The sequence below is a fragment of the Esox lucius genome, chromosome 23 (genome assembly GCF_011004845.1).
Source record: "Esox lucius isolate fEsoLuc1 chromosome 23, fEsoLuc1.pri, whole genome shotgun sequence".
Classification (NCBI taxonomy): domain Eukaryota; kingdom Metazoa; phylum Chordata; class Actinopteri; order Esociformes; family Esocidae; genus Esox; species Esox lucius.
The window spans coordinates 15,227,650-15,354,506 of NC_047591.1; the positions used below are offsets into that span (position 1 = coordinate 15,227,650).

General features: G+C 42.8%; 10 protein-coding genes across 21 annotated transcripts; 3 read left to right on the plus strand and 7 right to left on the minus strand.

Moving 5' to 3' along the window:
- Window positions 1-1,072: 1,072 nt before the first annotated feature.
- Window positions 1,073-37,112, minus strand: apaf1 (apoptotic peptidase activating factor 1). 2 transcript variants are annotated; one of them, XM_020042983.3, is made up of 28 exons: window positions 36,957-37,112; window positions 35,912-36,156; window positions 35,618-35,807; window positions 35,223-35,420; window positions 34,657-34,858; window positions 34,324-34,436; window positions 34,069-34,203; window positions 33,423-33,661; window positions 32,503-32,670; window positions 31,677-31,808; window positions 31,465-31,578; window positions 31,009-31,193; window positions 30,649-30,775; window positions 30,441-30,566; window positions 30,135-30,275; window positions 29,763-29,888; window positions 29,439-29,591; window positions 27,552-27,680; window positions 27,161-27,286; window positions 26,934-27,053; window positions 25,865-25,984; window positions 23,632-23,748; window positions 21,848-21,973; window positions 20,758-20,889; window positions 20,549-20,674; window positions 18,893-19,018; window positions 14,665-14,811; window positions 1,073-2,316 (listed from the first exon to the last, which is right to left on the minus strand). In XM_020042983.3, exons 2-28 carry the CDS (start codon window positions 36,086-36,088, stop codon window positions 2,170-2,172), a joined length of 3,942 nt encoding a protein of 1,313 aa, XP_019898542.2. In that variant the 5' UTR covers window positions 36,089-36,156; window positions 36,957-37,112; the 3' UTR covers window positions 1,073-2,169. The 2 variants fall into 2 exon arrangements, with proteins under 2 accessions (XP_019898542.2, XP_012995660.2); XM_013140206.4 differs by lacking the exon at window positions 23,632-23,748.
- Window positions 37,113-37,423: 311 nt separating this feature from the next.
- ccdc87 (coiled-coil domain containing 87) lies at window positions 37,424-46,703 on the minus strand. Of its 4 annotated transcripts, XM_034290115.1 has the most exons (20): window positions 45,686-46,703; window positions 44,802-45,004; window positions 44,193-44,347; window positions 43,832-44,082; window positions 43,414-43,642; window positions 43,218-43,302; window positions 42,801-42,883; window positions 42,479-42,636; window positions 42,278-42,404; window positions 41,946-42,152; window positions 41,473-41,589; window positions 41,188-41,303; window positions 40,926-41,055; window positions 40,185-40,291; window positions 39,921-40,036; window positions 39,565-39,608; window positions 38,722-38,904; window positions 38,525-38,639; window positions 38,102-38,244; window positions 37,424-37,755 (listed from the first exon to the last, which is right to left on the minus strand). In XM_034290115.1, the coding sequence occupies exons 2-20, from the start codon at window positions 44,995-44,997 to the stop codon at window positions 37,480-37,482; spliced, it is 2,838 nt and encodes a 945-aa protein (XP_034146006.1). In that variant the 5' UTR covers window positions 44,998-45,004; window positions 45,686-46,703; the 3' UTR covers window positions 37,424-37,479. The 4 variants fall into 4 exon arrangements, with proteins under 4 accessions (XP_034146006.1, XP_034146005.1, XP_010885745.2 ...); XM_034290114.1 differs by lacking the exon at window positions 45,686-46,703 and having other exon boundaries at window positions 38,722-38,901; window positions 44,802-45,244; XM_010887443.3 differs by lacking the exon at window positions 45,686-46,703 and having other exon boundaries at window positions 44,802-45,244.
- A 1,512-nt stretch (window positions 46,704-48,215) lies between these two features.
- Window positions 48,216-58,454, minus strand: tcp11l2 (t-complex 11, testis-specific-like 2). Of its 3 annotated transcripts, none has more exons than XM_029117014.2 (10): window positions 58,430-58,454; window positions 54,015-54,204; window positions 53,692-53,824; window positions 53,454-53,574; window positions 52,934-53,157; window positions 52,586-52,722; window positions 51,101-51,288; window positions 50,626-50,807; window positions 50,370-50,542; window positions 48,216-49,460 (listed from the first exon to the last, which is right to left on the minus strand). In XM_029117014.2, the coding sequence occupies exons 2-10, from the start codon at window positions 54,190-54,192 to the stop codon at window positions 49,177-49,179; spliced, it is 1,620 nt and encodes a 539-aa protein (XP_028972847.1). In that variant the 5' UTR covers window positions 54,193-54,204; window positions 58,430-58,454; the 3' UTR covers window positions 48,216-49,176. The 3 variants fall into 3 exon arrangements, with proteins under 3 accessions (XP_028972847.1, XP_010885697.1, XP_034146012.1); XM_010887395.5 differs by lacking the exon at window positions 58,430-58,454 and adding an exon at window positions 56,683-56,814; XM_034290121.1 differs by lacking the exon at window positions 58,430-58,454 and adding an exon at window positions 54,722-56,207.
- On the plus strand, window positions 56,399-62,145 carry depdc4 (DEP domain containing 4). Of its 3 annotated transcripts, none has more exons than XM_010887398.5 (9): window positions 56,399-56,464; window positions 58,514-58,943; window positions 59,069-59,214; window positions 59,419-59,632; window positions 59,973-60,220; window positions 60,480-60,622; window positions 60,833-60,958; window positions 61,368-61,446; window positions 61,932-62,145. In XM_010887398.5, exons 1-9 carry the CDS (start codon window positions 56,413-56,415, stop codon window positions 62,129-62,131), a joined length of 1,638 nt encoding a protein of 545 aa, XP_010885700.3. In that variant the 5' UTR covers window positions 56,399-56,412; the 3' UTR covers window positions 62,132-62,145. The 3 variants fall into 3 exon arrangements, with proteins under 3 accessions (XP_010885700.3, XP_012995636.2, XP_012995637.2); XM_013140182.4 differs by lacking the exon at window positions 56,399-56,464 and adding an exon at window positions 57,683-57,802; XM_013140183.4 differs by lacking the exon at window positions 56,399-56,464 and adding an exon at window positions 57,889-58,345.
- A 2,144-nt stretch (window positions 62,146-64,289) lies between these two features.
- On the plus strand, window positions 64,290-77,373 carry scyl2 (SCY1 like pseudokinase 2). The gene is given in 20 exon segments (XM_010887393.3): window positions 64,290-64,434; window positions 66,864-67,055; window positions 67,276-67,433; window positions 68,256-68,400; window positions 68,538-68,687; window positions 68,878-69,099; window positions 69,654-69,770; window positions 70,002-70,127; window positions 70,285-70,461; window positions 70,672-70,683; window positions 70,905-71,027; window positions 71,926-72,039; window positions 72,181-72,313; window positions 72,527-72,645; window positions 72,886-72,986; window positions 73,191-73,263; window positions 73,772-73,861; window positions 74,084-74,203; window positions 74,389-74,571; window positions 74,573-77,373. Coding segments are annotated over 19 exon segments (2,790 nt in total). The 5' UTR covers window positions 64,290-64,434; window positions 66,864-66,878; the 3' UTR covers window positions 75,023-77,373.
- Window positions 77,374-77,383: 10 nt separating this feature from the next.
- On the minus strand, window positions 77,384-82,870 carry si:ch211-244b2.3 (uncharacterized protein LOC557230 homolog). The gene is made up of 14 exons (XM_010887392.4): window positions 82,775-82,870; window positions 82,616-82,674; window positions 82,477-82,511; window positions 82,257-82,329; window positions 82,007-82,139; window positions 81,672-81,816; window positions 81,442-81,562; window positions 81,143-81,230; window positions 79,893-79,998; window positions 79,351-79,456; window positions 79,175-79,256; window positions 78,922-78,985; window positions 78,637-78,751; window positions 77,384-78,478 (listed from the first exon to the last, which is right to left on the minus strand). Coding segments are annotated over exons 2-14 (1,131 nt in total). The 5' UTR covers window positions 82,617-82,674; window positions 82,775-82,870; the 3' UTR covers window positions 77,384-78,416.
- A 1,126-nt stretch (window positions 82,871-83,996) lies between these two features.
- si:ch211-244b2.4 (uncharacterized protein LOC541512 homolog) lies at window positions 83,997-90,699 on the minus strand. 2 transcript variants are annotated; one of them, XM_010887390.5, is made up of 9 exons: window positions 90,579-90,699; window positions 89,496-89,614; window positions 88,345-88,582; window positions 86,586-86,730; window positions 86,346-86,481; window positions 85,458-85,578; window positions 85,281-85,359; window positions 84,924-85,147; window positions 83,997-84,838 (listed from the first exon to the last, which is right to left on the minus strand). In XM_010887390.5, the coding sequence occupies exons 1-9, from the start codon at window positions 90,652-90,654 to the stop codon at window positions 84,783-84,785; spliced, it is 1,194 nt and encodes a 397-aa protein (XP_010885692.2). In that variant the 5' UTR covers window positions 90,655-90,699; the 3' UTR covers window positions 83,997-84,782. The 2 variants fall into 2 exon arrangements, with proteins under 2 accessions (XP_010885692.2, XP_010885693.1); XM_010887391.5 differs by having other exon boundaries at window positions 88,378-88,582; window positions 90,579-90,698.
- Window positions 90,700-91,083: 384 nt separating this feature from the next.
- On the plus strand, window positions 91,084-93,209 carry si:dkeyp-38g8.5 (uncharacterized protein LOC568385 homolog). Its single transcript, XM_010887386.5, has 4 exons — window positions 91,084-91,272; window positions 91,560-91,653; window positions 91,798-91,885; window positions 92,083-93,209. Exons 1-4 carry the CDS (start codon window positions 91,170-91,172, stop codon window positions 92,695-92,697), a joined length of 900 nt encoding a protein of 299 aa, XP_010885688.1. The 5' UTR covers window positions 91,084-91,169; the 3' UTR covers window positions 92,698-93,209.
- Window positions 93,210-93,678: 469 nt separating this feature from the next.
- On the minus strand, window positions 93,679-112,657 carry epyc (epiphycan). Of its 3 annotated transcripts, XM_010887387.4 has the most exons (10): window positions 112,478-112,657; window positions 108,037-108,229; window positions 98,411-98,552; window positions 97,180-97,944; window positions 96,604-96,756; window positions 96,114-96,215; window positions 95,215-95,373; window positions 94,901-95,103; window positions 94,465-94,560; window positions 93,679-93,898 (listed from the first exon to the last, which is right to left on the minus strand). In XM_010887387.4, the coding sequence occupies exons 2-10, from the start codon at window positions 108,223-108,225 to the stop codon at window positions 93,728-93,730; spliced, it is 1,980 nt and encodes a 659-aa protein (XP_010885689.1). In that variant the 5' UTR covers window positions 108,226-108,229; window positions 112,478-112,657; the 3' UTR covers window positions 93,679-93,727. The 3 variants fall into 3 exon arrangements, with proteins under 3 accessions (XP_010885689.1, XP_028972926.1, XP_028972927.1); XM_029117093.2 differs by lacking the exon at window positions 97,180-97,944; XM_029117094.2 differs by lacking the exons at window positions 96,114-96,215; window positions 96,604-96,756; window positions 97,180-97,944.
- Window positions 112,658-117,088: 4,431 nt separating this feature from the next.
- kera (keratocan) lies at window positions 117,089-121,138 on the minus strand. The gene is made up of 3 exons (XM_010887385.4): window positions 121,020-121,138; window positions 118,389-119,256; window positions 117,089-118,275 (listed from the first exon to the last, which is right to left on the minus strand). Exons 2-3 carry the CDS (start codon window positions 119,254-119,256, stop codon window positions 118,106-118,108), a joined length of 1,038 nt encoding a protein of 345 aa, XP_010885687.1. The 5' UTR covers window positions 121,020-121,138; the 3' UTR covers window positions 117,089-118,105.
- Window positions 121,139-126,857: the final 5,719 nt, after the last annotated feature.

A 126,857-nucleotide genomic window follows, 5' to 3' on the forward strand; every position in this document is an offset into this window, starting at 1 on the left:
AAGGACTAGCAGTCGTACAATAAATATATATTTCTTGAAAGAACTACATTTTTAAAAGGTAGGACATGGGAGTGTTAAGGTCAGGTATTACCATGAGGTTTTGGGCCTATTTATTATGATTAAGGTTTGGGAAAAGCTTAAAACACAGGTGTCAAACCAATTCCATGGAGGATCTAGTGTATGCTGGTTTTTGGTTTTTCCTTTAAATTCGTTCCCTGTTCAGACCTAAACAGCCAGGGTAGAACCCAACCTTAAAAAATTAGCAACCTAATTAATCAATCATGTATAAGAGGAGAGTGAAAACCTGCAGACACTCAGCCCTCCATGGAAACACCTGTGGCGTAAACCAAAAAATATTTAGGGCCGGTTTCACAGACACGGATTAAGCCTCGTCTATGACTAAACAATCAAGTTCAATAGAAAACTCCATTCAGCTTTTTTTTGGTCCTAAACTAGGCATAATGTGTCTGTGAAACCATCCCTTAGTCATTCTGTGAATTCAAATTCACAACAATTAGTGTAAGAGTCTGACTTAACAGCCCATCCACCAACTCTGTCCCAAATGCCCAAACCCACCCCACCCCAAAAAAAACAGGTACATTTAAGCAATCCCCAGTGCCCGTACCAATCATAACATCACACTAATTTGAATGTCCCAGACTTACATGTACTATACTACTTGTGGTCCATGAGATGGGGTTGACGGGCAGTATGGCACAGTGGGTGTGTCAGCTCCCATCAGCGCCGTGGCAGAAGGACGCCGGGAGCAGACGGAGCGTGACCAAGGCAGTGTCAGCAGATAGCTAGCCCAGCCCTGCTCCCTGGAGGAACTGACAGGCATGCAGCCTCTGCAGTCAGCAACATTTCCTCTCCAACACACGCGCAAACAACTCCAACAAACACACGGACTGACGCTGTGCAAGCATGCGCGCACACAATCACTTGGCTTTCATCATTGTAGTAGAACATCATTGCATTGTTCATGAAAGCAGCTACTCAAATCGATCAAGCATCATCTTATTGTCTGGGTCGTTCACATCAAATGGTTGAATTGTGAATTAAGAGTAAGTAAGCAACTCATTGACATTTTATTCTCTAAATTATCAATAACACTCATCAACTAACAAGGCAATTTACCAAAACAGCATTCATGTCCTGAGTACAGTGGTCTTCAGAGATTTGATTGACACAAAGAAAGGCCTCCTGCAGATTGATTGAGTTTAAAGCACCAAGGAAGGGCACATTCTGACATCACCAAGGCCCAGTTTCAAAACTTCTAAAACACATCCTTCTATTCATAATCATATATTCACCATGGATTGTAAGCCATGATGGGATAGAAAACTGTCAGCTACAGATGTGTCTGAAAGTGTCTGATCAGTGACAACATCAAGTAAGGCTGCATGGAAGGAAAGATGAATCCTGAAAGAATTGCAACAAGGATCAAGTTACAAATTGCACATGACATTGGGAGGCTCAGTAGCAATAATAAAACATATAAAAATGGATAAGCATTAATGCAGAACGTGTGTGGACAGTAAACATAGTTAACAGCTTGTATACTAACATTGGCTCTAAATATAGTAGGGCAAACCAAAGTTTATGTTTCGTAGAGTTTATGGGGGTGGCCCGTTTTTTTACAGACAATATAAACATCACTATCATTTCAAACCTTTGCTTTCCCATACAACCATTAGTATATGTTGGCTTAATACCCTATATTGAGAATGTAGTTTGTCCCAATAAGCAGGTTTAGACATCACTATAGGATCACAACTGATGCATTTCATTTTAACATGTGCCTCGTTAAAAAGAGCATAGAAAATCTCCCTACATTGTATGAAATATCATTAAACGCAGCAAAGTAAGAATCATTTTTTATGACAAATCAAGAACAGCTTTGTTCCTAATTTAGGATTAGTATTTTGTCATTTGGTTGATTTCACAGGAGACAGAGCAGTAGGAATTAGGGCTTGTTTTACAGCTGTCCTGTTCTTCGCCCAGTCTGATCTGAAGTCAAGGCAAGATAGTTGCGACCAGATATTCGCTCTCACCTGTCTGGCTCTTTCAGATCAACAATGGACAGAAAAGCATTCAACACCATTCAGCCAGACCTCTATTCTAGAGAAATGTAACTGAGCCAGTAGACTGTTGAGCTACACTTCCCTCTCATTCCACCTTCTTCAATATGTAGAGGATTCCGATGTTGTCAATGGTGACGAAGGTGGAGAAGTCAGGTGACACATGGATCCTCTTGAGATTGGCTCCAGTTGGGTAGAAAGTCTGGAGGGCCTCCCCTTTCTCCACATTCCACCACTATGAGAGAGAAGGAGAGATTGTAAGAGAGAAAGAAAGAGACTTACATGTTTTAGGGTTCTAATGCCTTAACACAGTGGTTCCCAACCAGGGGTACTAGGACCCCTGGGGGTACTTGGCCTCTCCACAGGGGTACTTGAAAACACTCATGACACCATAGACTTTTCTAGTGAAATTAACATGAGGGGGTACTTCAGGGGTACTGAAAGCAGTGCAAAAACATTTCGGGGGTACAGTAACTGAAAAAGGTTGGGAGACACTGCCTTAACACTCAACCTTGTTCCACACTGCCTGGCCTAGTAACAACACAGGTCTTCTCCCAGTATGCATCTGCAATCTACATAATCTACAGGTCAACACCAAGATGGAGGACAACGCCCGAAACTCAGCCCTACCCTGTTCATCCTCAAGTAGGTATGATTCAACTGAAGCTTGACCAATCTGAGGCTGAGTAGACTGACAGCCAAACACTTCCCTGGAAGTCTATAAAAGTCCCTAACTGACGTTAGAGGTTTCGTCTACCACATCAATCACATTCCTTGGTGTTCTGGAGCTGTCCAGGTCCACTCCCCTGAAGCAGGTCATATGATGGAATGATCGATCTCTTGTTACCGAGCAAGAGTGGGCTCTGGTGGGCTCTGAAAATCGTGGAGCGCTGCCCCTTAACAATAAATGTAAAACATTAGCGGCCAGTACCACTACCGTTCTGCTTTGTAAGATCGATTCTGAGAACCATGAATGCTGTCTATCCGGCTAAAATGTCATTCTGTGTAATGGGACTGGGTTGAGGTTAAAGGTGCAATAAGCAAGATGTTCACTTTACTACTAGCATAAACAGAAGCAAAAAATACCAGAAGAGATTTGTAGTTCTTTTAAGGTAAAGCTTTCAAATCTTTTCCTACAAAATGTATCAGAGTACCTGATATATTCTCCATTTAAACGTTGTTGCCAGTCCGTCTATCTTTTTGGATTGATTTGTAATCTCCTTATATTGGCTTTTGACATCTGCCGTACCATTCACCCCACCCTAAAGCACCACGGCCAGGCTAAAACTGTCCCAGCTTTGATCATTAACAAAACACAAGGAGGAGACAAGTTGTGTTATTGTTTAGAGGCATGATTCTACACAGTGCCCCTTTAAGGTGTTTTCTACTTTTTTGTTGTAATGTTATTTTTAGTGTAATGAAAATATCTCATTTAAGAAACACAAAAAGTCAGTCTCTCACTCTCTTTCTCTCTCCATGCGGCTTTGCTATTCAATTCTTTTTAATCTTCTCTGTTAAGCTGACATTTTCCTTTGCAGGAATAAACCATCAAAGACACTTTAACTCAATCAATTAATGTGTGTGTGTGTGAGATAAAGATATAAATATATATATGTGTGTGTGTGTGTGTTAGGTATGAACTGAAACATGCCAATAATCAAAATTTCCCTGAATAATATTCCCTTTAATGTCTTTAACCCAATGAAAACACATCCCCATTCCATGTTCATGTGAACCTCCTCAAAACCAGTCTTTAGTGAAACAGAGACATCTAGAAGTGTAGGGAGACAAATGTTGTGGGTCTGGTGAAAAACCAAGTGTTCTGTCTCAGTAGGAACGAGCAGCTTCCGTTGGTTCAAATCCCAGGCAGGGCTATACAGCTACGGACTGATGGATACGAATGGTCCTATGTCCAATTCTGCTGTTGTCCTTGAGCAAGGCCCTTAACCCTAGACACCTCTAGGTAGTGCTGCCCTCAGAGGGGTGTGTGTGTTTGTGTGTATGTGTGTGGTCTGCCGATTGAGAACAGAGAGGGAATTCTGTAATTATGGACGGATAAATAAAGCTCTATTCTTCCCATCTTACAGCTGGAGGTGGAACACCCCTACTAAGACGAGAGAGGGATGGAGGGAAGAAATAGTGAGGGAGCACAGCGGGGGAGATGGAGGGGAGTGGGAAGAAGATGGGGGGATAGCGGTAGGGAAGAGAAAGGTAGGGAAGGCACTCATTGAAATGTGATTACTGCCTGAGGAAAGAAAAACAGCTGCAGGGTGAAAAGCCCCACTTCATACAACCACCGAGAACTTTCAATCAAGTTTATTAAAGCCCTTTTTGCATAATGAGATGTTGTGGCAAAGAAAATTTAAAAAAAGAAACTCCCTAGAAAGACAGAAACCTGGAAATAAACCTAGATGAGCCCTAAAGGGTGGCAGGTGTTCTATGGGATAGAAAACGCAGGCACACACAGACACACATGCATGCGCACACGCACACTAGAACACTGCTTAGAGTATAAACACACACACACACACACACACACACACACACTGCTTAGAGTATATACACACACACACACACACTGCTTAGAGTATATACACACACACACACACACACACACGAACACTGCTTAGAGTATACACACACACACACGAACACTGCTTAGAGTATACACACACACACACACACACACACACACACACACACACACACACACACACACACACACACACACACACACACACACACACACACACACACACACACACACACACACACACACACACACACACACACGAACACTGCTTAGAGTACATGCAAACACAGACACACACTGCATAGAGCATGCACAAATGCAGGAGTACAGACACACACACACACACACACACATAAAAGATCCATGTCTTTCCAACAATCAACAAAAAGATACTGCAGAGAGATGTAAAGAGATTGAAATAAGATTAGATAGATATTGTAGATGTACACAGTAGATCGACACTGCCAACAAGGAAACAGGAAAGAAGAAACAGAAAAGAAGAAACAGAATTAGAGAATAAAAGGGAGAATAGGAGAGAATAGGAAAAAGAATAAGACAGAGTGAAGGATTGAGACAGAAAAAAACGACTACAATCCACATCCTCCACACTCCAACCACCCAAAAAGAAGATTAATAGTGGGTCGTGAGGAGGAACAAGGAAACGACAATGAAAAGAAAAATCAATGTGGAGGATTAAATGGACCAATCGGCCTAGGCTCTGATGAATGCTAATTTGCTCTGAGTGTTGTGCGCTTAGGACTCAGAGACACATAACTGGCCCCATAAAAACCCTGGCCTGGCTCCTCAAACCACTGGCTCGGGCCTGACTATAAGCCACGCTGATGTATGGTGGCGCCTTCTTCACATAAGAACTGCACCACGCCAGAGGGCTGTTCAGGACCATGCCGACAGCCTAAGGCAGGACGGCAGTGATTACAGGGAGCAGGAGCACGGAGAACACGGGAGAACGGGGCAACTCCTCCAGCAAAACAGGGGCAGACTGCAGAGACGCCAGCGAGGTAGGCTACTGCTGTTTCATTTGACACGCTGGAGATTTTAATCCCAGTGCTGAGCCAGGGTGTGACGGATACATTCGTGAATGTGTGGCGCTACATCAGCTAATTCACAGGTTACAAAACACATATCCACCCAAGTCTCCCCCAAGACTTTTTTGTGTGTGTGAGGGATACGGTTTCATTGTAGATGTGTGCTAGTGGATGCCTGTATTAAAACAAATAAATGCATTTCAAGGGGCTAAAAAGAATAGTTATGAAAACAAGCCTCTACGGCAATAGGACTCATTCGCTTATGTTATAGCGGAAGCATCATGCTATGGGTACGTTGTCACCGGGAGGAACTGACAAGCTTTTCAAGACCAAAATGAAAATGAAAGATCCGAAGGCTAGGTAAAAATCTTAGAAGAAAACCTGATCTAGTCCTCAGATTACCTAACACTCAGAGTTCTCGGTGGGGCAATTTCACATACAGTGGGGAGAACAAGTATTTGATACACTGCTGATTTTGCAGGTTTTCCTACTTACAAAGCATGTAGAGGTCTGTAATTATCATCATAGGTACACTTCAACTGTGAGAGGCAGAATCTAAAAATCCAGAAAATCACATTGTATGATTTTTAAATAATTAATTTTCATTTTATTGCATGACATAACTATTTGATCACCTACCAACCAGTAAAAATTCCAGCTCTCACACACCTGTTAGTTTTTCTTTAAGAAGCGGTCCTGTTCTCCACTCATTACCTGTATTAACTGCACCTGTTTGAACTCGTTCAACACCTGTCCACACACTCAATCAAACAGACTCCAACCTCTCCACAATGGCCAAGACCAGAGAGCTGTGTAAGACATCAGGGATAAAATTGTAGACCTGCACAAGGCTGGGATGGGCTACAGGACAATAGGCAAGCAGCTTGGTGAGAAGGCAACCACTGTTGGCGCAATTATTAGAAAATGGAAGAAGTTCAAGATGACGGTCAATCTCCCTCAGCCTGTGACTCCATGCAAGATCTCACCCCGTGGGGCATCAATGATCATGAGGAAGGTGAGGGATCAGCCCAGAACTACACAGCAGGACCTGGTCAATGACCTGAAGAGAGCTGGGACCACAGTCTCAAAGAAAACCATTAGTAACACACTACGCCTTCATGGAATCCTGCAGCGCACCCAAAGTCCCCTTGCTCAAGCCAGCGCATGTCCAGGCCCGTGTGAAGTTTGCCAATGACCATCTGGATGATCCAGAGGAGGAATGGGAGAAGGTCATGTGGTCTGGTGAGACAAAAATAGAGCTTTTTGGTCTAAACTCCACTCGCCGTGTTTGGAGAAAGAGGAAGGATGATAAACATTACAGACTCCCACTTACAAATTACATGCTTTGTAAGTGGGAAAACCTGCAAAATCGGCAGTGTATCAAATACTTGTTCTCCCCACTGTATGTTTACATTAAAGACATAACAAAATGACTTTCCAAGTGGTTAAAAATGTAACTCAACTCAGATATAAAGACTTCCGTGCTTCAGTGACTCCCAATCAAATGTACTAAGCTTGAGGAATATGGATTAATAGTCTCCAAAGGGTAGAGCAAAGTCAATATACCTTCCATCAGAATGATTCACAGCAGTAAGGCAATACGCTACTTCCCTGTGCCAGGGATGTCTAGATTTTCACCACTGACTGTACGTTACTGTGTGTGTGTGTGTCAAGACCCAGGCCCGAGCAGAGAGAGAGAGAGAGACTGACATGACAGCTTCATTATTCATCCAAGTCCCTGCCCAGCGGAACATTAACGCAGTTATCCTTGGCTTACACTTCTTTAAAATACAGTTCGTATTTGTACATTGGTTGTCTTGGCAAGACCACGTATGTTAGTGGCTGTACGTGAATTGGTATTCATGGCCATCACCTGGCACTGCTGTGTGTTTCTGCCTCTAATACGACACCATCCCTCCATCTTCTCTCATCCTGTCCTCCCAGGGTGGAAAGAAGTCATGCCCCCTCGGCCTACCTCGGTCTACCTCGGTCTACACTTAGCCCTGGTTTAATGAGGGGAACATTGGGACCACCGGCTTTAAGAGGATCAATGACACTACGTACAGTGTTTACACCATGAGAACCTGAGCTCTTCTGGAGCACTGGATCCTGGAATGAGAAAGGAACTCACTGCAACAGCAATAATCTGAGAACAATTCAAATCTGCCTGTAATATACATTGACTTCAGAAGCACAACCCACACATATGCCACAAAATAAAACAGTGTGAGGTGTGACTTGGCCCCACTACTGCCTCTCTATGAGGGGCTGATGGTCTCTCTAAGAGATCCACCCGAACATGGTTCTCTTATCTCATGAATGGATCTAATCGGGTCCCTGACAGGTTGTGGGGTAATAAAGAGGCTTAGTGAATTAGGTGGTGCTGACATTCTCAAGCAGCTTGGACAGAGCAGTCTTCGCACAATCTGGGTAATATTATACATCCGTCATCTAGAAGTGGTAGCGTGAAAAGCGAATGCAGACTTCTTAATAACAGTATGTTCTGAGGGCAATAACACTAAGGCAGCAGTAGAGAGACGGGCATGCAGCTTTATGGTGGATATCCACATGAGGCACATCCATCTAGAACTGGGTTGGATCACCCTCTGTCTCCAGAACAGCCTGAATTCTCCAGTGACCCTGCAAGATGTAGGGATTAAAGGTGCCACGAGAATCAATACTTTGCGAGGACAAAATAAAGTTACCATCGTCATGGTGACTGATGCAACATCTCAGCTAGTGCATTTTAATAACCCGCGCTGGTCGACAAATTACAGCAGGTGTCGAGTTCTGGGCACTCAAGTAAACTGAATCAGACCTGTTGGACCAGTCATGTTTTTCCACTCCTCGATGACCCAGCGTTGGTGACTGCAAGATCCCTGGAGCTGCATTTTCTTGTTTTTAGCTGATAGGAGTGGAACCTGGTCTGGCTATCATTTGCAGTAGCCACACTTTCTTTTCTTCCATTCTGTCCCTCACCTACATGTAAATGTACGCTTTCATAATCTGGCTCATCTTTCCCACCACTCTAAGGGAAGGTCATAGTTACCTTGACTCTCTTGGTCGTGATAAAAAAATACTGTGCCATCATCCTTCACTGGCCACACAGGACTCGTTAAAAAACACTTAACAAACCAAATGCAGAGATCGAGAAGAAGGAAAGACAGAGGACGAGCGATAACCAGAACTACAATTACTGAAAGTACACTCACATTTGACATATTTTCTGCCCTTGTATTACAGTTTACAATGGAAGGGGACATCGATTGAGATGGAGAGTGGGGTTCTAAGAGGAGATATGAAAAGCAATGGAAACGGAGATAAGCCAAAATGAACGCCTAAGAGAAAAAGGGTGAGAGAAGGAAAGAAAGAGAAACAGGATTAGAAGGGAGCAGTGTGAGATACAGCCTCTGGGGACCAGTGACACAGAATGCAATAACACAGCGAGCGTGAAAAGGTGAGATAAGGCTGGATGTCTTCTGTTGGTCTTCAATCAGCCACAGATGGACAGAAACACTGAGAGGGTGAGAACTGACCTCTGACAACACCACTTACAGAACAACGCCATCATCCCAAGCCCCCTCACCCATCTACTGTGTGCAGCTGTGTGTCTGCAAGCATGCATGTCTTATTTCACCCAGCGGTGCCGTCTCTGGGATTCATACAACACCACTTCCATGGTCCCAGAAGATACAGTGTGACATCACAACTGTGTGATTGGGAAGGTGGATTAATGCAAAAAAATGTAAGATAAAAAGAGGGTAAATACCAAGGGAAATTGATGATGGTTCAAAGGATTTAATACATGTGGGTATAGTATTACTTATGAATGAATACAACAGCCCAGTGGAGGTATATTATTATTACTCAATGAGTACAGCAGCTCAGTGAAGGTATATTATTATTACTCAATGAGTACAGCTGCCCAGTGGAGGTATATTATTATTACTCAATGAGTACAGCAGCTCAGTGAAGGTATATTATTATTACTCAATGAGTACAGCTGCCCAGTGGAGGTATATTATTATTACTCAATGAGTACAGCTGCCCAGTGAAGGTATATTATTATTACTCAATGAGTACAGCCGCCCAGTGGAGGTATATTATTATTACTCAATGAGTACAGCAGCTCAGTGAAGGTTTATTATTATTACTCAATGAGTACAGCCGCTCAGTGGAGGTATATTATTATTACTCAATGAGTACAGCCGCTCAGTGAAGGGATATTATTATTACTCAATGAGTACAGCAGCTCAGTGAAGATATATTATTATTACTCAATGAGTACAGCCGCTCAGTGGAGGTATATTATTATTACTCAATGAGTACAGCCACTCAGTGATGGTATATTATTATTACTCAATGAGTACAGCCGCTCAGTAAAGGTATATTATTATTACTCAATGAGTACAGCCGCTCAGTGATGGTATATTATTATTACTCAATGAGTACAGCCGCTCATTGAAGGTATATTATTATTACTCAATGAGTACAGCCGCTCAGTGAAGGTATATTATTATTACTCAATGAGTACAGCCGCTCAGTGAAGGTATAGAGAGTCCCTTGCATTTGTTGTTTTTCTTGGACTAATATAGGGCATCATGTGTACCCAGGCACCACATTGCCTAAGGCCTAACAACAGTGCTTAGCCATGGTATACTGGCCATACACCACAAATCCTCAAGTGCCTTAAAAAAGGAACATTGGCTTGACAGAGCTTGCATAGCATCGTTTAACGGGTGACAGTAATAAACCAGTGTTATGATTACAATAATAACCCTTTATGTGAAGCGGTACGACAGGTAAGCTACACGTGTAGCCCGTTGTGTGAATCTGCCTGCTTGATGAGCCGGATGATGTGCTACATTCAGGACCATGGACAGAGCCACGCTGTCAACAGTGCCTGGCTGACCGCCCAAAGCCCAGAGCAACTCAAATGAATCCAACGAACAGCCAGTTGGACTGAACAATAACACCGCAACGGAACACGACCAGCTGGCTTACGTAGCGGGCGCTAGATTTGTGTGGGGACTATTTCCTGCTGCATGGATTAAATGGTATGAACACATTTATCACACTATAAGGTGATGCGTTCCTGGTCCAGAGTCCAGCATTCAGTGAGATGCCTCACGGATCTCTCACAAGGCTCCATCCTAAGGACGCTTAGTAGTAGTGCCAGTAGATCTGATTTAAGCCACAGTGTGGGTGGATGGGAATAAGGAGGGAAGGAAGTGATGCAGGTATGACTGTTGGGTGTGAATTACTCAGGGCCACCTGGTGTGTGTGTGTGTGTGTTTGTGTGCGTGTGTTTGTGTGCGCGCGGATGTGTGTGTCAGAATGAGCCCTTTCACACGTCCCACCTCGACTGAATCATTACACCGAGACAGATTGTCTCACCAGCACCTCACAGAGAATCTGTAAGATCCTGCTGATTCTGTGTGTCTGTGCATGTGTGTGTGTGTGTGTGTGTGTGTGTGTGTGTGTGTGTGTGTGACTGTGCGTGTGTGTGTTTGTGAGTGTGTGTTCGGGAGAGTTGAGGTGTTTTGGGGCAGCTGTCTGAGTGAGGGCGTAATCTCCAGACTGACACCCATCCCTCCTCTGTTCTCTGCATCGAACCACTCACACAGGCTGTCTCACACCTGGCCCGGAGAGAACCCGGACACACACAGACACACACACACACACACACACACAGACACACAGACACACGCACACACACACAGAATCAGCAGGACCTTACAGATTCTATATGTACGGTGTGTGTAACTACAACCATGAATGCACACAAACAGACGGAGACACGTCAAACTACCCAGGACTTCCTACAGTACTCCAATGATGATCTGAATCATTCACACATACCCAGAGTTGTACTGGGTCTAATGGCACTGCTGTTGGTGGACGGGACACAGAAGAATACTGATAACAAGAACATACACTTCTACATTGGCTCTCTGGACATACCATATACATGGAATCACAGTAGGTGTACACATTACAGATATGCAGGTCCAGTATATGCGGATGAAGATGTATTCAAAACACCCTACTACACCCTGTACAGCACTACATAACAACACAGACAGAGAAAGTCAAAGAGAGAGAGACACGGAAAGGGCCAGTTCAAGGGACAATAGCATAAGCGAGGAACAATCTACTTTAAATCGAGCCAGAGAGTGAGTGGCGAGAGTGTTTTGGGGTGGGAAAGGTAGCCACTTTAGAAACACAGGAAACAGATGAGGAGTGACAGACATCAGAGAGACTAGCTCTAGTAAATCAACATCTCAGTCCCACTCACTCTGTCAGCACCACTTCTACTGACAACTCTCTCACACACACACACACACACACACACACACACACACACACACACACACACACACACACACACACACACACACACACACACACACACACACACACACACACACACACACACACACACACACACACACACACACACACACACACACACACACACACACACACACACACACACACACACACACACACACACGAGTCAGTAAGGATAAGCCGAGCCTTTTCATACAGCCTGATACACACAACATTTTGAAAGACATGGTCTTCTTGAGGCAGACACGGAGCCCAGTGTGTGACATAATGTGATAAAACATTTGCAATGGGATAATGTAGCTAAAAGAAAGTTTGATGGGTCCACACTCCAAATTATGTTGCATTCTATCTATTTTCTGTCCACGCCTCTGGATAGCGGGCTTTCCAGCCTTATTCAATGTGTAGGAATGAAACAGTTCATTCAAACAGCATTCAAAGAGAGCACAGGTGAGAAACAGCTGCTTCCAATCAGAAGTGTCCTTCCAGCTGCTCTGGTATACTATTTCTAAACGGAGCCTTAATGATGAGGGGCCACTGGGGTTGTCAGGCGAGGGCCATTCATAATACAGTGGCCCTTAGCCTCCACTCACCTATATACATAATTATATACATTAGTTATTGTGTTTACCACAAAGGATATCAGCCGGTAGTAAATATGTGAAACTGCCATATAAGTGTGAAGCAAAATATGATCAACCCTTTTTTGTATGAGTATACGTTTGTCATAGAAGAAGGTAAGATTTCCGTGTTTTGTTTTCATCGTGTCGCGATAGAGGGTTTTTAATAGTAAATCAACACAATAACCACCCGTGGTGGATTCACTTATTCAGTAATTCCTCAGTAGAAGATTTTGTGTTCAGTGATGCAGGATACAAGTGACTTCATGTCACACATCCTGGAAGGTTGACAGAGAACAAAGCTGGTGCATTCTGAATGGTGTCTCTGTCTCACCACATTTGATTTAAGTAGCGTGTTTGAGAAATGTACAGATCTTTTAGAAGTAAATAATGGAGGAGAGCTATGACAGGTTAAATCTAAATAGGTATCGAATGATAGTAAATATCAGTAAATATATATACCGTCTTCATCTTATTGACAACAAAGGTTATGCTTTACAGCGATCTTTTTCATTCTTCTTAAGCTACTGTATTATATTTAGATCTGTTAAGTAACTGGCATCTGATTGTTTTTAACATCATCAAGCCAGGTATTAGGGAATCCTTCTTGAAGAGCGAATTATATTGTCTATCACATAAATTCTCTATGTCAGAAGCAGCATAAGCTATGAAGTTGGTTAACAGCTGACTGTTGAGCCTCTTTTGAGAGGGACTTAAAAGGCTTTTGAATGAAAGGTTTTAATACCTACACACTAAAGACGACTGCAAAGCCCAAACATCTGAGTACGCTTTAAGAAAATTACCACTTTTACTCATCTAATATGTCCATGTTTAGGATAGACCCATTTTGATTATTTATGTGAATTTAGTTTCATGTTAAAAATGAAGGAAAACAATCAAGTATCAATTCTAATGTTTTGTCATACGATATGCTGATGTGTTCTTTGCGGGTCACTGCCAGCTAGCATTTGGACACACGTTTTGACAGAATGTGGCCTATTTTTAATACAGTCAGCGCCTCTTAGTTCTTCCTTGGGCTTCCATGGCAAAATTAGCCACCATTTAAACATAAATGCTCAGCTGTCACTGAATATTTCTGACTGACAGCTCATCTGTCATCCTGTCAACAGGGTGATTAATCAATCACCGCTCATTACAAGGGCCTCAACCCTTGCAGCGCAGAAAGGCCAAATAATCAATCACCGCTCATAACATACAGAACTGCTCAGATGGATCCAGTCCTCAGATATGTCATGCATTGTGTTGTTCTACCACTCTGGATAAGAGCTCATTAAGAGGTCTTCAAAGAAGGTGTACTGCTTAGGTTTTTCATCCGTACCAATGGAGATAAGTCATTAAAACTACGGACTAAATGCCTCTCATCCATAGGTATTAATTAGTCCATTACCCAGGGAAGGCAGAAATTAGCTAGCGCGAAGGATGCTTGAATTAACAGGAAACAGGAAAATATTTTCATCACAACATATATTTAAATGGTCGTTTTAAGTGTGACCACTAAAATAATGAATCAGCTGGACATGTAGGAACCAATCTGACATAACTCTGAATAGATTAATTAATATCACAATAAAAAAAACACAAAGCAGGAGAGTTGAGGTGTGGGGCAGCATTCAACCCCCACCCCCAGAAAAAAACACACAGGCATATATGCTACATTTAAACGCCCTCAAACTTTTCTACACCATCGTAGGTTAATAGCACTCCCAAAGCAGAAGTCAGTGTGTGCGTAACATGTAACAACACATCCTGCCTCCAACGTGTCTGGACTGCAAAGTGCATGTGTTCGTGTATATATATATATATATATATATATATATATATATATATATATATATATATATGTTTGTGCCTCTCTTCGCTGATTACCTCCAGTTTTACAAAAGGCAGGTTCAGCAGGGGGTCAGCCTCAGCTGGGCTCTGATTGGCTGAACAGGAGGTAATGATGAAATCCCCCAGGGGACTGAGGCTCACATCAATAGTGCTTTATACCTAGGTTTGTTAGTGTGTCCTACCTTAATGTATCCTCCAGTAGACAGCAGCACAGTGTTGTCTGGGGAGAAGTGCAGGTCGGTCACCCAGCCTCCATGGAGGGAGTCCATGGCGTCCTTGTTGTCACGGGAGCAGATCTTTAGCAGAGTACCATCCATGATGTTCCACAGCTGAGACAGGAGACAAACCAGACATGAAACACACTAGTTAGGACTGCAAGGCAACTTAGAACTAGCGGTCAAACAACAGACATTATGTAATAAACCATAATATCATTAACCATTTTATTGTCTACCTTTTTGACCAAAACAGAAATATCTTAGGTGATCAACACTATCCGGCCATGACTGCTAACAAATGCAAATGCATTGTACTTTATTTTGCTTAATTCATGCATTTTTATTCCTGTAATTTTTTATTCAACTTTTGAGAATAATTTTTGGCAGCTAACCCCTAATTCATAGCTTAAGGACAGTCCCAATAGCTCAAGTACTGATGGGGCCATTTTAGTTCTTCTTAACACGACAATCTGGTGACTAGCAACCTTATAGACATAGCAGTGACATAGCGGCGACACAGCTCCAGCATAGCGGAGACATAGCGGCGACACAGCACCAGCTTAGCGGCGACACAGCACCAGCTTAGCGGCGACACAGCACCAGCTTAGCGGCGACACAGCACCAGCTTAGCGGCGACACAGCACCAGCTTAGCGGCGACACAGCACCAGCTTAGCGGTGACACAGCACCAGCTTAGCGGCGACACAGCACCAGCTTAGCGGCGACACAGCACCAGCTTAGCGGCGACACAGCACAAGCTTAGCGACGTCACAGCACAAGCTTAGCGACGTCACAGCACAAGCTTAGCGGTGCAAGAAATAGGTCATTTAATGCAACATTATGTTCCGCTTTTCAACTTTTAATTTCCAAATGAATCAATGATGACTTTCACAGATCAATACATTACCAGAGAGAAAGACATTTTAAGAATGGACTTATGCAACTAACCATAGGCTATACTGTACCTTACATCTATATAACAGAACATGCTATATTTAATACATTGCATGATTCAGAATGACTCATGTGTTTCCATGGAAACAACAGGGGGATAATGTACGGCCCGACGGTATACAGAAAGAAAATATATACCGTCCTTCATTTTTGTCCCGGTTTCTGTATCGGAATGATAATGTTCCATGTTAAATATAAATATTTAAAATTACAGTTTCATTCCGTCATCATCTACAATGAATGAGAATAACTTCATTTTGGAATGAAAGGTGCCTCGACCAACCATTCAGCCACTTGGATGTTGAAGCAAAGAAACAAACGTGGGAAACAGACACATAAAAGTCAGTCAGTGGTGTAAAAAAAGAGGGTGCGAGTAAAAGTGCTACTGAAGAGACTCGATTTAAAAAGGTGTAACGTTAAGTGTTGAAATGGTGTGGTTAAGACAACAGACACAGAACAAAACAAGAAACCAGGCAAGCCTAGTTCAGTTAAACCGACTAACATTTCTTACTAAGTTTACCGCCACCACAAATAGCGGCTATGTATGCCGTTTGCTACTGGCCGTTTTAACAACATGTTAGCCAGTAATAGGCATTACCGGTATCTATTAACTTACTGGAATAGTCATAACAATTGAGCAATTGCTAGCAAGTCTGCAAAAGCTATTTCCTTTCATGGCATAAGAACATATTTTTTTCTTTCATGGCAAAACAACACACTTTTTTCTTTCATTCATGAATGACATTTATACAGTAACTATCAATAAAGTCAGGGGGGTTGCGGTTGGTGGGTGTTCCTTTGGTTGATGCCTGGCAATGTGGGTGGATTGATTTCCTGCCTGTTGGGCCCTGTCCGGGGCCTCCCCCGGGTAGGGCCACAGTGTCGCCGGACCCCCCCGTCTCAGTTCCAAGATGTTACGCTGCTATATTATTGTGCTGGGGGATATGAGGAATGCACTTCTAACTTTTCTCAGTCTCCACCAGTTTTAAATTTTAGGAGGAGATGAGGTACTGGTCCACACCTGTGGAGTACCTGGTTTGGGGGGCCCGTTGCGGTCCCTGTCCTTGTCCACCTGGTCATACTTTTGACCTAGTCTAAAATCAAATAGACTCTGGATTTAGCCCAGAGAAATGTATTAATTATTCCAATTGGACTCTTAATATCTCACCCGGCACAGCCAGAAGAGGACCGGTCACCCCTCTGAACCTGGGTCCTCTCTAGGTTTCTTCCTAAAATTCGGCCTTCTTAGGGAGTTTTTCCTAGCCACTGAAATTCAACACTACTGTTGTCATCAAGTGAAAAGATGAGAGAATCGTGGAATATACCAGAAATAATTAATAAATGTCGTTGCTCTCAATAGATTAGAACTTGTCTTCCACATGAGAGGCACTGTCTTTAACCACTAAGACACGGCATTACACATTGAGTCGGGCTAACGTTTCTTATTAAGTTTACTTCCACCATAGCATCTATGAACTGTATTGGTTTTGCCACTGGCTGTTTTAACAGCTTATTATCCAGTAATAGGCTTACTAGTATCTACTAACTTCCTAGGAATAATCATAAGAATTAAGCAATTGCTAGCGAGACTGAAGATGAACTTTTCCATGTCAGAAACAGTCGCTGTATACATTTTCAGTTAAGGCTTACTATAATGTAGATACTAACGGTTTTAGCCAACAACGTTTTCATCTAAACAGAATAATTCATCATGCGTACATCGCTTCGTCTGCGTTCTGTACCAGGACTTATTGCTGAAAAGAAAGTGGGCAATATTTGATATTCGTAAACCTAAGCTCCTAGTTGAAACTGTGATCTTGCCCTGGTTGACTTGAATATTTTAAATATTTTGTTGGAATACTTGAAAGTTATTCTGTTTGATACCATAAACCATCCTTTGCAGTTTTCACATTATGTGAATACTTGAAGTTGATATTATTTTTCAGTGTGGAGCCATAATATGCCACAGAGCAGCACTGAAACCATAAACTGTGGATAGGCTTTTCCTTGACCATAAATGTCACACTGTAAATACTGTTTGATTTGGTACCAAATAAAAAAAAACCCGGACGCTTGACATGAGATGCTTAATGTTTTTCAAACATCCAAATTGGCATGAGATGTGCATTCATGTCAACATTGGAGCCCATTTAATTATTAGATTTTGTGTTTCAGTGATTAATAAATTAATATTTGAAACTAGGGCTGCAACAACTAATAGATACAAATTGATGCAGCAGCTCTCAAAAGTATTCACCCCCTTGGACTTCTCTGCATTTTATTGTGTTACAACATGTAATCCAAATGGATTAAATCAGGAGGTTTTGCCAGTGATCAAGACATAAAAGTCAAGACATAAAAGTGACAAAGTGAAAAATTAACTCTGCAGTGTTCTAAATGAATTCCAAATCTCAAAACAGAACAAAACATTATTACAGAAGTATTTATCACCTTTGCTATAACACCTGAATGAGCTATGGTGCATCCAAATGTCTTTAGAGGTCATGTAATTAGTTGATTGGTGTCCACCTGTGTGCACTTAAGTTGTTCCACATGACTTGAATTCCAACATGTAAAAGCAGACTAGTTGTATTTTACCGTACCATCATTATTGCTATATGGACTTCATAAACACCTTTGTTTTTTTTGCATATGCTCATGCTTTCTTTTTGTTTCATTAGAACTATCAAGTTGTTTAAAGAGAACATTGTGCAAGAAGAGGAACCCCCACCCCCATTTAATATATATATATATATATATATATATATATATATATATATATATATATAATTAATAAAATATATATAATTAATAAAACACTAAGAATATCTTCCAAATGTTAGCCAGACAGTAAGCCAGACAGTAAGCAGAGAACAGATGGAAGAGGCACATGGAAAAGTCCCTTCTCTGCACTCTCCTCTTAATGCCTTCTCTCCTTAGTCTGCTCCCCTTTCCCTCACTCTCCCTGTTCCTCACGATAATTGTTCCATCTTTCCGGCTCGCTCATTTATTCTCCTGCCCCACTTTCTGATCTCTCTCCCCCTTCATTTCCGTTCTCCCTCTCTCTTAAATTCCCCCACTCCAGACACTCGGCAGATACCAGAGCCTGAGGGACCCAATCTGGCTGACTGTGTTTTACTTTCTCTCCCCCGTCTCTCCTGCTGTCATACTGCTCTATTTCCCTTGTCTTCATCCCGCTGCACACACCTGTACACCTGTTACACTCTTTTCCCACTCACCCGTATCTCTCCGTTGTCGTCGCCGGTCGCTAGACACCGACCATCCCAGGAGAATCGGCAGCTCCGGACACAGTCCTGGTGGCCATTCAACAGGCGCACCACCTCCCATGATGCACTGCTCCACACCTGAGGGCCAATGAGAATTTACAAAGATTTAATTTACTGATGGATGTGAGGGTCAAATTATTATACATTTTCAGTATTTTCTTTTGAACATACATTGCAATTCTGGTTACGCCCCTTCTATGAATTGTTCATCGGTCAATTCAATAAACCATGTTCAATTCCAGGGGGCCTAGTTGCCTATTACTTTTAATATTAGGCATTACCCATTGAGGACTTTACTATACATGTTATACCCATTTTAAAACAATGAAGTCAGACATCAATTGAACCGATCCAGATGTTTCTTTAATAGATAATAATGGCCATACTTTGATTCTATTTGAATGTAATCAGTATATAAATAGCAATTTAATAAAAGAGTCTCCTCACTTGATTATTTTATTTATCTTTCAGTATATGTTCAATCTCCATTGGTCTCTGACTCTATTCCTAATGGTGAGAACATGACATGGCATAAAATAAAGAGTCTGCCTGGACACCGCGTCTTGTATTCATGGGAAGGTCAGGAGAGGGAGGGATAGAAAGAGAAACACAAAACCTTTCTGTTACACAAAGACGATCAGACTCAGGGTTCAGTGTTTGACATTGGTTATGACAGAGGACAGGAACATACTGTGTCTGTGTCAGGCTGTAACTGACAAAAATTAAGACAAAGACAAGTAGGAAAGAATGACAGACAGTAAAAAGAACTGTTATAGAGCAATTAGAGGAAGTAGATAGTAAAGAATGAGAGCAAGAAAGCAGGAAGGGCAAAAGTGAAAACCTAGTCATAGCACAGATCAGTTCCCAACTTGATTAGTCAAAGTCAGTCTTACAGCAGAACAAGTAGATTACTGGGTCCTTCACTCTCCATTTTTCACACACACACAGCAGCTCACACTGTGGAAAAGCGAGTGGTAAGTATTAGGAGAGGACACAATATGGTCCGTGGGTTGCAGTCAGACTTAATGACCGCTGGTAGGATGTGGAACCGAGTGGGCGGTTCGACCGCTGGCTACATTAATGACCGCAGTAGCCATCTGCTTTAGGCCCACCTCAAATCTCCCAATGAACTTTAGTCAGAAATGTGCGGTCGATAGCAATGACGCTGCAGACTGAGTTTAACTTACAGCCGGAGTCATCGAGGCAAGGCATTTTGGTCCTGGTTGAGGCATGCAAAAAAAATGCAGCCGGACCCTGTAGAGGGCGGGTCAAATTGGCTCAGAACCGGACGGGGTATACAGTTTGCATGTATCATCAAGCTCTGACTCCTTGTGTTATGGTGGGTGATTGTGAGCTTAATCACGGTTGTTGTCATTGGAACGCGTTAACTTCCAGCATGTTAGGGTGCTGGGTCAGGAGGTCATTGTTGCATAGGTCAGGAGGTCATTGTTATATGGGTCAGGAGGTCATTGTTGTATGGGTCAGGAGGTCATTGTTGTATGGGTCAGGAGGTTCATGAGTTAGTCCAGACTGCTGGACCACCCCAGGCCACATATGGCACTTCCCTCTCAAACTTCTGAAAAGCATGTACATGTGCCAGTGTGTTACCTTGGCAGTCTTGTCAGCAGAGGTGGTGGCAAAGAGCTGTCCGTCAGGCGAAATGTCACAGGCTAGGACCGCCCCCTGGTGACACACTATGCTCTGCAGCAGTTCTCCACTAGACATGACCCACACCTTGGGGAAAGAGGGCACTTTGTCAAAGGTTTGTGCTTGTAACAAGTTCACTGTGTCGGTGTCTATCTGCCTGTGTACATTACCTTGACAGTGCCATCAAAGGACCAGCTGAGGAGATGTGTGTCAGATGGGGAAGTGGTGAGCAGAGAGAAGCGTCTGACCTGCTCCTTGTGGCCCTGCAGCACTACACACTCACCTGTCCTCCACCTCCACACCTGCAGGGGGAGACAGAGACATATTAGAGTCAGATACTAAAAGTTACCCCTTGACAAGAGGTTTAGGTAAGTAGATCATGGATCTGTGCCCAGAGAATGAGTGTTCAGCTGCCAGGAGTTGTGAGAATTAGGTAGATATTGCAGAGATCTCATGATTCAAACCTCACACTCTCACCAGTGGTGGATTTGTCAATATACCAGACATTATTCAGGACAGGTTAGCAATAGCTAGTTAAGTTTGGCAAAACAAGCTAGCAATGTAAACATTAGCTATCTAAATTTAAGTGGTATCCCCAAAATCCTGGCTATATTGCTAATATTAGACTGAAAGCAAAGCTAATATGCTGGTATCAAACTGGTGATGAAAAGTTTTCCTACTGATAATTTTGATAATCTTCATCAGCCCCTATCGAGGATGTGTCAAGTACAACGCTAAGTTATGGCTTAATCCTAAAAGTCCTAAAACAAAGTGTGAGGAAATGTGCAACCCATGAATAGGTCCGGATTTCCATAAACCAAATCTCCCAAATATTTTTCTTTTCAGACAAGCAACTCAAACAGTATTAATATTAATATCTTATGAATAAAAAGGAGATGAATAGAAAGAGAATACACAGGCGTAAGAATAATACAGAGTGAGTCTGTGTGGCTCTGACTGACAGCAAGGTGAGGCACTGAACAGAGTGTATATTGGGCTATTCTCATAGGCAAAAAGGTGTATCATTGGACAGGCTGTCCTAAAAACAGAGGAGAGAAGAGGACAGGAGAGGAAAAGAGTGGAGGAGCGATAAAGACAGAGAGAGAGACGGGATGAGAGATGCTCAGCGAGGCAGAACGGCACAGGACAGCTGCGAGAAGTGACAGAGCGGAACGATCTGAAAACAGCACCCGCACGCGTACCTGCACACAGCGAGGGAGAGAACAAACAGCAGCATAGTGGATAGAGAGGAGGACCCACCCGTATGGTGCCGTCCTCGGAGGACGAGATGAGGGTTTGACCGTCTGGGGTGAACTGGCAGTGAAGCACTGTCCTGGTGTGACCTTGTAAAGTAGCTAGGCAGGTCCCTGAAGGTACCTCCAACACCTGGACAGAGGGAGGCAGGGAAGGGGGGGAGGGAGAGAGGGAGGGAGGGGGGGAGGGAGAGAGGGAGGGAGGGGGGGAGGGAGAGAGGGAGGGAGGGGGGGAGGGAGAGAGGGAGGGAGGGGGGGGAGGGAGAGAGGGAGGGAGGGGGGGGAGGGAGAGAGGGAGGGAGGGGGGGGAGGGAGGGAGGGAGGGAGGGAGGGAGGGAGGGAGGGAGGGAGGGAGGGAGGGAGGGAGGGAGGAGAAGGGAGGTGGAGGGAGGTGGAGGGATCAGACAGAAAGCGAGATGGTTACATTTAAATCCCTTATTGTTGTGTTCAAAACAACAAAATGCTCAAGGTAGAGGAAAAAACTAGAGACAGAAAGAGGAAGAGAGTTGTACTGAGAAGAGAAATCGAGCAGGAGCAATGGAGAACTGTGACACAGTCCTCTTTGGGGAAAATTAAGACAGAAATGAAAGAAGAGATAAAGAGATGTGGAGCTAAACAAAAAAATACATAGATAAAACGGTATAATAAGAGAAATGCAAAGGGAGCATAACAAAGCATTGTGATAAGGCAGACAATGACTTCAGCATCAAAGTTTGCTGTGCGATTGATCAACCCTGTTGGACAGCTGATCTGCCCTGACATCTTTGTGTGAGGATGTGCCAGATATTGTCAAAGCAGCTCAATTGCACAAAGAACTGGCTTTAAGTGACAAAACGACTTTATTCACAAGGAAATTCGTTGCAATTTAGAGAAAGTTATTAAAAACCTAAACATTTACTGAGAAGTTTGACAAGATTTTCAAAGCCAGAAGTCCAGTGAGACAAACTACCAGGCATTATTGCAAAGTTAATGAACTTTATAAGCTGAAGTTCTTCATTAAAGCTGCACGATTTAGAAAGTATAATGAATCCATTAATATAGATGTTTTATCACAAAATATTTAAACTCAATTAACCCACCTGATATGAAAACTGCCGTGCAAAACAAGCCAGGAGACAAAGAATCACACAGGCTCATAACTTAATGAGATACATGCACGCACAAGCAAACACATGCCTGGTGTACACACACACACACACACACACACACACACGCACGCAGAGCACAAGGTGAAAGCCCAATCTAGGATCAGCCTTGTGCTGAAATATTTAAACCTCAAATAAAAGGCCATTTTGAAGCAACGAGTGACAAGGCCAGCCTCAGGGCATGGCAACAAGGCGACAATCTGCCATACAACCGGGACACGGCTTTCAAGGTTGGAATAACGATGAGACAAATCAAGGTTTCAGAATGACACAGCATGAGGGGTTCTCGGACACTGACGTTTGTTAGGAACAGTAGCTCGGTTTATGGTGCTTAAGAGTAAACCCCAACAGAGCAACAAAGTGGTTTAATCTGACAGACACTCTGGGTTGAGTGTAATGGACACTGGGAAGTGCACTTCGATCTCATTTGAATAAAACATAACTGGACTTCCCAAGTAACTGAAGTATCCATTGCCCAGACATTGATTGCAATCCTGATTAGCAAGAGCACAAACGTGTACACACAAACAAAGGCCTACGTGTTTACAACAGGCAATCTGGTTTTTCATTCAGGAAACCCAGAGCAGACACTAGCAACATTTCAGGCCAGGTCTTAAGCACAAACCCTCCTACCTGCCTACCATACCTGTATGCTGCCGGTCTCTAGCGCTACTGCCAGAACCAGACACCTGTGTGGGTTCAGCAGCTTTACAGTTCTCCATCTGATGGTCCTCAGAACCTGTCTAGCTGTCAGCCCTCCTGCCTGTGTTATAACACACACACACACACACACACACAACACACACACACGTCTTTCTCTGCACTCCACAAACATTTCTTCACTGCTGCTCTTGTTCTCTTTCTCCTTCTCTAAAGAAAACAAGTCATTTGAGGTGTGACTAAACCCAAATGAAAGTGTCAATTACAGCCTCGAACCAGACTAGAATACAAGTCAATGACAATGAGGACACAGCTGTGTGACTTTGTAGGAGTCCTCAGTTCTCCCTCAGCTGGAACAGCAGTGTCTCAGACCACTGAAGCAGTGGACCTAGAATGACAACAAATCAGTGGCTCCCCCTGGTGTTGGATAGGGGAATTAAATGGAACAGAAAAGGGGTTGACAGTACACCCCATGAAAACAAACATTGTGACAGCATGAATCAAGTTTAAATACTTAAAGTCAGCTGAAACTGCTGTGTCTTTAAGTTGCACTCATCATCACTATTTTCTCAGTTTTCATCAATGTTTTCATCCCCCTGTCCTCTCTCTTCATCCCCGTCTTCATCTTCTCTCTTCATCCCCCTGTCCTCTCTCTTCATCCCCCTGTCCTCTCTCTTCATCCCCCTGTCCTCTCTCTTCATCCCCCTGTCCTCTCTCTTCATCCCCCTGTCCTCTCTCTTCATCCCCGTCTTCATCTTCTCTCTTCATCCCCATCTTCATCTTCTCTCTTCATCCCCCTGTCCTCTCTCTTCATCCCCCTGTCCTCTCTCTTCATCCCCCTGTCCTCTCTCTTCATCCCCCTGTCCTCTCTCTTCATCCCCATCTTCATCTTCTCTCTTCATCCCCCTGTCCTCTCTTTTCATCCCTGTCCACTCTCTTCATTCCCCTGTCCTCTCTCTTCATCCTCCTGTCCTCTCTCTTCATCCTCCTGTCCTCTCTCTTCATCCCCGTCTTCATCTTCTCTCTTCATCCCCCTGTCCTCGCTCTTCATCCCCCTGTCCTCTGTCTTCACCCCCCTGTCCTCTGTCTTCATCCCCGTCTTCATCTTCTCTCTTCATCCCCGTCTTCATCTTCTCTCTTCATCCTCCTGTCCTCTCTCTTCATCCCCGTCTTCATCTTCTCTCTTCATCCCCCTGTCCTCGCTCTTCATCCCCCTGTCCTCTGTCTTCACCCCCCTGTCCTCTGTCTTCATCCCCGTCTTCATCTTCTCTCTTCATCCCCGTCTTCATCTTCTCTCTTCATCCTCCTGTCCTCTCTCTTCATCCCCGTCTTCATCTTCTCTCTTCATCCCCCTGTCCTCGCTCTTCATCCCCCTGTCCTCTGTCTTCACCCCCCTGTCCTCTGTCTTCATCCCCGTCTTCATCTTCTCTCTTCATCCCGTCTTCATCTTCTCTCTTCATCCCGTCTTCATCTTCTCTCTTCATCCTCCTGTCCTCTCTCTTCATCCTCCTGTCCTCTCTCTTCATTGGTAGGTATGTGTGTTACAGAGACTGCGGAGGCCTAGGTAATGATACTGTGTTGGTTTGAGCCCAGGGCCTTTTCATTAATTAAACAGGTTCATGAGGAGCTGCTCTAGTCGCAGTACAAAGTACTAGAGGAGGTACAGAGGAGGTGTGTCACTATGGCTTTCAGGGACATCCCTGATTCTCCACACACACATGCAGGCACAGGGGACCAGGGCTTCTTCCACACACGGTAAACAGCAATTTATCACAGAGACAGGAAGCGATGGAGCAAAGAGAGCAGAGGGAGGGAGGGAGGGAGGGAGGAGGGGAGAAAAAGAAGAGATAAAAAGAGGAAGAAAGTGGGAATGAAAGCGGAGAGAAATAGATGAAGGGAGGCAGAGAGAGAGCTGGGTACAGCACAGTGGACAGAGTTGACTGGCCAGACAAAGAGGCTGTCAGTTTGACAATGTCACCAGACATTACTGGACAAACACCTCCCACAGCAAGGTGAACATTATTCACACACGCACGCACCACATTGAGGAATCCATTGTGCAAAGCCAGTCTACAGTAGTCACAAGACAACTAGCAGTGATAATATGGTAAAACTCAGAGCAACCAGACTTTTGACAAGGTAAGCAGAAATGAATAGATTTTCCTTTGTCTGCCTGGAGCAAAGACTTTGTGTGTGTGTGTGTGTGTGTGTGCGCGCACCTGTACAGTCCCATCCTCTTGTCCTGTGGCTACGGTCTGTGAGCAGATAGCTGTGCAGCGGATCCGAGACTCCTGCTCCTCTGACTGGAACATCACTGCTCCTGTCCTCCCATTCCTCACCTGACACACACACACACACTTCAGTCTGTTAGGTTCACACTGGTCACATCTGTAAGACCTTTGTGTGTTTGTGTGTTTGTGTGTCCTGGCCAACCTCACCTGACACACACACACACACACTTCAGTCTGTTAGGTTCACATCTGTAAGACCTTTGTGTGTTTGTGTGTCCTGGCCAACCTCACCTGACACACACACACACACACACACACACTTCAGTCTGTTAGGTTCACACTGGTCACATCTGTAAGACCTTTGTGTGTTTGTGTGTCCTGGCCAACCTCACCTGACACACACACACACACACTTCAGTCTGTTGGGTTCACACTGGTCACATCTGTAAGACCTTTGTGTGTTTGTGTGTCCTGGCCAACCTCACCTGACACACACACACACACACACACTTCAGTCTGTTGGGTTCACACTGGTCACATCTGTAAGACCTTTGTGTGTTTGTGTGTCCTGGCCAACCTCACCTGACACACACACACACACACACACACTTCAGTCTGTTGGGTTCACAGTAGTCACATCTGTAAGACCTTTGTGTGTTTGTGTGTCCTGGCCAACCTCACCTGACACACACACACACACTTCAGTCTGTTGGGTTCACACTGGTCACATCTGTAAGACCTTTGTGTGTTTGTGTGTCCTGGCCAACCTCACCTGACACACACACTTCAGTCTGTTGGGTTCACACTGGTCACATCTGTAAGACCTTTGTGTGTTTGTGTGTCCTGGCCAACCTCACCTGACACACACACACACACACACACACACACACACACTTCAGTCTGTTGGGTTCACACTGGTCACATCTATAAGACCTTTGTGTGTTTGTGTGTCCTGGCCAACCTCACCTGACACACACACACACACTTCAGTCTGTTGGGTTCACACTGGTCACATCTGTAAGACCTTTGTGTGTTTGTGTGTCCTGGCCAACCTCACCTGCAGTCTGTTGCGGTTGTCGGCGGCGACCACAGTGATGTCGCCGTTGTTGAAAAGCGCAGCTGAGTCTCTCTTCATTGAGACGGCCGAGGTGGTGTGGACTTTCTTGGTTTCCCACACCTGTAATACACAGACCGCAGCATTACAGTGACTGTGGCATTAAACCGCTTTAACTCCAAAGTACATAACGGCCCAGAAAACAACTGGCTGTATACAGACAGAGTTACCCTGATAGTCTGGTCGTCAGAACAGGAGAGCAGTAGAGATCCATCAGGAGAGAACTGGACTCCGTGGACCCAGCTCAGGTGACCACTGCAGTCAGCCATCTTCTTATTGCTCACTATGTCCCACAGCTGGAAGGAAGACATATTAAAGAACAAAAGCCCTCCCAAGGAAGGTCCAACTAGCAAAATGGGACCTTATTAGGCCCTGTTTGAAAGTGCCAATATTCGGCGTAGGGGTTAGATTTAGGGGAAAGAGTACAACTGCTAACGGTTAGAACTGGGTCAAAGTTCAGGCACCACAGGTTAGTCCTTAGGGCTAGGTTAACAGTGTGTGTGTGTGTGTGTGTGTGTGTGTGTGTGTGTGAGAGTGTGTAGAGCGCGTGTGTTCAGATACCTCCACAGCGTAGTGGGACAGAGCTAAAGCCACCAGGTTGCTGTTGGGACAGGCATGACAGAACTGGACCGAACTCAGCCGACTGGTCCGGATCTCGTGCAGCAGCTCGGTCGTCTTAACGTCAAACACCTGGGAACAGCAGGACACATCTGTCACTACACCACAGTAATTGACAGTAATAAGTAGCTCACTGGTGTGTGTGTGTGTGTGTGTGTGTGTGTGTGGGTGTGTGTGTGTTTCTCTCACTACTGTAGGCTAACTGCCAATATGCAGTGTACAAAATGGTTTGCATGCATAATCTAGTAATAGCTCTCTAGACACTTTGATTGCCCCAGAGCTCAGATGTGGTTAAAAATCGGCCCTTGTAGAGCTCTAATTGTGAGTTGGTCGGGATAAGACGGGCCGGCTAAATTACTAAAATGTAATGGGATTAGGTCGCCATGTAAGAAATATGGTAATAGCCCACTGAGCTGCTAAGTGATGAGAGAGCCAGCAATGCATTTCAGTATGTTCCAACTGGACAAAGTGTGGGATTGTGAGAAGTACCATGGCATAAAAAGGAAAGAGAGAAAGAGAAAGAGAGAGAGAGATGGAGAGAAAGAGAGAGACAGAGAAAATGGAGAAAGTTGAAAAACAAAAAGTCGTAAATGCTGTTTCTTCTAAAACTAACCAAAGCACATCCATCCAAGGAACTACAGACTGACATAAGTCTCACACTAGACACCACTCTGGTTTCTGCTATGGAAGAAACAGACACTGACACGGAGACCTTTCCATTTCCCTTCATTCTCATTCAGAACACACGCCAAAGCCTCCCATGGACAGACGGGTCCAAATGCCAAACATGAACAACAAGTTGTCCAGAGGATACTCATATCTTGACAGCCAGACTGCACTAGTAGTTGTAAAGTGGCAGGTTTGAACGGAATGCTGATTGGCTGAAATCCATGGCACACAAGACCTGATAGCATGCGTATAACAAAACAGCATTTTTTTTTATAGTTCTAATTGTGTAGATGAAAGGTTTGTAATGACAACATGCATCATTGGGCTTTGTGTCATAGCTAAAGGCTGCTGTGCTTTGCGCCATGCCCAGGGACCATGTACCACACGTCCCATGCCACATCAGTTAAGTGCCTGTTACCGCAGGGCACCACCACTGACAACAACTCTGACAATAAATGCCAAAGAATCTTTTGTGACCCCCAGACCGTAAGGACTCCTGTTTAATCTAAAAATGGAAGGGCAATGTCCCCTTCACTGCCTTGGGGCGTTGGGATTTGGAGAGGAAACAGCCCACTACTGGCTTCCCTTTGTCCAGCAGCATTCAGTCTCACATCCAGGGACCAACCAGAACCAAACCTGCTAAGCTTCATAGGCAAGCCAGAAGTGGGAATTGGGTTGGAAGTCTCAATCAGTTGAATTCATAATGCGGCCAATGTCTGAAATTGCAATGCAACGCTAGCATGCTAGAACTAATTTACAAACACTTAAGTCCTCTAACAATCTCCATGCGCTAAACACAATTATTACTCCATGTGAGAAAGACAGACTCTGACACCAAAGCTATGAAGTGCATAAAATTAAGTTACTACATATTATGCAGTGTTAATATGCACACTGATGCAAGTAAATATTTAACCGGCTGGAGTCCAGGAGATCGCATGCACCCGAGGCACTGCATCACACTGCAACATACACCTGGCTCATTAAAAAAACACAATATCATCAGCATTCAACCAGCCTCCTGAGACGGAAGACTACGCCTGTGACCTTGTTGTGTCGGGGTAACCACCGTTCTCGCATAACAACCAGGTCAACAAGGCAGTCGGGTCTTACAAAGCCCAGGTCTGCCTTGGTGTTTTGACCCCGTTACATCCCACTCACAAAGACGGCGTTCCTGGAGGCGCAGATGACTCTCCTGCCGTCTGATGACCAGGTGCTGCACTTCACCACGACCCCGCCCTGCTCGCTGTCCTCTGGGAACTGACTGGCCACGTCAATGGACATCCACAGGTTGGTTGAGGACACCTCCCACAGCTGAAACACACACATTATGCCGAGACACTGTAAAAAAAAAAAACTGGCATGCACATAGATGCGCGCACACACACACACACACACGCACACACACAGACACACACAGACACAGATGTGGACAGACTTGCTATTAGGGTATTCATTTGTTGGTCACAACAGTGCTCCACCCACCTTCATGGTTCCATCGCAGGAGGAGGTGGAGAGATAGGTGTCATCAGGGGAGAAACAGCAATGATTGACAGGCTCCATGTGGCCAAACATAGTGTTCTGGGAGGAGGGCTTGTTGAGGTTCCACAGCTGTAGAGAGAAACACAGACACATGAAAAATAAATAGACACTTGGAAAAACCCACAGACACTTGGAGAAACCCACAGACACTTGGAGAAACCCACAGACACTTGGAGAAACCCACAGACACTTGGAGAAACCCACAGACACTTGGAGAAACCCACAGACACTTGGAGAAACCCACAGACACTTGGAGAGGGCGAGGTGCAGTGCAACACCTACTTTATGGTTCATAGAAGACAGACAAAGGCACACCTTGGTGTTCATTAAGTTGTCATTTGAGCAGGTGGCCAGTAGGAGGCGCCGCTGTGTATTAGTGAACTGGCAGTGATTGATCTGCTCCTCGTGTTCCACCTGAAACACCCTGGTCGCAGCACCGGTAATCGAGTTCCACACCTAAAAAACACACCGAACACAGATACACTAGTCACACAACTCTTTCCACTCCCAGATCCACACCTAAAAATGAGAGAAACACTCTAGCAACACAGACACACAAGTCTCCCTTATCTGCACTCCATTCCTGGGAAACAACTCAACCACACAGACTCCACACCCTACCTTGACCTTCCTATCGCTGGAGCAGGTTGCTATGAGACGGTCGTCAGGGGAAAAAGCACAGCAGAGTACCTCATCTTCATGGGCCTCGATCTCCCGCAGCTTTTCACCAGAGATACTGTTAAACACCTGGGAGACAGGACATAGTCTTACAGGAGATGGATGGACATGCGCGGACACACGCGGACACGCACCGACACCCAGGTCTTACCCGCAGTGTCTTGCTGGAGCCACCGGAGGCGATCTTGGAGCCATCATGGGAGAAGCAGGCAGAGTAAACAGACCCGAGGTGGGGTTGGACCACCAGACGAGACAGGCTCTCCAGACTACTCTTATTCCTGGAACAAACCAACCCACGACAGACTTAAATCATAAGGACTGACACCAAAACCGAAAGCCACGACATCTCCCTTCTATAAAGGGGAACAGCTAAAAAAAAAGTTTGCAAGGCGGGGTGGAAGAAATAAATGTCACCAGCTTTGAAGGTGTGGGGTACACAGACCCCAGGATTGATAAGTTCCATGATGATTAATACAGATATTCGGGGGGCCCACTCCCTCATGATACGTACACCCAGTCCAGGTACAGTCCCCCCATGGCGGCCCTCTTCTGCGCCTGCTGCAGCGCCTGGCGGTACACCTCGGAGGAGTCTGGCTGGGACAGGGCCAGCTGCACCACATCGGGGAACGGACGCTGTTCCAACTGATGGCCGTTCTGGGACAGGAACTCCTGAAAGTGGGCCCGCACCTCGCTGTTCTGGGGGGGACCATAAAGACAGACGCACGGTGACGATAGAACTGATAAATGCAACCATTTTTACTGGGACGCCTGGCCGAGCTTGTTTTCAGAGGCATTACGACTTCATTGGACTACAGCGTTATGGTGCGGACAATTAATTTATCTGAACAATGCTAATAGAACCTTAAAACTGTGGGGAGGTTTTTCAGAGGCTGATTCATTTTGATTCAACCCTGGTGCTTTACTGGAGAGAACAGCTGGTTGTCAGTAAAGTCGATCACATCCTGACCTCTTTGTCCAGTACAGCTCCGTACGCCACGTAGTCATTGATAAGATGAGCAGGTCCCATAATCTTGGCCTTAGTTACGACCCAGTCCAGAGAAAACATCAGAGAGTACAACTCCTACAGGAGGGGGGGGGGGGTACAATTTAAATAATAAGAAGGAAATAGACAGGTGAAGATGTGGTGATGGACTCCGTCATACTAATGTGTGCGTGTACCTGTGTGAGGTTGGCCTTGACCATGTGGTAGGGGAGAAATCTAAACCAGTAAAGACACTCTTGATCTCCTGAGGTGGGGGGACCCTGGCTGTAGTGTTTCTGGTACTGACACACCACTTTAGTGTGAAGATCCTGGAAGACACACAACACATTCAGCATTAAAGGACGACTGAGCACAGAGATTTCACAAAACGTTTTGCACAATGTCTCGGTGGCGCGGTTTGAAATGGCAGTTACTGACGTTTCCTGAGAGATACCATACGCAGGAAGTGACACTTTCTAATAAATGAAGAACTGATCTAAGATACGTCCAGTTTGTATGTCAAGTCAGTCACTGGGTAGGTGATAGAAACATACAAACTGTCAAAAGTCAGTCACTGTTTCCACTTTTGGACAGAGGAATCACTACAGCTGTACATCCAGAATTAGTACACAAATGGATATTAACAACCAGCCCTGTGATGTGAATTACCACAAAATTTTGTACTCAATGCTGACAGTGGAATACATGCCATTAACTTAAGCTGCTTACAATAGGAGACGTTAGGGATTTCAATTCATTTCTTAGTGACAAACAATATACATAAACATATAAAAAAAAGATTTGTTTCTGAATATATATGAACTATTAAATAACACGGCAAAAAAAAGGTAAGTATGATGAAAAACAGGAACGACCTGGGACTACTTTTGGGTTGCACTGGGACAAATAAACAGGTTCAAACACCTCGCTGGCACAGGAATGAGAACCAGCCCTAACGTAGTTTGTACAGAAACAAAGAGGTCACATGCATTAAGAATGGCCAATGGTAAGAGTGAGATCCACCTCTAGACAAGAGCGGTTCATCTCAGCCAGGAAGTCTAGCTGGAGGTCGTGGAGGTAGTACAGATAGGGCCGCTGGTGACAGTCCCGGTACATCAAGGACTTATTCACAAAGTCCTGGAGAACGTCCTCTACCTCCTCTGGTTCTAGATCCCACAGAACAGCTAGAACCTGCCGGAAAAGGATCATGTTGAAACAGGCTCAGAAGCATAGAAGATATTCACATCTATTCAAAACAAGCACCTCTTTCATTGTTTCGAGCTATTCCACTAAGGTTAGCCCTGCCATACCCAAGCCTGCCCCTGCCCATCTTCAGCCTCAACAGTCCCTAACCATAGCACGCTTAGCTTCACACTACTCTGACACAGCCATGCTACGTGTCTACATCAGGAACCTCACTGTTGCCATCCCTGCATTTCAGTTGCACATAAACCTTGTACATTCAATTTGCCTCTTTGCACATTTAGAATTGCCGTTGTGCCTGCATTTTTACAGTTGTTACACACACACACGTCTACCTCAGGACCTCATTGCTGCCATCTCTGCATCTCAGGTGCACATGCTACCTCAATACATCACTCCTTCATTTGCCTCGTTTGCACATCTTGAATGCCATTTAGAAATTGCCATCCGTACCCAAACCACTTCTATCCCACTTGTAACATACACTATACCTAACACTGTAAAATGTGCTTTATTGCACATTTAGTATTGCCATTTGTACTGCATTTGCCTTCATTGCACATCTACACATTCCAAGGGTAATATACACATACTTAATATTTGTAAAAACTAAATGTTCTGCCCTCCTCTATTTGCACTTCTGGTCGGATGCTAACGGCATTTCGTCGTACTGCACTAGCACTGTTCAATGACAATAAAGTTGAATCTAATCTAAGCCCAACCCGTCCGGCCCGTCTGACCTTGGCAGGGACTTTGACATCCTTCTCCAGCACGGTGAGGTCTTTGTACAGCTCCCGGTGCTCCTCCGGCAGGACCTGGATGCTGGCGGACATGGCCTGATCCAGGGCGTCGTAGTCATACGAGGACGACTTGCGTATGCGCTTAAATTGCTTCTGCTTGAGTTTCTGCAGGTAGTATGACCAACGGTCTGGGAAATCCCGCAGCAGGGCTCCGATCAGAGACACCACCAAGGGGGAGCCTGGGGGGGGGGGTCAGTGAGGAGCTGGTTAGGGAGGCTATGTGTTTTCCTTAACAACATGAAGGAAGATGTTGAAAGTCAGGCACTAAGTAACAACAGACTAACACTAATAGGGAACGGAGGACGTTTATGTGGTGTGTCAACCTGGGCATTGGGAAAACAAATAAAGTGCACTGCCCTACTCAGAACCCAGATGGACAAAATCCTCTGTCCCGATGATTACTCGTTGAAAATATTGGTTTGTATTGTCGTGGAGAAGAACGTGCTGATTGTTTTTTACCTCAATGCATTTAGGACCGCATGTCCATTTAGTCCATTTAGTCACCGCATGCAATATTTATAAAAATGTAGCTAAAGGGTGTGCAAATACTTCTCCTTTAAGGAAGAATGCACGTGTCTCTATGTACCTTTGCACTCCCTGACAATGCTGCGGGCCTGTTCTGGAAGTTTCTCTGGCTTTCTCCCATTCACATACAGACCCAGGATCTCCAAGGCCTGGTTCTCCTCCAGGCCACTATCCACTGCCACCTCATACTTCGAACCTGGGGGGAGACACGCACGGTTGGACCTCCGCATGGGGCACCCCACTTGGGCGTAGCGTTTGAGAACTGCTCCACAAAGGAGGTCCTCATACTGGCATCAGTGCTGTCATTCATACACACCAGTCACACTGTCAGCCAGGCTTCTGTCCCGGGTGGTGAGAAGTACCCGACACTGGATGTCAAAGGCCTTGAGCACAGAGCAGTCCCAGATGTCGTCCAGTATCAGCAGAGACCTGAACACACACAAACACACACTTGAGCTGAATGGGAATGGAACAAACAGAACCTAATCATCTGACCACGCATGCCGTGTTACGTGTCTCCAGTGCTGAAACGTCTATGTCCAATTAAGAGCCTTGTCATCATTAACAGCCTCCACTGGAAATGTTATGCACCAGTCCATAAGGTAAAACGCTAAACGCCTGGTGTGAACTTTAACCCCGGGGCACTGGCCTGGGGTAGCGGTGGTGTACGAGGAAGCGCAGGCGCTCCTTGGCCTCGTCCAGGGAGGTGGGAAGCCGGTGGAGGGATAGGGACGGGTCTTGCTCCTGGCTCTGCTGCTCCAGGCGGAAACACAGTGTCTGAATCCTGGCCAACAGGTCAGAACGGTCCAACTGCCCGATTGACATCCAGTGGACCCCTCCAGGAAAACACTCTGGAAGGGGGGGGGGGGGGGGTGAGACAGTGAGGAACAGAAAGCAAGATTTGTGACCGGTTGCTATGGCAAAAGGGATACCCGTGGAAAACCAAAATGTTCTCCCTTAATTTATTTCCCCTTCTCATTCATACTTTATTTCTCAAGACTACTGTATCTAAAAAGTACAACATCTGATGTGCCTTTATCCTTTTAAAACATTTGTGGGGAATGTTTTCTCAGAATTTCTGAATTAGATTTCCAACTATTATTTATTATCCTTTTATAATTTCCATTTCCTTTTGCAGACATGCATTTTTATTGCTAACAAAGCCCTTCAAATTGCAATTGGCAGAAATGTGACCATCAGTGTATTTGCTCCTACCCGTGATGAGGGTGTGATCTCGGACTGCCTCGGCAGCCAGTATTGACTTGCCGGATCCAGCCATGCCAAACACAGTGACCCACCCGGGCTCCTTCTGCAGGCGGTACAGCTTCTCCCTGAGCCGGTTTAATAGGGCTGTTCTGCTCACAAACACCACAGGCCTCTGGGGAACACCACCCTGACTCAGCACAGTCTGGACTGGGACCAGGTATAGAGAAAGACATCATCATACATAGGCAGTATGTGGTGGGTTGAATGGGCTCTCGCACAGAGGCAGACGCACACAAACACACAAACACTTCCCCGGCACATCTCCCGATGTCAGAAAACATGGGGCTCATCTTCAAGACTCTCCTAGTCTCCGCTTCTCAGACTTCCACCACGGAGAAGCTTACCGTAGGGGGTACCCCCGTCGGAGAAGCTCTTCTCGGCCTCGGGAGAGACCAGGGGCAGGCTCTTGTGTAGCAGGTTTGCCAGATCTCCGTAGCTCTCGCAAACCAGGGCATTGTAGAAGGAGATGTAGGCCTGGTTGTCCTTCCTCAGAAGCACCTCCAACAGGGCCACTGCCTGGTCTTTCCTGGTGAGCTGAAAAATATTTTATTAACACTGAACATCTGTTACTCAGTGGACATATATAAAAGAGTATGAAATGGGTGCTACTGTAGTCCTCAAACCGCCAAGCAACACACCTTACTCCTGATCCTCGCCTCTTCATCCCTAGTCAGCACGCCATCAGCGATCATGTGATCCATCAGGTAGGAAGCCTTGATGTCCTGCTCCAGGATGGAGCGCGACTGAAGAAGGCAGCTCCGTGCCCCTTCCTCCATCATTGCCGCGTCAACAGACCTGACCTGGCTCGACCGCATATGCGGCCTTTCCCACACAGGCCTAACGGCTCCGATTAAGTTGTGGTTGACTGACAAATTGATGGTAACTGTGGGGAATGGTTGATGTCAATGTAAGTCTGCAAACTCGATCTGGTTGTGCCGGACTGACAATCAGACGGCATCTATCCACACAAGACCTTTGTTGGTAGACTATAAATGTTAGGGCAGAAGATGTGAAATACTGCCCTCTACCGCTCAGGTACTGTAATGTAGCAAGGCAAACCCTGACCTGCCTTTTTTGCCTAATAATGCTTAGGTAAGTCAAATTCTTTGTGAAGAAACCTGACTCGCAGTGATTACTACTGCATTCTACCTTGAGTTCAGACTATCATCACATAATAGGTTTTACGGTACTATTATATTTTTTCCAAGAATCGTATCTACTTTTGTTATCCGCCCCTATAGTCCATTCATTTTAACACCGTACCTCGAGCAATGCAATAAGGAATTTAGCTAGCAAATGTCTAACCTTTGCCAGTTAATTCGGTACAAGAAGTTAAAAGTTCTCTATTTTCTTATACAGCTATTTCAACTACAGTACATGTAGCTAAGTAACTGTGTACAGTTAAATTACCTTATACAAGTTAGCTGTGTACTGTACTTCAGTTTACCTAAGTCTCATTTGACAGCTGTTTGGACAAGGTGGCCAGCTAGCTACTATGATATTCCAAAAACTACAGAATACAGTAGCACGTTTTATAATTGATTTGAATAACAAAAGGTATTTTTAAGATTGCCAAGCTAATTTACGCAAACATGCATATTGGTTAAGCTTAATGTGGGAAACACTTCACCTGACTCGCCCAGACTTGCCCAAGTTATATGGAAATGAAAGGGAAATACTCACGTATGTTTATCGGTTGGCTCGATACCGGAACTAGCTATCAAGAGTCGATATTACTCAGGACTAAACGAATTGGCTTAACAATGTAACTGTGCCTGTCATAACACTAAGATTCACCAATTCTTTAAAACCGTAAGGGCTGAATTACAACAAAAACAACTTCCCGGTCCGAAATGGACCAATACGGTGTCGTTTCACGTCCACGTGACAGTGTGAGCTAATGCATGTTTGACTGTAACTGGGTAGAGGGATATGCTGCCCGATGCTGCCTAGTGATAAAGGACGGCGTGGTGATGTTTACTGTACAGAGCGCCCTCATCTTCCAGTATCGTTGGTAGTAATCATACTGATAAGGTACGTTAAAGTGGTCCTGAACAGACTAAAGTATAAACAACATGCCTTGTGTCATGTCACTATATGATGCAGCCACTGTCAGCGAAAATTAATGCTAATAACGAATGACCAAATAGTGTATGAATTGTGTTTTTATAGTAACAGTAATACAACATTATTGGTATACTTTAATTCATTTGCTCAGGCTGTTCACACATATACTGGATACATTGAAATCAGATGGTTTGTGTTGGAGAGGCTGGGATATCTGACTGAGGGTGGGGGCGTTTGCTTGTGTGGTGGAGTGAGTGCTGTGGTATAGCTGGACGTTAGAGTTGAGGGAGGGCAGTCTGGCTGGAAGGCCCTTCCCCTCAACCACACGCTCCAGAGCCTGGACCCGGCGCTCCTGTTGCAGCCAGTAGAGCAACTCAATACGGTCCCAGCGCATCTTCTCCCCATATGGCCTCCCCTAGAGAAGGCGACCATGCTACTCAATTACTACACCACTGTTTTGGCTTGCAGGCTTATGTTCTTTCTCTATACTAACACACCTTTACTAATATAATATATGATTATTATACACATTATGTTGTTTAGTGGTAGGGAGCAAAACATTTAGGGTTAACCATGCACAATACCCTTTTAAATCTTGGTCTATCCCCCCGTACTATTTGATCTGGATGTCAGAGAGCACATTTAATAGTCAACAGAATCAAAACAGGCCAAAAATGAAAAGGGATCTAACTCAATTTGTCCAATATTTTTTTACTGTGTGCACTAATAGACACAATGTATGGCTCATTGGGCTGACTCACCTTGTATGTGACAGTGTCATGGAAGGTGTCTGTAATGTGCTGGAGGATCTTTGACAACACTTTATCCAGAGAGGAAATCTGGGAGTTAAGTTTCTTCCGGTGTTTTGACTCTTCCATCCTTGCTGTAGATGTGCCCTGGTATCCTGAGAGAAAGTGTGTGTGAGAGAGAGTGAGAGAGAGAGAAGAGCAAACAAGAAAGTAAGAGGAAAATAGAAGAAAAGAGACAGAGAAATCCACTTCATACTGTTCCAAGAATCCCTAGTCAGTACTTGGATGGGAGACAGACTTGGAAAATCAGGTGCAGTAAGCTTTTTGGTCATGGTGTCCTCTTACATTAGCTGCTTTATCAACAGCCTTTAATTTCTAGCAGTAATATTATGCTAATATTATATAATATATATATATATACACATAATGTAGTACCTCGCTGGAAGAAGCGGTTGGGGTCAGAAGCCTCCCTCTCAAACAGCTCCAAACGAGCCAGAACTGTCTCCCTCTGCTGGATGAGACGGGCAGCCCGCTCCCATGCTGCTGTAGCCTGGGGAGATGGCATCATGACACTCATACAGCGATTTGTGTTTGTTCTGGTATCTGTGTGTGTGTGTGTGTTCTGTGCACACCTCTTCCAGCTGGTGTCTATATGCATCGGAACTGTACTTGATGGCCATGTCCAGTCTGTGGGTGTCAGGCAGACTGAGGACAGTCCAGATCCTCTCCAGCCTGCTCTGGACCTGCTCCCCCTCTACCGACACCCATCCCTCACAAGTCTGCTTGGCCCCCACACCCGTTCTCCTATGTGTCTTCTGACAGAGAGAGAGGACGGTTAGCAGATAACACACCTTAGGGAGAAACACATAACAAATATTGCTTATCCTATTAATATTATTAATATTAACACTATTTTATATATATATATATATATGACCACCATGTACACATCCTCTGATGGCTACTTCCAGCAGGATAATGCACCATGTCACAAAGCTCGATTCATTTCAAATTGGTTTCTTGAACATGACAATGAGTTCACTGTACTGAAATGGCCCCCACAGTCACCAGATCTCAACCCAATAGAGCATCTTTGGGATGTGGTGGAACGGGAGCTTCGTGCATCCCACAAATCTCCATCAACTGCAAGATGCTATCCTATCAATATGGGCCAACATTTCTAAAGAATGCTTTCAGCACCTTGTTGAATCAATGCCACGTAGAATTAAGGCAGTTCTGAGGGCAAAAGGGGGTCAAACACAGTATTAGTATGGTGTTCCTAATAATCCTTTAGGTGAGTGTATATATATATATATATATATATATATATATATATATTTGATGAGTTCTTGACATCAGATTTCCTGTATTGGAGACTGGCTAAGAGGGCAGGTCAGTAAAGTTATTGCATTAACTCTTAATTCACAAATGACAAGTAATCCTTTGGAAAATGTTTTGTACTAACACAAACATACTTGTTTAGGGCTTGTGATTTCTTCATCAGGGCTTTCTTCCTCTTCTGTAAAAAAGGTGAATAGGTTACATAAACATACATATCAACAAATGATTCCTCAAAGCAAGTTAATTGCCAATAGCTTCAAATGTATTATTGGTTGGCATGTTAGCCTAAATGTTACCTACAAAAACTATTTATTTCCTTCTATTTCACAAACCTTGACAAAAGTGTGTGTTGCTGTGTGTCTGTGCGTGTTGTTGTATGTCTGTTTGTGTTGTTGTATGTCTGTGTGTGTTGTGTGTCTGTGCGTGTTGTTGTGTGTCTGTGTGTGTTGTTGTGTGTCTGTGTGTGTTGTTGTGTGTCTGTGTGTGTTACCCTCCAGTTCAGGTTCCTTCCACAGCCCCCCCAGTAGCACCGTATTGACATTCCACACCCCTGTCACATACTCCTGCTTCTGACACTTCAAAGCCTCAATCTTCTGCCTGCGTCTCCTGTCCACACACACAAACACACACACACGCCATGGTTTGTAAGCCTCTCACGGTAGGCATTATGTCAACAATAGGATGACATAAAAACATTATCATGAAATGAATATGATGAAAACAGCGAGACAGAAAGACAATCAAGCAGACAAACTTCTTCCTCTCGTCTCGTTGTAGCTGGAGTTGCCCCCTCTCGTCCTCCTCATCATCACTTTTCTCACTGTCGTACAGGTGGAACACTGCCCATAGGTAGTCAGAGTCCTACACAGACAGAGACCCAGGGGGTAATCCTAGTTATTTACTAGTACCACTAAAATATAAGGATGAGTACATATCTTGTATGTCCATATCCATTACTTGAATTGAGCCGAGTACAGACATTAAAATGTCAATGCTTCTAGACCAGCACCACCACAACTAAATAATGACACCTGAATATAAACAGTACTCACACAGAAAATGACAACCGGCACCTACTGCATGTCTGTCCCCCTCCAGAAAGGGCTATAACATGCATGCAGGGCGGACTCTAGCCAGACTGTAGCCGGACTCTAGGGTGCCTCAAACAAGACTTTGGTGGGCCTACTTTTTTAACCCATTTCCTGCTATTCTAATCATTTTGTCGTAGGGGACAGATAATATATATTGTTTCTTTTCTAAGCTTATTCCTTAATCCTTTCCACCCATTTTGGAAAATGTGTTGTTTTAAAGCTAATTTCAAAAAATGTCAACGCCTATTCAGTCTGGCCATCTCTACGTACATGTATAACCTTCTTTCAGCTGAAAAGATTTTACACAAAACCAGTTGATTTTCTTCTAAATGTTCAATCAAATGTATGCTATTTAACTATTACGTTGAATGCTTCCTTTAAACACCGCGACTCTGACCTCTGACCTGATTGGATATGTATTGGAGGTAATCCTCCAGTGAGAGGGTGGTCTTCCACCACTGTAGCCAGGCAGCGTATGCCCGGGAATACTGGTCCAATGGCTTGTTATGGTCCTCTGGGATCTTGGCCTTCTTCCTGAACACACACGTGCATACACAACCACTTTGAAGGCCCTTGGGAACGCTGCTGCTCCCGGTGAGAAAGTTATTTATATCTTTAAAGTGAAAGTGCTCTCGTGTGAGTGAAGTGGGAGACAGGACAAAATACCTCTTGGACTTGGTGTTGGTGTTCTGTCTTTTTAGCTGTGGGTTGATGAACCTCTCATGGTTCTTCTTTTTCAGACTCCATTTGGGGTGTGTCAGGGCTGGTTCTATCATGGGATCCTACATGGGGAAGGAACAAATCCTTTTTGGTCAATTATATAGAAATCTGAAGTTTATTATTAATAATAAACTGTAGGAGACCCAAATGTGCCAATTATTTGGAATGATTTGGAATTTTATACTCCCTGAATTTAATTAATACAATAGGCAATGTAATATTGTATCTTACCTCATTAAAGTTGAGAAACTGTTTTGATATACTTTTGGTTAACTCCTTATACACTTCCTTTATTTCTTGCCCAGAAAAGAGATTCCGATCCAGCCATCGCACTGAGGATAGTTCAAGCTGTTTCGAGAAAAAAGAGGGAAGGAGAGCGAGAGAAAGACTGCTGTCATACACAAGCGCATGCCTTCGACATACATATTCTTTACTATGACTCCTCGTCATCATCACCATCATCATCATATCATTGTCATCATCAATTTCTCCATAACACACCACCAGGATGACGTCATAACGGTAAATAAACAAACGTGTAACTTCAATATCATCCCAGAGTGACTGACAGCCCACTGGATGTTAGAAATCAAGCATCAGATCATCACTTTTGCTCCCCATGGCAGCTTGTGGGCCTGTTTTAGATAACTCCATGGTGCTACCATCACTAACACTGAGTAGAGGTAGTAACATGTCTCTCTCACCTCTTTGGTGAGGTCGTTGTAGACGGGGGGGTGTGTGTGGATTGAGATTGTATCGGCGAGCACCCTGTCTGAGATACGTGCGGCCGCCGTGCGGGCTAGAGAACCATGGGACAGAGTCACATTCACCACGTCTCCTTGGGGGTGCTCTAGCTCCTTCTTAGCCACACGGCGTCTCCTCTTCTTCTCCTCCTCTTCCTCTTCCAGCCTCTGGGGTGCAGAGGGGTTGGGGGGGGAAGGTCAGGGGATGTGGTAAGCAGAAAGCGTACTAGGCTGAGAGAATGTGCGTGGGTTTGTGTGGGTGTTAGTCGTGGAGCGTGGAACGTGTTCCCTACCCGTAGAGTGCGTGTGAGCAGTTGTAGTTTGGTGGAGCTTCTCCACGTCAAGGCTTTGATCAGAGGAGGGAGGTCTGACTCGATGTCTGTCACGGCCTGATCCACACTCACGCTGTCCTGTAGCAACCTGGTTACATACACATTAAACACGCAATAAGCACAAAAACATACAAACGCACACACACTCTCTCTCACACGCACCTCCTCAGGTCGTCGGCAGGGTGGATGGGCTTCTCGAGGCTGGAGCCTTGACCAGTGGTCAGCAGCACCAGGGGGGACTGCGGTCTGGCCGGCGGACACTCCATCTCCAGCTCCCCCAGGAGGGACTCCCTCTGCAGGTCTGGCATGGAACTACATCCCTGAATGTCCACAAAAACCATTACAACCGCTTAATACATCTAATAAATATTAAATAAGTTATAACTCATAAGATATACTTGTATGTTAACTGTATGTACAGCGTATGTTCACAGACCAGGGGTCTGTACACTGCTCTCTGCTCAGTATTGAAGTCTACCAATACCTTCAGTCTGGTGTAGCTATGGTAATACATTCTGGGCTCCACGTCTGCTTGTGAAACACTGGCCAAACCGGCATGCTTTCCACCTGAACACACACACAAACAAATATACACACACTTCGCTACTATATTTGTGAGGATGTGTACTCTCATTCAAAATCCTATTTCCCTAAAGTTAACACCAGCCTTAGGCCTAAATGTAACCCAAAACCCTAATTCTAACCCTGTCTAAACCAAACCTGTAACCAAAGCCTAAAATAGCCTTTTCTAAAACAGAGGACGAGAATATCCTCACTTCACCCGATGTTCCATGGGTTATTATTACAGATGCAGTTTGTAAGTGTGAAAATTATGTACGTTTGAAGAGGATTGAGGGAGAATGAAAGACAGACAGAGACTGTTAACAGTGTGTATTCCTGCCTTCTTTACTGGTGATCTGCTCCAGGTGACAGGGCACCAAGTCATAGGCCAGCTCCAGGTCTATGTATCCCATCATCTCTGTCATCTGTCACAAACAAAGAGAGCATCTCAGCTTGCTTCACCTTCACCGCACTCATCTGAACAGTCATCTAACAGATATCTGTCACTTTCCTGTCTATCTCTCTTTCCTTCTCACCTCTTTGATGTCTCTCTCTATAAGGTTTTTGCTGTGTTTGGTGACACCGCTCTTCTTGCTCGGTGTCAGAGTCTGACTAAAGTCCAGTTTGAGATGCATTTCTGTGCGTGCCTCCATCGCCCCATTCAGATCAGGCCCAGAGGCTCTGCCTCTCTCAGTATTCATCAGCGCTCTCCGCGAGGCCTTGATGCCTGTCGCTATGTTGCGTCTGATCAAATGGACGTTTAGACTGCAGAGCGAGAACAATCCATTTGTATTCACGGAAGAAAACTGTCTTGGTGAGCTTTCACTCATCAACGAAAGTCATAAAATTCAAGTAACGAGTCTAAATGGCTGGTATGACTATAAATACGTATCTACAATTGATTTGAGGGCCTTTGTGGTCCGCTGGGCGAGACCCATCTCTCCACTTACTCACAGGCTGGCACAGTCTATGGCCATCTGGGCTTCCAGGCGGCTGCGGTTGGCCTGGTCACTGAAGACGGCGCGGCGCCTCAGTGTGTCCATCAGATGGAGATAGTTGAGGTAGAGCTCCTGGCCAACACGGAGGACCTCCTGGCACGTCTGCGAGTGCAGCTGCCTGTTCTCCACCCGAGTCAGCGTGGGCTCATCCATCAGCCCCTCCAGATCCTGCCAGATCAGGCCCAGCTCAGACGTCATTACCGCCGCCTTGGGGGGGAGAGCACCGGGTTCACACGAAGGGTGTGGTGTGGCTGTGTCTGGGCATTTATTTAGTGGGAAACGGTGAGTGTGGGCTGGAACTACATGGAGTGGCTCACAAAAGCTTGCTGGTCCTCCACGGGGGTGGAATGAGGCATGGGCATCTCCTGAATCCTGTGCTGCAGCTGCTGAAGCATCGCGGCCAGGGAGGTGGGGGTGGTTTCCACCCACTCAGCCACCGACGTGGACCGCAGCCTTTCTTCCTGGAACCTATCTGGGAGGAACAACACCTGTGAAGTGTCATGCCCTTCATTTTCCTGTATCACCTACATCCGGAAAAATTCTGTGGATCGTGGTATTAGACTGTATAGGTCAAGAGGTCAGGTCTGCCTTTAAAATGTATATCTAATCATGTTGTTGGTTCAAATAACTCAAAGGTGTCATGCATCTGAAGACCTATCATTCTTCTTCCCACAAGGAACAGGACTGTTTCATCCTATCCTGCTTAAATCCCAATTGTAGATGAGAATTGCCTCCATATTGAGACTCAGATTTTACTATTTAGTTAAACAAACCATAGAACTGTATACAGGACTCATTTACCAAAACATGTGTATAGAGTTGAATGTTTTTTTAACGAGTTTCAGTTTTTTACATACATTTAATTTGAAGAATCTGAGTTGTAAAATGTAACTCTGTTATTATCATGGAATTGCCCTTCAACAGACCTGCCTTCTCTCCCTCAGGGCTGTACTGGCAGAAGAGTGTCAGTGGACCCAGGATGCTACGGTATGTTTGCTGGATGTCCTGGGTGCAAGCCACCACCTGGTTCATGGAGTACAGCATGTCCTGGCCTTCTGCCACCTGCCGACTGGCCTCGGCTCGGGAAAGATGACCCACCACTTTTATTTTGCGGCTTGTCATCCCTTCACTGGTGACAGAAAGCAAGAATAATTGGTATACATTTGGCCTTATAGCAACTAAGTGAGCAAAGCTGGGTAAAGGACGTGCCATTTAGCTACCTTTAGGTAATTGCGGAATGCACATACAATAGCAGACATGTCTTTGAGCTGCCTATTATGATTGATGGGATTGATTTTCGATCTGCTCATTACAAAATGTGCATTTTCTTAGAGAAAGACAGTAGACCTCGCAGCTGAATATGTCCTGACCTGTCTTTACAGAAGAGAGGCAATAGCTCTCACAAAATGCATTCATGATATGCTGACTATTTGTTTACTTTTACTGTGAACATTTTTCCACGTTAATTGTTTGACTTTTATTTATATATGTATCACTATTGCTGCCTAAACACTTTTGCTTTGATAATACCATTCCTGTGAATAAAGCACCTGAATTTATACCCATATACTGTTAATAACCAAATGCAAGCACACGCTAAAAATTTACAAAATAAGCTAACGTAACCATATTGATATTTTTACAGCCCACTTGTGTCAAATGTTTCAACTGCGTTGTGCTAACCTTAGAAAGCTACAGTAATATAGCACAAAATAAATGAAAGTTGGAACTTTGTGTTCTCTCAATATAAACGCAAATACAAGTACACTTTGCTTAGGACAAAAAAGCACAGTAAATGTAAAAATACAACCTTATTTAGCAGCATTTCGTAACCGCAACTTTGGGGAGAGACGCGTTGCTTGGAAACGCAGATATACTCAAACATCCGCTGCCACGAAAAATGAATAGGCCTACTAATTATATCTATGACACTTGTAATTATCCTGCTTTTCACTTGCCACAAAATGTAAAATAACATTTTAAAACAATTTCCTAATTAATCGCGTTTTTACATTTTAACCAGTTTGGGGACGTTTTTGTTTTTAGCCTGGGGGATAAACACAAGATTACTTACAAATATACAGTACAGTACAAATGCGTTTGTGGATAAGTAGTTGCATTATAAAATACACTAGTGTTTTAATATGGACTTATTTATTAAAGTAAACTTTAAAAGCTAATCTCATACGTTTATTTAGCAAAACGGTAATTATGTAGGATGTTTGCAACACTTAAAATAATTAGAATCGTCTATATGTGGTTGGATAGATTTAAGGCAGCCATACTGCTATGGAAGATAATCAAGCGATTTTATAAATCCACCGCAATAACATTGTTCAACAAAAAACATGTTCGACAGTGTCCACCAAACCAAGTACAGATAAGCTCATTTGTTGCCGTGAGAACACTGCTTTTTGAAAACGCTAGGAGGAGGGTTTATACCATATGTTTAGTACCTGAACATTTATTTCATTATCACAACGTTGTCAGCTTTTAATCACTAATCCTCCGGCTTAGAAGTTGGGTCTGTGATGATCATGTCTATAAATCTTTCTGTTAATTTGTTTACTGAGGTTGCAACCGAAGCCCATGTTATGATGACAAAGGCTGTGAAAGTGTATCGGTTACGATGACAAAGGCTGTGAAAGTGTATCAGATACTTCTGATTTCCTGTTTGGTTCCTTATGTCATCCAAAATTAACAATCAAATCGTTTATCGGTTATGGTCCAAACATAACACGGACAGCCAGACTTGTGCACCTCAACATGTAATAAACAGTTATAGATCAATTTTATCTATGAAAACTTTTCTCGTCTATTTTATCTTTTTTTGATTCATAACGGGAAATCTAATGTCACTACCTATTTATCAGAATGAATTGAAATAGTCAATCTGTTTAGAAAAGTATTGGTGAGCCAGGTAAAGGAATCTGTGGTTTCTGATGCCCAAAGCAGGATCAGAAACCACAGATCTGACCTACCAGAGACCACTAGCACAAGGCTTTGGGGACAACATAGATGGAGAGCATGTAGCTCAGAACATGGTCTGTGATCAGATGTCAACCAACCCAGATGCTTTGCCTCTAACCCCATCTTCTGATCACTTAGAACACAGGTGTCAAACCGGTTCCACGGAGGGCCGAGTGTCTGCAGGTTTTCGCTCTCACCTTGTACTTGATTGATTAATTAGTTCACTAATTGGTTAATTTCTATCCCCACCTGGTTGTTCAGGTCTGACCTGGGAACCAATTTAAAGGAAAACCCAAAGACCTGCAGACACTCGGCCCTCCGTGGAACCGGTTTGACACCCCTGACTTAGAAAGTGATGATGAATTTACCAGCCTCATCAGCATACCAGTGGTCAGGCTACTGTCTAAGATTCAGTCCAAAACAGATCTGGATACTGTTGACATTACAGGTAAATCACAGGGGCTGATCCCAATGGTCAAGGCTGCCTTCTTTGTAATGCAGGCTACTCTGAGACCCAAGCTTATCCAGAAAAGCTAAATATTTATAGTGTACAGGGCAGTGTGCAAACGTATTTTGGAAGAGTTTGGGTCAGAGAAAACCCTGCAAATGGCGGTGAAATAAGGATTCAAAATTTGATAGGATTCTGGTGAAATCCTTGAGTTAAAGAGCCATTCAACAGACGTAAGGACACATCAAGGGCCTCCTCAAGAACATCGTTCAAAGCCACAGGACCCGAGGCTCTTCCTCTGGCTGAAGATTTGGAGGCTTACAAAGTGAAGTTCTCCTTCCTACAAAGGCTTTTCAGAGTGGTCAGTGTGAGTAAATAACTTTATTGTGAGTGTGTAATTTATAAAACCATCCATAGAAATCTTGGGGCGTTAAGATTGTGTTCTCATTATCATGCTGTTTAGATTTTTTAAAGAAAGATTGTCACTTTCTTTATATACTTAGCCCACAAAAATAATTGCAGGGAGGGTTCTGATGTCTCAGAATCTGAAGAGCTGACTGCTGGTGTGGACATCTTGGGTAAGAGAGCATTACATTTTCCATTAGAGTTATTGGTGTACAAAGAGAAGCTGTAGCAAAGTAACTTCACAATGGCTAGTCAAGCAGTGCCGGCTGTAGCCTTTTTCGGGCAAAATCTGATTTGGGGCCATCTCTCCCCTAGAGGTCTGGGGCCCTAGTAGTTGGTGGCCCTAAGCGCAGTTTGCTGCAGTTTCATGATAAGCTAGCTGTCTCAGTCACCAGATCACAATCCAATTGAACACTTGTGTACACCACCATCAACAAGCACTGGATTATGGAATTTCCTGTGGAAGAATCGTGTCCAGTTGTTCCAGACACTTGGAGAACAAGCCAAAGCACAGTGATGCGGTTCTGGTGTCTTGCCTTGTGGTGGCCTAAACCCCTATTTCTTTTATTTTGGCATTGACCTGTATTTAACAACTTAATTTAAACATAAATTCAAAACGTAACAGGTAAGAATCCATCAGATTTAAAAAAATAAAAATGCTATAACCATAGCAATCAACTATTAACTTCTCAAATTATTTTTAAAAGTGTGTTGGAAAGCAAAAAAAAAAGAAAAAAAAAAGGACATTTGCCAAGCTGTAACCTGTGTGAGTCAGCAGCGACATGGGTTAAAAATAGATTTTCTATTTAAATGGTTTATAACTTCCATGAATATGCCATATACTATATATAAATATAATATTGTGCTCTGGACTTGTGCACCTCATCATGTAATAAAGTTATAGATCAATTTTATCTATGAAACTACAGTATGCACAACATAAGTAATATGAAAAGTAATCAAAATTAGTGACATGCTTATAAATATACTTGTTTCCCTTACGTCATAAAGGTCTATGAAATATATCAATGTCCCTTGGAACAGTACAATTTTATGAATCCTCTACCAAAATAACAAGAGTAGACATGGGCCACTTACATCCATGCGAATGTACCCACGCAATTAGTAGGGACAGTGGGAAAGATTCCACACACAAAACACTAGGGTCCGTTGTTTGGTATGAATGGACACCAAGATTCACTTAAAGGTCAAGTCTAACAGAGAAGATATCGCAATGCAGGACAGCGGGACGCTGATACATCGAGCTGTCATCTGATGCCTGTACTCCGATGCTCTAGAGACAAACGTAGTGGTTATACTACATCTAAAGCCTTAGTGGAGAAGAGTTAGGGACAGGGGACAGTTGCAGTCTCAAGGAATCACAACAACCACATCATCGGATTTTAAAAGTGACAATGTTTTCCTTTCTTCGCCCCCTCTCAGTATGACATCCGCTCCAGTGTTCCGTTGCTCCCGGCTCAGTAGGTGGGTTTGTCATTGTAGCTGACGGGGTTCTGTGTGCTGGGCTCTTGGGGTGTGGTGGTTGCTGGTGGAGGGCCAGTGTTACTGAACAGTAGGTTCTTGAGGATCGTCATGTAGAAGGGACCGTAGACCTGCTTGTTGTATTTGACCAGGTTGACGAAGGTGACCGCAAGTGAGGTGAGCTCCGGCTGGATCAGGGCCAGGCCCCCTGGCATCGGGGTCAGGTTCACTGGAGACTTGGCGGCTAAAAGTGCCCGGATGTATTGCAGGACCCTCCCCTCTGTAGAAGAACAGAAACGAGACAAAAAGAATGGTTAGATGAAGAGCGAGAAATATCAATTAAATAAAAAGAAAACATTTAATTAAATTAACTATAGGTATTGTACATTTCAATTGAGAATTACAGATGGGCATTAAATGGATTGTTTGGGATTTTTACTGCCGGGCCCTTTGTTACAATTCTATTAGAAAGGGACAGAACTATAGATCTGGTTTCCTTGTCAGCTCAGAGATTCGATCTCACAGACATTTGGTTACGGTTCAGATACTCTAACCACCAGGCCACAAGCCCACTCCACTACTTCCCCAGGGTCATAGAAACTTGTGAAAACCATTTGTGTGTCTGCATGCAGTTTGCCGAAATCTAATTATAGCGCGATAACTGGATTAGCACAAAAGACTGGAAGAATATACCAACTGTGCCGGTAGACATCCAGTCTGTATGCTAGGCTAGTTAGCATTACATTTTGGGAAATTAGTTGTAACTTCTTTTTAAAATAGACACAGATACAGATATGTTTTATACAAAAGTTAATTTGAGAAATGGATAAGATTTAGTTGCCAAAACCTGAAAATATAACTAAATATATTTGCTCAGTGTAATTACTGGGACAGAGAAGTGTTTGTCTTGTTTTGGCTTTTATTTTAATCCAGAAGTGTGGATTCTAAACCATATAAGTCCTATTATGTTCAAGTATAGATTCACTGCTTTAATTTGAAGGTATTTCAGGGCAACAATTATATGAGGACAGGTTATAGCATCTTTAGTATTTGGTTGCACGTCCTTTGTATACACTGCCTCAAACCTGGGGTCCATTAACTCTAGACACTGGTGGATCTTCTCCAGGTACAACTCTGCCAAGTAGATATTGTGATGGTGGTGTCAGGCCTCTGGTTTGTTGTTGCTTACCTACAAGACTGCGAATAGGGTTGTTTTCTTGGGTGATGCTGGTGATCTGGCCCTTCAGGGTGGCCTGGAGTTCTGGGGGCAGGGCAGGGTAGTTCCTTTCGGCCAGAGACTTGTTAAGCTCACAGCAGATCTGAGCACTAACATTCTCCAGGGCCTCCAACAGGTTAAAGTCCCTGCAGAGTCAAGTAAGAAAGGATGGTAAGTCGTCATTGTGTTTTACACGGGTTGTGTGTAACGTCTGAAACGAAGAACCTACGGGCTGTGCATGCCCTCCAGCAGCACACTGGTCATCCTCTTAAGGCGCTCGGCGAGCGCGGGCAAGCCTGAGATTGGACCTCCGATGGCATTGTAGACGATGAGCAGCACCGAGGCTACAGACTGAAGCAGCTGAAGATTTCGCTGGAGCTCCCGCAGACGCACCTCGTCCGTCAGCAGGGTCTGTTACGACACAGGACTTGCGCGTTAAGAGCTTTTCATAAGCCGTTCTTGCCCTTAGCTGTGGCATATTGGCCGTCAACTCAGTAACTGCAGCTGTACGCATTTCCATTCTGGTGCCTTGCCTGCAGTTGTGTGTGCTAATTATAGATTCATGACAAATATTATACATTAACTGACATTTTGCCTTTTTATTTACAGAGTAAATCATCTTATGGAAATAAAAGATACAGAGTGTTTAAAATAAGCAAATATCCTTTTGAACATATCTGTGTGACAAACACAGTCCAAATCACCTCAGGCAGTGGGCGTTTCTGATAGTCCCAGGTGAGGATTTGGATGAATCCATTGTTAAAGACCAGTAGGGGGCTGGGCAAGGCTTTCCCTCCCTTATCCTGGTCGTTGGTCTGCTTTACAGTTGGCATTGAGAAAAGCACCTCCTCCAGAGAGGACTTGATCCACTCAGTGGTATGGTCCAATGCACCTGAGAAAGTAGGGACATCAGACATTTTGTGGCATTAAGAGAGACTTATGGGACAAGACAAACAGTAATTCAACATTCAGTAACATTCAGCTAAATGTAAGCCATCTAAAAATATATATTTTAAATAAAACAAAAACACACTCACATGCCTAAATTACTTTTATTGAAATTTAGCAAGGCATAACAAAGTTAGAGTTTTTAAATGGTTGATTAAGGGTGCCACCTGTAAAATACTAACATTCAGAAAATGGTTTCTGAAAATATAACAAGGTAATAATAGCTGAATGATACAATATTACTTTGTTCCGTTTAAAAGGGCATTTGAAAATGCAGAATTTCTGTTGGACCTCAGAAGCTGATCGACATAGCTGCTGGTGATTGACAGGACTGCCTGGAGGTGTGTTTGTATGAATTTGATCAAGCTAGCCACGTAGAAGAACCCTATTGATTCCTTAAATCCTTTTTTATAATACAAACCACATTTCAATTTAAAGAAGTTGGCTTAAGCTACCCCAGAAAGATTCTCAATTTCCCAACATCAACCAACTGAGAATTCATTTCAGACCATCAATAAAGTCAGAGTAGCCCATTTAACCAACTTTCTTCGACATGCTTATTGGAAAGGTTTGTCAACCTTAGAAAAGCAAGCAGTTAATAAATAAAACTTAGCAGAGGTAGAAAATCATTTTTCTTTAAGAACATCTAGTATGTACCACGAAGACGATGCACATAGCTCAAGATGTACAGTGAAAAGGTATTTGTCCTGTTTCAGATTTTCTAAATGTTTTCTTCTATTTGTTTCACTGTAATATTGACAATGAAAATTAAATATTAAAAAAGGGAACCTTGTTGTTTAAACACCAAAAATATTTTGCAGTTAGAACAAACAACCAGTTACTAAGTTAATGGATGTTGCATAATTTAGTTCATTAAATGAACAAATTAACCCAAGATTCGGATACGTATTTGTTCACTCAGGATCACCATTTAACAGTAGGTTCTAGAGTCAATAACCAAGAATATCAAAGGTGTGTTCTGTCACATCAATATCCAGCCTTTATTCTAACTAGAAACATGGCCATAACATTCTTACCAAAAACAAGTTTGGAATATCATTAAAAATAAGGAGTGCACTGGTGCACTGAGCCACCTGGGATTGTTGTGCCACAGAGATCTTTTAGCATACAAGAGCATGCAGTGTTTTTGTTTTCTACTGTTGACTACAAGATTTGAACCCCTGTTATACCTGAAATGTCAACATTCTAGCAGTAGGTTAATAATGAGGACTCTGACTCACTGGGCATCTTCTCCACAATGCTCTGGAACTTCTCCCTCTCGTACTCCACAGACTGCCTCTGCAGTTCGGGCCGCAGGCTTTGAATGGTGAAATTCACCATGTCCATCATCATCAGGTCCAGCACTCGGAAAATCTCTCTGTCCAAAGAAATAACACACTGTCGAAACTGAGGACTTGGCTTTGGCAGAAGTCCAGAAGGATTATCTAGTGCTAGTGTTCAACTCATGCCTCAACCTCAGTACTCAATCAGTTGGCTTTTCAGATGCAAAAAGATCAATGAGTTCACAGCAACATATGGGGTCAGGTCTCCTATCCACAAACATATTTAGGAGAGTTGGGAAGACCTACTTGAACAATGACACAACACTGTCAGTGCTCTCGCTGAGCTTCTTGACCTCTTCGTCACGGACGGGGGCACACATCTTGCCCATTATGGTGATGACGTATGAGGCAAGGCCCTGGATATCCACCACCTCCTTGTCAGCCTGCTGGCGAATCAGATCCATGTCCAGCACCTCCAGGATTTGAGTTCGCAGCCGATTGGCTCCCGGGTTCAGGAAAGATAGCAGTATCTGTTCACAGTAAAGAATTAAAAACATTCTTAAAGACTACTAATAGCCTTTTTAAATTATGAAAACAGATACTTTTCTAAGACATCCTTTCAAAGTCACTTTTACTCGCCTAACAATTTGGTAATTGAAGGAATGGATCCGACTAGCTAAGTGTTGCTGAGCCACTTGCTGATTATCAGGTCAGCAATTAAGGGAGTTAAAATTCATCATCTTTCAACAAGGTTACCGGACTACAAATACCTCCCTTTAAACCACGGATTCATAAAATGTAAGAGGGAAAAAGGACAAAAGTTCACCTCTCTGATCTCCTCCAGCAGTTTAATGGCATGCTCGTACTCTGGTGGGTTGTCATTCAGTTCAGACTCCAGGCTATCCCAGAATGCCTTGTGAACTATATCTTTGACCTGCTTTACCAAACTGAAAGTAATTTATTAACCACATTAGTTAGAAATTGGTTTCGATAACATTCAGTGGCATTTGAACAGCATTATGTTCACAGGCATCCATTCTGAAGCAGTAGTTCCCTATAGCTACCTGTTCTGAGGTAGGTGGGGCTGCTCCACATGGAATTCACGGTCGACAATGATGTTGTGTGCTAGGGTCAGGTTGGATAGGTCCCGAGCAGAAGACATGACCTCATCCAGTGTTATGGTTTTGGGCGGGCTGGCTGTATGGAGGCATTTCAGATACATTTAGAGTGGCCATTTTGGCTTTTGAAAGCTCAGCGGCACACAGTTTCTGTGACAAAAAGCTAATCTTCAAAGTGTCTCAAATCCCCCGTCACCCAAGAGTGGCCCAAAGCATGAGGACAAAATGAAGGATGTGTGGTCACTGTATTCAGACTGGTATATACTCACAGGATGGGGAGCTGTGCTTGCTGCTGGAGCAGTCACTGGTAAAGCTCTGGCGGGAGCAGTCAGAGTCACTGGCACACGTGAGGCTGTCACAGGGGTCTGACGACGACTCAGCGTCACTACTGACGTCCTCCCTACCCCTGGTGGTCATGGAGGTGGGCAGCTCATTGTTCCCAGGCATGGTGGGCTAATGCTGCAGGCGGGCAGAGCGGTCATATGTTTTCAGTTATTTCTGCGAGTACTTTAATGTGTGGTTTGATGCACTCACACTTTACTGGATGTGGATTCCAAGTGAATTAGGTCTTTCTGAAGTATATGCAATCGGGTCAGGTCAGCGGTAGCCAGGTCCAATGAAAATTTCACATTTGGGAAAAAAGGTAATCTGTTACACTCATGCCCAAGTAATGTTGTTGATTTATATATTTGGATCTGTTGTTAAATATCCTCCTGAATAATATTATTCTGAGAATATCACTGACTCACACCATTGGGGTAAAACTCCTTTTGACATGTTTAAAAAATGTAGAAAGAATAAGTTCAGGCTACTCATTGAAGAAAAAAAAGTAAACCTCTGCAGTTAATTTAGCCTTAGCCAAATTATCATCTTGCTAGGTAACCTTACAAAACACTGACGTTTTAGAAGCTAATTTTTCCTAATTTATCCTCTCTTTCCCACATCGGAGGTCCATCAAGCAAAACATGTATCCTACCTTACTGAAGACCAGTCCATCAACTGTCTCTTTGGTATGGTGTTACCATTAGGACAAAATGTGTGTTGTTTCTGTGTGTTTGTGTTCCCGTTGCTAGGTGACACACGACGTAAAACGCCACAGGACAGTTAAACAGCTGTTAGGTTAGGATGGCCAGGGTAACAGTAAGACCGTTCCTTAGCCAAGAGAGCTTGTGCATGCACGCACACACGCACGTTTGGCATTATTTAGTCAGTACAACCTACTTCTCCAATAACAAAAAAAAAATTTAACTGTTGAATTTTACAGAAGAGACAATGGTCCACTGTGTCCTGAATTGGAGTGCCAGCATCTCCAGGGTCATATGATAACAGTGGGCTTTTCAACAGCCAACTGTCCACTGCAGATCCAATTCCCTGCTCAGGTGAACTGGGTAATCACTCTCATAATGGTCCAAGCAACACAAGCAGCATTACTAGTGAATGTCAACATTATTAAGATTCCAAGTAGACAACTAGGCCAGCCTTTAGTTGGCTAAGTAAATGTAGTTGATCCAAAACCATTGGAATTTGAGACACAGGCCTAGGCCAACTAATTATTAAAGTATTTCACTACAGTATGTTCAACGAATAGGCCATACACAGAAGACAATTGGATCTTGTCTAAAAAAGTGACTTCACCTTGTCTCAGAAATATCACATTGGTTAGACTTTATGTAAAAGGTAAACTGAGACAACATATACAGGGACAGGCAAACCAACCGCAGAGATGTCCAGCTGACTGGGAGGGAACTTACAATGGGGTTTAGTTATGTTTACACATTGAGCATCATGGTCAAGATGTCAGGACAAACACAAAATAAAAGCAGAAAATGCATAAACAGACCAGATCCTAAAAAAAGTTGGTTTGCTACTACTTTGCTGCAGACATTTAATCAAATTTAAACATTTGTGCTTAAGGAGACAAGTACTTATTTTCTGAGACAGGGAACCATGGCAACAATGGCAACACTGATTCTCAGGCGAACTTGTCAAGTGACACCAGAACTTGAGATTGCACAATGCTTTTACTGTAAATAGCCTAGGACATGTATAGTACTATAATTGTGCGATTATAGGCAAACATTCCATATCCAAATCAAGAGAAAAATACAGCCCTTGCGCCGGCAGTGTAATGACTGATTAATAGTGGGTAAAATAGCTTTGCCTATGCATGGCAACTCTCATTTCATTCGTTCAGCCCTATAAGGCTGATTACACCAAAGGCTGTCTTAAGTTACAGTCAGTGCACTATGCGAGCTACACAGACAGCACAGGCATAAATATCCACCAACGCGTCACTGTTAAGTACACGTGATCATTCTGCAGCACCAAAACAAGAGATCCAGCGATCTGCTTTTCACTACCAAAACATCTGAAATGTCGCAGAAAGCATATTGATCGTCGTGGCATCGACACAGTTAGGTTACTACAGTCACCCCAATAAACGTACTATATTTAAAAAAAATAATACAAGCAATAGCTAATTGTTATTACTCAATATACAGTAATGTAATGTCACAGGCACAAACGTGCAAGCTTCACTTCACTGTGCATACATTACTAGCTAGCTAGTCACCACTATTGACTAAAAGTTAGCTAAAGATAATCTCTCAGAGATTCTGGTTTTTAAAAACTCAAGATAAATTGGCATTAAGATTACGTAAACAAAGAATGATAAAAAATAACTCCGCCATTTCTAGTGGGTTCAAGTTCGTAATGTACGGTAAGCTATTTACGATCAGTTCAATCACACAGTGGATAAACATGACCCCAACCACAACTAATCTAGCAAGCGAGCAAGGTTAGAAGACCCACTTAGTAGGTTTATAGTTAAACTAAAGTTACCAACTAGCATGTGGGTTTATAGTTAAACTAAAGTTACCAACTAGCATGTACTACTGATATCAAATATAGCTATGTCGAAATACAGCCATGTTTTACCTTTTCATACACCAAAAATGTTTCTTTTGTAGTTTGTAAGAGAAGTCGAGTGAGCGTAGTAAGATAGCTGACTGACTGCTTTTCTTGTGTATTTTTAAAGGTCCTAGTCTTCAGCTGGCTTGCCATCCGATTGAGGCAAACCATTCAGTAGTAGGGGAGTACATTGTTGGACCGTATTTACAAATAGGAATGTATTTGTAAATATCATGATATAATAGATTAATGTTTTATGAATGTCATTATATTGTAGTATCCACGACAGCAGCTCAGAAAATAGCAATTTCGTCACATGTAACATCAATCGTTTACAGTAGGCTCTTCTTTCTTTTCCTTAACAAATGGTAGTGCCTGCTGTTGGGTACTATTGGTTTGCGGATGTAACATTTGTGAAATATTATCATACAGTTATAAAACATTTTACAATACAAAAGGGTACCCTTTAGTTTAGTTAATTAGTATTCATATAGTATTCATATATATATTCATATATTCATATAACTCTAACATTTTTAAATTCATGTTTTTTCGACTCAGTCAGTAAGTGGAAAATTCCTGTCACAACTGTTTTTCTCCCCTCCCCCAACTGATCGCTCTATTTCACCAACATTGTTTACCTATTAACATCCACAAAACAAAGGAAACCATGCAACCTTATTGCAAAGAATTGAAATAAATGTATTATTTAAGGATCCACATATGTTGTTCAATATTCCTGGTTAGATTGCTGTGGTTATACAATACAATTACATGCAATAGGACTGCTCCTTATGACCAGAAGCACAACTGCAAGGACACAATATAAGATCTGTGCAGAGCGGCGTAAAAGTGGAGCCAGACGCACAGACCTGACCATATAGCCTCCAAAGGGCAATTTTTGTAAAACGTATCCTCAGCCAGCAACAGCCTTTAAAGCAGGACCCAGGAAAGTGGTGGGAGGCGTCGATTATTACAACTATGTATGTACACCAGAAATCGGTCTGTAGAGGGCGCTACACACTCGTCGTCAGCCCTACCAAAGAACAGTATGTCACATCCTATTTCATGATGGCGGTTGATTTGACTCCTAGGTTTAGAAGATTGAACAGTCAAACACGGAGTCTTCGTGAAAATGTTCAAACAGGTGAGAAATTCACAGAGAAACATAAGGCTCTTCATCAACCTGTAATATTATATAAACGTTTCGTTTCATACCCAGAAGTCCCGCCCACAGTCAAGAGCTGTGTTACCTCAGTTGGCTAGGCTAACGTGGTGATCTAATGACAGTACTCTAGGCTACTGACCTTACACCACTAGTACTGTAGTACTAACCAGACAGTAGTAATGTCAGAAAAGGCACATCTTATCTACTGTGACGCCTATTAACGTAATGTAGTGGCTAACTTGAGTTAAAGGAAACGCTAGGCTGGTTTAGCAACGGTTAACACCACAAATGTCATGTTATTTATTGGTTTAATACAAGAACCAATAAATACTTGCTCGAGGACAGATTTTTTTTTTTAAATCATTTATTTTTACCTTGTCGGCTCGGTGATTACAACCAGCAACCTTGACTCTTGGCTACACGTCTACCCTGCCACTCAGGCCCGTTTCCTCACAAGAAACCCATTATGACCTTGCAAAGTTATAATTCTTATGTCGTAGCTCAACACCAGGCCAAACCAATGTAATTTTCCAAATGCTAGAGTTTTAGAGACTCGTAATTTCATAAAAATCTGTCTATCGGTGTCAGCGTTCACTTTTGTCTTACCGTCTTTTTGCCCTGTCGTGGAGTTGCATTGGCCATATTGTTTGTGGTTCTTTATATGAAAATGCTGTACCCATTTTGTCATAGGATTCTCAGGGCCATTCCGTGCCACACAGCTGTGGCGTAACATCATCCAGGCGCTGCAGACACAGGTGGAAGTGCGACGTCGGCGGCGCCACCTACGCGTCTACGCAGACTGCTTCACAGGCTCAGACGCTGTGGACGTCGTGCTTAGCCACCTGATGCAGAACGTCTTCTTCTGCGCCAGCGAGGTGTCCCGCCTCAAGGCCGCCAGGCTCTGCCAAGCGCTCATGGAAGCCAAGGTGTTCGAGACGGTGGGGACCAAGCTGTTCAGACGAGACAAGGAGGCCATGTTTGAGGACACAGGCTGCAGTCTTTACCGGTTCCTGGACTGCAACGCACTGCCTGGTTCTGCCAGGAAGGCTGGGGACATGGCCGGGGACACAGAGAACATGACCCCAGAGGAACTAGCGGGGAAGACTAAGAAAGGCTCCAGGTTTATAAACAACACACACATTCTGTCTTAACATGATTTTTCTCCTACACACACTTGCTTTTACAATACCTCACTACATCTTCACTGCCCATTATATTGATAATGATCACTTCCTCTTTCTACAGACTGAATGAGCTGAGGACCATTTCCAACCCCCTGGCTCTCGGGCCGTCTGACCGGAGGGTGGAGAGGCTCCTGCAGACCATCAACTTGCAGCCCTCCCTTCCCAAGGTCATGAACAAAGCACCGTCTACCTTTCTCTCAAAGACTGGTGAGAATGAAGAAGCCTGGCTGTCAGCACTCGATCATGTTGAAATGTCTGATCGCAGTATTATGGAACAGTTCACATTTTTCTCACTAGGGGTCTACTTTACTCTCATACTTTCAATCCGTCCCGCTTTCTCCTTTCCTCTCTATCCATGTTTGTTGGTCCTTGTATCACCTCTCTCTCCCGACTCCTCGCCTCCTTCCTTAGTGGTGGAGGAGGTGTGGAAGCAGCAGACGCTGCTTCAGCTGTTGCAGACGGTGGAGCTGCCCGTGCTAGACTGCATCCTGGCGTCCCCGAACCGCGGGGGTCAGTCACACAACCAGGCTACAGCCCTGCCGCCGTGGCAGAACCACCACCAAGACCTGGTCATCTCCAACACCTGCCTGGAACGCGAGTTGCCCCAGAGCCTCAGCTTCCCGGAGTCAGTACCGCCTGCTATACAAATAGAATGACTGCCAGATATTACGTGTTTCAGCTCCCGTAAATCAATTTGGATGAAGTGTCTGGGAACTATATGAATCATTTAGCTGTACCCAGAGTAGCACTTAAGTACCTTTATTTTACCTATGGACCTGTGGTATGTCATTGTGGTTCTCTGAACCTGTTTCTTTATTTTCTATATTCATAATTCATTCAATTACGAATCTGACCCTCATCATAATTTTCCACTGAATAGTATTGTAGCTCTTCGATTACTCAAGTTCTTCTGGCATTAATTCAAGGCTTGTGCTTTCCTCTTTTCCCTCCCTGTCTTCTGGCAGGCTGGACGTGTGGCTGGCCGCGGCTGCAGACTGCCTGGAGCTCTTCCCTGACCAGCTGATTGTTGTGGCGGGGGAGCACCTCCTCCAGCAGGGAGGGACCACCGAGGAGACCACAGGGGTTGACAGACTGGCCGGCCAGAAGAGGCTGCTGTTTGACACCATGGCCAAGTACTATGGCAGCCAGGAGAGGGCCCCGCTGCTCACTGGACGCTACCTGGACATCCACACAGCCATACTGGACTTGCTTGGTGAGACTGGACCACTTGGCTGGGGGGCTGCTTGAGGCTGGGGGGCTGCTTGAGGCTGGGTGGCAGGTTGGGACTGGTTGGGCTGGTTGGGCCTGGGGGGCTGGTTGGGACTGGGGGGCTGGTTGGGACTGGGGGGCTGGTCCGGTGAGTTTTGTTTCGACAAACGCTTTGGCTGCTTTAAATCTGGTAAAAGACATTTCAACACTGCTTTTGGGTGACAGCCGTGTGTGTGTGTCTGTGTGCGCGTGTGTGTTCTCAGACAGTGGGAAGGTGGATGATGCCATCAGGGCCTCCCAGCTCTGTCTCCGTCTGCTGGAGCCTGCTGGAAGAGACGAGCTGAGGAGACTCCTCACCTTCATGGCCACAGCAGCACGCTCAGATGCCTGCCGCCTGCACAAGCAGGTACACACACCGTGCCAAAAAAGCCTTTTCTTTCTCAAGGGGCCCATTGGGCAGACACACCCCGCGGTGGAGGCTGTAGTTTGCAGGTTTTTGCTTCCACCAGTAGGGCTCCATATTCTGTAAAAACCCTCCTGTCAGGTATATTAGCCTACTACTGTATAACATGGCCAGCCAGACTATGTACTGACCACTATATCTATGTCCCCACAGACAGACAACAGAGCCCTTGTCAGCCGGACATTTATGAGGGCCATTGTGCAAAATAAAGAGATGTCCCGCACCCAGAGTGAGGGGCTGGTACTGTTTCTGATGGACAACCACACTCAGCTCTTCAAGGTGGGCCTCTGTAAATCCTGATGTTTCTCCTTGATGAATGTGTATCAACCATAAACACCTGCTGTTCTTCTCTGAGTGTTGAATGCCACCCAACTTTTTGCAATATGCTACATTTGGCCAAATCATTCCTCTTCATATTGGGCTGGTCTGTAAAAAATATATTGGTTTTGACTATTAATGTAAGAGGGAGATTAATCTTTTGTGCCATTTGTCATCCTGCCTCAGGCATGCACAATTAGCTTATTTTCATATATCCTAAATAAAACCTCCAGGTCGCACTCCCTAAATATGTAGGCACATATGTGAGTGAAACGGTTGCGCTGTGGACCACTGATAAGTACATTATTGTGTATATGAGACGTTTATGTGAGTAAATAAATTTTTTCCTCCCACCTCATAATGGAAATAGACACCCTTGTCATTGGTTGAATCTGTAAGGAGGAAGCTGCAAACCCTTCAGCAAGGAAGAGACCCTGACAGCGTAGCCAGTAAGTACAATCTGTCAAAGAACAGCCCTTACATGTAACACCCAACACAAGCATATTTGACAGTTGTATGTAAACTGCTTGCACTCGTTCCACAAGCCTCTGTGCTACCTTCTTAAATTGAACTTATTCCACTTTTAAAAGCAAAATGAGCTGCAAGTGGCTCGTCTGCTTCCCACTGATTGGTATATGTCATCATTCTAACCCCCATGGGTCACTGAAAGATTATGAAATGTTCTGATTATAAAATCAGTTAGTCTTCCCCGTTCGTCTATGAGTTAATCCTCAAAGAGGATAACATACGATTCCAAAAAGATCCTGTACAAGAAATTGACTTTATGCGTGTCAGGTAATAAAAAATAACAAAAAGACAACCCAGTACATGGACATGAGAAATTCATATAACTTTTTTCTGTAGCACGTTGTTCTCTGATGCATCTTAAATCCAATTGTGTATTGTTGGACCTTTTTCTCTACCTGTGTTGCAGCATTCACGTTCTGCCAGCAGGTGTCACTGCAGCAGTATGAAGACCAGCAACAGGCGGCCACCCTGGAGAGTCTCAAACAGCTGATCAGGGATATTAGTCTGAGTGGGGGCCTGTCTGTCAAGGAAAGGAGGCGGCTCATCAAGAACTTCCAGAAGCACCACCCCATAGTCTTCCTTCAGCACTTCTCTTCCACCTTCTAGGGGAGTGGGGGGGGGGGGGAGGGGGGGGGGGGGGGGGGGGGGGGGGGGGGGGGGGGGGGGGGGGGGCAGAAAGCGCGGTGGTAGGGCCGATCCAAAATCCCCCCTTAGTGCTGCCATGCATCTGTGAGTTTGAAAACACTGGATTCCACATTAGCAATTCCAATAAGGATCCCACTTGTCCTCTAAAATGATTCAAGCACCCTTTTTTGTTTGTTTATTTGTTATGCAAACAGTTGTCACAGTTGTTGTAATATGATAAACAGGATGATTTTGCTAGGTGGTTATCAGGATTGCACTTTCAAAGGAATTACTTTTTTTTCCCAAGTAGGCATAGTTATTCTTTTAGTGGGGTTACTCAGTTCTTATTGCTTCAGTTCTGAATGCATTTGCACTAGTTGTTGGTCTACAGTATGTTTTACATCACTAGGTGCTAGTGGTGTGGTAGTAGCAATTGAATAGTTGCACTAACAGAGAGCAATGAACTGTGATGCACTTACTCAGGTACCTTGAATTTACTAATGTAGAATAAGAAGAGAGCATAATATTATTTCCTCTGTTCGATTGCCTGTGAGCAAAATTATATTTGTTGTAGTGTAAACAAAGTGGAGTGTGTCTGTCTAATCTAGTGACACATTTGCAAATGTATTTGTCTACAACAGGCAATGGTGTTAACCGGAAATGAATTCAGGACTGGTTTTGGTATCAAGTAGCTACTTTGCTCAGGTAGATAGCGGTCTTAAATTGTTTTACATTTTAATTATAGCATTTTATAATAACTGGGAATAATGCTGGTTAATGAAGCTCTACTATTACATTTGTTTGTTTTCTGAGATAGGATGGTTGTTTATTATAGTATTAATTCAGTTATGTGTGGATATGTTTTCCACTGTGCAATTAATTACTTTTTCCTTATCTGTAAATCACATAGTTGACACTAAATCCAAATGTCTTGGAATTTTTTGATTTGCATAGTTACTATACTGCTGATACATAAATTTGGCCTTGTACACAGTGAGAAATTAAAGATGCTGCCAAAGATTCTTTAGCACCTATGTCGGGCAAAACGGTCATCATTCTCAATTTGTTGAAACCAGTGTCTGTACATATTTGTCCAGTTGTAGGTAATTCTATAAACTGTCATTGGGAAACTGTCACTGTTTCCTCAACCGTCTCAGCTGTCACACATCTTGCATGTCCTAAAATATTTGCTGTGAAGTCTTTCAGTATGCCAAACCAAAGAACTTGGGAGTTAACTGCCTTGCAATCTTGGATTCAATCTAGGAACCATTTGGTTACTTGTCAGTTGCTCTAACTTCTCTGCTACATACTGCCCCAAAAGAATCTCTGATGGCACAAATACAAAATTACTATATAACTGCTGATTATAGTCAAGGCTATTTCACATTAGCAGTACAGTGTATAGCTACAGTAGGGTTTGCATATAGTTTTGTAATGCATTGGGATAGTGCACAAATGTGGAAGCTGCTAAAAAGGTTTTGGCAGACAAATGTTCTACGGTTTGGTTCAGTGATAAACACTAGGTTCGTTTTTGTGAATGATACTCATTTAAATTGTTCATGCTAGCATTTGTGCAGATATAGAGATGAAAAAGATTAAATGCTCAATAACAGGTATAACAATTATGTGCGCATCTTTACAAGTATCGTTTCACGCAGTCAATGCTTGCTAGCTGCAGGAACGCAATTGACGAAAATTAGCTTCTTTTTTTTTACCTAATGCATTTACATGAGTCTTTTTTGAGAATATCGTCTAATGTATGCTGTGCATGTCGCTAGTTTGAAGTTATTAGTTAACAGAATAGTACGTGTACGTTGCCAATTTAGGTTTTATGGTTTACTAATTCATTTTTTTGTTTGTTTAAATGCACTTTATGTTCGAATACTGTAGGCCTATTTGAAAACAAACTACAATAAAATTATTGAATTGAACGTCACTGGTGGTGGTAGTCTTTTCAGAAATATTAAGTGCATACATGGTTAAATCCATAGACTGTATAAATCCATGAAATATACTAAACACTGCACCGCAGGCTATGGAAAAGGATACAAAACTTATCACAAGCAGCTGTGGACCGCAACACTTTACGCTTGCTGTTGGTGCGCTTGCAAGAGCAGTCGGAAGTGACGCATACATCAGTAAGCGGCTAACTAGCTTAGCTAAGAAGCTAACCAGGATTTGGACTCTGGCAGAGATGGTGGCTGTGTGTTACAGTCGTGACTGACAGCTGTTTTGCTATTTAAACGCGACTTGGAAACCCAACGACTGATACTTTTTTGACACAGGTAAGCGTGGTATAGTTGGTTTTATACCCTGAAACGCAACACGTCATTACAACAAACATGTCAAAAGTGACGTCTCTCTTTTGCTAGCTATAGTAGTTAGCTAACGTTGGCTAGCTAGCTAGCTACCTAGATAGCTATCCGTGACAGGTTAGATAGCGTAATCCAGCTAACTGGCTGTATTGGTGGTTAGGTGTTGGTGGTAGCCCATGACGTTGATTGGCTAGCGAATTTGCTGAAATGGTCTGCCACATGAACAAAACAAATTGGAAGTATTTTGTAGAGAAGGCAGACAAACCAGTTTAACTGGACAAGTAACATTACATTATTGGTTTTGCTGATTAGATCAATAGAATTGGAAGAAATCTAGAAACGGTCCTTCCGCAATTGCTCAACTGGCCGTTGCGTTGGCCGACTCATTGCTGAGGTTAGCATACACCTGCCAGAGGAAGATTGTTTACCATTATTTTATAGGAGCGAACTAGCTAAAAAGATCCCTCCTTGTTCAGCTCCACATATCCTGGGTAGGTGTTATGTCTGAATAGTTAGACAGTGAGGCAAGAACAAGGGGAAATTAATGCAACCAACTGCAACATGAAGCCTGTAATGATCCTACAGTCATAAACATAACGTGTTTTTGAAATGAAGAATTAAATAAAGCCTAACTTATGATATACTCCGATAGTTTGGAGACATCATATTACAGCATTGCATTTGGTTTAAGATCGAACTAGCTAGGTGTCCCATCTTGCCTACTTAAATGTTATTCCCTTTTCAGACACCAGTCGTCAATATTAGAATCTTAATTGCACACTGTGCCGGTGGAATGGAATGGGTCCGCTCTTCTGGAAACTTGAATAAGGCCCAACCAGTTGCATACCCAGTTATTCTTCCTTACTGGGATTCTGTAAAGGGATATAAAGTGGTTATTGAAATGACAGGATAATACTACTAATACAGAAATACTACTGGTTATTCATTTCTCACCAGAAATGCTGTGTTGTAGTTTCACTGCCCCAGCTATGCAAGCAGTGTCTCAGAATTTGGTACATTTACCACATTAGCTACATTGTGTTTGGGTCACATTTCAGTAAACGATTGTGGCATTCATGTGTGAATCAGCAGAGCATGTTCCCCAACAGTGTGGATTAGGCATAAATGGCACACAGAGGAAAGAGTCTGATGAAGTCATGGGTTCCATCGCCCAGTTGGTTTCCTCTCAGCTTCAGATTAAAGTCCTTGGCTCTGTCCACGTCCGGCAGTGTTTACTTGCTGACTCAATTATGGTTGTTGGCACTGACGTCACCATTAGGCCCAGGTGTTGAGAAGGGTAATGACAACATGTGCTGCCCCGCCGGAGGCCAACGCAGGCAGACCGAGGCTTTGTGGAGGCCGCATCCCGAACGGCGCTGAATCCCCTCACAGTAATGTGCACCACTTTAGACCAGAACCCTGCTGTAGAGCCCTACTAGGCAAACGCAGTGTGTTAGGGAATGGGGTGCCATTTTGTTTTACCTAGCCCCGCTGACTGATATGCTAATAGGATATTATGTCTGAATGTGTTCATTCTGTTTCTATTGTTGTGGTGCTGGCGCTTGGACGGCGCTTGTCTGGATTTGTCAATAGTTGCAGACACTATGCAAATCACTGTCTCTTATTGGTCGAGGGATGTGTCCATGTGTCTGCACTTGTCCGCCCTGGTTAGATCGTCAGATCCACTCTGATTCATCTTACCTGCCCAAAATACATTTTTGTCATGAGTATACAAATAAAAATCACTCTTTAATGTTCCTGAAACAAACAAAAAATGAATGCTAATAAATACAATAGCAATCACAGAAACAGTGATCTACGTCAGAACGGTGTGTAGTGTGTATCGTGTGCTCTTACGTAGAAATATGTAAGCCCACAAATTAATAAAAATAAATTACTAAAAGTTGGTGAGTGAAATGTTGTTGGAAGGATCTGTGTTCAGTCGATAACAGTATTGAATTAGGTGAGACAAATATTTTCAGCTCGTGCTTTGACAGCCTGTTACTATGGTAAATAGTCACCTGCCGTTCTCTGTAACTTTCACAGCAACATCTTCACTAGTAGGAGACAGATGCCGCAAACTCAAACAAACATAGAAAAATTGCATTGCATTTGTTGAAAGGGATTTAACATAGAAACACAAGCACAAAGTCAAGTGTGTAGCCTTTCTTATTCTGTTGGTTTTTAAAAACATGACTTGTGATATTGACCTGCCCACCATGACAAAGTCCTCCCACAATTGGTGGTTGTGGGCATTTATTGCCCACCTGAGTACTGTGAAGCTGTGGATGGTAGTTCTATTTATAGGATTGCAACCGTTAATCAAAGTATTTTGGACACAGAATTGCATGTGTTACAACAAATTCTAATGAAACCTCTTTCTCGCCATGTGTCTAAAGTCAGGCTGAGCCACCATGGAGTCCATGCTGAACAAGCTGAAGAGCACTGTCACCAAGGTGACAGCCGACATGACCAGCGCCGTCATGGGCAACCCTGTGACCCGGGAATTTGAGGTGGGTCGCCACATCGCCAGCGGTGGGCCGGGCATGTGCTGGAGGATCTACCATGGAACCAAGAAGTCCACCAAACAGGTTATGGATTGATACTAACAGTTATTATTATTTTAGGTCTTTAAAACCGGTGTTTGCCAACCCGGTCCTTGGGCTGTTAGAGTTTGAGGACTTCATTCAAAGTATCAACAAGACCTATTTTACCATCTTGCTGAGTGCAAGATTCAGCGAATTTGACTGAAAATGACAGTTGGTGTCCCGATGAAGATCATTAATCTAGTTTTATTGTCTCTTGTTACAGGAGGTGGCTGTGTTTGTGTTTGAGAAGAAGATGGTGGATAAGTATCAGAAGTTTGACAAGGACCAGATCATTGACTCTCTAAAGAGAGGAGTGCAGCAGCTAACCAGACTGCGCCACCCTAGGCTCCTTACGGTCCAACACCCACTGGAAGAGTCAAGGTGGGTCTCTTGTTCTCAATCCCTCTCTTGTTCTCAATAGCAAGCAAGTTTATTTATATAGCACAACTCATACTTAGAAGCAATTCAATGTGCTTTACAAAGAAAAAATACAATAGCATAAAAATAAATACTCATATGAAACCATCGAAACAACATCCTAATAATGAAACCTAGAATAAGAAAATAGAAACAGAATAAAATGGGATAAAAACATAGGAAGCTATACAAGCTTTAAGACTTAACAGTGTGGTAAGGTTTAAGTGCTCAGTCATAGGCGTGTAAAAAGTAAGTGTTTCTAACCTGGATTTAAAAATCGATACTTTTGGGGCACGTCTAAGATCTTCTGGATGTTTAGTCCAGTTGTGTGCAGCATAACTGCTAAACGCAGCTTGACCATGTTAGTTGGACTCTGGGCTCTACTAGCTGACCTGTGTTCATGGACCTGTGATCAGTACCTCTCTCGTTCTCAATCTCTCTTTCTCCTTCAATCACTCCCTCACTCACTTTCATATTTACTCAGTAAGTCATTGGGCTGCGGCCAGTCACGATAAAAGCTTTGGGCCCAGCTGTACTGGCCTAACACTAAATAATACATACACCGGCCAGAGGAAATGGAATAACAGAGTTACTATTTCACACCATCCTTCTCTCTGACTCACACACGCACGCACACACAAACACACGCGCTCCATCTTCTCTGATTACTCAGACCTTCCTATAGTGTGATCATCCTCTTTCTCTCTCTGGTGTGTTTTGTCAAGCGTATTTTGGACATGCTAATGTGTGCACTGAAACAGAGTTCTCTCTCCCTCCGTTCTGCAGGGACTGCCTGGCGTTCTGTACAGAGCCTGTGTTTGCCAGTCTGTCCAACGTGCTAGGCCAGTGGGACAACCTGCCCAGCCCTGTGCCAACAGACATCAAGGAATACAAGCTGTATGATGTGGAGACCAAGTACGGGTTGTTGCAGGTGAGACTGGAAACGCGCACGGTATCACAGTTTCAGGTTCCGTCTTATATATATTATCTGCAATATGCTTCACGCCTAAATGCTTTAGGACTTATTGTTGAGTTGTATCTTTCTCACTACTCATATCTCTCCATCAGATCTCAGAGGGCTTGTCCTTCCTCCACAGCGGGGTGAAGATGGTCCACAGGAATCTGTGTCCAGAGAACGTCATCCTCAATAAAAGTGGATCCTGGAAGATCATGGGCTTTGACTTCAGCATTTCCTCGACCAACCCTTCTGACGCTGAGGTGAGACTCTCGGCACATGGGAGGGGGTGATAGGGAAGGAGGAATGAGCATGCAGCGCGAGAGACAGAGCGAGCATGTCAACCTCTTTTGGTGAGAGGGTGTGCATCTCAATTAGTGTGTGAGACCAGTGTTTCCTCCTTCCCGTGTGTCCATGTTAATTCTCACATCCATGTCTCCAACCCTCCCCCAGCCCAAGTATTCCTGTAAGGAGTGGGAGCCAAACCTGCCTCCGCTGTGTCTGCCCAACCCGGAGTACCTGGCCCCAGAGTACATTCTGTCTGTGAGCTGCGACGCCGCCTCGGACATGTACTCACTGGGCGTGCTGATGCACGCTGTCTTCAACGAGGGCAAGCCGGTGTTTCAGGTCAACAAGCACGACATCTTCAAGAGCTTCAGTCGACAGCTGGACCAGGTGAGGGGAGAGTCGTTCAAAACCTAAATCCTGTTCAATTGGCCTGGCTCCCACAACAACACCGTCTAAAAATATCATTCAAAACCCAACTCCTGTTCAATTGGCCTGACTCCCACAACAACACAGTCTAAAAGAAATCTTCCATGTCATCACCAGTCTCAGTTAAAATTAGGTTCAGGTGTGAAGTAGGTTCTTGGATCTGAAATGGTTTTCTCTCTTAATTTCTTCTAAACCAGTAAGTTATTTTAAAGATGGGACTTTGGAAATGGAAGGAGATGGGATGACTGTTCCACCAAACTGGCGCTTAAAGTCCTGACGGAGGAGACATTCATGTCACTGCTGCTGAATAACTGGATCAGTGCCAATGAAGTTGGCAGGGCAGGTCCCCTTCGACCTAAGTTGATAACTCTTGTTGAGCAGCCAGAGCCTCAGCCTGGCACGTCTTGCTGTTTAGGACTAACCAAGGAGAGGGGATAAAGACGTACTTGGAACTATTCAATGTGCATCTTGGTAGATTTCTCTCTTTTTAACCTGTTCCTCCCTGGTGTCTGTAGCTGAGCAGGCTGAGTCCCTCCATGTTGAATAAGATTCCAGAGGAGGTGAGGGAGCATGTCAAGATGCTTCTGAGTGTCACGCCCAACGTCCGTCCAGACGCTGACCAGATGACCAAGGTAAGGATGTGACCTGAATGACCGAAATAGCGTACACATATTCACATTCTTTGAGGATCACCACATCACCGTCCTAATTTTCTGGGTTATCAATAAAGCCAAACTTTCTGATGGGCTGTCGGTTGAATCAGTCCAGTTCTGTTTCATGTTATTATAAAACATGTAGCAGGTTGATCCTGTTATAAGATGTGGCAGCTGGTTCACTTAGATAATCCCAGCTCTATGTTTCAGATCCCTTTCTTTGACGACGTGGGGGCGGTGACGCTGGCGTACTTTGACTCACTTTTCCAGCGGGACAACCTGCAGAAGTCCCAGTTCTACAAAAACCTACCCAAGGTCCTTCCCAAGCTCCCCAAGGTCAGTGGTTGCGACGTGTGTTGATCTCCCGACAGCTTTACATTCTACATCCTCTTGCTAGTCGAGTGAAACTGGGACCTGCCACGAACGCGTGCTCAAAAGTTGATGATGCCTATTCAGACCGAAGACGTGATTTCCGCCTCTTCTTCTTCGTCAGAGAGTGGTGGTGTTCCGTATCCTCCCTGCCCTCACGTCCGAGTTTGTAAACCCAGACATGGTGCCGTTCGTCCTGCCCAACGTGCTGCTGATCGCCGAGGAGTGCACCAAGGACGAGTATATCAGGCTCATCCTGCCAGACCTCACCCCTGTGTTCAAGCAACAGGAGCCGGTCCAGGTAAATGCACGCATGTGCGGTACTCAAATCCAGTTCTGGGCGTACATGCATGTGTTCTCGTCTGTTTGATAAATGCTCACTTTGTGTCGCGACGGTGGTCGTGGTTAGATGGTGTCCCTTTAGTCGAGGATTGTCTGAGCTTTGGGTGATAGGTCTAAAATGGGGCTGTCATCACTGTTCCCTTGTCTTTTCTCCTTTCCATGCACTCAGGCCAGCAATATGGTAAGTGGTCTTCGCTAAACCTAGGTGTTAAGAGAGCGTGTGTAACATGTAGTGTGTATTTACTGTGTATTACTAGTAACATCTGTGTGTGTGTTACCCCAATGCTTAAAATAGCTCACTTTATTCTTAGTTTCCTTTCACTGGTAGTTTGTAGCCTTCGTCTTCCAATCTCCAGTCATTAACCCTGTTTGAATCATGTTTAACCTCGTTGTGCCTCCCAGATCCTGCTGATCTTCCTGCAAAAGATGGACCTGCTGCTAACCAAGACCCCAGCGGACGACATTAAGAACAGTGTGCTGCCTATGGTCTACAGAGCCCTGGAGGCTCCCTCCATCCAGATTCAGGTACTACAGATCTCTAAGTCAGGCAGTTGACACGCAGCCATTTCTCAGCAATATCTGGCAAAACTAGACGGCCGTGGTCACCACCCTCAGTGATCAATGAGACACGCTTACAAACGAAACCGTCACGTCTGCAAACTGAGGCTCACTTGAAGCAGCTTAGATTTGCACTTCATTCCATTTTCCTCATCAGTGTGAGTGTTGCAGAGATGAGGCAGAGGCACAGAAAAATACATTCTAATTCAGTGTCCTAAAAACTAAAAAAGGAAAAAGCAGTAATTGACATTGAATGGTTCATTATTGTATTTTAAGACTGTAATATTACAAGAATTACCTAAATTAACACAGTGGTTGCTCCCACTAGCCCTATTTCAGGTCATTTTACTCCCATAATGGACTCTCTTACCACTTCTGCAGAGGCAGTGAAAGAGGAAATGAATAAATAATACCGTCCTGAATCAATAAAAAGGAATGTTTCTACATCAAACTAGCTAATCCTGAGAATTTCCTGAAACATCCTGAAATGTTCTCTTTCCTATTTGCTCCTGAAGCAAAGCTGTTTATCGGCCATAACTTGACCAGGTACTTTGCATTGTATTAATCTATCTCTTTACTTATCCAAATGAGTCAGTGGTGTGTTTAAGTATAGCAAATGTAACCCTTTAACCACAGGAACAAACCTGACCGTAAATCTTAACCATGTAATTATTTTGTGGATTTCTGAAAAATCTGACCCGGGCCCAGCGCTGAGTGGAATATTCCAGCGCCATTGACATCCTACTACACAGCTGACCACGATCACTAGGCCTGTTGTTGACTGAAGTGTCCGTCTGGAGATCTAGACTTGGTGTGATCCTCTGGAAATCCCTGCATCATCCGCACTGCTGTGTCCCCCTCACAGGAGCTGTGTCTGAACATCATCCCCACGTTCGCCAACCTGATCGAGTACCCCTCCATGAAGAACGCGCTCATCCCCCGCGTCAAGTCCGCCTGTCTACAGACGTCCTCACTTGCAGTCAGTCTCTCTTTCTTGCCGTCTTCTTTCTTTCACTCTGTTTTTTTTCTTTTCTTCTGTTGCTCGGGTTCTCTTTGTTGGACAAACGCAGAGTTGTTTTTGAGTGACTGACCAGTAACTCATGTTCTTTGTGTTTTGTAGGTGCGGGTAAATTCCCTGGTGTGCCTGGGAAAGATTCTGGAGTACCTGGACAAGTGGTACGTCATTGATGAGATCCTGCCCTTCCTGCAACAGATCCCCTCCAGAGAACCGGCTGTACTCATGGGGGTTCTAGGTAACAGACGATCTAGAATGCCTGGGAAGCTCAGTGATAGTCTTAAGAATAGCTGAAAAACATTTTTTGAGCTTATTTTTCACTCTTCTATAAGGAAATGAGTCAACAACTTGCCTGGTATGAAAAGACCAAAGACTCAAAGACCAAAATAAAGCTAACACTTAACTAACACTCTGATTTGTTGTTGAATGATTGTATCCTTCTCTCCAAAAGGGATCTATAAATGTACCTTCTCCCATAAGAAACTGGGCATCCCCAAAGAGCACCTAGCTGCCAAGAGCCTGCCTCACCTCATCTCCCTCAGTATAGACAACAACCTCAACCTCAACCAGGTAGACCCACACATTTATCCTTGTGAAGATCCCTACCATTAATCTAAATCAAAATCCTCTTTTCCCTAAACCTTACCCAAAAAACCCAACATTAACCCTAAACATAATTTCAGCCCTAACCTCAACGGAAACTTTCACATTATACCAGATATTTTCCTTGCAAGGATTTTCTCCATCGGGATAGTAACACTTGTAAACACACAACTTATATTCCCATTCTCCTCTTCCTGTGTGTTTCAGTTTAACTCCTTCATGGCTGTAATCAAAGACATGCTAACTCGCATGGAGGCAGAACACAAGACCAAACTGGAACAGCTGCACAGCATGCAGGAACAACAGAGGTATTCATCCTTGTGTCTTTTTTGCCCTATATGGTTTAGTCTATTTTTGTATTTACCAGCTTCAGATATTTTATTAGTTAATAATGACTCTCAAAATATTGTTTTGCGTGTTCAGGACATTGTTTAAAGACAAAGGTTGAGTGATATTTGTTGTTTGCTAAAATAATTCACTTGAATTCAATATATTCTATTGTCTCTCTTCAGGAGTATGAATATTAATACCAGTCAGTCCAACCAATTGGAAGAGACAAAGCAAACCCCTAGCCCTGGCAACCAGGTGAGAGGTCATTTGCTTGCCATTGCTCAGATTTGGCAAACATTTTCATGTTTTTCACGATGGACTGATGAAAAGGAACGGTTCAGTTACTTTAACTGCTTTTAAAGTTCATATTGTGATTATTTTTTTGTATATAAATATAATTAGGTATGGCTATTAAGTAACGCTGAGTTCTTCAAAGTCAGACCAGTTTCAACATATTTTTTGTCAAGAGCTGGTTGTATTGGTGAAAAACCAATAAGTGGAAGGAATATTTCCACCCCATTTCAATGGTGAAATAGAAACATAATTCATGTTTTTTGGAAGGAAACTTCCAAAAGTTTCTTGTAAGCAATTCAAAAACTGAAGTTATTGCAATTGTAAGCAGTTCAAGGTCGTATTTCATAGACATCCGTAAACACTGGCCAATTACTTGATTGATAGGTTGATGAGCACTTGTAGTGCCAAATGTATAGTAACAACGTATCTTAGCATATGTTAGCTTGTTTGAACCGTCATCTTTTTCCAGATTGATGATATCTTCGGAAGCAGTTCTGGGAATGCCAGTGTTACTGGGAAAGAGAATGGAACCTCAGCACCAGCTCCTCAACTAAACAGAGTATGTACTCCTCTCATTCAGTTGTCCAGACTGGGACAAAGATATTTCATTGGAAGTCAAATTAACAATTGCAATTAACAGTCTCTCTTTGTGACTGTTACCCAACCCATCTTGATTTGTAAAGACATTAGTAGCTATACTTTCGAGGGGTTCTCAACTGTTTGTTTTTTCTCTCATCTCTGGCTTTTCTGACTTACTCCTTTCTCCTCCTCATCTTTATAGATGTCTCTGACTCTGGAGGAGAAGCAGCGGCTCGCCAAGGAGCAGGAGCAGGCAGCCAAACTAAGGAACCAGCCGGCATTAGCACCGAAGAGTATCAAACCAGCCACTCCTGCAACCCAGGTAGAAGAGACACACACACACACACACACACTTTTGTTGCTTGGTCGACATTAACTCCTGAACTCCTATTATATAAAAACAATACTTACTGCTGTTCATTTGCTGCCTGATCCACTGATCCACTCAAACCTGACACCTTTTTGACATTGAGCTGATGTGTTGATTCGACCTGATGTGTTTGGCAGGCCAAGGACCTTACCAGCAGCCTGTTAAACAACATGACATCCCTGGGCAGCCTGTCCCTCACATCTCCCCCCAGACCAGGCCCTGTCCAAGGTAGCACCATCTCAGCCTACCCCTCTACAGCTCCCATGGGCTCTATGGCCCAGGTCAGCAACGGTTACAAGCCAGCTATGGGCTTCCAGACGGGGGGGGATGGGAATGGGCATGCGGCCTGCCAGCTCTGGCCTCTACGGCGGAATGGCCACCGCTACCAGCACACCTAACTTTGGCGCCTTGACCCAGAACCCAGGGAGCACAAACGCACCCGACCTGTCTGCCTTGGACTCGCTGTTCACGTCCAACAAACCCAAAGTCAGCCTCAACCAAATGGCCCCTCCCAGGCCCACCCCTGGGACCACCGTCACCCCCACCCCTTGGCTCAATCAGTTTGGTTCGGCCCAGCCCAGTCAGACAGTTCCTATGCAGGGCGCCCCACTAAGTATGGGTGGGGTTCCCAGTGGGTTTGGGATGCAGGCCAACCCTTTCTTCAGCCCGCAAAACTTCTCCCAGCCCGCAGCCGCTCCTGGGATGAACGCCAGTGGCGGGCTCAAGCATAGCGCGTCTGTCAACAATGACCTGAAAGACCTGTTTGGCTGAACTGAAACCTTCCCCATCATCGCCACACTCTTAATGATGGCAGACTTGAGAGGGGGGGAGTTTACGTTTTCATCTGGAGAAACTTTTTAGACAGACTGTGGAATGATGAATCCACTTAATGACGTTGCTATTTGTATTTTAATCCGGTGCGACTTGAGTTGCGGCGCGGCTCTTCAAAGCCCCCTTCGGACTGGACGCGGGAGGGCCAGCTGTTCGGTCTGTCCCAGGATTCCGCACCTACGTGAGTGTAGAGGAACCTCATGTTCTATACTGCTGTCAGTAACGCTGGTGGGAGCCTAGAAAACGAATGGGTAAATGGTTTTCCGACAATGGATTACCTTCTCTGTAATTCCTATTCTACCAAACGGGATGAATGGTGGCATAGAGAGACCACTCAATGTCAGTGCATTTCTGTTTGTTCCAGCCCAGTTGAGAAACACCAGTGTGTCATGCAGCACATCCAGGTGGATTGCAATATTATATCAGTGTGATTGCTGAGATTAAACGCTTTTGATATGTACAGTCTAGTCCTGGGCTTGAACAGCAATGCGCATCCTTTGGGTGGTCACCTATGGCGGGGTTGAGAAACAAAGGTATGGGTGAGACAGCTGTACAAACTATCAGTTCTCGTGGTGGGCTCCTTTTGCCACTTCGAGGACGACAATCCGGAATTGAGTGTCAGCATTGAAGACTGAACCGCACGGCTGTAAAGGCCTGATTATCCCCGAGCCACAGTGCTACGCCTCCTTGGAAACCACCATCTCTATTCTGTTGGTTTTAGGACCTTTCTGTTGTCAGCCTAAAATGAGATTAAATACAGATTAAAGAGGCTATCAAATTTGAGTGGGTGAAAGGATCAATTGGAACAATTGCTCTCATGGAGATTTTCCGGTCTTTAACATTATGTAAACAGTCTGGCCACATTTTAAAGATAATTCTAGCAACTAACTGGGCACCTGTCTGTTTTCTGTCTTCCTTTCTTAACATTCGGCTGTCTTTAAATATGTATTTTCAAGAGCGTAAATTCTTCAAACAGTTTAAAAAGGGATTTTATTTTTTATTGTATTATTTTGGATCAGGGCTTTCTGTCTAGAACTCACCTTTATGTGCTAACTGTTTTGCTGTAAGGGACATCTTTTTTGACAATTTATGTTAAGGAGTATAAACAAATGTTTGCATATTTCAGTGAAATGTCAGCACAGTGCTCAATCTACTTTGTTTTCTTGCTTGCTAACTTTCGCATTGCATGTCTCCATCTTGTAATTCCCCTTTGATGTGTTACTGACATGACCAAGATGGGAGACCACAACAAGTCTTTCTACCCACAGAGTGCATTGCTAAATCAGTGATTCTGTTGACAATGAGTGAATCTAATAATGAATCCCACTATGACCAATGTATAATTTTATTCCATGCGAGCAGAAGATGCATTTGTGTTCCTATTTGTTTGACATATCAAATGAAGAAATATCAGTTCTTTTTATATACAGTATAATATCATGAGTTGAGCACTTATTTTGCTAAAGGAGACCTGTACTGCATTGTTCAACTATAAATGTATTGCTATTTAATATTGGAGTGCTCTGAAAGGGGACCTCACATTTTTGTGCTCTTGTGATGATGATTGAGAGGCCTTAAGAGAGGTGTGTGCAATAATCAAGCCTGGGTCTACATCTCAATAGGCAAATGTAGCCTTCTTTCCTCCTCCGGTTTTCCTGTCTCCTTCCTTTTATCTGCAATGATCTGAAGTCCCAGGTTCAATGAAAGCCCTACAGTGAAAATCAGAAAAATTGGCTTTTCACCTGTCCACCTGTTGAAGGATGGAGATGAAATCCTCACTGAATGCTGTTTGCAGACAGGGATGTATGTTTAGTTAATGGAACACATGATCGTGCACAACTGGGTGGTAAAACATTGTGCGTACTGTTAACCCTGACCAGGTGAGTAGTGTCGTCCAATAAAAAAATACAGTCTCATCGAATAATAAAAACAAAAAACAGGGCTGGCTAAAATCTTGTTTTGTTCAAGACCAGTGAAGGAAGGTCTGTCCTTGGGTAAAGGAATTTCCTTCACCAATCTTTCATGAAAGGTTGCCACACCTGTGATTGTAATTATGACGAAGAGTGCCTGAGGGCAAGAACTGCATTGCATTTCCCGCATTGTGACTTGTGTGTCTCAACATGAGAACAAAAGAAATGTAAAAGACTATTCTTCTACCAGAGTTCTGATGCTTTGGGTACTACTGCTGTCATACATATGTAGTGTTGCCTCTATGAACTTTATATTGTGTTAGGTGGTGTTGTCTGAGGTGATTCAATGAAATGTACATATATAAAACAGTCACAATCTAATATTCTCTGTGTGTTTATTTAGGTTTGAAAACGTGGGGGGGGGGGGGGGGTGAAAACGTATTTAAAAAGACCAACATTGACATGGCAGTACATGCTCAAAAGGTGTCGTCCTTATAAACCACTAAATAGTGGGTATTTCTGCTGTTTCCAGGCCAGAAAGACAATTACAGCCGAACAGTGTCAGTGAAAAGCTGTTTAATATCGTACATAGAGGCGGAGCTTTAATGCGTGAATGGCAACCAAGCAGAGGCGTCAGAAGAAGTTTTTCTTAGTTGTAAAAATTCATGATATTAGTTGTTGATTTGCTAAATACAATTTAGTTAATAGAATACTTAAGATGACAAAGTGGTAAACATATATTTGTTTTATGATCCCATAATGTATTTTTATGATTGAACAATCAGTTACCAGTGTGACGTCGAAACCTGACGGCTCGTTTGCTAAAGCAAGGGTCTGAGCCGTGGAAGATACTCTAGGTAACAAAACATAAAAAGGGCACTCAAAGTCTACCACTCAGAAGAAAGGCAATACATTATGAAAATAACAATAATAACAAACGTCTTTGCTAAAGTTGTTGCAGCAGCATGACAAGATTGATAGACTTGATGTTACAGTACAATGAGAGCAACGGCAGCAGCACTGCAGCCTCCAGTGAAGCCGAGGAAGACAGGTGCAACAGCAGCTAGCAGCGAGGCTTTGTAACTCCAGATACGATTTATTGTAGCCTAATAACAAGCTTCTGATCATCAGGTTGATGAAACATGCGCAAATTATTTGGGGGAACTGTGTTAAATATCAATCTTATCTGCCTCTGTCACATAAAAGTAATGAAGACGGCTCACCAACTACCCATGTCAACAAGATAACAGTATCTCTATAGTCTGAAGTGCTCGCCTCTGTACCTGTTCAGATCTAGAAGGCTGGGAAGGACAAAAGTCAAATTCATTGTATTGAGGTATAATCACAATGTAGTTCTTGGCTGAGTGGAACAATCCCAGTAGTCAGACAAAGTAGTGTAAACTTGTGTTGTGGTGGTCAATCGGTCATTGATTCTGGCGTCGAATGGATCGTGTGGTCCGAGTTGATAGGTTTCTTTGGGTCATTGCTGCAAAAGACAAAAATCAACAAAAAAAAACAAACTGTGAGAATCAAGTTCTCAGCCATTGGTTTGAGTTTGGATTAATCACAGCAATTTAACTACTCCTGAATCTCCAATCAAACTCCATCGTTTACCCTTAGGCACTTGTGTAGTTATGTATTTACCTGAAAAGTCCAGTTGGTATTTGAACCTCATAGTGGTAAAGTTCATAGTTCCATTTGGGTTCTGCTGGTACTGAGCTTCAATGTCCTGGCTTGATACACTGCAGAAGTAACTTCCCTACATGATTGTCAGAGACACAGACAGACTGGTCATAAAAATCCATTTGGAAATATAGAAAAAAAAAACTCCCACTGTATAGTGTTGAATAAAACAAATTTGCCACTTGTTGAATGGAGCCTTTTCTTACAGTGTCCAGTGAGAGAGATGGGTAAAATATTTCACATTACTTTGACAAAGTCCTTCCAATGTCCGTCCATGTCTTGAAACTGCCAACAATACTGTAAACCTACACTGTGATCAGGGGACAGGAGTATATTCTGAATATTTGTTTTAAAGCAATTTTTTGTTTTAGCACAGTTGGCAGAACTTGAGGTTGTGTCATTATAGACCAAGGAGTTTCTCCTAACTACATGATGGCCAGACCAAATCCCAAGGTTTGATTCGTGACACAACTAAGCAGACTAACTATTCTGTTCATACCTGCTCATTTGTTGAGTCCCTGATAATAGAGTCCTCCTTACAGATCTTTTGGTCCCAAAGCGATTATTGGTCTGACACATTTCTAGAAGTGACACAGAAAAAGTAGTGTTGTTTGGCAGGAGTTTTTCCTAGACAAGTCACATTTTATAGGACACCAGAACTAAATTCAGTCTCACCAGAGAGGTTGAGGGTGTAGGAATGTCTTCCAGCTTTGAAGCTTAACTGGCTCCCTGGGTTCTGCTGGTAGCATCTTTCGATCGCAGCGCTATCCAGTGAGCATCTCTAGAAATAAACCCAGATGATTATGCTGCTATACCATTACTGTCTCAGTACACTTTCTTTCTGGAGGGTCTGAGTTCTACATATACAGATAAAGAAAATGACCCCAATTGTGTGATATCTCATCACAACAACTCCCCAAGCCCTTCGGTTTCTCTTCACACTGCTTTGTCAACCAGGACATAAACTGAATCAGGCCATGGGAATACACACTCCATTTGACAAGCTCAGTTAAATTTACAGAAGCCCAACCGGGCAAGTTGTCACTGTCCTACTGACCCACTTAATGATGTGACCGACATAGTAGCCTTGGTGACAAGTGATGCAACAGCACTTGAATACATTGTCTTACACCACGCTGCATCGCTAGGCAACACAATCTATTATATAGTGTGCTATTTTGCAAGGTTGCTAGGAATAAACAGAATGTTCCACTCACTGGAGTCTGGTACTCAGTCCACACTCCCTCCTCGCCCATGAACTCCCATTTACAGCCAGCAGAGGGGGGTGGTGGGGCAGTTACAGTGGTGGTTGAACGGGGTGCACTGCAAAGATATAAACCCAAGAATACTAAATTTTCACTTGAACATTATGCTGACTGCATCGTAACAATAAACAATTGTGTATATACGGAAAGTATATATTGACCTTGACCCTGGGCTCGGAGAAGAAACAATTCTAATTATTGTATTATTATTTTTTACATTCGGTGTTGAGGTCTGTGAAATATTTCTTAACATTACAAACATATGTTACAGCACTTTCTACTTCAAAAATATCAGATGCTGTATACCCTTGTGCTGTTTGTTTAACTTCAGGTGAACCTTTTAGGACACGTAACTGTATTTTATTTGAAAAGGTAGGGTGAGTCTTTCTTTCTGTATGAATGAAGAGAAAAACATGGTGTTATGTTGATCTATAAAGCCCTCCTGCAGAAACAACCAGCATATCTAGCATCACTCATTAAGATTAAAATTATAAATGAAAAAATGTTGGATACATGTCAGGTCGTTTTAGCATGATAAAAACCCTTTCAGTTGTTATACATCACAGACATGGAATGAGCTGCAAGCAGGGTTTAACTGTACTTTTCTTTTGGTTGTTTCTGTAGTTGACAAATGTATTTGTTTTCTTTCCATCAAAATATTTTAAAGTTACTTTTTCATATTCATCTTCTTTTCGTTCTCTGAGATATTTTCTCCCTTTTAAATGATGTTATCTAGGCACACTGATGAGATGAGATTAAAATGACAACCCAAACTCAGGGTCCTCCACTGAATTATTAACTCCACAGTCAACATTAACTCCATTTAGCTAACATTAGCCATCACTAGTTAAACATTTATTAAAATGATAGGGCACATTATCATGTTCTTCAAAAAAAAAAAATTATGAAAGGCCTCAAAAAGATATTGAGTTAGGATGTATAGGCAATGTTTATATTGTTATTATGATCATTTGCCCTTTCACATCCTCAATATTTCAATCAGCAGGACATTTGGTTTAAACTGACTGACATGCATCACAAAGGGATACGAAAGTTCAAAGGTTGCCTAGGCATATGGAGCCCTATAAGGAAAGGCCAAATCACCCTGTAGACCATTAAGACATTCACAGGGACACTTTCGAGCGTTTGGTGGTGCTTCCATGCTCCACCTTTACCAATAGGCACTGGATGAAGCATATTACCTTATATTCCCTGAGACGATGGAGTTGAACTTTGGCCGCCGCCTGACATTTCTCTGTACTCGAGTGGCTAAATTGGTCTGTGTCATAGCTGTAGACGACAGAACTTGTGATGAGGAAAACTACAGCAGCCTTATTTTTAACAAAGAAATGTTGTCTTGTGGAAATGGAGAGGGGGAAAAAACAGCAGGACCAGGAGGCCAATTCTAACTCTTCTCCATTGAGATTCACTTCAGTTTCTTACACTACTCATTTTGAAACAGTTTGCTATAGTGATGAAAAGGTCACTGTGTTTAGTTTACCTGTGAAGTCTAACGAGTAGCTGGTCCTTCCGACGGTGAACTGAAAGCCTCCCTGAGGTCTGAGGACGTACTGTTGTTCCACGTCACCACTGCTGACTGAGGCTGTGACATTCCCTTCACCCTGGGTTAAACAGACGAGGGAAAGAACACTTATTTCAATGTAATTTGCGTTCGGTTCCATTTGGTAGTTTGTGTCATACGACCGGCTGGTAACTTCCAGATTTACCCACCAGAGAACCATATTCACACCATGCTCGGCCATCTTTGAAATACCACCCGATGTCCTCACTCTGGCCCTGAGCTAGGAACGTCAGTCTTCGCACAGCTATGCCAGTATGGTTTGCCTTAATCTGATCAAAATCTATGTAGACCTGCCTGCGCAGAGCGGAAAAAGATAAACACACAATCCTTCTGTTTTTTTGTATAAGCCAGAACTAAAACATGTAATTAATAAATAGTCGGATGCTAGGTTTGAGTCTTGAAACTGTTAAAACACTCTAAACAGAATAAAACGGAAATAACACAGATTCTGTATAAAGAAACTACACTAAACTTTTCTACTGACCCCATGAGTGATGTGTAGATGGTCATTCCTTTGGCCCCAGGCTGGCAGTAGTGGGTCTCGATCACATGGTCATTGTCAATATGCAGCCATTGCTGCCCTTCATATAGCTGCCATTCAAAATGGCTTCCCCTGGCTGTCAAAATGAGGATTAATAATTTAGTACAATAATTGTGCAGCTGGATCAAGTAGATACTGCCTTCTGCTCTAAAGTCCTTTTCTGTAGCTCTTGGCCTTAGATTTACAGATTTACCTGGGCGAGACTGCTGGATAGGTGTTTTCTGCCCAGAGAATTCCTCTTCCTCTTCCTCCTCTTCAACATATTCCTTCAATTATGAAATGCACACTAAATGATTACCTAGACTTATGGCAGGGTTGGCAGCAAAACGCTTGTTCGTTTGTGTTGTACAGAAAGCGAATGTAAAAAAAGTATGGTGCAACTGAAACAGCTGATGTCATGACCTGGAACTTACCCGATAAATATTGCCAAACCCACGTATTAACGACACTGTATTTAAAAGATGTTTAATATATTAAATGATTGATAAATCGTGTCGTTATTCAAAATAAATGTTCAGTTCGTGTGATCAATGAAAAGAAAGCGCGACTTACTTGCTTTATAAATTATAGAAGAAAGAAAACATTCCAAATTTGCATAGAATATGTCAAGTCTGGAATACAAAAATATAGTTATAGTATAATATAGTTATAGTATATATAATATGTATATAGCAATAGTTATAGTATGATGTGTATTTTAAAATGTCTTACTTATAGTTGAGAGTACACAGTGTAGTGTCATTCGTCTCGGAATCCTGATCTTATTTTGTCTTTCACTTTCAATTCCCGCAAGATTTTGGTTTTGTCTAAAGGACTTCAATAGAACAGCAGATTTTTCTTTTACAAAAATAAGGAAACGCATAGGTTGGTAGATACAAACGATCAAACTGGGATACACAAACAATTATGAATTAATCTTTCACACTAAACTAAAATGTATTCGCAGTTCATACAAGAAAATCTGGCATTTGAAATAAATGTATTATGCCCTAAGGATTTCATTACAATAAGAATACAGAGTTTCTACAGCTTTTGTACGATGGTCGACCAACTTAAAGTGGCTAATGCGCTATGAAATTAGAGTTGTTGTCAATGTAAACTACTGTTGATCTAATTCGGCTAACTTCCACCAGTTGGTAGCAAATGAGGGATATCTCCTTTAATTATTAAAGTGGCTCTTACCTAAAAGATATAAAGTGACTCCCAAATCTCAAACAAAAACCCTAAATATATATACCATTATATCCGATTTACTTCCAATGCGCTACATTTTACCTTGCCTAATTATCGAGGGAGACAGGGGTGAACGAAGAAATTGTGTAGCCAAATATACTAAATATAATAGAATCTAATAAGGGGCTTTTCAACTTGACCTTGATTTCAGCCCACAACCTTCTCAGCCTCTTTGGTGGCACATGGAAGTGCTATGGAAATGAGAATGTAAACCAAAAATGCGTATCTCTCTCTACAATTTCTCTGATAGTGTAAAAGGAGTTGATCAAGCTGTGGATTGTGTCCTGTGGAATGTGTTGTCACTGTTGTCAGTAGCTGTGCAAAATGACTGGATATTTGTGGGAACTATAACACACTGTTGTGCAGTTCAATTCAGATCAAAGATGCTCGCTGGATGAAATGTCTGGTGAAAATGCATCACCCTGGAAGAGCTGGGACATTTTCAGCTGCACATTTTACTGTAGAGGGCCCTATTATTGTTACCACCACAAGGTTCATCTGTGAAATGATCATGATTTTTAATCAGCTTCTTGATATGCCACTCTTGTCAGACGGATGGATTGTCTTGGCTAAGGTCAAATGCTCACTACCAGGTATGTCAACAGGTGCACAAAATCGAGAAATAAGCTTTTTGTGCACTTAGAAAATGTCTTGGACATTTTATTTCAGCTCATTATACACAGGACCAAGACTTAAAATGTTGAGTTCATGTTTTTATTCAGTAAATTTGGCTATTGAACAAATAGACATCAATGGGTGTCTTACATGATTGAGGTATGTACTGTAGCACAACGGTCAGTCCGCCGACTCTCAGCATTAACGGCCAATCATTCAAACTAAAATACTCATTACAATATATTGGCACATATTGCTGTAAGTGAATCCAGCTCAGCTTCCACCCCTTGAAAAGACACACTGCCCCAATCAGGCCTCATTAGGGGGAGCTAAAAGGGCCCCCAAGAAACCAGCTTCGGCAGCAGTGAAGAGCTGGATGCTGATTCCTGCACCCAGGGTTTTTGGTTCCTTTCTGTTTTTGATTTCTTCCACTTTTTGTTAATAAATTCCCTGCAGGGCCCAGAACACTGACACTGTGTCCATTCCTTGTGTCTCACCCTGTTACACCACATACATTTTAACATCATGCACACAAACTAGATTTCCTAACTAACTGAGTATGTTGGTCTGCTCCAGCATTCAAACATGTAATAAAAGTCAACATGTACTTGTGTACACATGGCTGTTTCTTCTCGTTTGCATCTTCATACGTACATTGTGCCTTCAGTATAATTCATTTTCCTTGCAAGTACATTCATTTTGGCCTATTCAGCTACAGTTAAGTATTCCCACTGTAGGTAAGCTCACGGCAGGTTCTTTCAAGTTGAAAATAGTAAACCAGCAATTTCAAATTCCACTGAAATCTCTAAATGATATGTCATAGTAATAAAAACAGTACTAATGTTGGAGTGCTGAGCTGTTTCCTCTGTGTCTAGGAACGCCTGATTTTACGCTTCATCCGTGTTGTAAGGTTGGTTTGTCTCATGGCTGCAAAAGACAGAGACAAACAGAATACTTTAAACGTACACTCAACATACATTGTCTGCAAGGCTATACCTTTCAGGGATTCTACCTGAGAAGTCCAGTTGGTATGCCTGTCCTTTGACAGTAAAGAATAGGGTTCCACTGCGGTTCTGTTGGTACTGGACCTCGATGTCAGCACTGGACACTGAGCTTGAACCATGCTTGAAGGTGTGCCATCTCCCACTATTCCCAGCATATTGCCACTCAGGAGATCCACTACGGTGCGCTGAGGACATACTCATTCTCTGGAAAGCTGACGTGGCTCGATCCGTTCTGTTAACAGAGAACATTTCAATACATCAAAATGATCGATGATACCTTTAGATCAGCACATTTATATAGCGATGGCTTATTTATGGCACAACCACCTTCTTTTAAAGGAGTAATCCAGGATGGTGTTACTTACAGATTAGCGTTTTGGGGTGGTTGGTACCTTGGACGACGGACAACTCTCCTCTTCCTCTTCCTGCTCACCTGTCTCATTTCTGACAGAAATTTTTTTTTTTTTTACACAGAAACTATTATTGCGAAATGCACTGTGGACATCTGCTTTGGTCTTAAGGGTTAACTCAGTTGGACTCACGTCTGAATATGATCTCAAAGGTATTCAAGCCGATGTTGAACGTGAGTGAACCATTGGGGTTGCTTTGGAATTTTGTCTCAATCTCTGAACTCTGGATGGGACCTGGGTTTCCCTTGGAATCCTTGAAGAAAAACACATACACCAGAAAATATGTGATCTATTTTTACACTAAATTTCATATATCATGAAGTCAGCGTACACGTTTCATTATACAGTATCATATTTTATATGATATATTAATGAAATATGAATTAAAATATTTACATTATATTTACTATTATTGCTGCTGCTGGTACTAATAATAATAATAGGAATACTGTATTCTGAGTATTCCCTTTTTGTTTCATTTGCATCCCAATGGTTTGTCATTTTGAAAAGGTGTTGAAAAAAAACACTACTTTATTAGACAGGGGGAAACAATTCTGAAAGCTGTACCTGTGTCCTGGAGGCAGCGGCTTGGACCAATGGTTGTCAAACCTTTTTCTGATGACCCACTTTTTCATGTCAGGTGCTCAATATGCCTGTATTTCAGTGCTTTGCCTTCATCTTTATCAGAGTGGAAAATCTAACATATTTGAACTGAAGTGGCATGTCTATAAATGGTGGCCACTAGGGAAAGGTTCATGAGAAAATATAACTGGAATAGCTCAAATTCTGTCTACATGGGCGATGCCAGGCTACGCCGCTCTGTGTAGCCGGGCCTGTCGGTGACCCAGTTGTAAATCTCTTGCGACACCCATGGGTTGGGACGTCGAATTTGAACACCGGCTTGGACCACTCGACCTTCGGACACCTTGTTTCTGTTTCAGTACCACACAGAAACAGACTAGAATAATCTCACATACGGGTTGAGCTTCTCACGTGGAGTTGTTGCCAGTTATATAGTACCTTTTCTCCGTACTTGGTCCATCCTCTGCTAGCATGGTAGTACCAGATCCAATCTGTCTGTTGACCGTCCAAACGCCTCACTCTCAGATTCCTTTTACCACGTACTCTCATCGAATTGAAGTCAATACAGACTTCCCTACAGAGAGAAAATAGAGAGAGCAAGAGATCAATTCTCAATACATTTGATCTGTGAACCAAGCTAGAGCAAACTATAACCTTAGGTGTACTTCTGTTCCTTACCCATAGGGGGTGTTGTAGAGTTTTATAGCCCTGGCGTGGGGTTGGGAATATTGAGCTTCCAAAATGTGATCATTGGCAATGTCCATCCAATCATGTCCATCATTTAATTGCCATTTGTAGGGACCACTAATATCAAGCGGAGTCCCTGAAAGGGGGGCACAAAATGGATATTAGTAGTTTATACTTGAACAGAAATTAATTGCATACATACAGTGAATATCTAAGTCTATACAACCCTATTGAAAATGCAAATTTTCTTTATATTTAGGAAAAAATTAAGAGATCATGTCAGACCTTCTTTTCACCTTTAATAAGTGCTTGTAATGTACAATATTTAAAATCCATTTTGCTGGAGTACAAAGCTAAATCAATAAAACTTGTGTCATTGTCCAAATACTTACAGTCATGGCCAAAAGTGTTGGCACCCCTGAAATTTGTCCAGAAAATCTAGTTTTTCTCACAGAAAAGTATTGCATTAACACATGTTTTGCTATACACATGTTTATTCCCTTTGTGTGTATTGGAACAGAACAAAAAGCGCTGGAGAGTTGTGAAGTGGCCAGCAATGAGTCCTGATCTAAATCCCATTGAACACCTGTTGAGAGATCTTAAAAATTCTGTTGGGAAAAGGCGCCCTTCCAATATGAGAGACCTGGAGCAGTTTGTAAAGGAAGAGTTGTCCAAAATTCTGGGTGAGAGGTGTAAGAAGCTTACTAATGGTTATAGGAAGCGTTTGATTTCAGTTGTTTGTTTTTTTCAAAGGGTGTGCAACCAAATATTAAGTTATGGGTGCCAAGAATTTTGTCCAGCCCATTTTTGGGGTTTTGTGTGCAATTATGTCCAATTTGCTTTTTTCCTTCTTTTTTTTGTTTTGTTCCAATACACACAAAGGGAATAAACATGTGTATAGCAAAACATGTGTTAATGCAATACTTTTCTGTGAGAAATAATTGATTTTCTGGAAATATTTCAGGGGTGCCAACACTTTTGGCCATGACTGTTTGGACTGTAATGTATGTACAGTGCATATCAAAAGTGTACACAGAAAATGCAGCTTTGGTTCATGTAAAATGTTTCATGTCAAGCTCACATGGCTCATTGGCCAGAGTATTCAGTACCTAATATCAAGCATGCTGGTAACAGCATCATTTTATAGGGCTGTTTTTGTTCAGTAGAGACAGGGGGTCTGGTCAGGATTGAGGAGACAATGAATATCTCCAAATATAACAGAACACTGCTGCACTCCAGAACCCAGAACAACAATTTCAGAAGAACAATTTGCTTGTAAAAAGGAAGACCATTGTCCTGGAATTGCCCAGTCAGATTTTACATCTCAGTCCTTTAGGAAATCTGTTTGCTGACCTAAAGGGAACTGGCTGTGTACAGGAGGTCCCCTCACAATTTGACTGAGCTTGAGGTTTTCTGCAAAATCCAGGTGTGCTAAATTGACAAGAGACTTATCCAAAAATACTTACTCCTGTCATCCAAGCAAACAGTGCTTCCATAAAGTACACATTTATGCAAATGAGGTATTTTTCCTTACAAATTATCAATTTGTTTTTTCAGAGGTTAAATTGCAGACTTTTAGCTTTAATTTAAAGTTATTTACATCCATAAACCGTCAACTGTGTATTTATGGACTGCACCTCATCCCTAATTGGTCAACAACCCCAATACCCATTTTCATTCTTGGTCAATAACATCTATAAATAACCTTGTTGACTCCCCTACCTGAACCCAAGCCCAGAACATGCCACACCTCTAGATGAAGATCTCCTTTCCTTTGCCTCACCTCCTTCTCTCCCTGAGGACCTTCTCCTTTCTCTGCTCCCAGAACTCCCATCACTGTCAGGGGAGGAGCGGGGGTGCTTCAGGGGACACTCTGCGCCATGGCGACATCCCCCTTTAAGGGCATACTTGCAGACGTGGAGGTAGTGGCAACCTTTCCCATCCCGGCAGTGACCATTGTTGTAGTGCCTGCAAGGCGTTCCAGGAACCTGATCAAATAATATAATCAATCAAATTAGATCCAAACTGATATGACTATCAGCATAATCAATATGTATACAGTGCTGCTTGAAAGTATGAAACCCTACAGGGGACATTATTCCTCTATAAAATATTAGAATAACCTCATAAAATACTTATCAAAACCCAAATTCGGGAATAAAGACTTTCCAAATAAAGGACATAAACAAAAACATATGGTATATTTTCATGGTTTATTTAACAAGAACTTTCAAATATGTGAACCCCTTCATTCAACAGCTTACAGGACCTCCATTAGCAGCGATAACTTTGAGTAAATGTCTCTTATAGCCACCAATCAGTCTCTTAAAATTTTTTTAAGGCATTTTTGCCCACTCCTCCTTGCAGAACTAAACCAATTGAAGAAGGTTTGAGGGGTGTCTGGCATGTACTGCCTGCTTCAGGTCCTGCTAAAGCCTCTCGATTGGATTGAGGTCAGGACTTTGACTTGGTCAATCCAAAACACAAATCTTCATCTCCTGAGACAATCTTTGGTAAATTTACTTTGGGTTGTAGGCTTGTTGAATGACCCATCTTTGACAGTAAGTCAAGATTTTGAGCTTTCATCAGACACCCAGTCTTTCATGGATAGGGTCTACCGTTCTCATATCAGACTGAATTTGATTATTTAAAATATGGAGCTCAGATATGGGGAACAATGAAATTATATTGTAGTTCTTTTTCTTTTATTTGGAGGTCAGAAAAGGCTTCTCATTGCCCCATGAAGCATTTCAGGAAATGATGTGCTGTGCTGTTTGTGAAGGCAAACAGTTAATTTGGAGAGACAATTTTACATAAACATTAATTGGAAATGAATCGATTCAATAGAATTTATTAAAAAAGAAGATAGGACGTTTGTTAATGTATCAGCCAAGTTCAAACCTGTTGAATCTGGGCTAAGTCGCCAGGTGACTCATGTGCCTCTTGTGGCTCTGTATCGCTGTCGGATTGTTCTTCTGTAGAACTTTCAGAGTTGCTGAAGTCTTCCTGGTCGCTAAGTTCTTAAAAGGGGTTTGGACAGAGAAAACAGAATATGACTGAATAGACATAGATATACTTCTATGAATTAACCTTGATTTTGATCTGATCTTTATTTTAGTCCTAATAATAGATCATGTGAACCTGAAAACAATAGTATTTTTTATTAAGCATCATTTTCCAACATGCATTTTTTTCTGTAAAATGTAAACCTCTAGATTGCAAACTGGAAAAATTGTATAAAACAAAAAAATAAGAAAAAAAGAAAATTAAAGTTAACATTTTCAGAATTGTTTTATTACGTTTCTAAAACAATCTATAAAGAGGTTGTTGCAAATGAATCCCTTTTAAATGAGATTTACATAGAATTTTTGCTAGCTTTTCATAACGGCGTAAATCTATTCAGGACAAGGTGGCGTTTGTCAAAATTTTTACTTCAGTTAACTCTACAGGAATGTGTTCGCTTCGTGTATCTTCCAATAGACCTACCCCTAATTCCAGAATACAGGCTATGTACTTGTCAAAGAAGGAAATGAAAGAAAAAACATTAATGAACACACGATGAAAGTTACTACAAAGGCCTGACATCTTAGTTCAAACTAAATACGCTTTAAAGTGTTGTTACATTATAGTATTTAGTAATATTTTATATTTTAGATCTCAATAGACCCTGATATGGCAGTAGCTACTCCTGGCTACAAAGTAAAAGCACTTTTTTGTATTCACTAGTTTTTAGGTAAAAGTAGTTAAGTGACCTAAATTGATTTGTATTGTTTTACCCACTGTATAGTTAGCTTTACCTAGGTCTTACAAACTTCCATAAAGTAGTGAATGCAGACCACTTTTACTTTGTACTTCTTAAACGATCACTCTATAATATGGTAGGCTATTTGTCCGAGACAAAAAATAACAAAAGCAACCACTTGATGAAGTAATGATTTAAAATACGTATGTGATCAAATAATTTACAAATGTAATGCATCTTACCATTTACACCACTGGAAGCCATTGTGTGATATGTTGTTAACTTTCGTTTTCCATGTAAAAACCTGCAGAGCCTCATAACCAGCTATAATATTTTTAACATTGTGAAACTGAAACTATGGAAATCCAGAACTCGGTTTGGTTACTTTGCTTCTGCTATAGGATTTATGGTCGATCAGCCTAATAATAAGTACAAGATGAAATGTATACTATTATTTATTATATTCTAATTCAAAGAATATAATAAATAAGACTTTGTGTATATTATGTGAATGCATATGTGAATAACGACATTCGGGATATGTATAAAATCAATGGGTCACCCTGCACATCAGACAGCTTTAGCAAAGAGTTTAGAAAATACTCTATGAAAGATATGCTATTGATTTCAGGCGAGAAATATACAGATGTTTTAAGGCGAGAAATGGCGTATTATTGCGATCATGCGTGTAAACAGTCTGAACTATGGGTGGCAGTAAAACTTCTTGAAGCTTCTAGAGAGCCTACTGCCGGAAACCAACAACGAGAAGAAGAGACGAAGGGCGGAAGAGAAGAAGTGCACTCCGTTGAGATCCCTTCGCAGTGCTGGCTAACATGGATGCTACCATGGAAAACATCGAACACACGCTACCGCTATACTCTAATAATGCAAAAAAGAAAAGTAAAAAGAAAGTGAATTCAGAATACACATACAAATGTAAGTATTGAAACTATATTTTTTACGTATATTTCGGACTGCAACTGGATGAAGTAACTCAGAGCTAATTAGCTAGCTAGTAAGCTAGCTAGTAAGCAAGCTACCTACCCACCTACAAAGGGGACATCATGGCGCCTTGTCTCGAATACTTGTTCAAGCAGATGCGTGCGTAGGCATCAGCTATTCACATTTGTCTTAATAGGTTATCAGTTAATGTGCATGCATAATGACACTGAAACGAAATAAGATTCACAACTAATTTACACAGCCATGTCTCTCCATTTTAGTGTCTGAATATGAAACAATGGACTTTGTGAAATTGCGTGTATCAAATCGCTATATGTTTACCGGGAGGAGAAATGCGTCTCGACTGGCCTGGAGGTGAGTTCAGACTTCAATATATACACGTTTGTTGAATACGTTGTAATTTTGTTTAAATATATATTTAACAATTAAGTGTGTTAAATATATGTAAAAAAAAAAAAAAAAAATACATCTGAATTATCCCTGTTCCTTTGGTTGCAGGGCTATCCTCAAACATATGGGCTTGCAGGGGAAGATGACTGCCAGTCAGGCAATGAAAAAATGGGAAAATCTGAAAAAGAGATATAAGGTAGCCTGTTGTACGCCTCATGGGAGAAACCTGATTCTGTCAGGAATCTTCACAGTTAAAAATTACTCTGCCCCAGAGAATCTTTGGGAGGTCAAAATTATTTCGGTGTCTACGCCGAACATGTGAACACCCATTTGACTAACAATCAAAACCTCTGACTGCCTGCTAATATTGTTTGTTTTTACTTTTGGGGACAGGAGCTGAAGTACCCTCCACCAGGGGTGCAGGTGTTCCCTCACAGTTGGCGTTGGTATGATCTGATGAGTGATGCCATGGAGGGACGTCTTGCTGGCTCTGCCCCCATCATAGGGCCCCTCCCTCCGGGCACCAGTGAAAGTGACTTCCTCCCCGACGCTCGGCCCAGGAAAAGATCCATGATTGGGGGGATGGGGATTATGGGGATGCATTGCGACGTGGACGAGATGGACAATGAGCGGGCAGCGCTGGAGACAGAGCGGGCCGCGTTGGAGGGCGAGCGAGAGGTGATGGGGCGAGAGCGCATGGCGCTGGAGAGAGAGCAAGCGGGCCTAGAGAGAGAGCTGGCCAACCTCGACCGGGAACGTGCCCAGTTGGAGCGAGAGAAAGCAGCGGTGGAGAGAGAGCGGGGGCTGATAGAGAAGGAGAAGGCGCAGGTGGCCCGAGACAGGCTGGCTGTAGACAGAGACAGAGCTCTACTGGCGGAGGGTAGGGCCGCGGCTGAAAACGGCGCGGAAGGCCAGAGCAGTAAAACGGGAGGACAGAGGGTCCCTGGATCTTTGGAAAGAACAGAGCGGTTCCTCAAGATGTTTGAGAAGTTGGTTGAGCGTATGTGAAGAACACTTACATGTTTGTTTACACTAGACTAGGCTATTCAATTGGAAAGTAATTGGATATCATTTGTATTGGTTTTTAATTTCCATGAATGTACAAAGTTTTCAGTGACGAATCCTTTTTGTATTGCTGTTCAGAGATACCTGGTATGCCTGTTTGTTAGCTGGGCTAGAAGCATTTTGAAATTTTACTGCCTAAGCTGTTGTACTAAATCAGTTTATTTCAAAATCAGTTTGTAAGTACACACCTCGATGGTACATTTTCAAGGAAAACATAATAAATCCATTCCTGTGTTGGAGAGGTCATTAAAACAACTTTATTCAATTGTGGTATTTCCATACAAAGCACACAATAGCAGGCTGTTATTCTTAACCCCATCCAAACCCAACCAACCCCCCCCCCCTTTCCCAAGTCAAACAATAGTCTAGAAATCTTTATTGATATAGGCTATTGTGGTCAAAACAACTTTGAAATGTAATATACCAAATATTGCAGTTCATGTAAAAAAATTTACTTCAGAATATATATATTTTTATATTACAGTACAGACTTTACAACAAATTTATTGTTTAAATGCTTCTTTTATTGCATTGGATACTCAATTTACCTTTTCATTAAGCTTCAGCTTCAATTAGTTAATGCTAGTATGATTTTTTTTGGACAAGTGTTAGCTTTCTGTAATTATTTTCTTTACAAAAAAACTTATTTAAACAATTACTGGTTCTCATTGCCAGTTGTGAACAGACAAAATGTTTGCTGTTTGTTGGATCAATAAAATGTCAAATTTTCATTGATCTGTCTTTCTGATCGCATCAAGTTGCAGAACATTTTGAATGAGGCACACCGTCTCCTATTGTGACTTTATGTATGTGATCAGGCTTAAATCAGGGGATTAGTTTGTTTACCAGTCTTTTACTATGCAGATTACTAATGAAATATGACAGATTTTGGATCAGAGTAGGTATGTGAATGTGTGTGATATGTACATATGTGACAGACTAAAGAGTTTTGTGGGTATGATGGCGTGTGTGGTTAGATGAGGGCACCAATGGGGACGCGGGGCAGGCAAATGTAGGCCTGTGGGGTATTGCTGAGGTTGATTGGGTTGCCATCCAGGCGAATGTCCTCCAGTGAGTTTCTGATGTAGTTGAAGTCTTTCAGGTTGCAGAACGTGTCCTCGTGCATCATCTGAATGTTGTTACGCTGCGAAACAAGTTGTTGGTAAGAAGGCATTCAGAAACAGCATGCATTAATCTATGGGCTGAATAGAAATGACCAGGATGAAATAAGGCTATGTGCAACTACAATTCAACATGCACCCATTGCTACCTTTTCCAGCAAGCTGTTTATACATAGTTTGATGTGTGTGATTGATATATCGGACACACGTCCAACACAACACGCTGCCAACACGCTCCCAAATGCTGTGTGTGCTGGTGTTCAGTTTAACCTTCCCAAGGTGTCCCATGTCAACCCGCTCCTCTGCTTACTCCACTGGCTTCCAGTCAAAGCTTGCATCCAATACAAGGACAAAGAGCTCACCAACGAAGCGGCAAAGGGAGCTCCCCCCCCCCCCCCCATTACACCTACTCGGTTCCTAACCAAGTGGCCACCGCTTGAGTCGTTGCCATCCCAACCATACGGGAGGGCCACTCTCACTCAGCCCACTCTGAGATCTCTGTCCTTGCCCCCTGCTGGTGGAGCCAGCAGAGAAGGTTCCCGGCCCATTTCATCTAAAATAACTCCACAAGAGGTTTTGGTATTGGTACCTGTAGGTGCAGTGAGCGTAGGCTGTCCGGTAGGGGCACAGGGATATGGTTGATGTGGTTGTCAGTCAGGTACAGGTAGAGCAGGCCCGTCATGTCCTAAGCGAAGCACAAAAAACACATTGTTTGCATGTACGGTTGAGTCCTTTGTGCCAGACAGGTGATCTCTATCCATCCTTGGGCGCTGCCTGTTTTGTTCTGTCCCAGCACTAACACACCTTGTCCAGGGCATGTTGATTATTAGTACTTTAGTGGAATTGAGGGTGGCTGATAGCCTAGCGGGACAGATCATTGAGCCAGTGCATGACAGTTTTCTGGTTAAAATCCCTCATTTGACAAGAGAGTTTTGCGAGTCCTTGAGCAAGTTATCAACCCTAATTGCTTCCATAAATTGCCCCGGAGAAAGGTGCAGATCATTACTGGAGTATGTTGTTCTCACCTTGAAAGCCTCTTTGTGGATCCCTGTGGCTCCAATGTTGTTGTGGCTGCCATCAATTAGGGTCATTGTGGTTGGCATAGCGGGAAGATGTGCCAGGCTGTTCTCTCGAAGCACCAGCTCTTCCAGCGCAGGCAGACCGGAGAACGCGTCGTCAGCAATTAACTTAATCGCGTTAGCGGTCAGGTCAATCCTCTTCAGTTTGTCTGCAAGAGAGAAAGGGTCTGAGAAACTATCCCATTTGGTGTCATTAATTTAAACATTAATGAAATACCCCAAAAAATATTATGGGTTGGGTCAAAAAAATGTAAACCTACTCATCTGAGCGAAGTCGCCCTTGTTAATCATGGTAATTTGGTTGTAGCGAGCGTAGAAGTGAGTGGTCTCTTTCGGGAGAGGCGGCACGGTTGTCAGCTTCACGTCGTCACAGTAGACAGAGCTACCCAGACAGGTGCAGAGCAGGCAAGTAGGCATACCTGTGACGGAAGGACAGAAACAAAGACAGACAAGGACACGACGAAGTAAGGTCAACGTTTCCCTTACACCTCCAATAGCAGTTTATAGGCCTAAGGATTCCTTCGCTGTAGGTCCAGTGGGTTTTCTACAATAGTAGAACATGGTTGATTTGTTTGTTTTACCTTTTGCATCTAGAAATATTGATTGTGTACATGAGTCCACTTTGGACGCATCTCTTGACGTAACAAAAGCGTGCAGAATATAAGACGTCAGTCTGAGAGTTGTTTCTGAGTTTAGGTGTGGTACGTCCCAATGTTACAGACACATTGTATTAATTGTGTTTGGGACAGGTTACTGCAACTTAACATTCAGGGGAGAATTATGAGTTTGTTTTGTAATGCGTAATGTTATGGACACATGGCTGAGAGGCAGTGTGTCGCTGCTGTTAGACACACTATACAGCAACTTGATAGCATACAGGCCGACACGGTGTTTTGGACAGGTTTCATTGAGTAGCTCAATCGACGTTACTGATACATATGGCTCATGAACAGATTAATTTGTTGCTCAGACGCTGATGAAAATGAGATTGAACAACACAATTCAATCAAAACCAAAGATTCTAAATAAAAAATTGAACACAAAACTAATGTAATGCTAGACCCAATACACAGTGATCTAGAATAGACCTTATTACCCCAGAAGCCTGGTTACAGGTTTTGACTGAACAGTGCATTCAGAGTTTCTGCTGGATACTGACCTTTAATGTCCAAGTCAACCTCTGGGTACCCAGAGGGACCTGAGTCTACTTTACCTCCAGACTCCGGGGGAATTTCTGTGGTAGGCAGGAACAGCTCATCCTCTTGTTAGAGATAGATATTAGGTGTTAAAGAGAGAGGTTGGAAACGGCGTAGGAATTGAAAAGTGCTGTTTGCCATGATGAGAAAGTCACAAATAGCAATTCTGTTGTTCTTGTGAATGCCACATTTAACTGATTGTATTAAGAAATAGTTAAATGGAATCAGAGTTAATCAAATTATTTGTTGATGCATTTTTATATAATTACAGTAGGTCATTGGAACCACCTTGTAACCATATTCCAAGCTGGAATTGAAGATCATTTATTACATCACATGCCTTCTGCTCTAGGTTTTTAGGACATTTCCCCCCTGTAATCCTTAAATAATGGCACAATGGGTTGGTACCATATATATTTTTTATACCTTGTTTCTATATTTGGTGGTACTGACCTTTTTCAGTGTCAGGGATTATTGTGACCCCTGGCACAGTGGGGCCAAAGTCTTCAGACTCTTGGATCCCTGAATCACCTGAGACCCCTGATTCCCCAGGAGAACCTGAGGCCTCCTGGGGTGTAATGGTGGGAATGAGGGGCAGCTCCTCCTCTTGTTAGAGCCATGGGGAGGGGTTAGGAGACAGGTTAGTGCTTCTCATGGGATGGGGTGGACTGTCAATCAATTGGCCAATAGATTATTCATACATGACATGACAGTGGGTTAGGTTGACAATGAATAGGAAGGGATAAGTAGAACAATGATTGATGTTTAGCATGACAATGGTAAATGACAAAATAATTGCACAATTTACAATGAAGATAAGTAGAAAATTATGTGAAAGCATATTCAACACACATTTAACCAGTACAAAATAGTTAAATGGAAATGTACATAAAGAAGGGACAAGAAATCCCATAGACGTGAGTTTCTCCATCAATGCTTGAAAATATACTAGGTTCACAAGACCAGTAGAGGCCCAATCAACTCTCACTATACTTCTACAGTCTAGTCTGTAGAGATATAGGTACTGACCTCCAAAAAGTAATATGGGACCAGAAATTTCATCGTCTCCGGAAACATGGTCTCCGGAAACCCCAGATTCTCCGGAAACAAGGTCTCCGGAAACTCCTGACTCTCCAGAAACAAGGTCTCCCGAATCCACAGAATCTCCGGAGACAAGGTCTCCAGAAACAATGTCTCCGGAAACCTCAGAGTCTCCTGAAATAAGGTCTCCAGAAACCCCAGATTCTCCGGATATAAGGTCTCCGGAAACCCCAAAGTCTCCGGATATCCCAGAGTCTCCGGAAACAAAGTCTCCAGAAACCCCAGAGTCTCCGGAAACAAAGTCTCCAGAAACCCCAGATTCTCCAGGAACAATCTCCCCGGAAATGCCAGAGTCTCCAGAAACAAGGTCTCCGGAAATCCCAGGGTCACCAGAAACAAGGTCTCCGGAAACCCCAAAGTCTCCGGAAACAAGGTCTCCGGAATCGCCAGAGTCTCCGGACACAAGGTCTCCGGATTCCCCAGAGTCTCCAGAAACAAGGTCTCCGGAATTCCCAGAGTCTCCGGAAACAAGGTCTACGGAAGCTCCAGAGTCTCCGGAAACAAAATCTCCAGAATCCCCCGAGACCTCAGAACCAATGTCACCAGAACCCCCAGAGCCTCCAGAACCCAAATGTTTCCCAGAACAGGAAACTACAAGGGATCCAGATCCATCGAAATCTCTAGAACCTGTAGAACAATCACTGTCCCCGGAGATATGAAGGATGTCAATGGGACTCAGGCGCAGCTCCTCCTCTTGTTAGAGACAAAATTAGGTGTTAAAATAGAGGTTATAGCAGAGTGGACCATGATTCATTTAGGGCTAGTAAGGGATGTTTTACAATGATTAGGTTACATCACAAAAGGTTAATGACATTGATGGTTGAGTTAAACACATTTAACCAATATCAGACAGTTAAATGGAACTCGTGCATTTAGAAATTATATGAAGGATGATTGTAAAAAATAAAAGAAGGGGTTGATTTGCATGGGTTCGCATTAAGAGTCCGCGTGGGGTGTCTGGTTATGTATGTGCAGTTTGTATAACAATGTCAATACTGGACGCTTACCATTATCTCGCATTGTTTATGGGTGCACGGTGAGAGGAAAGTGTGTGTATGTGAGTTTGCCTGCATTGGGGTGTGTGCTCTTTGACTGCGTGCTGTGTCTTTGAATGTGTGCTGTGTCTTTGAATGTGTGCTGTGTGCGCACGCATACAGACCTCCCTGTGTGTTGGGGCCCATGAGTAATCCGGACCCCCCTGAGCCTTGGGGGATAAGCTGGGGTTTTTGGGACAAATCTTCTTCCTCTTCCATTGATGCAGGAATGCTATAGTCTGGTGGGGCCAGTGTGCCGATTTCTATCTGCAGGACAGACAGCAGTAGGGGATGCAACAGTAATAAATCTAGTGCACAACCCAAGAGGCAATAGACTGAAAGTAACTTGAGCCCTCTAAAGCCAAATGTCACTCCCAGACTGGAAATGATATGTGTTTTTAGTGTAGGAGTAACTACACAGCATGTTTATTTAACAACAATGGTCTTGACAGCAATTTAATTTCAGTAAGATTTACATATACTATTACATACATTATTTTTATTCACACTAGCCATGAGAAATGTTCTGCATTGAGTTTCTCTCAGAAAGGTATCCCACGTTTCCTCCAGAGGTGACATGCGACAACTGACATCTTCACCCGTTTACACTATAAAATGTTTTATCTCAGATGCTAATCTGGAAAGTCTCATTCATCTAAATAAAACTATTGTTGTGTAAAAATACTCAGTGTTTGAAACAGTGATTTAACCATCAAATAAGTATAGAAATATAATTGAAATCCAGAGTTTCCCCATTTCTAGGTGTGCGTTATGTGAGCATGTGGTGAGCAAACATTTTAAAATTGGATTTATACTTATGTAGCTGGCACTATGCACCTTTTCTCAGTTTCATCATCGAGCCCTTTACTAACTGATATTGGCATTCCAGTTTCGGGTTAACATGAACATTTGAACAGTCTGGTGGACAAATTTTCTAACTCATACTGGACATGCAAATACTTGCGCTACTTGTATGTGATTGAGTGTGCGTTGCCCTTTGCTATCCAGCAAAACACCACTGGTGTATTTGCATGCAGTTTCATTATTATCCACACAGGGGCGCTGACATCCCACAATATGCCACAGGTAATACCTGACACGCACACACACCCATAGGCTGATTCTATCTTCCAGAAGAGGGAATGGTCCTTGTGGAACCAAGAGACACATGGTAGCTGCAACAATTCATATTCCACATATTATACTCTCAACCAGTGTTCAGAGTCCATTTTCATTTCAAGTCAGACAGATTCCTGACCTTAGGTAGCTTACTTCACCACCTACCTAAAGGTAACTCACCTCAATGTTTATGTTGCAGTATATTCAGCTCCCTAAAAAAAGATACATGAAGATTCAAGGAACAGCTTGAATAGCCAAAAGAGGACATTTGTAAATGTAACCCTGAAGAAACAGGTAGGCTATAAATTGAAAATGCGCATCTTGTGAGTTAGAAGACAACAAGGCAGCTCTTTGAGTAGTTTTGCACAGAGTTAGCTTGCTGCTGCTCAGCCCTCCTCTCCTAAACCTACACACTTAAGGGAAATGAGAAGCAAAAGCTTGGCTACCCAAAGAATCCTCTGGGAAACAATGTGGGAATACAAAATGTGCATGCAGACAGACAGACGTACAGATATGGAGCGAGACATAGAGAGACGTAAAGTTCCATGATGTTAAACAGAGGCATACTGATCATTCTGTACAACAGTGCCCTCCTATTCACGTAGACATTTACCCTCTGTTCCTTCTCGCAGATCTTCTCTTTGGACACTTCACAGCTCTTGAGAGATCGGTGCTTAGTACCGTGACTTTTCCCTAACCAAGTGGTGCCAACACAGACATTGGCGCAAAACCAATGAAGGAATTTTATCGTAAGTCCTAGACACAAGGAATGGCGTAATCGGTTAGCCCACTGTCAGTGTGTATCCTACACGTCATCCAGTTTGGTTTAGTTTGTTTCCACAGAACAAAGCCACAAAGGTCTGTCCAGGACAGTCCAGGAAAACCAGATGCGTAAGGCATTCGTTATTGTGCAGCATTGCTTTTGGGTCTTCATTTTGACAGTTTGTTGCAAAAGTGATTTCTTTTAGTATTTTAGTAATAGAACTAGCCACTTTAAAAACCTGCCATTCAAACTGCTGACGAAGGCGCGCTCTCCGATGGTGCTCCATTTTTATCAAAGCAGGGTTACTCATTTCCTTCCAGATGGGCTCGATTCATCATAGCCAGATGGGGAATGTAACCTCCATATCGCTTGTTTACAACATGTTGTCCTTTGAAAGGCTTTTCTGCTGTATAGTTTGGTGACCGTGCGCATGATAAGTAACACACGTTTGCATAAGCTTCCTAGGCTCACGCCAAGGCTTTAGCTTCATGGGCTGATGGGGTCTTGTAAAGCTCAGGTCACCTGGGCTCAGTGGAGCTCATTTGTCTCCACCTGCACTGGTTAAGGGAACAGCATTGCAAAGGAATGAGGAAATCTGACTTAAGACAGTGGCATTCAAATGTATTTCTCAGTTCATAAATACACTATACCTGCGTTCAGCAACTACTAATCTAGTCATTGATGGCCTGTAAGGTCTGAGTAACAACCCTATGTGTCAGCACAGACCATTTAGACCACAAATACTGTCCCAATTGCCAAACATTATATTGTGATATGTACTTGATATGTACCATGTTTGGAACAAATATATTTAAAGACATCAGTAGTGTAATGGCAGTCTGGTAGTAGGGTGATGCTTCAAAGTTAATTATCAGTCCAGATGTGTACCACAGAACATGTGGCCCTTGTGATAGATCGCTAAAGCTTTTCATTATGTAGCTGCTTAGCTTCCATTATAGACCGAAGAGCCTATTAAAAATGCAACTTGACCATTGACCCAGAACAGACAGGCACACTACTGTGATGTAAACCAGTTTTCCTTTGAGTTAGGAGTGTCTGCAAAAAGCTTTAAATGCCCCCAGAGCAGAAAATCTGGACTTTAGTTGTGAATTTTCTTTTTAAGCTGCAGAAAAGGCAACAGAGTGCTGGGAAGAAAATACAGAGACAACATTTCAAAGGTTGAGATCTTTTCACTACTCCAAGTTTCACATGACTTGGTAGGGGAGTATTACTTCCCATCTGAATTAATTACTTTCCTTCTTACATACTCCTCCTTATTCCTCAATTTTCAATCAGGAATTTGATAAATTATCTTTCCTATCATTAGCCTAATGTCAAGGGTAAGCTATGATGCAATATGATACAGTCTCACTTAAACCAATGATCATATCATAACAGTTTAGAATGTAAATGTTTTCCCTAAGCACTCAAACCACTTCAAACTAAAAGTCTTACGGGAACTGCTGGAGTTCTATATTCTATTTGTGATACTGTCAAGGGACTGTCCTTTTCTCCTTTATAAGGATTCCAATTTGTACTTCAAGGATTTTATACATTATATATGTTAAGTATATGTAATGTGTTGAAGATGGAGTTTTATTGGGAAAATATGAATACAATTTAATTAGTTGTAACAAATAAATTAAATGGCAGTGATGTCAGCGTGTTATCTATGTTCATGCTGGACACTTCATAGCAAATGCACTTCAATACAAACATTCTAATTGCATTTTATATAGGGTTAGCTATGTTAAGTAGGTGTTTTAGAATTTTTTCTAAACGCTCAATAGCAGTAGAAGCTATTTTTGACAAAATAATAATATACCTACATACTATTAAGTCAGACAAATTTAAATCAAGTTGCCAAATGGTCGATCTAATGTCAATCATAAAACAATTCCATATGTTAGCTAAGTAGAATGCACAGGTATTCAACATGTACAATATGCAAGTGTTCAACATATACAATATACAAGTTTTCAACATATACAAAATGCATTGTCAGAAGCATCCACCTCCATCCTGAGGCTCTAGAGCATTCTCAGATACTACATAATCTAAGCCACAACAAAAAGTTGACGATTGATAATAATACACACTAACGCATGACTACATTATTGCTACCTACATTATCCCTTTAACCGTTACACATCGCAAGACTACATTATTGCTTTGTGTAAGGATTCTTCATGGTCCCAAATGTGCATTGGACTGTAGGGCGGACTTGACGTGTGGAATTTTGTCTGAGAGCATAACGCATCGGGTTCAGTTTAAATAGTTTGGCTCAAAGAAAATCAGTTGAAAATCTTATCCTGATGTTATGCTTTATGCCAGTCTGACATTGTTTTGGCATTTTGTCTATGTTACGAAAGAAAACACACTGGAACATTGACTGAATTGGGCTTTTTGAGTGTTTGCTGTCTAAAATTGAAGACTGTTCACATTACATCCAATTTGGGCTGAGTTGAAGGGTTTTTCTGGCATCTTCCCCTCTTTCTTTCTTTCTTTCTTTCTTTCTTTCTTTCTACGTCTCTATCTCTCAATCTTCCTTACTTCCTCTCCCTCTTACTGTGCTTCATTTGCTTTCCCTCTGTCCCTTTCTCCCTATTTGTAAAATGTGTGCATTTCATTGGCCATATTGTTTCAAACCCTTTAAGACCCTTTGGCCCACTAGAAACCAATTGGTTTCTAACACTGGAGAACCAGGAAGATCTGGCCAATGTTTGCATTCCAATGTCAGAACCTGGCCAACTGTGGGTAAGAAATTCACTTACTAACAAAGGCTTTAAGATCTGTGGCCACATAGACTGTGAGTATCTACAAGCTAGAAACTACTGTAAAGTCTCCCAAACAACAATACCACTCTTACTTTCTATACTAGTCCATCCATGTCTAATGAAACATTCTTGTCCCTTACTCTGTCCTTAATACACAGTGTATGCAAGTGAATTAAGAAGCTCAAATTCGACAGCTGTATTGTTCAAAATAACATCCTCCATCCACAACGCGCATATTATACAAACCCGATTCCAAAAAAGTTGGGACACTGTACAAATTGTGAGTAAAAAAGGAATGGAATAATTCACAAATCTCATAAACTTATATTTAATTCACAATAGAATATAGATAACATATCGAATGTTGAAAGTGAGACATTTTGTAATGTCATGCCAAATATTGGCTCATTTTGGATTTCATGAGAGCTACACATTCCAAAAAAGTTGGGACAGGTAGCAATAAGAGGCCGGAAAAGTTAAATGTACAGATAAGGAACAGCTGGAGGACCAATTTGCAACTTATTATGTCAATTGGCAACATGATTGGGTATAAAAAGAGCCTCTCAGAGTGGCAGTGTCTCTCAGAAGTCAAGATGGGCAGAGGATCACCAATTCCCCCAATGCTGCAGCGAAAAATAGTGGAACAATATCAGAAAGGAGTTTCTCAGAGAAAAATTGCACAGAGTTTGAAGTTATCATCATCTACAGTGCATAATATCATCCAAAGATTCAGAGAATCTGGAACAATCTCTGTGCGTAAAGGTCAAGGCCGGAAAACCATACTGGATGCCCGTGATCTTCGGGCCCTCAGACGGCGCTGCATCACATACAGGAATTATACTGTAATGGAAATCACAACAGGGGCTCAGGAATACTTCCAGAAAACATTGTCGGTGAACACAATCCACTGTGCCATTCGCCGTTGCCGGCTAAAACTCTATAGGTCAAAAAATAAGCCGTATCTAAACAGGATCCAGAAGCGCAGGCGTTTTCTCTGGGCCAAGGATCATTTAAAATGGACTGTGGCAAAGTGGAAAGGTGTTCTGGGGTCAGACGTTCATTTTGGAAAACTGGGACGCCATGTCATCCGGACTAAAGAGGACAAGGACAACCCAAGTTGTTATCAGCGCTCAGTTCAGAAGCCTGCATCTCTGATGGTATGGGGTTGCATGAGTGCGTGTGGCATGGGCAGCCTACACATCTGGAAAGGCACCATCAATGCTGACAATTATATCCAAGTTCTAGAACAATATATGCTCCCATCCAGACGTCGTCTCTTTCAGGGAAGACCTTGCATTTTCCAACATGACAATGCCAGACCACATACTGCATCAATTACAATGTCATGGCTGCATAGAAGAAGGATCCGGGTACTGAAATGGCCAGCCTGCAGTCCAGATCTTTCACCCATAGAAAACTTTTGGCGCATCATAAAGAGGAAGGTGCGACAAAGAAGACCTAAGAAAGTTGAACAACTAGAAGCCTGTATTAGACAAGAATGGGACAACATTCCTCTTCATAAACTTGAGCAACTTGTCTCCTCAGTCCCCAGACGTTTGCAGTCTGTTATAAAAAGAAGAGTGGATGCCACACATTGGTAAACATGGCCTTGTCCCAACTTTTTTGAGAGAAAAAATAAATGAAATTTAAAATCAACTTATTTTTCCCTTAAAGTGATAAATCTTCTCAGTTCAAACATTTGATTTGTCATCTATGTTGTATTCTGAATAAAATATTGAAATTTGAAACATCCACATCATTGCATTCTGTTTTTATTCACAATTGTACAGTGTCCCAACTTTTTTGGAATCGGGTTTGTACAAAAATGCAATTATCAAAATATTTTGTGAAAAACAAAGTTTTAACCAGCAGTGACAGATGAATAATCTGTTTTATAATTCTGAAACTTTTTTAAACTACTGAGCTGACACAATGGCATAAAGAACTTTTCCACACAGTTTGTGCACCCTTAGAGATCCTGCCTCAGGGTGTGCGGCTGTAACACGGGGTGTCCCCCAGGTGTCAGTGTTGGGTCCTCTCCTTTTCTTCCTTTGCCTCCTACTCCTACGCAAGAAAATGGGACATCCCTAAGTTCACGTCCACTGGTATGCTGATGACACCCAGCTCTGCCTATCCACCAAACCCACCACTCCCTTCATTAATGCCTCTCTCAGTCGCAGCATTCAAGACATCCAGAGCTGGGTGAGCATGAACCTCCACAAACAGAGCAGCTACAACGCGGTGGTCATGCTCATCAGCTCCAAACACACACTCTCCAAACTTACCACATCGCCATCACCATGGATGGTTTCCTGGTCCAACACTCGGTGGACCCTCAAATCCCTCATAATATATACTCTATGTGTAGTATATACACTGATGAGCCAAGACATTATGACCACCTGCCTACTATTGCTGTTCGTCCTCCGCCTGCCGCCAAAACAGCGCCAACCCGCCGGGGCTTGGACACTACATGACCCCTGAAGGTTTCCTGTGGCATCTGGCACCAAGACATTAGCAGCAGCAGATCCTTTAAGTCCGGCATATTGTGATGTGGAGCCGGCCTGGATCGGACTTGGTCCAGCACATCCCACAGACGCTCAGTCGGATTGAGATCTGGGGAATTTGGTGGCCAGGGCAACACCTTGAACTCTTCATCGTGTTCCTCAAACCATTCCCGAACAAGGTGTGCAGTGTGGTAGGGCGCATTATCCTGCTGAAAGAGGCCACTTCCATCTGGGAATGGCATTGCCATAAAGGGGTACCTGGTGTCAAATTGAAGCCCACATGAATGCCCGGACCCAGGGTTTCCCAGCAGAACATTGCCCAGAGCATCACAATCCCGGCTTGTCATCTTCCCACCGTGCATCATGGTGCCATCACTCACCCAGGTGAACGGCGCTCATGTACAAGGCTGTATACTTGATGTAAAAGAAAACAGACTCATCAGACCAAGCCACCTTCTTCCACTGCTCCAAGGTCCAGTTCCTATGCTCGCATGCCCATTTTGGGGCGCTTTGGTTGTCACAGGGGTCATCATGGGCACTCTGACCGCTCTGCGGCTACGCAGCCCATACACTGGAGGGTGTGATGCACCCTGTTGTGACACATACCTCATTAAAACTGTCTGTGACTCGTGCCACAGTAGACCTTCTGTCTGTTCAGACCAGACAGGAAAGCCGTCATTGTCCTCATGCAATGACGGCTGAGCCTTGGGCGCCCAACACACTGTTGCCGGGTTTGTGGTTTTTCCCTCATCGGACAACTGTCGGTAAGTACTCACCACTGCTGACCGCGATCAGCCCACAAGCCATGCAGTTTCAGAGATGCTCTGGCCCAGTCGTCTGGCCATAACAATTTGGCCCTTGTCAAAGTCGTACAGGTCTTTGCTTCTGTCCATTTCTCCTGCATTCAACACGTTGACTACGAGAACTGATTTTTTGCTTATCATCTAATCTACCCAGACCTTGACATGTGCCTACCCTTTGGGCTCTGAACATAATTGCCTCAAACTAGCATTCTTCATTTCCGGACTTGACTCCTCATATGTATCCCGAATAAACTCTCTTAACAGACTTCAACTGGTCCAGACCTCCGCTGACCGAATCCACACCCGCACTGGAACAACCAATCACATCACATAGAATCTCATCAAACTTCACTACCTCTTTACATTAAGACACTCCTTATCTTCTGTACATGGCCCTGACCAGCAACCATGATGAAAGCACTCTGCCCTCTTAAAGCAATGTTTTTAAACATACCCCCCCCCCCCAAATCATAAACCTCTTACCATATTCTACTGTTGAAACAACCCCCTGAAACCCAAACCCTTCTCTCCCCCGTCTTCTTTCAGTCTTATTTAGTCAGATCTTTGGATGTCAGTGGTTTTCACTTTGATTAAAGCACTTGATTTTGGATGTTAGATAGGTGGTAAACGAAAGAAAATACAAAGTATGACAGAATTATGTATAAATGAACCCAAAACCACCCAAAGGGGGGAAGATGGAGTACACCTGCTTTTAGAGTGAGAACGATTAGAGTCAAATTAAAAGCCTTCCACTTAATAATACTGTGTAATTCATCTGACTTTACTTTGAAAGTTTTACTGAATCTAAGAAGGTACTGTATATCCACAGACCGCACAGTCTGTATCTGATTGTTGTACAGCTGTTAGGTGTAGTAAAGCTGAGATGAGAAGTTTGACTCAGATTTTCCCTTTAACCATGTCTCTTCATAATAGAGCCAATAAATGATTTTTCACAAAATCGTTTAGGATCTCTGGCTGCAGTCCCTGCAATCCATGAGAGCAGATTAATCCGTCAGGACTGACCTAGTAAAAACCAACTTTGTGTCACAGGTTTAAGCTTTCCCAACATAAAATTCTAAATCGTTTGTCATGATTACTATACTCATTTGCATAATTAGCATACAAGTGACTCTAAAACGGTATTCCTTCAACCACTCAATCTAGAGAAATCAAACCAACTTTCTTTGAAATGTTTAGGCTAGCCCAACTGAAAACTATGCTAGAGTGTCCAAACCACTTAGTTTAACATTTTGGCTAACACAACTAAACGTTTATCAACTTTACAGTATGCATAATTTGCATTGATTCCACCTACAATAATCCATCCTGAACCGTTCAAGCTTGTTAGACTAATCCATCTTTGTTTCATGTGTTTATGCTATCCCAACTTAAATGTCTATAACATTTATTGGTTATGACAATATTAATTAGACAATTACACATTAAACACTGTTTGTTTAACATTCTTAGGCTATTCCAATTTCAAAATCAACCTTTTCGCATATCAACAAACCTGTTAATATATTTTTTTCTTTGACATCAATGTCTCTATCAAAATATGGAGGTAGAAAGTGCAAGAAAAGGTTTAGGTATTTATGTCTATGTTAGGTTCTTGCCTTCCATCCTTCCTAACGGAACCCAACAGGGCTTCACAGGTTCCTAACAGAGGTTTATTAATGCCACCAAACAAAACTTTTCACACCCCCATTACTGTTACTTTATTTTGTTTTTGATGGAATAAATACACCCCTGATACCTAAAAATGTTTCACAAGTCTCTTACCTGGGGTTCATCAATGGTCAGTTGATTTCCATACTCATAGACATTCTCCCCATTCAAGTTTTCTGGTCCTTCATCATAGTTGCTGCTTTCGTATGAGTCTAATTCCAACTGCCGGGCAAATCTGGGGCTAGCCACCACCGCTTTGAGGACGAAGAGTCCCAAGACAAGCCTCGCCAACATCCTCATCATCCACCTGGAAGCACAACAGGGGAAAGACATATCATTAAACCGCTGAACTGTGGCCTGGATTGTTCCATTTGTCTAAGCAGCAGCCTCTGGTACACATATACCACTGCAGTATGTTTGAATTCAGCCCTCTGCTCTTTCAACAAAAACTCCATTAGAGTAATAACTGAGTAAATCATTCAACTACAAGAGGAAGATCATTATGAACTGTGGCCTAAATTGGTCCAGGGGGCAATATTAGCTTCCTAGATATGGGCTAGGGACAGACAGCCCCTCTGCACCTGGCCATTAATCGTAATTAGGCAGCCCACTGCACCTCTTTAAATTCAAGGTGTTGAGTTAAATGGAAGTTTTGGTTTTGGATTTATGTGCATTTGCTGACTAGTGTCTTTCAGCTTAAGGAGTATGAACAGGACAATCAGCGGTCTCTTCAAAAGAAACTTTATGACATTGTTTTATGACAACCTTTCTGTTGTGGAGAGTTCCTTCATTCCCCTTTGTTTTTGTTGACTTCAGCCCCATAGGATGGGTGTATCTCCGGCCAGGTTTGGGAATTTGGTTCGTAGAACACGTCAGAGACTGGGGAACTCAACATTCATTACCGAGGTGCAGACAGCTCAAAGAGAAGAAATTTGAGGCCCCCAAATTCCCCTGAAAACGGATTCCCATAAAGATGGAAAGAGGTCTTGTTTGTGCATACGTGCCATTATAAAATCTTTGCGGGTGTAGGCAGTGCCAATGAGCCTTCTCTATGCTGAAGTTGTACATCTTTGTGTAACTGAGTGGTGATCCCATGACTCCTGCTTAGCCAAGAGGAGGGATCAGGCGATGAAATTAGAAGTCTCACCCAAATCCCTGATGCCTTCAACGGGAATGCTAGAACACAATTTCTCACGTTAAAGTCCTCTAACCGTGTTGATGCTCCTTCAAAGCCAGGAGGCAGGATCCCAAACCATACCCTTGCCCCCTCCGTGTTGCTGATGAGTTTCAGAACGCAGTGACAGGATCAATAAACCCAATAACTTTTGGGAACTTTTTAAATATATATTTTCAGGCATTTTATGCTTCTTGTGAAAGTGTCGATGGAGGGCAGAGCGATATGGGATGTCGCAGGCATTAATGAATGGTTGGTTGCCACGTCACTGAATGTTGCTAAACCCCAAATTAACCCCTCCTCCTTCCACTCGATTTTTCTGCCCTCCATTTGCTCATTGACGCACGGCTCTGCAATTTCCACAAGTGTCCCTGTTGCAGAATGAGCTAAAATGATCACGTGGGGCTATTTAGAGGCCCCTTCCAGCGAGTGTGTTTTGTCGCAGACTTCATCAGTGGAGTGGAGTCCAATAAGGTACCATGTTCTTTTTTTGCTTGTGCAAAAATATCTAAAGAATAGATAGGTGTGACTATTACGTGAAGTGAATTTGTTAATGTCGGATTTGGAAAAAACAAAACAAAATTGAATGTTCGTTAATGAGATGCGTTTCTACTGAAACGCTATGTTTTATTAATTGAAAGTGGACTATGAATTGCGTCGTTGAAGTTTACGAGTCAAAGTTGCTGCGTTATTTTTCGACCACAAGCCACTCTGTTGAAGTCACCCTCACAGTTTTATCAGCAACACATGAGCATGGAGGGCACTTCGGGCTAAGTGCTAATTGGATAGGCGCTGGTTTGAGATTCACACGTGTCTTCCGCTGATATATTGTGTCCGTGTTTGACAAAAGACAACAGCTGACTGACTGATCTACAGATCACCTTGTAAACAGCTACACAGTGTTACTGTAGATCAGGCATTCCCATTTTACCCATTTCTGTATACATTGGGGTTTTGATCATCTGAAGCGTGGTATTAAACAACAGATGCAAAGGACGGTGCAAATAATGGGTGGAAAAGGAAGGAAGCGGAATGCCTGCACTAACTGGTCCTGCTGGGAGTAAAGGCTTTTGTGGCCTCATTATACAGAGTTGCAGAATGAGTTACATGTCTTCAATGTTCCTTTGTGCACAATGGTGACCCTGGCCTCTTCACTGTCTATCGGATATTCCTCTACGTTTCTGTGGTTTCAAATGGAAAGTTGGTGAAGATTTGAATGTTTTTTTGTTGTTGTAACTGCTTGGTAACATTTCAGTTGCAGATCGTGCAAGAAAAATCCCCTTTGACTATTCTTACTGTGCCGATATAGGGTAGGAAAGCGTGGTCCAGTGGGCTAGTCTTTACCTGTGGTACGGTGAGAAAAAACCACAGAGATGAATAGTAGACTAGTACTGACCTATGGTATAGTAAGTGTGGGAGCTTAAGGCACAAGTTTGAAGTATTGAAACGTCTTGAAAGGTGTGTCAAATGCAAGCAGATGAGGAAATGTTTCTAGCATGGTTGAAATTGTATAGTATATTTGCAAATGTAAACCAGGTGAAACACCACTCTTCCCTGTGCAAAAACTGAGTGCATTTTGAACTGTTGCTATTCCCAGAAAAGGCCAGTCAGCAGATCGTAGACAGCTATGAAATACATTTGAGTGTCGTGCGAAACGACCAGACGGCAACTTGTGAGTGCAGGCTCAGCAACTGAAACCAACCAGTCAGAAAAGTCCCTAAAAAAAAAAAAAAAACGAGACGACAGAGACAGCGAAAAAGAGTCCTTTAGGGCGTCAGGGAAACGGAGAGCGAGGGAAGGAAAGGGAGGCGCAGTGAGAGGAATGAGGGAGACGTGGACGAGGCACTGGCCCTCAGGGTGAGATGGAGAGAGCCAGGGAAAGGAGCACCGTGAGAGAGGGGAAGAAGCTGACTCGCCCCCCACGGGTTTCACAGAGGTCCTTTATGAGCCTGCGTCCCGACCCGTCTCAGCACTCACCCTCGAAATTCCACCGAGGTTTGTGGAAAGGATAGTACCAAGTCACGACTAGAAGGCAAAAGAAAAAAACTCATTCAAACACACACTCGCCTGAAAACACATGCACACACTTAAACACTGACTCACCCTTTGACAGAAAACCACATTCACAGGGACACGTGCGCACACGCACCTTACTCACCTAACACTTCGATTTTTCAGAGAGATCATTGAGTCACTATTTTTAGGATGAGCACTTATTAAAAGATATGCTAATTTTTGTCATGAATCCATGCTTAGTTGATATTGGGTGGAGGGTAATCTAAATTGGTTTGGCTTTTTAAAATAGCACACTATCTACTGTTTATTGGTGTTTACAAAAAGTTCAGGGTTTGGTTGGCATTGCTGCTGACATTGCTTTTCTGTCAGTTTTCTTAATGTCATGAAACCGTCAAAACCAGCATGGCCACGGTGAAAGAGGGACTATACTAAAGACAGAGGTGTGCTTTTATACACGCCATCACAGCTTACAGTGTTTGCAAGCTGCGTGTGTGTCTGTGAGTGTGTAGCCTACAGACTGCCTCTGTGTTTGGCTTGGCTCTGCATTGGGCATTCCAGATATCCAGTGATTTTACAGAATCTTTTTTCTGCTCCCAATAACTGGAAGAAAACCAATTTTTTCCCCCATTCTACATTTGCAATGAGACTAATTTGTGCATAACTGACGAGCTGAAAGTAAAGTTGAGAAAACAATAAATTATTGGAAAGTGAACTTTAGAAAATATTATCTCAGTGCTACTGGAGGAACTCTGCACAAAATATATTGATCAATTGCCAAATACAATATCTCAATCTCTCCAACTTTCACAATGTCCATGCAGGCTGCCTTCGTCTCTGTTACCAATCTTTATTTGAAGGAATTAAAACACTTGTTGCAATTTGTAAAAATCCAATTAGGAAGTAAATCAAGAACAAGCTCAACTTCATCCATAGAAAGCACAAGTTAATCACCAAAGTTCAATTTAGTAGGAACTTTGTCACCAGACAAATGTTAAAAGGTCATAATGCAACAAGGTCCTCATTGACAACGAAGTACCCGAGCTATTCCTCAAAGTCACCTGTTCACCCATAACTGAACCGTCGCAATTAACAAGCCTGTTGTGCAATAATTGCAAGATCAATAGAATAACTTCATACGAAAAAAGCCATTATCTATTCAATGAATAGATACAATATTTCCATCATAATAAAAAAATAACTACTATTAAAAACTCTTAACAACACACCCCGGTACCAATTCAGCGCACTACAACTATGCAAACCCCAGTGAACAGACCATTTTGGAGGGGTTCATTTTGCTAACATGCCTGGCAAATCATGTGAACAAAAACCCATAGCCATATAGATCGCACCCTTAAGGCTTACCTCTGTCTCCTGCTTTTCCGAATGGTCCCTTCAGCCGTGATGGAGATGCTGAGGGCTAGGGGACCTGGCCAATGGTGAGGGGTTGCTCAGTGTCCTGGGGAGAGGGAGGGTGTGTGGGTTTGTGTGTGTAGGTGTGTGTGCTCTGGTAGACCAGAGCAGTGTGCCCTACCGTCTGTCTGTGAAGGTAGGCACTGAGAACGATCGAAGGAGAGTCAACTGCTTTTGGTCACTCGGACTTGGGCTTTCCACCCACCCCGTGCCATGTACACTTTTCACACCAATCCCCCCCTACCACACACAAACACACACGCGCGCACACACACACACACACACACACACACAGACATCTTGCTATGACAACAGAGACTAGACTGACAAGAGAAAAGATCTCCCTAATGGACTAAATATCCCTAACAAGAGTTGCCCTTATTTTTCTAGTGAAGTTCGTGGCTTAATCAGACCTGTAATCTGTCTTCGTGATATTTGTCGTCCTATTCCTGAGGTAAAACTCTGCTTTCATGTGAGGTGGGGGATCTACTGGGCCCCAGCACACAATGGGGCCTCTGTGAGGAGCCCCTGTTTGCGCGCTACAGAAAGGAAGTCTCCTGGTGGAGAAAGGCCTCATACACTGGAAGTTCTTAGCTACATCTCCCTCTAATCACATCTAGAATCTGTTTTATTTTTGGCACTCATTCTTGAAGACAGATGTAAGGAAAGCTGATACTGGATCTGTGGTTAAAAGGCATCTGTGATCTTGGTTCATCACAGTCAGAGTCCGATACAGAGACAGGGTCAGCCAACTCATTAATGAATCTGAATATTAGTGTTACAAACCGGCGTAGTACCTGCAGTTCCTACTTCCATCCAGACTGAAGTTTTACATCCAGGATGCAGCAGTACAGTATACAAAGACATAAAGTAACTTATTCATGTCAGGTTTATTCTATGTTTTGCGATTTTTTTTTTTTCTTTCTCACTGGGTAACCGGAGCTGTTGCTGAGTGAAGGAAATCCAACTGTGCTGGGAATTGTGCTGCACCTGTTGCCAGAAATGGTTGCATATACACTCACCAGCCACTTTATTAAGCACACGTTTGTTAATGCAAATTGCCAAACAGCGATACTAGATAGGTGTTGCTAATTAAGTGTTCATTGAGGGTAGTTTTAGTAAGCTGAGGTTGATTCTGACAATGGATTGGTCAATAGTAGGAGGAATAGTAGGATTTCCTGTTATAGTAGGAGTTCTAAAAATGAGGAAACACATATTGTAACCCAGAGATTTTTGATTACCTTTTGCTGACAAGGCATTTGACTTAGTTTTAAATATTTAAACAATGTGTTAGGACAGTGTTTTGCATCAACCACCAGAATAAAAATCAATGTCCATGTGATTGGGACTGTTTGTCTGCAGCGTGGCTCTCGCCAGGGTTGTCCTCTGTTTTCAACCCTTTTTAATCTCCAAATTTGCAGAGAAAGAGCTTTTACCAAAAGATATGACAGCTTTTTGAAATAAATGGTTTTACTATTGATGTCATAATTGATCCTCTTACAGTTTTTCTCAAGAGGATCTATTATGACATCAATAGTTTGAATTTCTCCCATGTTGATTTCACCATTAGAATGCAGTATGAATATGAATATCCTACCCAGATTGTTATACATGTGACAATCAGTACCTTTGGAAATTACACCTAAACAGAGAATTGGACAAGAAAATGTCCATGTTTTTCTGGAATAGTAAAATGACAGAAATAAGATATGTAACATTATATGTGCCAAAAGATGGGGTGATATTCAATCGATTGTCCATGCTTTTCATTCTTTTCGTCTGACTTTCAGACTCACACCACTCATACACTGGTGTAACTCAAACTATCAGGACAAGTAAAAGAACAATGAAATGTCTCTGCTAGATTAACTATTGCAAGCAGTATTGGTCTGTCCTAACATGGCCAGTTTAGTGTATGGCAAAAATAATAAATTTCACCATGCAGTCCTTACTCCACAGAGAAATAAAGTAACTTATTTTCATATCAGTGCAAGGTCTATTGGATATACTATGGAAGTGGAATGTATTGGAACCAAGCGTGCCGCACAAGCCCTGAAAAGTGAAGCCAAAACGTCTCGATCGCCCCCTGGTGAGTGGTCCCAGTATAGGTCTTAAACCCCGCCCTCCCCATGTTATTCAATGGGACGCGAGATCAACTATTTTCGGTAAGTTACATTTATAAGCTATTTAATTAGTAAATAAATGTAATGGGCTAGCTAACGTTAGCTAAAAGACAACAAGCCTCGTTAATAGCCATGTTAATAGCTAGCAGGTGATCGTTAGCTAGAAGTTACCAATTATTTTTGTATTAGGCCTATTCTAAATTAAGGTTAAACATGATGTAAGTTAGGCTATAACATATCGTCTAGGTTTAACAAGCAAAGGTTGTACTGTACTTGGACTTGCGATTGATTACGGTATGCGCATTCTGCGAGGGAGAGTGAGGGCGGGGCACAGGGGTGGCGCCGTTGATTTCGCGGCTTTACGGCTTTACTTCCTTCTCGCTACTGCGCATAACTACTGCGCAGAACTGGTCCCAAGATCGCTATCTGCGCAGACGCAAGTCCAAGATGTCAGCGCCGTATCAGGACACTGGTGGCTTCATTTTTCACCAATGGAAAAGAGCGAAAGGGCGTCGTCCATTATATATACAGTCTATGATTGGAACCATGAGAGCTTCCACATCTTGAGGGATGTGTTTTCTGTTAGAGGTCTCATTTGTATTGGTACATGCAGATCTGCAATTACTTTCAGAAGGCGGTCAACCTTCAGCGGTTAGTGTATGTTGTCATTGATGCTTATAAAACAGGAAGCACTGATTTGATTATCGGTAGACTGTATCAAGGCACTTGGATGCTTAAATAACTTACAACAATATAACCAGATTATATTCAAATAATAATGGGAAAAGAAGTTACAAAATTGTAAACCTGATATGCTGTGGATAAATGCCTGCTCCACTCAAATAAGTTCCAGTAACTCGCAAAGCTGGAGGTTTTATTGGAAGAAGTTCACCCAGTTTTTCCTAACTGTGTGATGCAGCTTTGTAAGCAAACCAGACTGATACTCAATACCACTGTTTGAGGTAGCGTGGCCTCATAACGGCAGACCGGGCGCATATTTTGTGGTCTTGCCCATTCTACTAGGATATAGTTGGAAAGATTTAGGATCATTAATGACCAAAATACTGGGGTTTGAGATGTAGACTCTACCCTCTTGTTCTACATCAAGTGGGTGATATAACCATGTCACACGGACAGATAGGGTGACTTTTAAAACAGATATTGACTGGATAGACACTGACTCTTTAAAAACTATTTTTTTTGAATTTTTTTATTTAGAACACAATAGTATTTGTTTTATTTAAGTGGAGTTGGAGGGGGGGGCGCTATTTTAACTATAACCCTGGTCAGGTTTAGGCTTCGGGAGATGATTAGTACTTGTCGGCTTGTCAGCAATAACGCAACTTCTGATATTCTTTATACTTCTATTATCAATACACACTCTACTGTTTTTTGTCTATAAAGACAAGACTCTGTGGCTTTTTGTAGGCATTGATAAGTGGAGGAAGGCCCTAAATATAGCCATTGACCTCAGCCATCCAAGCCGTGGACTAAACATTACCACATGAGAGGCACTGTGAGCAGTACCAGTACCCCCAGACATAATCTGAACAAGGATGCTAAATGAATGATTATCAGATGTCAATTAATATCAAATGCCTCTTTTTGCACTAACCCTTCCATATTATGTGTGCACACACACACGCAGACAAGTCTCTACCCACACAAACACACAGACACTCACATACTTGCACTCCACAAATATAGATGTTCATACATACCATTAACACAGTTTTAAACTAAAGCTGTATGAACACACAGACACACACTTAAAATGCTATTTAAACAGTTTACTTCTGGTCGACAGCTGTTGTGAACAGTGCATGTGGCACAGAAGTGTATTTTATTTTATTTGTTAACAAGCCGATAGGCAGTGATGTTAACCATGCATTCTGCAATTTCTGCCCTCAAAGTCGGTCTGTCGAGTCAAAACAGGTCCCCAAACACATCATATTATGTCATGTGTGTGTGCCAGTATGTCGTCACAACCACTCATTTTAAATTATGAATTTCACAGGTATGATAGTGATTCTACTTCATGGAGTGTCCACCAGATACTGCATATAGACTCCTTACAAGAGTCCCCAAATTCTCTTATCCTAGAAATGCCCCTGGAGCAAGACTTTGAAGTGACAACACTCATGGTTTTATTGCCAGAGTATTGGCTTGAAACTCACATATATATATCTGCTGACCCAGTGTTTTTCTCTGGTCTTCTACTGGCACTGCTTCTGTGGTGCATTGTGGGAGATCTTGTCTCTCCAACTATTAAGCAGTAAGTTATTGAGACTACCACAAATATGCCCTCAAAGATGGGTGGATTCTATGGCTTGGCGTGAGTGTAATTCTGTGTGTGTGTGTATGTTTTTGTGTGTGTGTGTGTGTGAGAGAGAGAGAGTATACAAATGTAAATATGATTAAATTAAGATATATTCCTATAAAAATGGCAATATTTTGATGTTTTTATTTAAATCCATTGACTGGAAATTACAGCATGTTCGACCAAAATGTAAGCATTCCAAAATTTAGTTGGCAGTTCCAAAATATTACACTACAAAGTACTACACAAAGATTGACCTGTTGTGCACAAAACTGAATTTCATGTAATGTACAAGAACAAATTAAATTAAATAAATTATCTAAAAGTGGAATAGCATGTTTATAAAGTTAGCTAAACATATATTTCCAGAGAACTTGCTAATAAAATCCTCTGCATATTTGAGAGGACTGGTAGAAAAAATTGGAAAAGTAATATTTTGGCTAAGCATTTACAAACAATTATCTTTTACTCTAAGAAAAAAAATGAGGACAAAGAGTTGTCAAGAAATTCAACATGCCTGAAATACATACTGTTCTTAAACAATATCCCTCTTATCTTGTCCCAATTACATTGCACATATTGCGTCTTTTAGTTTTTTTAATTTGAGTTTCTTAAAAACCTAATTAAAAATGTTGACCACTGTGTGCTACATTTAAGCAGTTTGCATAGACATTCTGCCCCTTTGCATTCAGCACTTGTGAATGTAAGACTAACATAAGGCACAACTAGTGGTAAAACATTATAACTGCAGTTCGCTCAACCAATTGTCAGATGAACTTCCCCAGCAATGTTAATGTCAACCCCATTTCCATTCTACCAATTCAGGAGACTCATTTCAGGAATTGCAAATGGTACATTACATTACATAATTTGTTTTTAAATACTTCATCTATTCATTGCCAGAATTTCTTAAATTGACGGAATTCAAATGGAATTGACCCCCACATTGACATCAGATATCTGTCTTTCAGCAAAAAGATGCCAATCAAACTGCCATTACACTACCGCTGGCAGTCCAATGATAGATTGTCCAGATAGTCCATGTATCGACCGGCATAATGACTTCCATCCGTTAGTAATCACCTGCCCTTGGAACTGGAAGACTATATCTAGACACAAATGACTGGTGAAAGTGTCTTATATGACGATGGACCTGAGGAGACGGAAGCACACAATAAGGTCTCTGGGGATTGGTGGCTTGATCTCATTGCCGTCGAGACGAAGGTAGCGGAGTTTTGGTGCGGTCTCGGTGGCATAGTCCACCTGAGGGTCAACTGGTACGGGGCAGATGTCAGATCCATTCACATCTGCAAATGAAAAGACAACATCCCCCCCCCCACCATTATAATAATGCAAAGATCAGTTTGTCAGTCTGTCAATATATCATGGGAAACAAGAACTGTTTAGGTCAGAAACTTACTCTTAATCTGGTTGTGGTCCAGATGTAGGTGTTCCAGGCCTGAGGGGATGAGAGGGACTTCAGTGAGCTGGTTATAGGACAACTGCAGGTCTAGGATGCTGGACATGTTGAACACATCTCTAGGCAGCCCTTTGTTTACCAGCTTGTTGCGGTTGAGCCTGAGGAAGGCTACCTTGGGCAGACCTTTGAAGTAGTCAGGTGGAATCTTGTCAATGGCATTGCTGTCCAGGAAGAGCTGTGTTGTGGTGACAGGAAGACCTAGGGGCATGGTGGTCAGCTGATTCTTGGCCAGATTGATCTGGATCAGGTTGCTCAGACCCTTCAGGCTCACCTCGGTCACAGCGTCATCTTGGAGCTTGTTACCCTGCAGTTCCAGCAGAGTCAGCCGATCCAGGCCTGAGAACACCCCTGCCGGGATCTTGGAGATGCGGTTACGGGCAAGGCGCAGCTGCTCCAGGCTGGAAGGTAGGTTGGCTGGGACAGAGGTCAGCAGGTTGTCATCCATGTACAGGTGGACCAGGTGGGTCATGGCGGCCAGGCCGACCTCCTCCAGGCCTTTGGTCGTGACGCGGTTGCGGTTCAGGTTGATCCAGCGGATCTGTGTGGCGTTACGGAAGGCATCTGCTGACACCACTTCGATGAGGTTGTTCTGCAGATACAGGTACCAAGTGTGTGGAGGAATGGTGGGAATGCGTTTTAGGGCCTTGTTGTCACAGTAGACCGCTTTGGGGAAGCTGGGAGGGCAGCGGCACTCTTTGGGACACGCCTGTAGCTGGGCCAAGTATTCTTCATAAGGCATGTCTGAGCTCTGGGCCAGAGCGGGACTGACCAGAAGGAGGACGGAGGAGAGGATGAGGAGAAGCTTCATCTTAACAGAGAGAGCAGAGAGACAACACATGAGACGAGATCGACAGTGTGTTTGATCAAGCACAATGACACAATTAAGGACGATGATCATGATCTTTCATGTCAGCATGGACTTGAGTGAGGACTGTGTATTTGCCCCTCATCGTGACATATCTATTTACTCTAGATATTATTTGTAGATCAGTCAGTCACAACATACAATTGTGTTTTTGTTATTAATCACAAACAAAGAGTGTTATAAGCAAATTTGAACGTAAGTCCAAGTGGCTTAATAATTTTGTCTTTCATTGTGGCGTTTAGACTCATCAATGCAGAATTCCTTAGCATCGGAGTTAACATAAAGGTAATAAGCAAATGCCAGTTACCTGGAAAATTGTGTGATCAGCCCAGTTGTCCTCAGGGTCTCTCAGTGATTTTAAGCCCTTTTAAGAACCTAATACAGTGCCAGGTCAACTTTAATAGCCTGACAAAATACTTCTAAGTGGATGCTAAGCTGTGGGATTCACGCAAGCCAGAGGCAATTGAGGTTGGCCTGGGGCTGACTGTTCCTTTAGGACTAAAACAAATCTATATCATGAATTAAGCATGATCTGTTACACCAAACATTGGTATTTAAAAGAAAAAGCCAAGACACATGCTGACAATGTATTCTAATTTCCCCATACTGTTGTTGCAGAAATATTTCAGCACAGCAGGACTGTTCAAATGCTTCTTAAGATTTTAATATACAACTTAAAATGTCACACTTGATTTGCACTGTTGCTGCAGGATTACTTTCGGTCTCAAATTAAAATCCTACAGCTACTCTATAGCCATGCTCCTGCCATACAAGCACTGGTGATTGCAGAGATGCATTTGAAAGCAGTTGAATTCTCCATTCAGTCATGAAAGTAAAAGTGGGAATTAACTATGCAAGAGGTATAACCACAGAGAAATAAAACATTTTTTTTTAGGAAACAGGAACTGGGCGAGACAGCGTGACAGGTAACCAAAGAGACAAAGAAATGGTGGCAGAAATAAACTCAGATGCAGCTAAACTCTGCCATAGTACATCCCTCCATTCAATGCCAGAGAGCTTGATTCCTCCTAACTGTCATCTGGTCTTGGTTTAAATTCCTTGTGTGCGCTCTACAGATTGGTCTGGAACTCATTTTTGACCGGCTTAGTTTTTCCACGGCTGAACACTCATCAAATACTGAGCCCTCACACCTGGGGCCCCTCGTACCTCACCGTATGGGACCAAAGATCACTGGACCCACTCCACGATTGAACACCATGTGTGGAGTGTGAGGTCAACTCACCATCCATGCCCTAACCTTTAAACTGTTTGGTTGAATCTTCTACCTAAGCTGTGATACACCTGACCAGGAGAATAGCCTGTAAAGGTTAACATGGCTGAGGTAAGGAGAACAAGAATATAAGTTGCTTCTACTAGTAGTTTACTTAACTGGTGTATCCGTTAGTCAGTTAGTACTCATTTCACATTTAGAAACCTCTAACTCCTGACTAAATAAGTATTCTGGTTATTAAATAGATTGCAATATTACCATTTAAAGACACTAACTAGATTCTATCCAGAGCCTCAAAGGATTTCCTAAAGTGTAGTATGAATTAAAAAAAAGTGTCCAAATAAAGAACCAGCCAATCAGTGTTCCCCAACTGTCAACTGCCCAAACTGAACACACCTTGCTGTTGATGAACACCATAAATTTGTAAGGAAAGTATCCCATTTATACTCCTATTGTCCACCAAAACCACACATACCTTCAGCTGAATTGATATTCCAAAGTCTGTGTTCGTGTCCTGTTTCTGCTTTTCTTCAATCCAAGGTGGCAGCAACTGCAATCCCGACCTCTGAGAGGCACCGCTCACCTCCCCCTGTATTTGTACCATCGGTGCCTACATTCAGTTGGTGGGAACCCTTTATTGACAGTTACAATCTTGCTCCTCTCGACCAATCAGAGGCACAAGATCAGAGGTCATAATCCTGTGTATTTCCTGCTAAGGACGCGACGGTGTGGTGGCGGAGGCCTCAGGAATTGGCACACTTCAAAATGAGGCTAATACGAGCCTATAGAGATTCGGCCCCCTCCCCTTCTCCTACGGTCGGCACCTGCTACCATCACTGTATTTATGTCCTTCAGGTCCAGCTGATGTGTCTAATGTTCTTAGCACTAATCGGGGCAGTGTTGTCGGATTGGAACGATCGAAACCCCTACTGTTTGAAAGAAACAAATCTATATCTCCTGCACATCTTTCTGTGCGGAGTGGTGCTATAACAATCCATCTGTTCCACATAATGGTGTCTTGGCCGTAAGGTACCAGGGGAAATATGGTCACAGAGGCTTTTTGTGTTGGCTTGATAAAGAATACAATATGTTGATGTGTCAGCTTGGCGCATTCTGATTTTCCTTCCCACGATGTCTGTCCTTGGTGATCTCTTTCACTCCTCGTTCTTTTTGACTGAATCGACCCAACAAAAATGGACACACTCATTCAAATTCATTGAACTTTGGTTTGTTAAGACAGATGGATGAGGTTAGAGAAAAGAAGGGGATCTAAACATGTAGTCTCTCTTGACAAATTCATGTCGAATTTATACTGTTGTTGGGATGGCGAATTAAGGTGTGGGTGGGTTGGTAATCTTGTTTCATTCGTTTCCATTTCTATTGAAAGGCCATAGGTCCGCCTAATGTCTTGGGATAATCCCATCTGATTGGCTTGTCCAAGCCTGATCCTAGATGATCCATGAGATGCCATTGGGGATTGTCTCATATCTGGAAAGGTGCTACCACACACTGCCGCCACTCCCCAACACAACAAAACCCTTGTTTTTCCATGTCTGGAAAGGTGCTACCCCACACTGCCGCCACTCCCCAACACAACAAAACCCTTGTGCTGTAAAAGGTATAAACAAAAAAGTTACGATCTCTAATCCTTAAAGGGAATTAATCCGTACTTTAAATCCTGCAGACATTGAAAACTACAGAAAAATCTAAAGACCAAGATTAAAGGGAAAAGTACTGACTTAATAAACGAACAATGACAATGTAAATGATGGTGCCCGTCTCCTCATCAGTGGGAACACACAGTATGATACATGTTGCAGACAGTATGAAAAAAATGTAAAACTTCAAAACCAAAGACTCACATACTATAGGTAAGCTGCTAATCTTATTAATACTGTTTATTTGAAATTGTACCCTTTCCCCCCAAATTCCAAGCTTAAGTAAGACCTTGCCGAGAGTCATTGCAGTGGTAACGCAATTACTCTCAAAGGTAACGCTCCTTCCACTAATGACCTCTGTTTAGCTTCCACAAGCTTCAGTGGGGTTCAGGACCAGTTGATGATTGTGCTCAAATCCATTTGACTCCACTCCAACATTGAGTAGAGGACATTCAGCTAAATTAAGGCTGTGCTGAACAAGCTTTGTGTCTTTGGGTAATTACATGAGACTAGAAAGCTCTGGAAAACAAAACTGTGTCTGGCACCGGAATATCAAACATCATGCATTTTCTGTCTCTGCAGACTTTTCAGTGGCATCCAAGGTTATTTACAAGAGGCTGATATAGTTGCCATTTCCATCACCATTATCTTTCGAATAGATTATTCCTCTCCAATTACAAATGTATAGACTAATGTGAAATCTGCCTAGCAAGGAAGTAATTTAGACCAGAAATGTTGTAATTCCAATTGAAAGACACACTCCAGCAAAACTGTAGCAATCTACACAAAACACATTTCCAATCACTTCACTGTATTCACATTCAAATTACAGCAATAGCTCTCTCTCTCTCTCTCTCTCTCTCTCTCACTCAATATATATATATATATATATATATATATATATATATATATATATATTCTTCTCATGAAACAACAAGCAAAATGAAAAGTTCCTGTATTGTCATGCAAGGCCATAATTCATGTGTACCAGCTGTCTCAAATACATTGTTCATTTTGGAATACAACTTCAAAGGTCAAGAGGGGGAAAAAATCCCCAGATGTAAATAATCTCCAGAATAACAAAGGGTGAGCATTTCAGACATCCTTACTCACGGAAAAATGAACATCAATACTTGCTTCTAGAAATGGACAAATGATGTTTGGCTCAAGAGTAATCGTCTGGTCCATCCTGGTCTCTGCTCTGGTACTGGTCCACAGTCCTTTAAAGGTCTCAGTGGCTTCCCATGCAAACAAGGAGGAGAAAGAGAGAAAAAGCCCTATTTGATTTTATATTGTTGTTAGTATTATTCCCTCAAGGCTGTACCTTTTGCATTCCCTTGTAGAACTGAGGGAGGGGTGTATTGTGTGTGTGTGTGTGTGTGTGTGTGTGTGGGGGGGGGGGGGGGGTTGTATGTGCGCCTATGAGTTTGTATGTGTTTGTTTGTGTGTGTGTTTGTGTGTGAGGGGGCATTCATTGGCTTCTTTTTACCATCTCAGCAGTTTTTCCTCCACCCTCTTTTTTCTCTTTTGCGAAGTCATCACCGTGCTGTGGTGGGATGCAGGGGTTAGAGAAGCAGACCCCATGTCACAGGACACAGTAAACCCCAGCCTCGGTGCTGGAGCGTCTGCTCCTACCCAGTCATCATCACAGGCCTAGGGGAGGCACTGAGTGGAGCTTGAGGCGTCATCCAGCCACAATGACAACCAAGAATGTAAGGTTACTGAGCACTGACACTCGCATGAACTACAGACTACTACTACTACTGTGGAGCAACTGACACACGCAGAAAGGTCACACATGCACATGCACACGCGCCAGCAACATCAACGGGGTGACCACTGCAGACCCGTGTCTTTCTCTACTTCCCGTTTCGGGCCCCTGTTCCTGTATTCTGTCGTGTGTGTGTGTCTGTGTGTGTTTGTACTGTGTGACGAAGCAGGCTCACCGGGAAGACAGGAGCAGAGGGGACATCTGGGCATGAAGATTGGAGGGGGTAAGAGAAGAGAGGGATATGGGTAAGATGACATGGAGGGGATACAGAGGAGGGGACATAGAAAAGGAAGAAGAGAGCAGGGAGAATGTGGAAAGAACAGATACAGAGAACAGCTGGGAAATATATGGACTGGGGAGAGAATACAGGGCAGGCTATTCAAATGAGAAAGGAGAGCACAAAAAAACAAGAAAAAAAGACGAGTGGAAACAGCTGAAGGTGCCTAAGACGGCCTTTGAGTTGAACTTCCAGGCAGCTGATTATACTTTCATTAAACATTTCCAAAAGCAGAGGAGAGGAAGTGCAGGGAATGGTTTTATGAAGGACTTTATTGTCTAGACTGGGGCAACAGGAGACCCATGCTACTGACCAACACTGGAGGCAAGAAGGAAGAGGAGGACGTTTTATTGGATTTGGGATCAGTAGCAATGGTTGTGGAAAAACACTGTGACATGTGAGCAATATTGTAAAGACAAATATATTACATGCTATATAGGAAATGTTAATCTGCCTCCCTTGCTCATATTGGTTCAAATGTTTCACTTACTGAAGAAGCCAGTAATTATGAAAATAGTTTTTTATCTATCATGCTCTGCCCTCGTTTTTTAACCTCACCTTGAAGTTGTTGAACGAAACAATTTGACATTAATGGTTGCAGTTTTACTGACAAATATCAATAAATAAATTAGGTCCTACAAACAATATACAGAAATGGGCCACTGAGTCTGAAATGAATAAACTGGTGAAAAGCGTTTGCAGTTTAGGTTTGTGTAAGCATTTATTTGATGCAGTGTAACACACTGTCTGATTAAGACCCTTTGTCTGGGCCCTCCTGAATCTGCATTTATCTCACATGAACAACGCTCTAGCTTAGCCTCCATTCATTACACACTCTAAAGCTATAGATACTTTGCTGCAATGTTTACTTTACGTGGCTAAGCGTATAGTTACATTATTTATTATAAGGATGTTTCTTTTCTGTGTCTTTTAAACCCACAACTTTCCTTTTAGTCACTTTTCTCCAGATACTTATCCAGAGCAATTTACAGGAACAATTCGGGGCATAAAAGACATGCTTTACAACATAACAGCACATTTTTGGCTCAGGGATTCAAGTCAGCGACCATTCTGAAGCTTGTGTGCATCACAGAGGAAAACACTGCAGAGACTCCCTGACGCTAAGTTATGTATTTACTGCTCAAACCTTTTCAGATTGACAGTTGATGGAGCACAGTGATGTACCATCTTAACAAAAAGCTAGCCATCAAATGCATATCAAAACATTATTATGCATCATTATTGAAGAATCCCGTTAATAACAATATACACTTTTGCTTCATTCGTCATGTTGAAGTTGCCCTTTTGTTACAAGTATTTGATTTTGGAGTCCCGTACGATACTTTGCATGTGTGCCCAGGAAAACTCTTCCCACCTTGTCAAATAAGGAGTATAAGAAGTGTTAAGAGGTCACAGTGCACTTTAGACATCACAATACAGCAAAGTGTTTAACAACAGTGTCCTGGAACACTACCGGTTACAGTTTAATGTATAATTCAATTCTTAAGGTATGATACATGTAAACAAAGATTCAGTTTTCTGCAAATGTTCTTGTCAAATTTGCTAAGACTCCTAGCATGAACAAGGGTGTTAAAAAGATTTTGAATCCACTCATGTATGTATGAATGTGGATTTTTGGTCTCAAACAAATGGATTCACAAGGAAATGAACGGCAACATATTATTGTACTATTAGCTGAACTCTAAACAGTTGTCCATTGCAATAAATGCTTACTGGTACTGGTACAAAAGGACCTGGGTACATTTCTTTCATTGTTGAATTAGCAAACACCAGCACGGTCAAATTAACGGCCAACCAAACACTGCAAGAGACCAATAGATTCTGTTTCTAATATTTTTATCAACAAAAACATATGTAGCGTATTTGAAAAGAAGAATGTCAGGCTGTGTTCCCTCCACCCGTTTTGTAATACAATCACAGAGGCCCATAGAGAAGTCACAGAAGTAGTAACAAAGTACTTCCTCGCATCTTTAATGTGTATGGGAAACAAATAAGTTTCATGTCTGAGGTCACATAATGCCTGCAAACGCAACACTTTGATTTTTTTTAACTGGTTGCGTTACTTCACAGTTGGACTGATTGGAAAGACAAACATTCCTTGGTCTGAATGGTCCCTGACTGCGCCATGTCTGGTCTGTGAAACAGATCAGGTGGAGTCTGTAGGGATACATTTTGCTGCAATGTGAGAAAGGCATTAGTCCACAGCTTCTGCTCCTCCTTCAAGCTCTTTTCTGAAACCCCCTTCCCCCGTCCCAAATGGATTCCCCCAGTCTTACCCAGCCTGGACATTTTAGAAAGGCTTTCTGCATCACTGCAAGATGGCGAATTTGAACAAAGATTATCTAGGTTTCCATCATGATGGTTTTCCGTTCTGCAAACACCTCTTGGTAACAACTCAGCACTAGCATACCTTGGACATTACACTCAAAGCACTGTATGATGAGTGTTTCCACACAGAAACGACCTTGCACATCCGTCTGACAAGTTTGGCATTACGTAATTTGGATTAAACTGTAGGCAAACTTTTTTCTTTTATTTTTTTGTGGGTCGACAGCATCACTTTTACCAACAGTGGCCAAGAATCGC

Bases quoted from the DNA above. Each gene is read 5' to 3' on its own strand.
- apaf1 (XM_020042983.3), bottom strand. From the start codon at position 36,088: ATGCGGTCGAGCCAGGTCAGGTCTGTTGACGCGGCAATGATGGAGGAA. The intron at 34,437-34,656 runs GCCAGTGCCCCG...GTGTGTGTTCAG, and splicing joins GTACACCACCGCTACCCCAG to GTCTCTGCTGATACTGGACG. The intron at 30,276-30,440 runs GTAGGGTGTGGA...TGTGTTTTTTAG, and splicing joins CCAGCGATAGGAAGGTCAAG to GTGTGGAACTCGATTACCGG.
- ccdc87 (XM_010887443.3), bottom strand. From the start codon at position 45,087: ATGGCACGTCCTTTACCCAGCTTTGCTCACTTAGTTGCTATAAGGCCA. The intron at 41,056-41,187 runs GTATTTTGTCCT...GTGTGTGTTCAG, and splicing joins ACCAACACCAAGTCCAAGAG to GAAGAAGGCCAAGATCCCAG. The intron at 38,245-38,524 runs GTACTACATTAT...ACTTTCTCTCAG, and splicing joins CAACCGCTTCTTCCAGCGAG to GATACCAGGGCACATCTACA.
- tcp11l2 (XM_029117014.2), bottom strand. From the start codon at position 54,192: ATGCCTGGGAACAATGAGCTGCCCACCTCCATGACCACCAGGGGTAGG. The intron at 53,825-54,014 runs GTGAGTATATAC...GCCTCCATACAG, and splicing joins CAAGCACAGCTCCCCATCCT to CCAGCCCGCCCAAAACCATA. The intron at 53,575-53,691 runs GTAGCTATAGGG...AATTACTTTCAG, and splicing joins CCCCACCTACCTCAGAACAG to TTTGGTAAAGCAGGTCAAAG.
- depdc4 (XM_013140182.4), top strand. From the start codon at position 57,724: ATGATGGCGGTTGATTTGACTCCTAGGTTTAGAAGATTGAACAGTCAA. The intron at 60,623-60,832 runs GTACACACACCG...ATGTCCCCACAG, and splicing joins CCTGCCGCCTGCACAAGCAG to ACAGACAACAGAGCCCTTGT. The intron at 60,959-61,367 runs GTGGGCCTCTGT...TAATGGAAATAG, and splicing joins ACCACACTCAGCTCTTCAAG to ACACCCTTGTCATTGGTTGA.
- si:ch211-244b2.3 (XM_010887392.4), bottom strand. The intron at 82,140-82,256 runs GTAAATCTGTAA...TCATTTTGACAG, and splicing joins TATCCAGCAGTCTCGCCCAG to CCAGGGGAAGCCATTTTGAA. The intron at 78,479-78,636 runs GTAAATACATAA...TGTCTTTTGCAG, and splicing joins ATACCAACTGGACTTTTCAG to CAATGACCCAAAGAAACCTA.
- si:ch211-244b2.4 (XM_010887390.5), bottom strand. From the start codon at position 90,654: ATGAGGCTCTGCAGGTTTTTACATGGAAAACGAAAGTTAACAACATAT. The intron at 89,615-90,578 runs GTAAGATGCATT...ACCCCTTTTAAG, and splicing joins GGCTTCCAGTGGTGTAAATG to AACTTAGCGACCAGGAAGAC. The intron at 86,731-88,344 runs GTGTGGCATGTT...CCCCCCTTTCAG, and splicing joins AAGGAGATCTTCATCTAGAG to GGACTCCGCTTGATATTAGT.
- si:dkeyp-38g8.5 (XM_010887386.5), top strand. From the start codon at position 91,170: ATGGATGCTACCATGGAAAACATCGAACACACGCTACCGCTATACTCT. The intron at 91,273-91,559 runs GTAAGTATTGAA...TCTCCATTTTAG, and splicing joins TTCAGAATACACATACAAAT to TGTCTGAATATGAAACAATG. The intron at 91,654-91,797 runs GTGAGTTCAGAC...CTTTGGTTGCAG, and splicing joins GCGTCTCGACTGGCCTGGAG to GGCTATCCTCAAACATATGG.
- epyc (XM_010887387.4), bottom strand. From the start codon at position 108,225: ATGATGAGGATGTTGGCGAGGCTTGTCTTGGGACTCTTCGTCCTCAAA. The intron at 97,945-98,410 runs GTCTGTATGCGT...GTCTCTAACAAG, and splicing joins GGGCCCCAACACACAGGGAG to AGGAGGAGCTGCGCCTGAGT. The intron at 94,561-94,900 runs GTGAGAACAACA...TGCTTCGCTTAG, and splicing joins TCCACAAAGAGGCTTTCAAG to GACATGACGGGCCTGCTCTA.
- kera (XM_010887385.4), bottom strand. From the start codon at position 119,256: ATGAAGCTTCTCCTCATCCTCTCCTCCGTCCTCCTTCTGGTCAGTCCC. The intron at 118,276-118,388 runs GTAAGTTTCTGA...TTTCATTTGCAG, and splicing joins GGACCACAACCAGATTAAGA to ATGTGAATGGATCTGACATC.